This window comes from Aedes aegypti, chromosome 1 (genome assembly GCF_002204515.2).
Source record: "Aedes aegypti strain LVP_AGWG chromosome 1, AaegL5.0 Primary Assembly, whole genome shotgun sequence".
NCBI classification, from domain to species: Eukaryota; Metazoa; Arthropoda; class Insecta; order Diptera; family Culicidae; genus Aedes; species Aedes aegypti.
This window is the reverse complement of record NC_035107.1, coordinates 111,503,055-111,609,457: the sequence shown is the minus strand read 5'-3', so window position 1 is coordinate 111,609,457 and position 106,403 is coordinate 111,503,055. Positions and strand designations below refer to the sequence as shown.

At 38.2% G+C, this 106,403-nt stretch overlaps 2 protein-coding genes across 7 annotated transcripts; one reads left to right on the top strand and one right to left on the bottom strand.

Annotated features, from left to right (window-relative positions):
* Positions 1 to 383: 383 nt before the first annotated feature.
* On the bottom strand, positions 384 to 92,861 carry LOC5570705 (MAP kinase-activating death domain protein). 6 transcript variants are annotated; one of them, XM_021845251.1, is made up of 21 exons: positions 92,552 to 92,860; positions 60,842 to 61,403; positions 51,221 to 51,567; positions 50,670 to 51,165; positions 45,861 to 46,222; positions 45,679 to 45,805; positions 45,391 to 45,423; positions 40,318 to 40,433; positions 38,967 to 40,254; positions 38,656 to 38,727; positions 37,768 to 38,514; positions 37,506 to 37,706; positions 31,775 to 32,014; positions 31,333 to 31,467; positions 30,534 to 31,043; positions 30,202 to 30,474; positions 29,974 to 30,141; positions 20,423 to 20,431; positions 16,376 to 16,448; positions 16,257 to 16,303; positions 384 to 1,567 (listed from the first exon to the last, which is right to left on the bottom strand). In XM_021845251.1, exons 2-21 carry the CDS (start codon positions 61,019 to 61,021, stop codon positions 737 to 739), a joined length of 6,255 nt encoding a protein of 2,084 aa, XP_021700943.1. In that variant the 5' UTR covers positions 61,022 to 61,403; positions 92,552 to 92,860; the 3' UTR covers positions 384 to 736. The 6 variants fall into 6 exon arrangements, 4 of the variants coding, with proteins under 4 accessions (XP_021700943.1, XP_021700950.1, XP_021700967.1 ...); XM_021845258.1 differs by having other exon boundaries at positions 50,670 to 51,156; XR_002500587.1 differs by lacking the exon at positions 38,656 to 38,727 and adding an exon at positions 9,576 to 9,971 and having other exon boundaries at positions 1,502 to 1,567; positions 92,552 to 92,861.
* LOC110676634 lies at positions 86,823 to 88,883 on the top strand. The gene is made up of 5 exons (XM_021845285.1): positions 86,823 to 86,972; positions 87,031 to 87,326; positions 87,384 to 87,653; positions 88,115 to 88,463; positions 88,529 to 88,883. Exons 2-5 carry the CDS (start codon positions 87,048 to 87,050, stop codon positions 88,690 to 88,692), a joined length of 1,062 nt encoding a protein of 353 aa, XP_021700977.1. The 5' UTR covers positions 86,823 to 86,972; positions 87,031 to 87,047; the 3' UTR covers positions 88,693 to 88,883.
* Positions 92,862 to 106,403: the final 13,542 nt, after the last annotated feature.

Sequence of the window (106,403 nt, the reverse complement as noted above, 5' to 3'; positions counted from 1 at the left end):
AAATAAGAGCTTATTTATAAAGCTTTGCTATATTAAAGTACATCATTTACAAATAAAAATGTTCATAGGACTGACACTCGGCATTCAAAAGATATAGTTGACTGCACACACTAATTGACTACCATCTTCGAAGTTAGTTTTAGAAAACTTTATTAAAAGACAACATAACTAGAGTACTTTGAAGTTTTGGAGAAGCGAATATTGAATATTTTGAATTAGCACGTTCAATGTTTGTACCATTACTAAACCCAACAAATTCTTGTCAATATGTTAATCAATGTGATTAAAGAGCGTGATTGACCGCCCGCTGCTGCTTCTTTGTTATTACAAAAGCAACTATACTTGCACAAGGAACCGACGGATGCTGCTTAGGATTTGTTGCACCACCTTCAGTGTGTAAGTAATGGAATTCTCATTTCCTGTACTAAGCAATATCGGCGCAGACTACTTCCGACTTCCGGCGCCGACTATCAAGATAACTTTCGATTCTCTCGTTGAAATATTTTCAAATTCACGGAGGAGATGCTTGAATACTATATCTTTCAAAAAGTAGGTGCCAAATCCTTGGACATTTTTTTTGCGTTAATAACGGTTTCTGGCACACCGTGGAACATAATGCTTGAAATGATACTTATAAAGGAAATAAAAAATCCCATCCATAACATTCACCTTAACCTCAGTTTCAAATTCATAACAAACCCATCGTCAAATCCTATCCAAAGACGCCTAACAATGCCTAATTCTTTCGAAGTGAATTGATTGATCCTCTGGAATTTTGCCTTTGCTGAGGGAATTGCTGTTGATGATGCTGCTGTTGCTGTGGAAAATGGGGTGGCGACGAGGATTGATTGGGTGGCGATGCGGCAGACTGCTGGCGCTTGAGTTGCCGTATCTGATGGGCACTGCCAGCTGAACTGGACGGTATCTGCACCGAACCGGATCGCTGGCCAAGGCCAATCCGCGGAGGAATGGCTGGAGGTGGACCACGATTTGGGAGGGATGATTGCTGGGGAAGTCGTCCGGTAGGGCCAGTCGGTGCAGCAGACGATGGAAGAACGGGGGCTTTCATTTTGGGTGGTTCCGATGAGGTCGCGGATGTCGTTGAGGAAGTGACTGACGACGATGAAGATGATGATGATGAAGGTCGCGCGGGAAGAGATGGCGGTTGCTTCAACTGCGGTACAGGGCTAACCGGTGGAGGTTGTTGCTGCGGTTGAGGTCGCTGAGTTGGCTGTTGTTGTTGTTGGATTTGCTGTTGCTGCGGGATAGGTTTGCTGATAACGGTCTGCAATTTGGGGGAAGTTTGCTGCGGCAGATGCGTTTGCTGTACTTTTTGATTGCTCTGCGTTGGAGGTTGAACAGGTTGCGTGGTGAGTTTTGTTGCCGGAGGTGCCTGTTGGGTGACTAGCTGCTGCTGCTGAGCGGTCGTAGTCGTCAGTGAAACAACCTGTTGGGTTCCATGCACTGCGGGACCGGCCAGCGTGATGGCCGGGTATTTTTTCTGCCATTCTTGCCCGGCAGCCACATACGAGAAAACGCACAGCACCGAGTAGCATATGTCATCAGCCTTCGAAGCGAAGGTGGGAGGGAAAGAAAAGACGAATAAGAATTTTATGAAATTATTGCACTATTTTGGCAAATAACTAGTTTGATGAGTCGTACAGATCAGAATGTATTCTGACGAGCGCCAACAGTTTAAAATGTTGACGCGAAGTGTTCGAATCTAAATATTTTGCAAGTATGTATATGTTGTTAGATTCACTGATAGTGAAATTTTTGATGAATGTTTCTTAGCCGAAATATATTTTTAGTGGATGTTAAAGAATACAATTTGGCTTAATTATGCTATAAAATCGGAAAATTTTAACGCACTTCGATCCTTTGTAATAGGTTCAATTGATTTTGAATCTGTGCTCCAAATTTTCCTAACACCCGGAGCAGAAGAAAATAACTTTTGAATACCAAACTAAGATATTGTATAATGTACATTCCAATGTACAACAAAGACACATATTTTCAATCGTTGTCGATTTCTTCAAATCAAGTAAAGAATATAACTTCTATTTTGAGTGAAAAAATCTTGAGGCCATCTTGGATTTTGACGCCATCTTGGTAGTAGAATGAGTTTTCACTTTGTTGGCACTAATTGAATTTTAAGGCTGTCGTCACTACCGCTTTTTATCTTCTTGTTCTTTTTTTTTCTAGGTGTTACGTCCATACTGCCACAGAGCCTGCTTCTCAGGAATATTATTTTATAAGGCTAACTTGTTACCAGAATGATGCTTCCGCATATCTTCAAGTTCTGGAATAGCATTCATTCTTTCATTTGTACGGTCTCACCGTCGATTGAAATGAATAATCAATATTTTGAACCATATGCACTGTTGCACATGAAATGACCGGGTATTAGTAAGTCTTGTGGCGATATCTGTAGCTTTGATATAAAGCATTGCCAAGAGTGCATTAATTTATACTGGAAATCTAAGATTTTTGAGCTTAACATTTCTTCGATTCTGAGCCATCAAGTATAGACAATTAACGCCAAACATACATGTGAAGTGTAGCGAAAATGAACAGCTGAGAAACATACAGCACTTAAAATGATAACTTATGGCTCAGAAAACCAAAGAACTTTTAGCCCAAAAACTTAAGATTTCCATTATAAATTAATGTATTTTTGTCTATTTTCTACATTGAAATACAGATACAGTCGCCTCTCCACATCTCGATATCGAAGGGGCCATCGAGCTAGGGAGAGATCGAGACAAAGAACAAATTTTTGATGAATACTAGATTAAAAAACACTCCGTTGCCAAGAAAGTAATAAACAAACAGATGCTTATTTAATGTTCCAATGTTCTGAATGGCTATTCAGATGCTATTTTTAGTGGATTTAATGGATAACAGATGTTGAAGTTCGATTGTAAAACTGTGTAAGAAAATTAACAGTTATTTTGAATGGCAACACAAGTAGCAACATAGTGGTGGCGCTGTCATCGCTAAGTTCCCATGACGATGTCAGTGGTGAATATGAAATATTTCAAAATAGTGATACTCACCACTGATTGAAGCAATTCGCTGTGTGGCGGCGCTAGTGATTGCAAGGAGTTTCAATTTGAATATCTACACAGGTTTTCAGAAAATATTTGTTCTAGCATAAACATCTGTTATCAGTGTTTATACTATTACAATGGGGATTCGCTCGTTGGGGGACCGCTACATGGAAAAATCCAACTGAAAAGCACTCGAATGTCAAGAGAAGATGTCAAATCGACTTTGACGTCTGAGTACCGTCGCATTGAAGTCTCCATCTATAAAACAAATGTGTATGTATATGTGCTTTTTGTGACGATTTGCTCTCCAGATGCGTTTGTCTGGAGCATTTTCACCAGCTGTCAGTCGTTCCAACTAACGGGTCAGATTCGCTAGATGGAAGGCAGTCGTGTTCCAATCAGCGAATCCCCTTTGTATTCTTCACTCGACTCGAAGAAAACACCAGAGATTGAAAACGTTTACATTGATTGCACTCGCCACCCACCGCATACAGTGTTATGAAATTTTTGAATGTTTTCTGCCCTAGATTTTGAGAGTTGTGCTTACAATTCCGACAGAATTGTTTAAAATATTTATGCAAGAATGCTGTCTAAGATTTAGAGAGAATTCTCTATAGAATCCTGTTAGAAACCAATCTAGGACTATGTGAGAACCATATCCAGGATTATGTCCGACATTCGGTGATAATAATGGCTAGGATTCTGTGGAATCATGCTAAAGATACCAAGAAAAAGTAGCCCTAGTATTCGATAAAAATCTTGTCTGAGATTCTGTTAGAATTTTCTACAAGACTTTGTGGTGGAGTTTGTTGAAATCCATTCCTTGATTTTGTATTCATGATCAGTATTCAATGAAAATATAGCACGTTATTCAGCGAGACTGCGTTTAACGAAAAACATGTAAGATAAATTGTTCTTGTGATTCTTATAAGATCAAACCACGGTACTACATTTACCGTTATTATCATACAAAAATAGCCATCAAACGTTTAAACGCCAGATGTTTTATAAACTTATTCTACACATCTAGGCAGACTTTAAGAAATATCATTAGTCGAAATTTAGAGATACATTCTTTTAAAGGCGTAATTGGCAATATCGTCGATTTTTAATACATTAACGAAGTATCTCAATACCGGAAGCTATTTTGGAATGTGTTCAAATATATACATCATTATGTATAATTACCACAATTAACTGTTTTTATATACGCTCAAGCGCCATGAGGCATTACGGAGCCGATTTCATTTTTACTTACAAACTCCATTTATCGACATAACAATCTTGGTAGTTTGAAGACCATACATTCTGAATTTTCATATGCACTTACTAAGTGCATGATGTATTGTGGGTTTCGTGGCCATGTGGTTAGTGTTAACAAGCATTTAGGCGCATCGAGTCATGGAGTGTGGGTTCGATTCCTGCTTCAATCCGGAAAACTTTTCGTCAGGAACGCATTTCGATTGTGCCACTGGGCGTTGCATACTACCCAAGTAATACCAAGGATTATATCACTGCACATATTCTACTGCATATCAACAGTACTGATGCGACATTGCATTTATTCGACAAATTACAAGAGCTGTCATGCAAAAGAGCATTAACGCTACAATACAAATGTATCAATGCACTAATATTACTTTATGAATTGCTTGGTTGCTTTATAGACATTCTTGCGTTAGTTCGACTATATCAGGGCCTTTTTCCACTTTTAAACTACTTTAATGGTAGGTTTACGGCAATGCAGCTGCTTTATATAAGCAATGATATAATGCTCCATGGTTACATGGGTAGTCCGTTGTCTAGTGTGGTGCTTCCTTCAAAAGACATAATCGTCCACTGGAAGCATTAACGTGTAAGTGCACATGTCTTTTTAAAAGTGTATGTTTATTTCAAGAAATCCTATGGGCTTATACTGCCGTTATACGCATAATTGTCCCATGTTCCAAAATATGCAATCGAAAAAAACGCATTTAAAGATTTTAACACATTAAGGCCTCGTATTTACCAGATTTGTAATAACTTTAATTAAAATATTTGCAATAGTATAAAGAATAGCGTTTTTATTAGAGTCAAGAGTTTGAATTATGGGAGAACGGGGTTTTTGGTGAATTTCTACGCATTACAGTCCCACTGATAGTAGTAGTGTGCTAAGCATACTGCTGTAGATGACCGTTCTTGCGTATAGATTGTACCGAATGTAGAGGATGTATATCCTCAAGACTATGTTATAGCACTTTTTTTCTCTGTTCGGATGCGCCACTGCGACCATTATCTATTGTGGTATTACCCGTATCCATAGTGTATAGTGCATATCGCATTACTTCATTTCCATTGATAGGTAATGAAGCATCGATTTCTGTACAGTTATTGTTTTGATTCCTCAGAGATTGATACAAATCGAATTTGAATGAAAGGTCCCGCTATTTACACCCTTCATAGAGACTTACATCTCAGCGAAGGCACGCTCAACACTGGGGCAGAATCGAAAAAACGCGGAAACCTGTAACTTTTCGGAATGAAGAGATAGAAGTTTGGTGTCTTCAGCGAAAATGATCCTTTCAATGGGGCCGGTGTTTTGAGATACAGTCATATTATTTCGTGTTATTTGCATAAATGGCTCATATGCCATTTCGATTAAATGGCATTTTAGGTGTATGGTTTCTTCGACAAAGTCGTTCATTGTTTTATGCTGAAAATTATTGCTGAAGATGTTAAATTTCCAAGGCCTACTATTTTTTAAATATAGACAATTTTAAAGAAAATGGTGCCTAAAACCGTAATATTTGAGTTAAGCTTGTATTTTTTTTCGATTAAAATGCTATATATCGCCTATAATTGTGTCATTTATTGGCATAAAGCAAATTTGGTAAGACAATGAAGGTAAAAATAAAATTTTGTTTGATTTTTTAAAGAATATTTCCAAAAGACAGAGATTTTGTGTATAGGCCATTCTTACGATCGGGCAAGTTCGGGCAGGTGTTTTCATCGCCATCCACTTACGAAAGGTCAGAGCATTATTGTCTATTATTTTCTAGGATATGATATTCAAAATAATTTTTCTATGCGATTCAGAAGTATGCTAAGCTTTTAAAAAGGTTCAAAACTATTCTACATCACAATGTAGCAGTTTTCTAATGAAAACAAAAGTTCAAGATAATAATAAACATTCTTGTGGCTCACTGTTAGCTACATTTACTCAAATATGTATTATATACATTGCTCTGTTCGCAAAAATGCCCTAAGCGCCAGACTCATTATATCAAACCATGTCGGTCGAATGATAATTTATGTGTGTGTATGAGTTCATCGGCAAACATGATCGTTTTATTATGCTGACATAAATTGCTGAAGATTTCAAATTTCCAAAGCCTACTATTTTTGAGCATAATATAACGATCAACTTTTCCGAAGGAATCATATACCTACCTGAATATATCCGCTTAGGGCATTTTTGTGAATATAAAATACATAAGCAATGTATGTGACATATATTGAAGTAAATGTAGCCATCAGTGAACCGCAAGAATGTTCATTATTATTTTGAACTTTTGTTTTGATTGGAAATATTGTGATGTAGAATAGTTTTGAACCTTTCTATAAGCTTAGCAAACTTCCAGATCGCATAGAAAAAATATAATAAATATCATGTTTTGGAAAATAGTAGACAACAATGCTCTGACCTTTCGTAAATAGATGGCGATGAAAACGCCTGCCCGAACTTGCCCGATCGCAAGAATGGCCTATACGCAATATCCCTGTTTTTTGAAAATATTCTTTGAAAATCAAACGAAATTTTATTTCGGTCCGACCACGATAGTTTGTGTGCCATTCCAACCCAAGACTCTACCAGACCAACCTATCTACCAACTAGGCCACAAAACAAGTTATGAGTCTGCGAAACAGGACACAAACCGAACGCAAAGAGATAATTAATTTCTTTAAAAAAAATCTTAGAGTTATTTAGTGGAACACCTACTTATGAGTGAATAATTTAGTACTAGACCATTTAATTAAAACTGCAGCTGTAACTTGTAACTGCAAGGCCCTCTTCCGTGTAGTGTACTAAAGTCGAGCCTAGTACACGACACTGACGACGGCCTTACAGTTGAGGTCGAAATACGTGTATCTGTCATATGGTCAAACTCTAGTGGATGATATAGTAGTAAATTCGATTATCATGTACAAATATTTTTTTACTTCTCATTTGACTAAAATATTATCATGCTAACATTTGAACCAAAGAGTTAGCAATGTCGTATGTAAATATATCGTCATCGTACGTGGGTATATTTCTGGTTTTATAATATAATATACCACTTACAATGAATGGAAATTTGTAAAGAAAACAGATTTCACTTCTAATCAGAACAAAGTGTCGCACTCATTGCATAACTTTATAAAAAATATAATTACTTATTATTTGAAACGATTTAATACAACATGTACTCAGTAAGTGCATATAAAATTTATGTTTCAAATTCCGGAACAGACAATCTCCTTATTCTACTTCTTTCTGGTGCTACTTCCTAACTGGAACAGAGCCTATTTCTCAGATTATAATTCTGATGAGTACTTTGACAGTTATCAACTGAGATCATCCTTTGCCAATTGGCCTGTTTTGCATTCGCTGTGAATTCGAGATAATTTCCATTAACGTAAGATCCTTGACCAGACTAGAACCCACGACTCTCAGCCTGGTCTTGCAGAATAGCTGCGCATTTACCGCAGCGCCAATTTGGGTCCAAGGAACTTGTGGTCCTCTACTTCTTCTTGGCATTACCGTCCTCACTTGGACATAGCCTGCTTCTCAGCTTAGTGTTCTTATGAGCACTTCCACAGTTATTAACTGAGAGCTTTCTTTGCCAAAGTTGCCATTTTTGCATTCGTATATCGTGTGGCAGGTACGTTTATATTTTATTCCCAGGGAAGTCACGAGAAATTTTCATTACGAAAAGATCCTGGACCGACCGGGAATCGAACCCAGACACCTTCATTATGGCTGTGCATTGTAGCTGCGGACTCTAACCACTCGGCTAAAGAAGGCTCCAACTTGTGGTCTTATAGCTAGTAATTACAAAATAAAATCGGTCCCGAAATGCCTCATAACCCTTGAGCCTATATAACGACAGTTAATTATAATAATTCTTCACAATATTGAATAATTGTATGTATTTGGAAACATTCCAAAAGAGCTTCCAATAATGAATCAAAGATTTTTACGTTTATACCTTCCAAAGGGCGTAACTAAAAATTTCGACTAACATTTTTTAAACCTGCCCAGAGGCGTAGAACAAGTAAATGGCGTTTAAAATTTTGATCCTTTTTTATTACCGTTATTAGTAAATGAAGCGCCGTGCAAACTACACATTGAAATAACTTAGTTTGTTCTTAAGGTTCTAGTGAAATTGGAGCAAATGTCAAAACTAAAAAATCAGTTTTCTCCTTAACATCAAAAAATCGAAAAAAAAAACACACAGCCTTTTTCTTTCGCAAATAAAACAGCTGTGTATTGTCTTTTTTTGATTTGTCATATTCTCCAATTTTACAAGAGCCTTAATGTGATTATAAAACGAAGCCAAACTTTGAATTTTCAAGTGCACAAGACTGGAGAATCTTCGCGTTGAAATCAATAAAATTGCTTGCTTGCTGGTGGTGACCGGTGGGATACTTTTTCAACGCTGAGCGCTGTTTGGTTCTCAAGTCTTGTGCTATTGAAAATTTGAGGTGTGGCTTCGTTATATAACATCGAACAGATCTTCACAATCCACACAAGTTGATATAACAAAACACTTTAACATATTTTTTTAGTGTTGAATCTAAACTTTTGCACGAGAGTATATGTTGCTCTGAAGCTGTAGTTTTGAATTCTACCCTTACGGGAAGTATGCAATTAGTAAGCAGAAAAGTAAGCGCATATCTCGAAATGTTTTGCAAGAAATGCTCAAGAAACACATTTTTCTTTGATCGCAGTACGCAGTTGAAATTTATACTTTTCTTGAGCGGAACAGCATACCTAGTGTTAATAAATAATCAGCACGATTTTTTTTTTTTTTGAATGAATGGATTTCAATGAGCAGATGTAATCAATCTTTTCCATGAAAATATAAAATTTTGTTAATGATAAAAATCAGTTTTCTTTTTTAAAACGTGTATGTTTTGAAAATTCAGAGTTCAGATTCGAAGTCAGCGTGCCATTGAACAAGTTTGAATTTTATGAACCAGTATTATAAGTACATATGTCGACCGATTTTTTTAAATTTAAATTTAAATTTTAAAGATTGTCATAAGGAATAATATTATTACATGCGCAAATCCTTGCTACATACATCCTGCAAATAATTAGATATTGAACATCATATTTCTGGGTAATACTTATGTCTATGTAAAAAAGTGAAAGCAACTCAATTTCTACTATGAACGAAATAACAATTATGCAGTAGCGATTGTTACAGAGATATAAGCATACAGAACAGTTGAAAAAAAATAAAATAAAGATATGTCACAACATTTTCAACTTACTTTCAGGAGAAGACGGTTAGAAGATAGACAGAAGCCTATTAGTCACATTCAACAGATATTACGCACAAAGCGAGCACTCTTTTCGCTAGGTGAGACATGCTAGGATTGTACCTGTTCTGACTGTGTAACGTCAATACGGATCAAACATATGGCGTTCTACGAAAGACACCGCAACTATTATGCATTTTCTCTCATTTGATCTGACTACTAGAACTCAACATGGTTAGGCACTTGCTTGAAACGTGTGATATGTATTTGTGTGTGTTGTGGGATGCATTTGGAGCGGTGGCATTGAGGTCCTTAGGACCCCATCGATGGTCTTTTTTGGTCTTGCAGCAGTTTCTTTGCGTGACGGACGGAGAAGATTCGGTGTAGGCTGAGCGCGGCCTCATTGGCCTTTTTTCGTAACGATTGCGGTTCACCCACACGGATGGTTTGGGCACATTTGGTAGGAATACCACCGATGGTTGGTGTAAAGTAAGTTTTTTGAAAGACATTAGAGACAGAATCTTCGAACTGAAGCATTATCGATATATGTACACATAGAGGTTTTTAGGATAATACTTGAGAGTAGCGGGATTTTTAGGAGAAAGTGAAAGCACAAGACAATAGCAAAGCCTACGAGTTAGGAGAAGAAGAACAGAAAAGTGCCTTAAACTAATTAACGGTGATACTTTGAGATTAGAATTATATTATTATTAGAATACCTTCGAGATTATCAAGACTATTATTGAAGCATTAAGGATTATTGAAAATTTTATCGCAAAAGGAAAACATTTTGATTTTTATTCCTTGCAAAGTATTATGCCTAAGTTTTGTATTGCAAGTAACGTTATGAAGGATACCCAACTATTTCTTTTTTGCACAATGGGCTAATTGAAGTCAAAAACGGTCCAAATTCCTCGGCGTAAAATTATTGCTAAATCGTTTTGAGACTAACCCATTAGGGCAGTTCAAATTAAAAAAGAGGTTGATAATTTCATCTCCCATGTCTACCGTTTTGATCAATATGACGTGGCCGCAGTGAAGTATAATTTATCAAAAAGAATGTAAAATAAATCATTTTGTATAATTCCTATGCGTTGTCGAGCCTTTAAAACACTAAACTATTTAATGGTGAGTGAAAAATTCGATTCCGCAACTGGAATAATTTTAAATAAATAGAAATATGTTGACTTTTTATAATTATTATTCCGGACACCTCCTTACTTTTGCCTCATATTCCAGATACTTTGATTTGAATATCGGACTGCTTATGAAAATCATGAATAAAAAAGAAATATCATCAAATGATATCGTCAAACCACTAAAAAACGTCAGAGTTGCATAGACGCATAAATTTGTATATATATATCTATGGAAAAAAGCTTAATAAAACGAGCCTCGAAATTCAGAACTTTTAAACGGTAAAAATTTAAACATTTCGTGTGAAATGTTTACCATACAGATTGAAGTGTCCGAAATTTGAAGTTAACAATTTTTATGATTAAAATAGAATTCTGTCAAATTTTATGCCGTTTTGATAAGAAAGGGCCATCTTTCCAAAGACGTTAAATGCTTATATGGAAGATTATGTGAAGAAACTCAAATAATAATTCCAATACTAATAATACTTCCAATACTAGCATAAACCATTGTTTATGCTTGTATGATTTACCGGGTATTTATAACTAAAGCTAAAATATATTATTTTGTCATGTGAAAAATATTATTTTGTCTTACTACATGACAACAAATGAATATAAAAATAACTATATATATAAAGCGTTAATAGACGTGTGTTAGTTCCGTTTTCAGTGATCTTAGTCCATTTCAGTCTGCACCATATTGCATTTTTTTTACGCTTTTCATGAATATTCTTGTTGAAATTAGTTATCATAGTGATCACTTTTGATAAAGTAAAAGAGTGCTTTGGAAAGCCCAAGCAAGACGGTTCATTTTCGGGTCGCTGAGTTTCAGGATTCGCGTTGTGCGACTGCTAAAAGGTACTTATGTTCAGTCAAGGATGGATTACCAACTGGTGATTTCGTTTCATGTAGTAAAACAAATGAATATAAAAATAACTATATATAAAGCGTTAATAGACGTGTGTTAGTTCCGTTTTCAGTGATCTTAGTCCATTTCAGTCTGCACCATATTGCATTTTTTTTACACTTTTCATGAATATTCTTGTTGAAATTAGTTATCATAGTGATCACTTTTGAAAAAGTAAAAGAGTGCTTTGGAAAGCCCAAGCAAGACGGTTCGTTTTCGGGACGCTGAGTTTCAGGATTCGCGTTGTGCGACTGCTAAAAGGTACTCATGTTCAGTCAAGGATGGATTACCAACTGGTGATTTCGTTTCATGCTAATGACAACAGTTTTTTCATGACATCATTACTTTCATGTAATTTTCAAATAAACTTTGTATGACTCGTAAACAGTAAACATATGTTCATCAACAAATTTTCTGCGTACAATCTTTTTTCAAAATCATGACGAAAAAACAATTGATCCTGAGCGTATTTGGAGAAACGAGTTGCTATATTAGTTATTACAAAGCTTATCAAATTTCTAGTTTTTGGAATTGGATATCTGGAAAACACATCACCTTTATTATTGTTTACGAATTCACGATCCACTTTATTTTGTTGACACTAACGGGAACATTTCATCACGTATTTCTGCGAGAAATTCCTGTGAATCTTCCTCTGAAAATGTATGCGGAACATACTTAGAAAAACTGTTGAACGCAGTTCCTTCGAAATTTCTAAATGAATTCGTAGAAGCATTTCTAGAGTGTTCAGTTTTTTTTTAGAGAAACATACGGATGATTTTTTTAGATCCTTGAAATTATGTGTTGAGGAATCTAGATGAATTGAGAATCACTACTACTATTGTGATATTTTCAAAGAAATCCTGCTTGTTTTTTTTTTCAGAGAAATTGTTTAAAATGTCTGGTAGAAAGTGTATATACAGTATACATTCCAGAAAATTTCCAATATATTATTGGAGAAATCGCAGTTTGAATTTTCAGAGAAATATTCGGGATTAATAAAAACTAGCTGCAGAATTTTAGTGAAACCCATAGAGTGATTTCGGATGGAATTTCTACAAGAATTTTTGGAAGAATCCTTGCAGAAAATCTTGGTGGATACTAAAAAATAATCAACGCTAGAGTCAAATAACACAGGATTAAAACTATTTGCGGAGTGTGGTGTGTGGAAAGAACATGACAGCCAATGGTTTATCATAGTTGATATGCTCGCAAAATAAAGAATAATTGTAATGTTCCATGAATTTTGTCATGATTCCAAATGGTAACATTGGCAAAGAAAGCTCTCAGTGAATAACTATGGAACACTGAGCCGAGGAGTAGCTCTGTCCCAGTGGGAACGTAATGATAGAGTAAAAAATCTCTGTTTAAGTTTCCTTCAGAAAATCGTTGAAAAAAAAATAGTATGCCAAGAACATGAATCCATCTATGGATTTCTTTCATCTACTTAAATAAAAAAAGGCATTTCTATTCTTCGAGAGATTTTTCACAGGATCCAGTAGATAAATTCACAAAGGCTTTCCTCGGATTCTGAAGAATTTCTTTCAGATATTTCTATAAAACTCCTTCTGGAAACAGGGATTCCTGCAGATGTTGTTCCTGGAATTCCTAGAGATTCCAGCAATTCATCCAAAGATAACTCCAACAGTTATTTCTCTTCTTAAAATTATTCCACGGGTTTCATATTTTTTTTATAGAGAGTTTCTACAGAACTTTTTCTAAGATCTCCTTCAAAAACTCTTCTTATCATTACTATTACAATTATTCCAGGGAATCCTTTAACATAATTTCTCTAGATAATCCCCCAAGAGTTCCTTCAGAGATTATTGCAGAAGATATTTCAGGTGTTACTTCAGGAGTATCTTCAGAATATCACCGGAGCTTTTTTTAGAATGATCTGGAGATTTCCCCGAATCTTTACGAAGAATTCTTTCAAGAATCAATCAGAAAACCCAACAAAAAATCGAGTTTTTTTAAGAAATAATATATAAAAAAAGCGATTAGAATAATTCCAGAAGTTTGCAACGCTCATTCTTCAAATAATTCCCACAAATATCAACTGCATTGGAATTGCTTTAATGTCCTAAAGGTTCATCCGCAAATACTTCTGTGGATCTTCCCAAAAGTTTTCCATATCTCAAAAATTTCTTACGAAATAAGTCAAAGAATTCACATCACATTACTATCCACGAAGCTGTGACAACAACGGCGCGGCAAGTGATTGGCACTGGTCAACGACGAAGACGAAACGACTGGTTCGATGAAGAGTGTCAGAGAGTGACAGACATGAAGAATGTCGCCAGAAGCCTGCTTGTGGCCGGTACCCGACAGAACAGATAGCGGTACAGGGCAGCGAGAGCCGAAGAAAGCGAATCCAACGCAGAAAGAAAAGGCAGTACGAAGAATGTTGTGATAGCTGAAGCTCAAGAAAGCATGAATCGGAATGATATGCGGAGATTCTATGCAACGGTCAATGGTACGTGGTACAAGATCGTACCAGTGCCCGCCATGTGCTTTGATCGAGAAGGGAATTTTCTGACTGATAAAACGACGATGGTTGCCAGGTGGAAGGAGCACATTAATGATGACGATCAAGCTGTGGACCCACCGACCATAGGAGAGGTTAAAAAGGCTATCAGTGAGCTGAAGAACTGTAAGGCTGCTGGGAAGGACGAGATCCCGCTCGAGCTTCTCAAGCACGGAAGTGAGCAGCTTTATCAGTTGATCCACCGAGTACTTCTGAAGGTATGGGAGGACGAAGAATTGCCCAGCCGGTTGGATGGCCTCATTCGACCAATCTACAAGAAAGGGCACAGACTTGAGTGTACCACTCACAGAGGAATAACCCTGCTGAAATCGGCGTACAAAATACTGTCGCGCATCCTGTTTAGCAGACTGAGATCGCTCGAGGAGTCCTTCGTCGGCGAATATCTGGCTGGTTTTCGTGAGGGCCGCTTGACAACGGACCAGATGTTTACCTTGCGAATGATCCTAGATAAGCTCCGCGAATATAATTTGCAGACTCACTATATTTTTATTGTTTTCAAGGCAGCAATAGTACGACGTTAGACGGATTCAAGCAGGGAGACGCACTTCCAAATTTACTCGGGGGTACTATTAGGAGATCCGTAATGCAGAGAAATGACACTATTATCACTCGGTCGCACATGGTTGGGTGATACAACGTCGAAAGACAAAACATTGAATCCCATAACGTCGAATGCCAACACGTCGAAGGGACAAAATGTCGAAGAAATAAACTTCGAAAGGGGAGAATTGTAAGGAAACGAACATATTTTCGAAGAATGATTCTCTTCCGAAAGAATAAATAATCCACTATGTGCCAGACGTTATTCGAAGTATATTCAATTGAACACGTTGTGAAAAAGACATCTGGAAAACGAAAACAATGGGGAAAATTGACCACTCTCGACGTTTTGTCCTTTCAACGTTTTGACCTTTCGACGTGTTGTCCCTTTCGACGTTATGTCCCTAAACCATCGCACATGCCCCTTGGCTTTGCGGACAATATCGACCTTATGGGAATCAATCGCAGGTCAGTAGAGGAGGCCTTAGTTCCTTTGAATAGGGAGACAGCGAAGATAAGCCCGACCATTAATTCTACCAAAATGAAGTACATGGTTGCAAGTGGATATAGAGGTAGGCTTGGTGGTGTAGGTACTGAGGTACTTTTGAAGGGAACGAGAGCCCCAATGAGAGAGCGATGATAAAATCCATATTACGGACAGCCTTTAATTTCGGACACTCTTTTTGGTATGGGAAACATTTCACACGAAATGTTTCAATTTTTGCGGTTCAAAAGTTCGCACTTTGGTTGCTTGTTTTAAAACGCATTTTTCAACGATAACTATGAACATTTTCAATGCCCAACTGCCTTAGACATCTGTTTAGTCGTTAAGCGATTTCAACTGATGATTTGACTAGTCGATTTATGGTTTTCATGCGCTGTTCGGAAATGGAAGCAAAGTGTCCAAGCAAAGTAAGGAAACGTCCGGAATAAAAATCATGGAAAGTCCACACATTTTTATTTATTTAAAATTATTAACGATGCGGAATCAAAAATTCACCTACCATTTGAAAGCTAAGTGTTTTCAAGACTCGATACTGCGGAGGAATCATACAAACTGATTTATTTTATATACTTTTCGATGAGTTATACTCCACTGAGGCCTTGAGTGTCCTTAATATGAATCAAAACGGTACTTCACTGCACGATAAACAATTCTCGAATTTCCGATAGCAATAGTGTTCCCCAGCTTTGGAGCTTGGTTTGCTGTCCCTCCAATCTGATCAAAGTTGTAACAGTATACGATAAACAGTCTCTCATAATGTTCTGCATATTTTGATAGTTACAGAGAGCGATACGTGAGAGATTCTCCCAATTTTCTCAGGATTCAATCTCTGAACAAAACGGTATAACAGCTTGCAGATTTTTGGTTCTGTGGAACATTTTCCAGGAAGATATTCTAATAACAATTATTTTGTTGAACATCATTTAATACTCAGATACTGCTTGCGAGTGCCGCAAAAAATCATGCAAAATCAGATCATGACCACCAATAAACGTTAACATTCACAAACATCAAACTGATCAGAATTATAAGAAATAAAAACAGCAATAATTACCAGATTAGACATAAATTTCCGCTGGATTAGCTGACGCGTTTTTGGATCTGAAGTAAAGAGATAAATAAAGAAAGTATTAGATTAGTGTTAAAATGCATACGTTCACTCGTATAACTTACTGTACTCCTCCAGTATGAAAACTCCGCCCTTCTGAGTGAAACATTTCCTTATGTGCTCCAGTCGAATGAAGAACTGATGAGACGCATGAGAGAAAATGGTTATGAAAATAAAAAACTGTCAGTTCACTGAGAATTTTCAACTATGAAGCTTCGTTCACTGCAATGCCGTCAACAGTTGTGTGATTTGTGAGTGTGGATATGATGCTTAAACTCGTGGGTTTGGATTTGTGTTGTTTGATTTTCTTTTTGGGGATTTTCAGTTCAAGAAATCATATTTCAAGTGCTCTACAATCTGATAAAGCAGATTTTACAATACATATCCTTACAGACTATACATTTGAAGAAGTTAGGTTGTTTGTTTTGTATATTGCTACATGGAGCTTACAAATGTGACTTGATTGGGATGATTTCTGTATCATTTTAAGTTCGACAGATCAAAGAGTTTCCACGCGGTTTCGATTTGAATCTGTCTTGTGTGTGCGTTGTCTACCGAAAACAGAAAACAAAATTACTCTAAACGAAGCACTAACATACGACAAGCACCTAACGGCAAGTCTACTTACAAAGCTTGACAAAACTTAAGCAGTTAATAAGCCGGAACGAACACAGAGTGGGTAAGGCAACGGAAAAGTGAGCACTAAAAAGTGAAGGTAAAATAAAATCCATTCCTCTTCAAACCATAACCGAAAAACTCAAGCACTAATCGACTTAAAGCTAGATGAAAGCTTGATTTATTTTATGTAAGTCCATTGTATTGAGGGAGTTATTCTCGTTTCAACGAATTGTAATAGTATACATTTGATGATAAAAAAATAAAGCATGGAATATTGTTTTATTACTTTATAGTAGGGATCTTTTCATTACTTTTCATGGAATTTACTGTTGTTTTAGATATAATTACGGAAATTGTGGTGTACTGTATAATCTTCCACTGAAATCAGCGCAATGCGAAACAAGTACTTGTGAGATGGTCTCTAAAAGAAAATAGAAACTCAAAAACTATCTATACGGTCCCTTTTTCTGAAAGATAGAAAAGGATAAGGAAAGAAAGAGCAGATATTGAAATGTGGGTAAGTTTCAAAAGTAAAGATCTTAGTTGCCGGAGCAGCTGCGTCTCAATGAAGGAATAAATATCTTACCAATTATAGCAAATAGTTGCGTTTAAGTTTCACAATGCCGTAGTCATTTTTTGTTCGAACGTGTAATAGCTGGAGCTCCATCAATTAGGTCGAATTTAAAAATTGGGAACACAATCACTTGGAAATTTAGAAGGGATTCAAATAAAGACGATGCTTATAGTTAGTAGCTGAGAATTCTTAGAAGGATTGTCTTGCAACTATACCAATGCTATAATAACCAGCTTATATAGCAATTATTGGCATAAAAAGCACAGATAAGCTGAACTACTTTTTCAATTTATTTAGTTGCTTAAAAATAAAAAACGCCATATTAAGCCAATTTTCAAATTTCTTAATCACAAAATTCCAAAATTTGTCTCGAGCCCTTTCGAAAAGTGTGATTCTAAGTAAAATTGATTTCGGAACATTGATATTGAGAGCAAATAGCAGATTTTCAAGCAAATTTACTTTAGATGAATAATATGACTATGTTTTCTGTTCCAGTAAATTACTAAAATGGAACAATCAAAATGTTTTATTTAGTGCGTTTCGCATATTTTTTAGTGTGGATGTTTTGAATAATGAACATTTGGCATTATGGGAAGAATATGTTATTACATGAATCTGATTTAACATCCATTATAGCATCCGTCCTTATGGAAAATATGCAATATGCCTTTTCATATGACTAATGTGACCAGATGTGTCCCGCAAAAAATCCGGGACGCTTGTCAGATCTTATCCCCAATGAAGCGCTGCTTATGTTTGATGTGTAATTTGACAGATCCGTGTTTGCATTTGTTTACATCGGTGGAGGATCGGTACTAACACGGGCCTGTCATATGCATAGAAGAGCTGTCAAAGAGCTTCTGGGTCAGCTGAGTTGGAACGTATCGTGAAAAGGTCTATCCCATAACCCCATCCCCCTCCTTAAGACAGCTCTCATAGATTTCTATATATAGGCCTTTTCATGTTACCAGTGGAGTACCGGTTTGGTGGGTCATATCTTATGAAAAGGCCTGTAGGACTTTCAAGTCATCTGATTTTGAAGCACTTTGACAGTTCTTCTATGGAGATTACAGTCCCATGTTAGCACCGGTCCTCCACCGGTGTAAACAAATGCACAGACGGACCTATCGCATGAAAAGGCCTATTCAAACTTACCAAGTGGAGATCTAGGACAGGACGTGACAGCTAAGCTGTGACTGCCCTGTTGTTTTTCACTCAATTACCCTAACGACAGATTCCAGTGCTACCAATTCTTTTAGTAGACACATCTTATGAACAAATTTAAATTTTGAAGCTCATAGTTTGATTTTCTTTGAGCATGTATCATTCAATTAGTGCACTTTAGGATGCAAAATTAAGTATATCCAGCATTCTTTCTTCTCAAAATCTCTCGGTATTTTCTTTCTTCCTCACAAATGTTTCCAAAAAATTATTTCTAGGCAATCTTGAGTTAAGACAATCATTAGTATGGAACTCATTTCAAGAAAATTGTACCATGGTATGAGCACCACAAGTGTCACAAAAGTATTAGGCACCCGGAAGCATACTGATTTACAAGCGAAACCACAGATGGCGCTTCGGTGAAACGTCAAATGTTGAGGAAAGGAAAAAAAATACTCGTTTGATGGTTGAAACGTTTCCTAAAATATTTAAAAGGCATTTCAACTTGCGAATAAAGCTTATATTCAGCAAGATATTTTGATTCACCATAGTTGTTACTGAACAAATTGTCTACATAAGTAACCTTCTTATATGTTTCAATGGAAAGTTAAACATTGAGATTGTGCTGCTCCTGTAACTACTAAGATTCTCTACCGTGGAGTGTGTGGCGTTACACTAATCTTTAAAACCATAACAGGAGATTAAACCAATGTGAGGGAGTATCTAATGAAAATAATTAAGGATTGTGTGGAAAGGTGTACATTGGAAATGCAGTCGTTATAATTATGTTTCGATGGGTAGAGGAAGTTATCTCTTGCTTATCAATGGTTCCTAATGGATTGTAGAGAAATCTATCATGCTCAAGAAGACAGATGAAAGAGACTACGTTTAGACAAATTCAACTTAATACTCCAGTTTTTTTAGCGATGCCTTGAAAGCATTAAAATCATCGAACACTACCTAACCGTTTTTTTTTCTATAGAGCAAGTATGCTTTTCTACCATGGGGAAATCTGTACATATCTACGATTCACAATTTCCAAACAGAAAAGGCATTTCGTTGTCCATATCTAATTGTGTCGAATGGGGTTTACAAACAGGATTTAGTGAAGGTTGAACCACTACAAAGAAAAATCACACTATTTAGTTGAATGAAATCTGTACTTTGCATTTTCCGTACACTGGTTTTGTACAAAATCAACTCAAAATTCAAACATCTAGCTTTAATCACTAAAAACCAAGAGACAGAACCAAACGCAAAATATCAAAAAAACTACTGAAACGATCGAAAATATACCGCTAAAGTCAACTACAAACAACTACTATTCACTTGTAAGGAAACTATCGTACCAAAATCATACAGAGTTGCAGCTGAAATTTTTTTACCATCGGATTCGCTCTAGCAAAAAAATCATAAAACGTGACAAAGTCTAGGAGAAGATCCAGATGAGAGTCTAGAAATGATAACAAGAAACAAAAAAAATGGCGAAAACCATTTCACTTGTTCCAATACCGAAACGACGTTTCTCGTGTGGGTGTAAACAATACAGAAACAATAAATTAAAAAGCTTTATAGTTTCGATACATAGAAATTTTGCAACAACCATTACGCTAAAGATATTGATTTTCTTAACGTTTAAAATTGCATCAAGTTTACAGGGTTTTATTTTAGTGTGAATGTGTGGTGTAGTTTTAGAAAATAAAAACGTTACAGCTTTTATAACTTAATAATAAGTAAGTGAAATTGATTTCAACTGTACCTCAAAGTCCTTTCAATCCGCAAGGTTAGCAAAATTTTCAAATTTTGGTTTTCATCAAGCGATCAAGCGAATCGGTTTGCACATACGTTTGTTATTGTGGGTTCATATTTCGCATTTATTTTGAAACGGCCGCAAGTTTGACGTTTTGGTTTCAGTTTTGCGACAACGGATGGTTGTTTTTATTCAGTTTGATTGTTTGACAGTGAACATATGGAGTAAAAAGAGAAAAAGAAAAATGAAAACTAGATTAGTTTCTTTCCGGTTTGACTTTTGCATTAGCATTGACACTGAGTAGGCTATGCTTGGCTTGTAGCATCGGCTGGATACAACAAAAGTCGTGAAGAAAACTAAATGAAGATAGATTAAAGAGATAGCATACTAGAGTTGTTTTTTTTATTTAAAGAAAACGTCAAAACGTAAAAAAAAACATGTAACAAAATTCAAAATAAAAACAACCAATAACACTCACGGACCATCTCAAAAGCTTTCATTTATTTTTGTTTTGATGTTTTATGATAAAACACTTGTTATGTTTCAAGTAAGAATGTCTTACAATAAATTACTAAATAACTTATCTTTCATATTATAAACAACATTTTAGAGCATTGTTCGGCTAATTTCCCTAAAACACAAACTCTCAATCCAAACACAAACAAAAAAACACGAAAATAAAATGAAACAAAACTTAATGGACGGCAATCAAACGAATGATAATGCCTCCACTCACTCAAAACAATATGCTATATTTTATAAATCGATGCTTCATTTTTTCCCGAAAGCTGCATATCAATTTTTATTGTAATATCAACCAAATGGATAGTTGTCTGCTCTCGATGTCTTGGCAATTCATTGAACATCGACTAATCTAGATATCGAGATGTAAAATGGTGAAGAAACAACCAAAGTGTTAAGAAAAATGCTTGAAAACAGACGATACAAAAGGACAGAAAAAATAACATTGAGACTTTTTACATGTTTTGGTTTATTGAGCGGGACAATAAACGAAAACCGATTCCCGGTGGTTCAGGCATGCATATAAGAATGGAAAAGTAACCACATTTTATAACAATAGTTATTACGCTGGTGTTACAAATTAAAATAAAAACCAATGTTTAAAACTTAGAGTGACCCACTGTTTGTTGTAGGTCTCGTCGGCTACCGTAAACCGGTGTAATATTTGTCCGCTTCATTATAATATTTAAATATTTCTTCTTTAAATTTAATCATGACATGTTTCATAATTTTGAAAAAAGTATTAGATTGAGTGATTTGATATTGGATTATTTTCTCATAGCCACATAGGCGGCATCCATTTATTACGTAACACTACAATTGAAAAATTTTGCCCCCCTACCCCCCACCGTAACGCTTTTTGTATGAAAATTTTTAAATTTTTGTATGAGTCGTAACGCTTCAGCCTACTACACCACCCCCCCTCCCTCAGAGCGTTACGTAATTTGTGGACGGTGCCATAGGTGTGGGATTGTATCGAATCATGCGAGTTGGTTTACAGCACTTACTCTTTATTTCATGAATAGTAAGCTCGCTGGAAACACCAACAAGATGGTGGTTTGAGAATCCATATGTGACAGTTATGCTTTTATGAGCAGTATAAAACAGTGAACAAATAGTTTTATATAGGTATTAGGGTGGTTTAAAATATCCTTTTTTGCTGCATATTCCTCATTCGAGTTTACGTTGAATTCTGAGTGGCATCCCTCAATTTGAATTTATTTGGTTTAAAACTGAGACTGCCCAAACCCTTCTCATACGGAAATTACTATGGAAAAAGCTATTAAGCTATCTCATTGAAAATCTTTGGCTATAATTATTGAACGGCTCTGCGGACATCACATGATTATGCAGTGAAACATAGTAACCATGATTTGTTTGTATTGCTGTTTGCATTTGAGGTGCAAATCGTGACTAAACGTCCTCCAAATGCGGTAACACAAAACAATCAAAGAAAACCTAGCAACGATTGTATAAATCACCGCCGACCTAGCAAGAAAAATCTATATTTGACATCGCATTTCTTGTGGAAAATCTTACCGCATTTGGTGTTTCCGCATTTGATATTTGCGTTTCAAACGCACACAGCAATACTATCGTTCTTTCAAGATGCAGCAGTGTTGCCTGTATAAAAGATAAATGAGCACTGTTTAAAGTGAAAATGTATATAAGCCATTTTCAAGAGCACAAATCTAGAGAACCAGACAACCGTTTGCGCTGAATATTTAACTCACTGGTCACTCGCTGGTGATGACCAATAGCCTAGGACACGATTATATTAAAAATTTAGATTCTCGCTCCAGTCCACTTTTTGGATTGCATTTAGGTCTCATAACAACTGTACAAAATTTCAGCTCGATCGGAGAAACTTTATTTTAGTTCCAGCCGTTCAAAGTTTGTATGGGAAAACTTACTTTTGCAAAAAAAATCACCAGAGACCCCCAAATACTAGTTCTCACTTGTGGTAGCCTGGATCCCCCCAGATTCCACTAGATGCAACTTCTTCTGTTCAAAAGCAGTCGCCATTGCGCATCGTTTTAAGTCAAACCTCGGGCAATCGAAAACAACATGTTCCGTCGTTTCCTCTCTCTTTTACTACATACGGAACAGAACGGTGACAGCGCATGGCCGAACCGATGCAAATACTGTTTAAAGGAACCGGGACCTGACAGGAACTGTGTCAGGGGGAAGTTCACTTCGCCATGCTCCCTGTTTACCCAGGTCGACACATTCGGGATGAGTCTGTGGGTCCACCTGCCTTTCTCAGAGGCATCCCATTCTTGCTGCCACTTCGCTGGCCAATCCCCGCCAATTTTCTCACCTCTCTATTGCCTCTCCGTTGGTAACACTTGATGTCTTCTCCCAGGGTGATGCAGATCTGAATCATCCCGGTGATCACACATACTGCCTACGACGATATTGTTCTGTATGCACATGTTATGGCCATGAGCCAAAACGTGCTGTTGAGCTTGTCCCGATTGCGCTTGGTTTGCAGTGCTTCACCCCAGGCTGGAACTCCGTATCTCAATATCGACGATGATATGCTAGCCAGACGATACCTCCTATTGTTTCTCGGACCATGAGCGTTCGACACCTTATCACATGCATAGTCGACATGGCTGTTGAAGGTTAGCCGTTCGTCTATCAAAACGCCCAGGTGTCTGAACGACCTCTGTGATGCTATGACATGTCACCCGACGGTAATCTCAGCGTGTTGAACGACTTTGCGATTGCTTACTAGTAGAACTCCCGTTTTTTGGTGGGCTGTCTTCAGTTTGACTCCATTCATACAGTTCTCGACCGTGCCGATTGCCTCCGTGGCTAGCACTTCAACTTACTTCAGCGTTTCGCCTATTACTGTTAGGACGACGTCATCAGCAAAGCCGATGATCTCGACGCCCATAGGTAACTCCATTGATAAGACCCCGTCGTACATCCCATTCGACAGTGTCGGATCCAGTACGGGCTCTTGCGGAACTCCCACCGTTACTTTTGACTACTTTCGGCCGGCGTCGGTTGCGTATACCAACATTCGGTTCTCGAAATAGCTCTGCAGAAGCTGGCACAGATAGTCAGCAACTCGCTTTCTATGCAGCGCTGTGGCGATGGCCTGCCAACTGGCGCTAGTGATCGCGTTCTTTACATCTATCGTAACTACGGCTCAGTAACGATTTCCTATTCGTTTTTGCTTCGATACCTCCCCGGCCTTCTTCAGGACCGTCCAAATTGCGTCTACCGTCGACTTTCCCTTCCGGAATCCGAACTGCCTTTCTGATTATTCATTCATGCTTTCCTTACATATAGTCACCCTGTTTAGGATGACCCATTCCAAGAGTTTGCCCAGTGTATCCAGCAAGCATATAGGCCTGGATGATGATGGATCACCGGGTGGTTTTCCTGACTTCGGTAGCAGCCCGGATAAAAAATACAATACAAAAACAATATAACGTATTATAACATTAAAGCATTAACGTAATAAATCATAAAATATGTATTTTGAATGGATTGACCCCCAACTTACCGGATATTCGTGCCAACAGTAGTAAAATAATTTAACTTCTATAGAAGTAAAGATATTTATCATGGTTGCATTCGTCGTTACAGCTAATGTCAAGTGACTTCTTTCTTCTTATTTTTACTTTTTGAATATTTTTCACCCAACATTTCTTGCTTTCTGAACTTGTTTTGTTTACTTCTTTCAGACAAGCTACACAGAAAAAAGCAACAGTTGTTTTACGCGAAATTGTAAGGTATTTGATATTTGACCAAAATTGTAAGGTATAAAATCAATACAAAACAATACAGTGTTCTGTTACAATATATTATATTGTTTTTGAATTGTATATTCAAACAAGAATAATGTTGCTTCGACATTCAATTACAATACGCTGTATTGTATCCAATACGTTATATTGTACATTAATGGTTTATTCCATTCACTGAATGGTACGTTTTTATCCGGGAGCACCAGCTCCTGGATCTTCCATACATCTGGAAAGCAACCTCCATCTAGGCATTTATGCATCATCTTCCGGAACATATCCGGGTACGCTAGGATCGCCACCTTAAGTGCCACATTCGGCATTCCATCCAGTCCAGGGCCCTTTTTCACCTTCAATTTTTTCGCCACTGCTACAACCTCGTTATTGGAAACCTGACGATCTTCGACATTTGCTTCTTCGACATACGGTCGACATATCCTCAGCTTTTCGGCACACGTTTCAACCAGCATTGATGGACCCTTGACTTTCGCCATGACCACTCGATAAGCGTCCCCCAGGAGTTGGCGTCAGCTGCTCGGCACAGCTCCTTGTAGCACTCAGACTTGCGAGTTATCTTGCTCGCGACTCAGCGTTATCTCGTTTTTGAAAGCAGCTCTAGCTGCGACCTTGGGTTTGCTACTCCAGTATCGCCAGATCAGCTGCACTTACACAAGGAATCAACCAGATGACTGCTTGGGATTAACAGGCACCCTCAGCGTGTAAGTGCTGGTGATCTTCTATTTTTAGGCAACAATGGTGCCTGCCACGTCAGAATGCAGACCAATGAGGGGAAGGGGAAGGAATCGATGATGCATTCAACTGGCTCACACGGTTGACCGTATATACCACTGCGTCAACGCCAGTTCATGCGGGAAGGGTATCAGGTATCAGGTATCAGAAGGCCGGCTCCAAAGGCACGTTCCCCACCAGTTGGGAGATTTATGCCATCACCATATTTGAGCCTATTTCATCATCTACCCGATGGGAGAGGAAAGGGAAGGGAAAGATGGGAGGAAATAGGAGGGAGGATCACATAAGCGAATTGAGAGCATGTAGCTCCATACCACAATGGGTTCGAACAGCGCCCTAAAAAGGGCACTGCAAAACGCATGAGCGTAAAGAGAGCCTATAGCTCATTACCACAGCGGGTTAAGAATAACAGAATGTCCTGAAGATTCAGGCTTCTGAATTCAGTTTCACTTAATAAGTGTTTACCAAGTAATTTGAATCGCATTTGCGCAAAAACTGGTCAGCACGCTGAATATTTGCCATGTGATAGTTAAGTCGGCAGTGGCCTGTCAACGCTCTGACCAAGAGACAGCTATTCGGCTTTGACAGATTTGTTAGATACTTCGCCACCCTTCGAGATGGTTCAGTAATGTACAATTTTGTTTGACGACACGACTCCAAACTATTCGAATATTGCTTGTGCTGAGTTGCCGCCCAAGAATTAATCTGAAGCTTCACCCAGCACTTCGAAATTGGAATAGCTGGCTCAGAGCCGATGAAGTCATGTGATGCTCCATTGCGAGCTAGCTCATCCATTTCCAGCGGGGGACGGACCTGGTGTAGTGGTTAGAACACTCGCCTCTCACGCCGAGGACCTGGGATCGAATCCCATCCCCGACATAGTCACTTATGACGTAAAAAGTTATAGTGACGACTTCCTTCGGAAGGGAAGTAAAGCCGTTGGTCCCGAGATGAACTAGCCCAGGGCTAAAAATCTCGTTAATAAAGTCAAACCAACCAACCAACCATTTCCAGCGATGGAAGAATAGCTACAAGCTTTACAGAGTTGACTGAATTCAGTTCCTCAATTTGAATTCGACATGCGATAAAAAGCTTCGATCTTGAGTTGGCCGAAGCAAGAGCTTTTATAGCAGCCTGACTATCTGAACAGAAGTATATGACTTTACCCATTACGCGCTGTTGAAGTGCTGATTGCACTCCACACATAAAAGCAAATATTTCCGTCTGAAAAACGGTGCAGTTTCTACCAAGTGAGTAAAACTGGTTCAGCTTTAGCTCACGAGAATATACACCTGCACCAGCTCTACCTTCAAGAAGGGAGCCATCAGTGTAACATACTATATTGTTTGATATACTTCTTTCCAGACGTCCACTCTTCCCGTGAAGGGAATTGTGTGGTAAATGTCCTGTAAGGAAAGTGACAAGCAATTGTTAGATCACTTGGAGCAAGGACAATTTTGTCCCAATTCACCACAAGTGGAAACAACGAAGTGTGTGTAGATCTACGATTCACTAGAATTTTTTCCAGTAAATCCAGTGCCACTAAACGGTAAGAGCAAGAAAGTGCTTCTTGTTTAAGATGTATGTGTAGTGGCGCAACGTTGAAAAGGGCCTCGAGCGCTGCTGTGGGAGAACGCACCAGACATCGCCATCAAGCACATCCTTTGGAGATGGCCCAATTTTTATTGAATTGTTCTCACTTCGCCCTTTTGTCACCACACAAGACATCCATATGCCAATATAGGTCGAACAACTGTTGTGTAAATTCATTTGATATACTTGGATTTGAGGCCCCAAGTTTTACCAAAGGTTCGCCGGCATTGACCGAAGGCCAAACAAGCATTTTTGACTCTGAAATCAATGTGAGGTGTCCATGAAAGTTTGGAATCTAGAACGACTCCGACATACTTTACCTGATCGGTTACATTAATCTCAGTGCCAAAAAGACGTAAAGGTCGAATTCCATCGCGTTTTCGTCTTTCCGTAAAAAGAACAATAGATGTTTTATTCGGGTTAACCGAAAGGCCATATTGGCGACACCAACTCTCGACTACCTGAAGAGCACTTTGCATTAGATCGAATAGGGTGCTTATGCACATACCAACTATCAAAGCTAGATAGTCGTCGAGAAATCCATAAGTTGGATAACCGCAATTATTGAGTTGCCTCAATAGCGTATCTGCTACGAGATTCCACAAAATTGGTGATAAGACTCCCCCTTGGGGGCATCCGCAAACACTCAATTTTCGAATCGCTGCTTGACGCAATGTTCAGAAGAGATGTCGGTTTTTGAGCATTTGATGAATCCAATTGGTAATCATTGTAGGTAGCCCATGGTTTCGTGCGGCTTCAAATATGGCATCGAAAGACACGTTGTCAAAGGCACCCTCAAAATCCAAGAAAAATCCCAAGCAGGATTGCTTCTGAGCGAATACTTTTTCGATAGAAAACAAATTTTCATTGAGAAGATGGAGAGCACAACGGCCTACTTTTCCTACCAAAGGAAACAGTGCTAAAAAGTGCTTCTTTTCAGCACTCTTCTAAAGCTGAAAAGTAGCACTTTTCAGTACTGTATTAGGCGGTGTCAATTGAATATCCGAATCTCCTCATGGCATAGCAACTGATTCTATGTATGATCCGGATTCGTCACAGACTGAGAATTCTTATTTGCGATCGTATCGTCCAGAATTCTTAGAAGTGGCAGCAAAATCAGCTACAGTTTGTGTCAACTTATCTGTTTTGTCCTCCATTAGGGAATATAGATCTGTATAATACCGATGGAAGCGACAAGATTTGTGACACTCATGGGAACGGTGTGCAATATTAAAAAGGAGAATCTAAAAAGTAACAACTAATTGACGAGGTCATTCTTGTCCGACCCACAAGATTTCTGTGCAAATTTTCGGATTTTCATACAAAGTAGGCCAAAATTATATGAATGGGTCGAAAATTAGTGCTAGGTCGAAAATTGTTTCATTTCCCCTACAATAGTTTACAATAGCAAAATACGTTGTATGCTACTTGTTGCAAAACTCCCTGTTTTAGCACTCGTTGGACAACATATGCTGAAAATCATCATTTAGCCAATTGAGTTTACAAAAATTGATCCTATTTTCACTCAGAGTCCCTCATTTAAATCGAATTTGGATCGTCCAAAGGATGGAGATTCGGAAGCTTTGAAGTCATTGAGGAATCCAGAGCAGTACTTAGATATTAATTTTCCAACTTCCAAAACAGAACTGAAAAGTAGTCCTTTTCATAACTGTTTTTGTCGGTAAGAAAAATAGGCCGTTATGATTTATATCCTTCGACAAAAAAAAGTTCTATGTAGGACAATATAATAATCAAAGATCGTCTAAAAGGCCAAGATTCAAGATCAGGAAAACTGAACCCTTCAAAATATATGAAAAAATGATCACAGAGCTCATGTTGACCATCACAAAGCTCAGATCTAAATTAAATGCATGCTTTGTGCAACTTCTTCTATATTTGAATGAAACGGGTTGAATGAACGTAACATGTTACATTTAAAATTGTTGTTGGCCTTTGATTTTGGAACTATTTTATTAAAGTTTGAATAAGAAACAGTTCACCAATTTAGACAAAGGCTAATCTATTGCATTAAAGTCAAAACGCAAGAGAAAAAAACGTTCAAGAGCGAATAGCTTAGTAGAAATATGCAGTTTTTTAATGTGTTGAGCCTCTGTCCCTTTGTTTCAATTTGATCTTTTAGATATTTTGACTTTCATTCTTTTCCCATAGACTCGCATGCTGTTAGTAACAGCCTGCTGGAATTTCAAACGCAATCGAATAAAACAATTGTCCTTATGGATTATGGATTTATCGAGAAGTAAACTATTCTCTATACTTGATAAATGGGTTCTGATTCTAGTTATAAAGTTGAAATACCGTGTCTTCGAATGTTACAAAGATTGTCCTGATAATATCCTGCTTCAACAAAGGCTACTAAACTGTCATACGGAAACAAGTTGCACATACAAAATTATTCTCAACAATTTCCAGTCCTTTATTCAACAAAAAACATGTTATGTTTTGCTGAGTTAAACTTAAATTTAAATTGAGAATAATTTGCCTAAATCTAAATATTTTCACCATCATATTTGTTTTGCAACCTTCTCGCAATTGCTAGTGCAAATCATTCGACGCATGAAGGACGTACAAAGTTGAATGTGGTACTTTTTTATATCGCAAATTAAAATAATAACATTTCCAGCTTGATACTTCCGAATCGCGGTGAGAAGTGCCGGAGGAAACACGTTGTGCACCCTTCGTCATTCAAGTTTTGATTTCTCATAATTATCGCTAGCCTAGTATTGCTCACTCCATTTAAAAAGGATATGATATTTAGACACAATCACCATTCATATGTTACGAAACAAGTATAATTTGAAATAAGTAGCAATAATAGAGAGTATAAGTATAATTGGAATAACAAAGAGAAAGAAGAGCTTAGATAGTTCCAAAAACGAGACAAAAAGTAGTATATTCCAAAACCATCAATCTTACCTTGCTGTTTGCAAACAAAAGCCCAACACCTTCTAGACAAATCTGCATAAGTCCTCCCTCGCCAGAATTAAGATCCTGCACAGGAAACTCACCACCCAATTCAGGGCCCTGTCCGGTACAACCTCCTCGCTCCATCGCTTCCTTGATGGCAACGTACAGTTCTTTGCACTAAAATTTTAAAGTGAAAGTTTGCCACAAATCCTAATGATCCCCACCCACTTTACTAACCTTCCTCGTGTAGTACTTGTGCAGCTGCGTTTGACCTCCATTGCGGCGCCAGAGACACAAAACGCGCGTCTTTGGTGAGTATGTCATATTGACCAAACGTTCAAACCACCACCGCTCAACGATCGTTCCGTTGACCGATCGCAGTACCAGCCCATCGTCCCGAACTTCCATGAATCGCAATGGCCCGGTAGCATCCACTCCTTGGTGTACGGTAAAACTCTGTCGGTGCAGCAATCGTGATCCCAATGGTTTGAGATCAATGTCGTTGCCGTGCTGTGGAAGAAGGGATATGTTAGGTAGGGTAGAATTTAAGAAATGTTGTATTGAATTACCAAGTTGTTTATCTGATCGAGCAAAAGGTTGACCTCTTGAGCGTAGATGAAGCCTATGTGACTTTTCCCTAGCAGTCGCCGAATTTTTCGTTTGATCTCTAATTTATTGCAGTTTAGCATCACCAATATGGCCGTCAGATTGTACAACATGGTGGACAGAAGCCTATCTTCGTCGTGTTCTAGCCGTTTACGTTCCGACTCCGAGAGTGATTTGTACCGCTCCATCATCTCACCCGGACCTTGATCCATGCCGATCATGTCCCGTTCCTGGCTGACGGCATCTAGGAATGCGTCCTCCCAAAATTGCATCTGATCCCATACATTTGATCGCTCTTTACCGAGTAGCCCCTCGAAAAGGTAAACCCGTGGAGCATCCGGAGAAGGCGAGTTCGATGTCGGAATCAGACTGCCACCGGTATAGCGGAAGCCCGCACTGAGCGATGATTTACCGGTGAATAAACCACCAGCCATCTTTTTGGCGTCTTTGAGAGTTGATGATCCCTTTGGATGCTTCAATGAAAGAAAGAATTCTTTGTTAACCACTGTATAAGCCGAATCTTGACGGAGTTATCAATCAAATATGAAGATTGTTTAGGAAGCATACGATCGAATGTTATGCTGCAGAACTAGATGATTCAAGCAAAAAACTTCTACCGATTATAACGAACACTCTGAAAAAATACTGACATGTTCGCTAATACACAGATTTACATGTCCGTATGCTACCAAAGTCGATTCCTCTGAACTCTACAATGACTGACAGGATACATGTACTAGCCAGTGTAACGGTAGCACTTACTTTCTCATACTCCGTATCGGAAACGGTCGATCGACAAGAGATCGATGGTATCAACGGTCCACCGGTTTGTTGCTGTGGTAGCACATCGCTGGCCACGGACAGCGCACCGGATGATCCGTGAACTCCACCGCCAGGCTGCTCAGGAGCGCAGTTGCAACGGATGACGGTGGTTGTGGTAGCGCAGTTGTGATACGGGGCAAGAAACACAGACATTCAAGAAAACACTCATTTACATTTGGAGGTTACGAACTAATATAGGACGGAGTAGAATGATTTGGGGAGTGGAAGAATGCCCATTTTATGGACATCAAGGTTTGGAGCTACAAACGATTACATTAAGCTTAATTTTGATTTGTACAACTCAAACTCGAAAACGCACACAGGAAATTTTTCAGAGAGAAAAGCCTTTACAGTCAATAGTGGTAATCAATTCTCATCTTACCTCTGAGTCGAACGATGTGAGTTTGCTGAGCAGCATGTTTCGTTTCTGAGTTAGCATATCCTTGAACATCTCGGTCGTAGATTGATTCTCGTTGTCATTCTCCGAAGGTCGACGCGATATCACAGGTTCATTCAGCACGGAGGAATTTTTGCGGGAGCCTACGACCGAGTTCCAGTCACCCGGCTCGGAAGGGCTTGGAGGCGAACGGAGATTTTCCCGGCTTCCCATGGGACTGACAGACTGGAGAGATTGAAAAAGTTGCTTTAGTAATAATACTCCGATCATATATCGAAATTTGAATCGACATATTGTTGACAATTGAGTGTGAATTGATAAAAATATAGCCTTGCTTTACTACTATTAGTTATTCACAATTTATCTATTTATTTGATTATCTTGATAAAACAAACAATATATCACAAATTTGCGCGGTCCATGGTAGCATCTCTCCATTCTCGGCTGAGACACACGCTCTACAGGCCATATTGTGCCTGGTCATAAGCCTTCTAGCTCAAACCAGTTTCGATGGCAACACCGTTTTTTCAAGATTTTTATTTTTGTAAGTAAGTCATCAAGATGCTTTTGTTCTCATCCCTGCCAATTTTAATTCGCGAGATCTTCACGAGATGTGTTGGGTGTCTTGTAGAATTTTGCGTTTATTGAGAATGGTAGAGCGGCTCCATCTTCGGATTTTCACTTCACCATTTGTTAAACGAAAGCCTGCTGGACATAGCGTATCATTGGTGCTTTGTGGAGACCAATTCCTACCTTCTCGCGGTATCAACGGGACTATGAGCAACCTTAGAGAATGTCGGTTATCCACCCTCGGTAAGAACTTTGGTCATATACTGATATGGGAAGGCGGTTTGCTCCTGCAAGCCTGTAAAGTTTGTTCTCCATAGCAGGAGCGGCTTACAACAGCATTTTTTGCATATGTCAGGGACAGCTCGTTCGAGTGCCATCGAATGATTCTGAACTAAATTGAGAACTTGAGTTTAGGGAGAATGGTTTTCTAGAAATCTAGGGGGTTGATGTGAGGCCCTGCAAGCCAGCCGTAGAAAATCATGCAACGAAAATTCAGCTAGAGAATACGGACCGGAACCATCGGCAAAGATCATAACGACAAAAAGAGACTAACCGAGCCAGCGTAAGAAGCTTAGTAATAGCAAAGTTTGATGAAGACAGCAAAAATTCACATTGATTTGATATATAAGTGACACAAGAGATAAAATATCTGAATATCCAATATACCGCCGTGCGGAGTGACATTGGGCCAAAGGGGGTGACGCCTCTTTCGATGCATCTCATGGCTAGTAGGAACGCTAAAAAAATAATCTATCACCATGTATTGACTATTTGTAACGTATTCTTGAAGCTTGGCACATTGTTTTCATTATTTGGCTGTAGGTTGCTGTTAAAATATTGGCCCAAAGTCACCCTTATGGATCAATGTCACCCCGCATGACGGTAGTCATAGAATTTGGGCTGTGAAACGGTGAGCCGACAATTAGGAAGGAGCGTCCAACAAGCTTTTTTCCTCACAAGTCCCTACCTCATGCTTCCACGGGTCAAACGATGACAAAGGCCGCCAGCTAAGCGTTGTGTACTTAGCTGGTAGTACAGCCCTGGGCACTGTTGTCCTTCTGACATCATGTAGACTGTAGAGTAAGGAGGTGGGATCTCGAGTGTCTGTCCACCAAGGAGGTGCAGCTCAAACAGCGTCTGTTCTGGCATCCAGCGGCTGAGTATGAAATGCTTTATCACATCAGCTACACCTGAGGTGGCAGCCCCACCATCGTGACCCTGGTAAGGTAGCATATCGAATTTCTTACGTTCCACGAAAAATGGAGAAAGGAGAAATAACTTTCGATACTTTCGGCAACCGACCTGCCAACAAAATAAGGACTATGATTGGAAACTCGGTACCTAGAATTCCAACACGTAAAAAATGAACCCGGACGAGTGAGCCATTTGTGCAGAAGGTTGGAGTGAGTGTGACTGCTATTAAAAAAGTAAGATGGCCTAGATCTGAAGAACGTGAATTCAGGGCGGTGGAATCCATCGCGAATACCGCTTTCAAATACAACATCGACCATAGTGGCAGCGATAATCAGGTTTGATAGAAACTTTTCTGCGATGAAGTGATTTCGCCGTTTTTCTAAGGAGAAAAGAAATCAACTTAAAACTTTCAACACATTCGAGTGAGAGTGCAAAAAACTGTGAGGATTTTTTCAGGTACTCTCTTTCTCTCTCTCTCTTTGTCTTGTTACGATGCTCACCTTTACTCACACTTCAAAAGAACTCTTGAGTATGCCACCCGAACAAGACAGTCCTCGGTGAGTTGTGAGAGCACCCTTTTTTGATGGAATTTTACTCTGTTGTGCGTTATGCTGCATTTTCCTCGCTGTAGTTGCCTCTCTGCTTAGCATTTTTTTTCGCTCCCTCGCAAAGAGGCAAAGGCAGCACGCTTCTTCAACTATAATCTGATCAACATCTATGTGCCGACAAACGATAAACCCGACGACACGAAGAATGCGTTTTATGATTTTCTCGACAAGACCTGCAACGAATGCCCAAAACATGACGAGAAAATTGTTATCAGGGATGCCAATACTCAGGTCGGAAGAAAGAACTTTTTCCGTACAATAATTGATACGGGAAGCCTTCTTTCCGTCACTAATGACAATGGCGTAAGATTAGTAACTTTCACCGCAGCTAGAGGGATGGCATCAGCAGCAAATTATTCATCAGCAACGATGAACATGCTGTGGAGCCCCCGACGCTAAGTGAGGTTAAAAAGGCAATCAGAGTGTTGAAGAACAGTAAGGCTGCTGGAAAAAACGAACTCCCGGCCGAACATTTCAACCAAGTTAGTGAGCAGCTGTACGAAATACTGCACCGTACTCTGTTAAGGATATGGGAGGAAGAAGAATTGCCTGCTAGCTAGCTGGAGAGCCTCATCTGCTCTCTGAATGAATGAATGAATTGTCTTTATTAAGGAGACATCATCTGCTCTCTGTATAAGAAGGGACACAGATTGGAGTACAAAAAAATGTCACGTATTATATTCAACAGATTGAGGCCACTTGAGGAGTCCTTCGTCGGCGAATGCCAAGCTGGTTTTCGTAAGAGCCGATCAACAATGGATCAAATGTTTACCTTGCGACAAATCGTTGATAAGTTCCGGGAATCAACTTGCAGACTCATCATCTGTTTATTGCTTTCAATGCAGCGTACGATTCAGTGCAGAAAAACGAGTTATGGCAGATAATGATAGAACATGGTTTTCCAACGAAACTGATTAGACTGATTCGTGCAACGTGAGATGGATCGAAATCACGTGTGAGGGTTGGGTATGAGATTTTGACCTTCTTCGTATCCTCAGATGGATTGAAGTAAGTAGATGTGCTTTCGAACCCTTCGTTCAACATTGCCCTCGATGGAGCTATTAGGGGAGCAGGCGTACAAAGAAGCGATACCATACTTGTAGACGAACGACAAACGGCCTGTAAATTATCGGTGTACGATGTGTTCTTCAATATAAGCACTTCTTCGACATTATTGACGTCAGGTTAACCCTGATGATAACATCGACTCTGACCGACAGGTGACGGTTGTAGCTGCGCTCAAAACTATCCATCATAAACAATATTCGGTACCGACGACCACCTAGATATGACCTGGAGTGGCTAAAGCAACATAATTTAGCATCTGCGTACGAGCAGTAACGCGAGGCTGCATTACCTGAAGACGGTGAGCTTTTTCGAGCCCCTCTGGAGTACTGATGGAGTACAGTGGTAGTACCCAACAATGATGCTGCTGAAAGGAATGTTGGATACGTAATATGAAATCGACAAAACATTTGGTTCAACGAGGAGTGTAGGCAGTCATACTGCAGCAAGGTACAGAACATGGAACGTTATGGACGGAAACGGCAGCTGTCAATCAGCTTCTCTCGGGAAAAACAACGTCGCCTGAAGGAAGCGGAGTGTGGGTAGATGGAGAACCTCTGCAATGGCTGCATTGCACGCATCTCGCAATGGCTGCGAGTGGAAGCAGCTTGACGGACGAAAGTAAAGTGATTGAAAGCTGAAAGCAGCAGATATTCGATGAACACCTTAATGGGACTGGGAGTGAAGGTCATGCGGGTCAAGGCTAAGGTAGGCCGATCGATAATGAACCAGGTCCTATTGTATGGCAAATTCTTCAAATATGGCGCAAATGCCAGCTCCCAACAATATTCATTGATTTTAGGGCGCCATATGATAATATCAACTACGTAGATCTACAGGGGCCATCCTTAGCCGAGTGGTTAGAGTCCGCGGCTACAAAGCAAAGCCATGCTGAAGGTGTCTGGGTACGATTCCCGGTCGGTCCAGAATCTTTACGTAATGGAAATTTCCTTGACTTCCCTGGGCATAGAGTATCATCGTACCTGCCACACGATATACGAATACTCTCAGTTAATAACTGTGGTAGTGCTTATAAGAACACTAAGCTGAGAAGCAGGCTCTGTCCCAGTGAGGACGTTGATGCCAAGAGGAAAAAGAAGAAGAAGAAGAAGATCTACAGAAAATTATGGAAGAGAACCGTTTTTTTTCGGAAAGAATCTGTACATTAATGCAGTGGTCATCTATGGGGGAGGGGAGTCTGGCCAATGACCAAGGTACATACTAATTTCGAAATTTGTAAGCTCAAAATCCAAAACATGACCACGTGGTTCATGGACAGCCCCAAAGCGCACAAGACTAGAGCAATGATGATGGCGTGCAAAATTGTGTGAAGTTCTTAATCGGAGTCTATGGCAAGGTAATGGACATTCGTACCTGTTCAATGTTTCACTAGAAGTTGATATGCGGATAACTGAAATCCGAACAACGCTTTTCAACTGATCCAGTCAATTTGTTTGCTATGCTGATGGTATGGACATTGACTTCTGACCATTTGAAAAGGTTGTGGACCTGTACACCAGTCTGAAGCGTCAAGTAGCAACAGTCGGACTAGTAGCGAATGCGTCCAGGACAAAGTATATGCTAGTATATGGAGTCAAGCTGGACAGGGTTTGCAGAGCAAGCGGTATGCCGATAGACGGGGATTATAACGTTAATCGTGAAATAAGAAAGTGTGTCGATTGCGTATATTAGGCCCATTACGGACTCCATAAGAGGCAGCATTCAAAAAAGATTCACTCGTACTCCACATATACCACATACAAAACGTTCATAAGACCAAGGTTTCTTTACAGGTATGAAACGTGGACTATGTTCAGCACTTGCAAGATCTTAAGGTTTTCAAACTCTAGGTGCTTTGGATCAGCATTGGCGGCATGCAGGAGAACAATCTGTGTCGGCAAAGAAGAACCATAAACTCGCGCAACTCTTCAGTGAACCCAGTATCCAGATAGTACATTATTCTGGAAGGTTACGATGGGCAGGGCATATTTCAATAATGCCGGAAAGTAACCCTGTAAAGATGGTGTTCGCCACGGATCCGGTTGGTTCAAGAAGGCGTGGAGGGTTGTAAGCAAGGTGGACAGACCAAGTGCCGATTTGGCGAGCATGGGACAGAGCCGAAGATGGAAAGACGCGGGCACGAATCAAACAATGCGTGAAATCGTCGATTCAAAGTTATCTATTCAGATGCTATCTAACATATAACACATGGGTTATATAATAAATTAACTGTCGATTCAACTCACATTATCGATTTACTGAACAAATAGCTAACTCACCCGACTAGACAGCAAACTCGCTGACAGGTCTGTCGTATTATCCGACAGATCCTTACTCCAGTAGTGCGTGTGGGCAATTTCCATCATTTGAAACACCGACGCCATTCCTCCGAGTCCGAAGTTGGAAACCGTATTTTCCAGCCCGTGTGTTATTGCTAACAAACATTTAAGCGTTCCTTTGTACACTGGTTTGGTTATGCACTGAAACAAAACAATCGATTGAAATTTTTTTGATTTTCTGATAGCACCTAAAACTACATACCACATCATCTATGTGATCGTCTGGCCCGATCTTCCGTTCCAAAGTCTTGTTCAATTTCCCCAACACCAACGTCCTGTAGGATTCATCCTCCATCAGTTTCTTCAAACGGTTCAGTTTTAGCCAACCAACCCCCTCGCCCGCGAGTACCTGGTTGACCAAGTCCTTCAGGAATGCTTGATTTTCGGAATTACTCGACGATCGCTCGGCATTCTGTATTCGCTGGATTTCTTCCTGGGTTTGCTTCGGCCCGGAGTGCTTGATCAATGGAGTACGTTCCACTAAGCCCTTGCGACCAGGGAATGGGTCGAACGACAGTTTATCCTTGATTTTACTCTGTTTTTGATTGAGGTTAGGCTGAATGTTGCCGGCAGCAGTTCGTGCCTGCTGTTGAGTTGCTTGTTTACTTGGCTTGTTTCCGAACAAATCCGAAAACATACTGGAAGTCGATTGAGCAATCCCATTGAAATCACTGGTGATTGATGAGAACAGCGATTGATTCGTAGTAGCTACAGCGCTTCCAGATGGCGACACAGTCGGCTGATTCTGTAAACTTTGTTGACTGCCTTGATGCAGTAAGCCTTTTTTAGCTGCCGCTTCTTTGGCTGTCTTCGTTAGATCACCGAATGTAGATTTTCCAACGTAGGTCAGATCATCAAGGGTGTTCTTGCTAACTCCAGCCGCTTGCTTTGATGCTTCCAACGCCTGCTTGGATGCTTCCTCAGCCGCTTTCTTTGCTTGTAGAGTTAGCTGAATAAATTGGACATAGAAATATTGCATTTAGACCTTATTTATGTATCTAATTTTACATAACATACAAAGGACGACATCTATTAGTTATGTAACGTTCTATCTAAAACTAAAAATCTTGTGTATCGGTAACGTACAAACCTGCTCTAATGGTGCGAGTATTTTGATTTCCTCTTCCGCATGCTCCTTCAACTCTTTGGCTTGTTCTTTGAACTGTCGTCGCCGTGTGGTGGTGGTGTTGTTGAATGATGTGATTTTGTGTTTCATTGGTGGGATTGGACAAAAATCAACCAAGACCATAACCGAAAAGACACATCGAGAAGATACGTTGTGAAGAATTGGGAAAGATAAAGAATATGGGGTGTTTTTGGTAGAAATTAGACATGTAAAACACATCGAATAGACACAGAAAAACTGCAGTCATGCCTTATTGTTCAGACAAATAGCCTTACCTTGTCCACATGAGCTAGCAAACCATCTTGACTGCTCTGTCGGGTTGTTTCACGCACCAACTCCTTAGCCTGTGAAGTCAGCACTTCGAAGAGGGATCCTTGGGAGCTCTGACGCTGGGATCCCGCCGAGCCCAGTGATGGTGGATGACCGCTTGAACCCGTTGATCCCGAACTGGAAGTTCTGGCTAGAATATTACTTCCGCTTTGCTGACGTCCCAGATTCGGCGACAATGGAGGTGGTATCTTCCCTAGTCGGTTGCGCTTCCCCTCCGCATCCAAGGAACCACTACTTTCTTTGGATACGATAGTCTTGGGTGTAGTAGTCGAATTGGAATCAGATTCGTTTTCAAAACTGCCCTGCTGCTCTTTAGCTGCTTTAGCAGCCGCTTGCATCTCGGCCCTTGCTTTTGGGTTGAACTCGCATTCCGAATCTGGAGGGCTGCTGAGATCCGATCGGCTTGACGATGTAGATGTCGGAGAGTCCGGTCGATCGGCATCATCTGCTTCCGGTTGTGGAGGTTTCATACCCTCTGGGTAACGCAGTGAACTCGGTGGCCGATACACCAGCTTCGGATCGAGATTTGAGGATAAGGTTTTAGGAGCAACGTGCACGTGATGTTGATTTCCGTAGACATCATGTAAACTTGGAGATAGATCCGAAGACGCAATTTCAGAAACGAAATCACTCAATGAAGAGTACGACGAACTGGTGCTCTCTGCATTCTCTGAATCTGATCCACTTTCATCTGTAGGCTGGCTTTCGAGCTGTTGCATGCCTTTGAGGGCGCCATTCAACGAACCAGTGTTATCCCACACTGGGAACTTGATTGGAGTTAGTGTATGTGCGTACCACTTTGGTTTGTCGCCAACTTGAGCCGGGTCTAAGACACCAGTCTGCACTCTCAAGAAAGCCACATTATTGGGCGTCAGTGACCATTCGGCCAACCATTCGACAGCTTGCGTTCGTGCAAAGCGATTGAGAAAGGCGGAAGCTCTAGGTCGAGATCTAAGAAAACTGTTGATCTGGAACGCCACAACTGGCCGCGGATAGAGCCGCAGAGTTCTGGTGTGCTCCGTAAAGTTTGCGAGTGTGTTTTGCGAGTTGAAAAATCGCACCATTGCGACCCGGGTCGCAACGTCCACCGAATCCACGTCAGTACCGTACAGGAAGGGATTCGGTTGGGGTGGTCCAACGGGGCTGGGTTGACGGGGTGTTCCAGCCGCTCCCGAGAACGAGCTCCGTTGGCTATTGCTTGCTGATCCTGGCACTTGTAAAGGCTGAGGGAAGCTGTGTGAAGATGGTGGGCTGAATTAAATTAAGGACTGAAATTCTGGAAGATAGAAAGCTTACGTTTGAGGGGGAATGTTTGGTCCACTGAAGCTTTCACGGTTAGAACCCGGTTGGCTGACTATGAGGCCAGATGGTACCGTGCTAGCTTGATTGCTTGTAGTCATAGAAGTTAAAGCCTGTTAGAATAGGAATTGAAGTAGCATTAAAATTATATAATTTTGTTTCAAACCGATTATAACGCAGCTATTCTAATGTCGTCTGAAAGTGCAATAAATTCGAAGAACAAAATCAAACACTACGCGAAATGAACATACGCTTATTTCTACTCTAACTGTTGGTGAGATGAATGTTGCATTACTAAACTCATAAACTTTAGTTTTGGCAACTGGTTTATTCCATTAGCTTCTTCGCATAGTATCATAACATGTAACATGTCATAAAACTCTCAATAAAAATTAAAGCTCAAAAATATTGTTGTTTACTATCTTAGTTATCTAGAAAAGTATCGGAGGTTTTCTAAAATTCGAAATAGTTTTCAAAACAGCCTTTGGAATAAGAAATTTGATACAGTGTTCTAATATCTCAAAGATCATTTTCGGAAATCTTTGGCATTCATTTTCCAAGAATTTTTATAGTATGTGGAAACCATTAAAAGATTCTTCATGTCAGCAAAAAAACTAAATCAAAACTGAAGTTATCCAACAACAAAAATCATCAGAAAAATACAAGGATTTTGCGCTATATTCCATTTTAATTTGCGAGCTTTTTCTTGAAATCCTGAGAGAATTATTTCTATCACAAATCATCCTAAAAAAACGGCAGATTTTTCATTTAAACTTGTCTGTTTGGAGAACGTTGTCGTTTATTTAATTTGTATCTGTCTATAACTTTTACAAGATTAGCCTAAAAATCATAAAGAAGTGTAATAAGTAACTTATTTTGAACAAGAACTTGAATAATCTTGTCCAGAAATTATGGGAAATATGTCCTCCGGATAAACAACGTAACAAAAATACTGCAATCGGCACGCATCGTTAGATTTCCAATTTTATGTAACTGATCGCTAGTATCTGTCAAAACTAAAGGGTGGTCCTTTCAGTATTCTCAAATTGGTGGACCCCTCATACAACAGTTTGCAAAAAGCCCATTTTTTGATCAATCATAGGTATTTCTTCATGTGATATGTCTCATATTTCCCTTGCAACACATAGCAAACTTAGTGTCATCGTATAGAGGAGTGCTTCCCAAACTTTTTCAACTTTCACCCCCTTGAGGCCAAAATTTATCTGGAATGGTGATAACATACTGATTTATCATTTATTTCTAAAAATACTGCAATAATTTTCAGAAATTGTGAATAATAAATGTTTGATGTTTCTGGGATCGATATTTTTTTCATTCAAACCAAAAACATTGAACAAATATATGAAAATCCAGAATGTCGCTCAACTCACATTTCATTGCAATATATAAAAAGGGTATTTTTTCTAACACCAAGAAAAAATTGTCTCTAAAATGATTTGTACCATGAGAAATGATAAGAAAGAGTGCAACCGAATCTTCCTTTTTTCTGTAAAAAATGTGGATGCCAATGAATGAAACATTAGCTTCCTAACCTCAAAGTTCCCGCATAAAAAAAATCTTATATAATTCCTTGCCCCCAGGGGAGCGAATTCGCCCACTTTGGGAATCACTGGTATAGAGGAAGGATATAGCTTAGAGTGGTTCAAAAAATCGTTTTTGCTCCACACCGCTCATTCGATTTTAGACCAAATTCTGAGTTTCCTCCCAAAATTTGAACTCATTTGGATGAAAACTGAGACTGCATAAGCCCTTCAAAGTTTATATGGGAATTACTATGAGAAAAGCAACCAATTCATTCAATCGGTAATAGTGTTTGCCCATGTGTTCTTGGAGATTAGAGCTACGTTGATACTGCGAGATACATTCATCAGCTACAACTTTGCCGAAGACCGCTTTCAAATCGGATGTCTCAGTAATTAGTTATTGATTTATATCCAGTCACAAATTCTTCAGCAGTGCTCATTTAATTTCTGAACAGGCAACATTGGTGCACCTGGCGCGAAAGATAGCACGCACAAATCATGGCTACTATGTTTTACTGCATATATCCAGTGATGCCTGCAGAACAGCCTATTAATTATAGCCAAAGTTTTACAACTCATTCAAAAATCAATAACTAATTACTGAGGCATCCGATTTAAAAACGGTCTTCGGCAAAGTTGTAGCTGATTATTGTATCTCACAGTATCAACATAAGTCTAATCCCCAAGAGCACATGGGCAAACACTATGACCGATTGATTGAATTGCTTGCTTTTCCCATAGTAATTCCCATACAAACTTTAAAAGGCTTGTGCAGTCTCAGTTTTCATCCAAATGAGCTCAAATTTTGGAAGGCCACTCAGAATTTGGTCTAAAATCGAATGAGCGGTGTGGAGCAAACACGATTTTTTGAACCACTCTAATATAGCTTTCATTGGAAGCTAACAAATTAGCGGCCATATTTTATTTAGGCGCCATCTTGAACTTCGTTAGAAAACCCGTTTTTCAACCACACTAAGCTCATATGGTGAATTTTACCGTAATCTCAACAGCTGAACGGTTCGGTGAAATAAAACACCGTAATTCCGTCGAAATTTTACGGATTCCGGTGATTTTTCACCGAATACTGTAAAAATTTACCGCACTCCGTTAATTTATTTCACCGAACTGTTCAGCTGTTGAGATTTTACAGGAATCCGTAAAAAAAATGTAAGTGTGCGCATCGCTCGTTTTCTATTCTGAGGCCACCATCAAAAAGCTGAGATAAAACTAAGTAAGATAGGTTACATAAACTAGGTGAGCAATGGTATTTACTCCACAAAATGAACGATTTTGACGTATATGACGAAAGAAATTTTCAATGTTTTATTCTTCACTCGACTTAAATAAAACAGCAACAATTCAAAAAAAAATTTGTTCTACAAAAAATGATGTCTGCATTGATTGCACTCGTCATATACGTCATAATCGAAGAACATGACACATACAATCGTTCATTTCATAGGGTAAATATATTATCATTATTATCGCTTACTCAGTTTTATTTCTCAGCTTTCTGATGATGATCTCAGAAATTAAAACGAGCGATGCGCAAATGGTAAAAAAACGGTTTTTCTGATAAAATTCATTTTATTTTAACTTCAAATGAAAGCCTTCCCCTATAACAGTGATTCCCAATGTGGGCGAATTCACCACCCTGGGGGCGATTTTTTGGCTCAAGGGGGCGAAAATTTGTAAAACATAATTTGGGGGGCGAAAAATCCAAAAAGGGGCAAGAAGCTAACATGGGAGCATTTGAAAATAATTACTCATAACCTTTGGAGGACACACACACGCTCATACTTATAACACCATTCCCAAAACACCAAGTCTTGGGTGCCAAGTCGAGTCTGTTGAAAACCCAGTTCGACCGGACAATAATCATACTCGTCCCGGAATCCACGCGATAGGCGAAGAAAACCTCAGTTGATTGCGTTTCTCTAACTTCTACGTTTATTATCGTCAGCGAAGTATGATTATTGTCCAGTCGAACGATTTGTATAGTATCTACTGCGCCTGAGTTTCCCAGGAACGCCTGGAGGACGCTGAGGCGGCTTCAATGAGGGACCACGAGGAAGCACCTGGACTATGAGACAGGACCTGGAAGAGGAGGCAGAGCATGAACGGGAGGTGGAATCTAGACGGGGGGTGGCTTGGACGAGGTGCCCAAGAGTTGGTGGCCAAGATGCTGAGGACGAGGCTGAAGTTGCGGATGCTGGCTGATCGGAGACGATGAGCTTGGAAGAGCTGGAGGAACTCGGTAGTAGTGAGAAACTTGGTACAAGGTGCAGCTGACCAGGAGAAGCTCAAGGCTAGGAGGATTTCGGTGCCAGAAGGAGCTTCGTGGACAGGAAGAGCTTGATGGCAGATATGCGGTTCGGAGGTTGTGTGATGAGGAGGAGTATTGGGGAACAGGTACATCACACACTCTGCAGTGGAGATATCTATGGGTAAGAATTGTTGAGGGTTACCCTCTGGGGTAACGCGTTAACGCTTAGTGAGTAAGATTGTAATTATGTTGATACCCAGACATGATATAAAAAAGAGGTGCTGAGCTGGTAGCAATATCAGTCAGTAGTCTGCGGTTTGACGAAAGGGTGGTTGCTTTTGTAGTTTGTTTATTTCAACAGAGTCATCGAAAGGTACCGTTCACTATATAGTGTCACTGGTCACAGAAGCAGGCTCTGACCCAGTAGAGACGTAACCCCAGAAGAAGAAGATATGCAAGACCAAAATTATGTTTTTTCCTATAGTGTTTTCAATATGCTTCAAAATAAATTCAAGCTTTCAAAATATCTTTGTTCAACATAATTCTTGAGCGTTTCCTTAAGCCAGATTCCAGTAACCTTTTTGTTGCAGTTTTTACTCTTTTAATTGCAGAATCTTCAAGCCCATTTCGAAAAACATCATCAACTATACTGCCGTGAATCGCAAATCAGTCCCATCTGTAAAATGTAGGCATTGAGAAAATAGGATAAGAAGGTTCTAAACTCGTTTTCTATACAAATATTCAAAAAATTCCAGAGGATTGGAACATGTTCGAATTTAAATAAAACTTTCACAATTTGCTTTTCACAGCGATATCTTTCTGAGAAAAACATAAAGATGTTCAAAACAAAAAAAAATCTATTGTGGGACTGATACGCGGTTACTTTGCATTATGTGACAATTGCTGTTTATTTCCGATTTTTTTCCGAATAAATCATATTATCTCATTACTGCAGCTGAAAGAGCATTGGAAGATATGATGAAAACTGAATTCAACTCAATTTTGACGAAAATGCAGATAAGACTGACTTGCGATTCAGTATAGCGCCACCTATGATAGAAAATATTTTTTAAACATTTTCTCTCGTATAGTTGATAGGCTTACTTCAAACAAACTTTAAGTTCAATTGATTAGTAATTATTGCTAGAATGCGAACAAAAAAATCTAACAACACTAATAAAAAACTAAATCAATCAACCTTCTACATAAAAGCATAAAAAAGTAATTCTTGAAGGCAGGAACATAAAAAGTGATATTTACACCAACTCCTGCCTGATCCATTAGTTGCATAGCCTGCGTACGCATTACGGTGATATGATGTTGCAGTTGTTTGGAGGTAGTAGTGATGTTCGAAAAGAAGCGCATTGATTTCAAGATTGGTGCCACGTGATGGATTTTATGAAAGTAGAAGTACATAGTAGAGAGAGAGCGGAATGAAAGAGAAAGTTTAGCCGATTGATTGAGTTTTGAGAATAGTTCAAGAAGGTAGACTAGTTTGGAAGATTAGAAGTGATTGTCATGTAATTGAGGTCGATTGCAATAACTTACCTGTTTCAAATGATTCTTGAGTATGGTTCCTTCCGGTTCGGGAAGTGGTGGAACTTGCTCGGGTTCGCCAGAGGCTGGCGTTAGCCGATTTGAGTCCAGATCGACCAACCAAATATCATCTGGAAGTCTGTTGAACGAGAACGGGTTAGAGTGCGCGCAACTCATGTGGATTTGAAACTTACCGGAAATTTTTCTTATACATTAAAAACGTAGCTGGCAGTCCGATGATATAGGGAGTGGGAGCCAGCAGTAACTGCTCGGCACTTCCCATACAGGTCGGTAGCAGCGGAATCACAGGAAACATATACTCCAACGGGTAGATTAGGTGCACGAGAGCCATCACTGACATCGATAGGGCGTTGTAGTCCCGCGATTGGATGATGATTTTGTGCTCCAGCAGGATAAGGGTTAGCACCTTAAGGCAAGTGTCCACACCTAGGAGCTCTAATGGAAGATGCAACGGGAAATCCACCAGCGTAAAACGGGTATGATCAGGCAAGGCAAACGCCAACGGTTGATGGATAACCGGCGAAAGAATTTCAACCTGTTGGATAGATAAAAGTTTATTTTACAAGTGAGCTTGTTGCAGGCACCAATAGTAGCTAACAAGCAATACAAAAATAACCGTTTTTACATCACAGAATTAAGGTTTTCTATGCTTCATCAGATGAAAAATATAACTACAGCTATCCCCCGATAAAGGACGATAATTTGAAGCGCGTAGACGGAAACCCGTAGTTTATGTAATTTTGGGTAATAGGTTCCAACATTGAACATCGTGTAAACCTTATGATATATTCTTCAACGGGATTAGCCGCATTCGTTGGTCTTGGAGTCTGAAATGGCAGACGAGAAAACAAAATGGCGACCACGGATTTAAGATTTTAATCGTACAGTCTTGCCACCCACTTCCCTACCTACACTGTACCTTGATGACTACAGCGACGCTACGCTGGCTTGATAATACTCTTCAACATCATCAGAGTTCGATGACATACTCTAGAGCAGCGTTTCTCAACCGGTGGTCCGCGGACCCCTGGGGGCTGCGGAGCCTGATCAGGGGGTCCGCGAAGCCTTTTGACGCGACCATTCCTTTTAAGCAACAAATTTTCCGCAAGATATTTCAAAAATTGAAAAAAATAATTGAAATGCACTTATAAATTTGATACAATATCATTTTTTAACAATATTTGCAAAATTTGCAGTATTCTATCCAATATTAATAAGATTTTTGCAAACCAGAAAAATTTAAAATCGATGGAAACTTTCAATTAAGCTTTCCGTCCTCGGCTGGTCAACCTTAAAATGAAACAGTCGTAGGTTAATTAATGCCCGTGTCCTCTTCAATTATTAAATTTCAGACAAATGTTCCTTTCTGGCATGCATAACATCACTCAACCAAGGTGTCAGTAGGACGCGTGCGTAAAAACCAAATTAGGATTCAGACGACATGGATCAAAAGATTTAACTTTCATTCACGTTGGGCTTGCCGTTTTTCCGTTGTCGCAATGCAGTTTCATTATGTTTGGGTCTTAACCAAGCAGTCATGATTGCTATGAATGAAGATCTTTTGTTTTGTTTATATTCTTAAGGTAAATTAGCGCAAGAGCGTATTTTTCGACGCAGCGTTTTTTAACTTTTCAATCATATCTGTTTGCAATACAATACATATTAAGTTATCAATTTGCAAACAAAAAACACACATGCTATTTTTGTGTCAAACTTCATTGAAAACATTTGAGGTATTCATGAGATTTTGGTAATTGAAGCGGCACAGTGGCTTTGTCGTAAATGCTGTTCCGTATTCCTTTAATGAAGAAATGTCATTCACAAAACTGGCCGGTTGAGCTGGCAGGCAGCATTCAACAACAAAATACCGCTGCTCTTCAGGCGTCAGCATTAAAAATTGCAAAAAACAAAAAGCCACACACAATTGGCGAAACTCTGATCAAGCCCAGCATGCTGAAAATGGTAAGTTTGGTTCTTGGCGAGGCAAGTGCTGTCAGAATGCGACAAGTATCTTTGTTAAATAGTTCTGTGCAAAGACGAATAGCTGATATGTCCGAAGACGTTAAAATTCAAATCTTGGAGGAAATCAAGCAGTCCCCTTTATTCGCAATCCAACTGGATGAATCTACGGATGTAAGCTCATGCGCGCAGCTGTTGGTGTTCGTAAAATACGTTCACCTTGATAATTTGAAGGAAGAGTTTCTTTTCTGTAGTGAATTGGAAACTACTACCAAGAGTGATGACATTATGGCTAAGGTAAAAACCTTTTTCGATTCCAATGGTTTGCAGTGGGAGAAACTTTGCGGGGTTTGTACTGATGGTGCTCCAGCTATGCTTGGATCTAAATCAGGGTTCCAGAAAAAAATTAAAGAACTCGCTCCACAAGCTAAAGGTGTTCATTGCATGATTCACCGATATGCCCTTGCCAGCAAGACACTGCCGAAGGATTTGCAAAAAGTGCTGGATTCCGTAATAAAAATCGTAAACCATATCAAGTCTGGAGCATTGAACACTCGTTTATTCAAAGAACTCTGTAAGGAAATGAACTCAGATCACGAAACTCTTCTTTTCCATACTGCTGTTCGATGGTTGTCGAAAGGCAATGTCCTTAACCGTGTTTTCGAATTAAAACACGAGATTAAGACATTCCTAGAAACGCAGGAAAAAACGGATCTTCTTGGTAACTTCTACGAAACCGGATGGAACAAGCGTCTCGCCTATCTAGCAGACATCTTTGATCAACTCAATTCATTGAACTTGAAACTGCAAGGAAAACAAACCAATCTTATCCTTTGCCAAGACAGCCTGCATGTGTGGCAAAAATCAAAAACTGGCGTCGAAAAGTAAAGGCTAATAATGTCGCTATGTTTGAAAGACTTTGCAGTATGCTTGATGAAGAAGCTGAAGAAATAGAAACGGAACTCAAAACAGAAATCATTGCTCATCTGGATTCACTGGACGAGCAATTCGAGCGCTATTTCCCTGAATTGACGCAAGAAGAAGCTGCTTTAGTTCGAAACCCGTTTTCTCCTTCATTGGATGTGGCAAGACTTCCTGATAGAATTCAGGATGAATACTTGGACCTACGTAATGATTCCTCGGTTCGACATTTGTACAACGAAAAAAACTTGAATCAGTTTTGGTGTACTATGTACAGATCGTACCCCGCAGTCTCCTTGCAAGCTCTGAAGATTCTCGTTCCATTTGCATCAACCTACCTCTGTGAAAGCGGATTTTCATGCCTACTCCAAATCAAGACAAAAGCCAGAAATAGACTGAATGTTGAGGACGACATGAGATTGGCGCTGTCAGATACGCAACCTCGGATCACCAAACTAGTATCACAAATGCAAACTCAACAATCGCACTTAAAATGGTTCAATGATCTCAAATGTAATATTCCTTGAATTGAGTTGATGTTTAAATATACGCCTAATAAAAATAAAACAGAGTAATCAATCAAACGTGTGCTATGTACTTTTATTGAATTCTGTCTCTGAAAATTTTAGGGGTCCGCAGCTTAATTGAAAATACGCCAAGGGGTCCGCGATCCCAAAAAGGTTGAGAACCACTGTTCTAAAGTATATACCATCAAGCTACCATTCACCGTGCATTTAAGAAAAATTTGCACTTCAAAAAATTATATAACTTTTCCAAATGATTTGAAGCGTACTAGAATACCATTACGTAACGTGCAATTATATCACAATTCAGGGAAAATTCTAAAACTAGTGATGCATATTAAAAAAAAACACTCAAAAATTATGTTTGAAAATGTCATGTTAAGGTCGCCTCGTACCGTTCTATGTCACCATTTACCGTGCACACTAGTGCACCATTCACCGTGCGTATAGTTTTTGTCATGATTTAATTTTGTATCTTGAAGAAACGTTGTTGATGGAGCAACTATGTTGCTAGTAGTGTGCGCACTCATTTTTAAGAGTATTCAAATCTTCATTTACTATAAAAACCATAAAAAGTTTAAAAATTGGCTAAATAATTATTTTTTCTTTAAAATCGTTATACCGGGTACCCCCGTTGGTTTGACCACATTTAATCTGAACACTTTTTAATCTGTACCCCGCTAATTTGCACATCGTTCAGATTAAAAATGGTTCAAACGTCATTTAGCTCGTGGAACAGAGTAAAGTGAAATGGAACGCTGTGGAATGGAAAGCAGAATCAAAACAAAACAGTGAAAGAGGTAGCCAGAAACACGTTTCTAGGGTGACTAGATGTTCAAATTAAAAATGCACCCTGATGGTTTGCATGATGTACCGTTCAAATTAGCGGGGGTGCACGGTAGGAGGTTTCACTGTATTGTCCAAACCATTTCATATGAACTCAAAAACTAAATATGAAGTAGTTTGATCACGACACAACAATAAATCTAAAATTATCCAATAATTTTATGCTTTTCACACTTATGCACGGTAATAGGAACCATACATATTGAAAAGGGTCCATTCACCGTGCATTTGGGTTTCAACTAAACCACAATTAAAAATTCTAATTTGCTTAAAATCTCATTGCTCACACGATGAAATACATCTTACTAGTACTATTCACAGCGAAAACTTGTTGAAATATCGAAAAATTTGATATCCTAACGTTAAAATGAAAATTGTGAATTTTTGGCGTTTCTACTAAGAGTGTTGAAAAATCTCATTATTAAACAATATTCACATGATTTTGACTACAAAAACTAAGTTTTTCAAAATGCATTGTGACAAGAACTATTTAATTTCATCAGTTCTATATTATTTTGCTAACAAAACAATAATTTGAGCAATTTGTTTGAATATTCTGTATGAATCTGTATATGTGCACGGTGAATGGAGGCCGCACGGTGACTGGTGACTTAACGGTAATTTTTAAAATCCTATATTAAAAAATCATGACTCTTAATTGAGCAAATGGCGGTTTTTTTCTGCTTGGGACAAACAAATTTTACACACTGTATGTCTTGATCAAAAACATACCTCTACCCTGGTAGACCCAGGAACTGGAACCGGTGCCGAGAGCAGTCTCAAAATCCACGTCTCTATTTCTTTCACGTCATGTAGCACAACCGACGGCGTCGATTCGGTGGCCTGACTAGTTAGCACGTTCCACACACTATCTTTGCCACTTTGGCGCGAAGCACCGACCCGTTTCGGACTGGAAGCATCATTACAGGCGTCTATCAACTTCTTCAGTATGAACAAACACTCCCGAAAGGTCGACAGGAACGGATGGTGCGACAGGATGCACAGCGATGTCAGTGAATGACTTCGAATTTTCGATCGCTTTCTGGATGCTCGAGGCGACGGAGAGTGACTTCCGCCGGACTCAGAATCAGCCGAAGGACCCGTCACACCTAGCCTCGTCTGCTGCTGTGAACCATGATATATCGAATTCGGAGGATCCGAATCTCGCCGGCTGGGACAATCTCGGTCGGACGAGTCACTCGGTGCTATATTGCTACTTCTGTAGTCACTGAAATGACGAATGTTTCAAAAAATGTTCTACAACTCTATACCATTCGACTCACCTGGAAAAGGCCGAGTCCGAGCTCTTCTCCATACTTTTCCTCCAGGATTCCCGTCGGAAGGTCGAATTACGTCCCTTCCGACTCCCGGAAAGATTACCCGTTCCACCAACACCAGCCACATATTTCTCTACCGGACGGTAGAAATTTACGCAGATACCGTATCGCGTTTTGCTCGAATCCTTATCGGTGAGAGTGAACACGAATGACGTCGCATCCCGCACCGCTGACCCTGTCCTTCGTGGGCCCACGCTGACGCAACCTTCAGGCTGGCAAAAGTACACCATGTCCAGTGGGAGGGGGAAATCCGCGTGATCCGTGGGCGGGTAGCGTCGTAGTAACTCCGGAATCTGAAACGCATCAAAAGCGGGAAATTCGATTAAATATAAATAGATGAAATTCGATTCTGCGGGACCAGATTCAGGATTATGTTTACTGCAAGTTGAGAAAGTTAATTTGATTCTATAAGGCCGAGAAAGGTTTATCACAGTAAACTATTTTCCTGTTCAATTATCTGGATTGACTTTGCAAGTAAAACGTAATATAAGTAGCTCGCATAAACGCTCTAGAATGTTTTTGCCAAAGTTTTAAAAGCAGTTTTCATCCGATAGATCAACATCTTTTTGATTTGAATTTATTGGACGATAGCTAGAAGCTTCTGTAGGAATTTTCCCGGTTTTTAAATTGGTAAAACCTTGGCATTTTTCCAAAAATATGCCAAATGAAAACATTTATTAAATATATCAGCTACTCTATTCCATCATAGCCAGGAGCTTCCATATATTTGATTATATAATAATAGTTCTTACTTCTTCCAAATCAGTTTCCCAGAAATTTTCAAAAACGTTCTCTTGATTGAGAATGCTTTCGAAATCCTGAGTATCTTGATTTTTGATTAGACTAGTGAGCCCTAAATTAAAATTGTGCGCGCTTTCAAACTGCAAAGCAAGTTTCTGAGCTTTTTCGCAATTAGTTAGTAATAATTTGTTTCCTCTATCGAAAGAATGCAGAAATAATCCGATTTTCTTCCAAAACACTATCAAAGTTACTCCGTTTTACGGCACTAGGAATTCTAAGTATCGTTTCGTTTCGTATATGACAAAAAAAAGCATATCACATACGATCCGGTAAAAACAGATAAATTCCCCCGGAACAATTGTCACGTTTTGATCTAAACCGCTTGTCTGTGGAGCAAAAATATTACTAATCCGACGCAAAGGAAAGATTTTCCTCCAGAAACGTTGATTGCCAAAGGTCGATTGGGATGCCGTCCGCCAAACCTCCGTTAACCGTTAACCTTCACGCAATAGGATTAACGCAATTTCCAACTAACTGCACGTGAGAGCAAGGCTGACGTACGAGCATGCAAATAAATAGGCTGCATGCTGGTTTGAAGTGCTTTCTTTTGTCGAAAGGCGATGCGGGTGGGCTTCCTCCTACACGCTCCATGGCAATGACCGAGTTTGACATCATTATAACCGACTGCCTGCAGCTAGTTAGTAGATGGAAAGCATGTTTTCCTACGACACTTGCGAAACACGAATACAATGTCGTTACAGTGGAAATAATAAACACCAAACCCTTTTAGGCAGAGTATCAGATTGAATCGTAGAACCACCATTTCAAAAAAAGTTTAACTTCTCCTGCAAACAGTTCAAGCAATGGCGTATTACGTCACATTTTACCCACGTGAACTGGCTATAGAAGGACGAAAGGAAAAGTTTTTACCATCCTGTAGTGAATCGGGTGGGGTCCTCAATTAAACAGGAAATATTGTTTCCAGAAACTCTCTTGATGCTGCCGAATTGTATGCACTGCATGAGGCAATTGGCTCAAGAGAACAGAACAAAGTTGGCTGATAACAATAACAGAACACGTGCAGCATTTGGATGAAATCCGCATTGATTTCATTGCATACAACATTGGCAATAACATAGTTGTAGATGTAGGGTTTTATTGTAATTGTACTGTTCGTTCGAGAGAAATCTATTTCATAATATCAAGTGACACATAATATCAATGACACGAAACTCCTACTTAAATGGAATAAATATAGTAGTTTATGCAGCAAAGTGCAGAATAATCAATCGAATTCTGCAACGAGTTGCGCACAACATTTTTCGTAATATATAGTTTCGTAATTGGGCATATCAGAAATCATATTGAGACGCGTACAACTTATTTTTGTAATTTTTGAAAAACATGTCACGATGTAACTCAAGTGAGTTTTGTACTGATATAGCTTTGATGTTAAGTCATAACGCACGACTAGCATAATTCAGCACAAAAAAGTGAACCGTTCCATTATAGAATAGCATGACAAAAACAGCCAAGCGAATATTCATGAATTACATCACGCAAAGTTCGGTCATTTTCAACTCGCTCTCCCCCATATGACACAATTTTTGTATGAAGGCTTCGGAAATTTCGTACGGTTCGTCACGTTTCTCTGAGCAACCACCCCTCCGCACAGTGATTCCTCTCCATACAAAAGATGGAAAAAAGTCTTGAAATAGGTTTCATATATTCTAATAAAGTTTTTTTTTACTCTGATTGACCAGATTGTGCATTTTTTGGAATAATTTATCATCATCGCATGGTTAACCCATATTTATTTGAATTCTTCACAAATCTGAATTCTATGTTATCAACATGTGCTTTGGCTCCGTCAAGCTATACGACACTTGAGCCGAGCTTGTGAGTGTTTTGAAAGTTGAATCACAGTCAAACAGACGTAACACTTAGAACAAATTTCAATCAAAATCATAGTCACGGAGACATGTACGCCCAATGCTAAAATCCTTGTGTTTGGCCGATGGGCCAACAGATGGCGGTAGTGTGTAAACGTCAAACACGAACAAAAACGATGCGAGCGCTGCGGGTGGTGGATTAGCCACCTACAATATATTTGAATTGACCGTTAAAAAGGTGGTCGATGGACATCAATGAGAGTGTGACGTCTGTTTGTCTGTGGTTGAATCTTTTAGTATCGTTATATAAGTATCATATTGAATGATATTTAGACAAATATACCTTTTTATTAGCATCCAAACAGAAGAATTCATTACACTCATTAACATTTTACCGTACTCAGTATTGTCGCATTCAATAGGTAAGTCAAACGACAATGAGTCTATGATTCACTGAAACTTAACTAAAAAATCTTGAAATTAAGACTGAGTGTGATATGTGTGCGAGTGTGTGTTCATATTTAAAAAGTAAATTGAATTTCATACGATGTTTCCCATATATTTTACAAAGAAGCAAAAAATACAATTACATCGATCATGTGCTTTAAAATGCTCTCAAAAATTCAATTTTTACGCAATTTTCATGAAATCTTGGCAAAAGACTATTCAATTATCGTATAAAAATACAAAAATATTTTGGGAATTAAAAGTGGGTGTTAGTTTTTGGACTAATTTGCGCCTTCGCATCACTGTGCTCCGTCGTCCCACATGTTTGACATGTTTGATCGAAAGGACTCCCAAAAGCTACTATGAAAGTTTGAATGCAATCCATTGATGGGAGTAGTGTGTTTAACACGGTTAAAGTTTGTATTAATAAATCGAAAAAAATAAATACATGTTCAATGACTGACAGCATTTTCGTTTAACCTTTACGTTACCGGCCTCCGACAAGACATTTTCAAATGGCTGCCATTTCGTCAATTCCCATTCGATTTTTTTGAAACCACCGTCAGTTTACTTTAAAAAGGTTTCAGTTATTTGTCATAAATGGAGAATGCTGAATTCGGAACCATGCCGGAGATATTCCGGATTGTACTGGGGTCACGAGGGTGCCAAATTCAGGAAATGTGATTATTTTTTTTATTTATTTCAGCTACAACACTAAAGTTTTTATGTAAAACGTGAGATAATGTTCGATTGTCATCATTTCAACATAATTTGAATAAGTGGACCGTTCCGGAACATCGTAGCCAGTTTGGGGACATTTCCGTTTCATGTCCAAAACATACCGTGCGACGTCTCAATCTTCATGAATTCGCAAGAACATGTCAATAAAAGAAGAATAAACTAAATTTCAATAGATTTGGCCACTCCACAGCACCTGACACAGGTTCCGCCAGAGCCTCTTTGAGGACTTTTTTTTTTGTCGGATACATACCGTGCGACGTCTCAATCTTCGTGAATTCGAGAAAACATGTTAATAAAAGAAGAAAACCCCGGTAAAAACAGATGTGGCCAGTCCAGATCTCCTGGCACAGGTTCCACGAGGGCCTCTTTCGGGACATTTCCGTTTTATGTCCAAAACATACTGTGAGACGTCTCAATCTTCTTGAATTCAGAAGAACATGTCAATAAAGGAAGAATAAACTAAATATCCATAGATGTGGCCACTCCAGAGCATCTGACACAGCTTCCGCCAGGGACCTCTTTGAGGACATTTCCGTTTTTTATCGGAAACATACCGTGCAACGTATCAATCTTCGTGAATTCGAGAGAACTTGTCAATAAAAGAAGAAAAAGCTCGGTACGAACAGATGTGGCCACTCCAGTTCTCCAGGCACAGGTTCCAAGATGGTTTCTTGGGGAACATTTCCATTTTATGTCCAAAAACATACCGTGCGACATCTCAATCTTAATGAATTTCAAATAAATTGTCGATAAATGAAAAATAACATGGTAATAAAAGATTTGGCCACTCCAGAGCTTCTGGCACAGGTTCCATAAGGTCTTCTTTGGTGATATTTCTGGTTTTGTCTCAATCTTTGTGAATTGTAAAAAAACATGTCAATAAAAGAAGAATCAACTTATTAACATGTGATGTGGCCACTCCATAGCTCCAAGCACAGGTTCACCAGGGCCTCCTTGGAGATATTTCTGTTTTATATCCATAACAAACCGTGTGACGTGTCAATCTTCGTGAATTCGAAAGAACCTGTCAATTAATGAAGCACCTAAGCACCTGGTACTGGTTCCGCCAAGGCTTCTTAGGGGACATTTCAGTTTCATGTCCAAAACCTATTGTGCAACGTTTCAATCTTCATGAATTCTACAGAACATGTCAATTAATGAGGAATAGGCCCTGTGTTTTTACTCCTGAGGTCCACGTACAAGTTCCAGGAAGGCCTTATATATGACATTACCGTTATTTGAAGGAAAAAATATGTCAATAAATGAAGAATGACTTCGCTACCAACAGATCTGGCTGCTCCAGAGCACAAGGAATAGGTATCACCGAAAACCTTTTTTGAAAATTTTTCGTTATTTGAACAAAACATGATGTGCCACGGGTAAAGCATAATAAAAATTCTGAAAAGTATTCAAATAAATCTAGGAAAAAATACGTACAAAATGATGTGGCTTCTCTTCACTGATGCAGTCTTAGGCAGGATCTTTCTGAAGAGATGTTTTCCACGATTTTTGGAAAATCTGTTATGCAGATCTTCATGAATACGCCAGGAATACACTGTGCAACTAGTTAAAACTCAGCAGAAAGCTGATAAGAAAACTAACAAGGAATCCAATAGAACTTTGTTTCGAACATCGTCAAAAATCCAACAAGAATCCTAAAAAGGTTTTGGCTAGAATGTTACCAAGAATCTATTGTAAACTTCCAAGAAAATTTTCTATTTATTACTCAGGGTTCTCAATAAATTTGTGGATAAAAACTAAAAAGGAGTTGGAACTCCTCATGAATACACCATAAAAACAGTCTTATGATTTATGAAATCCCTTTGGCTTACTTACCTTTGGCATATTTACTGCCAATAATTGTTTTAACGGTATAAAAAAAGAACAACCTATTGCCCGTTTAAAGAAGAGTAAATTCGATCAAACGTCAGTTCCGTTAATCGTACGCTTCGTTCTCTTTGAGAATGGTTCGCTAATCCCAAGCCCCATTATTTAAATCTCTGTGCATCTTCGACTGCTCCGGTCAATCATGCAACTACGAAGCGGTCATCTATGCTTGAGTTCATGCTCATTATCCGCAAATGTTTTACTTACAATTCTTCATGCATTTTTTCTTTTATTATTTTCGATGCTTGAAACTCAATAAGCCAGTTCATTCGCCCCAATTCAAATTGTAATGCTCTGGAGTGGACAAATCTTCGTTTATTGACAAGTTCCCTCGAATTCATGAAGATTGAGACGTCGCTCGGTATGTTTCCGACAAGAAACGGAAATGTCCTGGCGCAACCTGTGTCAGGCGCTCTGGAGTGGCCAATTCTATGAATATTTAGTTTATTCTTCCTTTATCGACATGTTCTTTTGAATTCAAAAAGATTGAGACATCGCACGGCATGTTTTGGACATAAAACAGAAATGTCCCCAAAGAGGCCCTCGTGGAACCTGTGCCAGGAGATCTGGAGTGGCCACATCTGTTTGTACCGAGGTTTTTCTTCTTTTATTGACATGTTCTCCCGAATTCATGAAGATTGAGACGTCGCACAGTATGATTTGGACATAAAACGGAAATGTCCCCAAAGAGGCCCTCGTGGAACCTGTGCCAGGAGATCTGGAGTGACCACATCTGTTTGTACCGGGGTTTATCGTCTTTTATTGACATGTTCTCCTAAATTCAAGAAGATTGGACATGAAACGGAAATGTCCCCAAACTGGCCCTGGCGGAACCGGCTACCATGTTCCAGAACGGTTCACTTTTTCGAATTATGTTGAAATGATGACAATACACCATTATCTTATATTTTACATAAAAACTTCAGTGTTGTAACTGCAATAAATAAAAATTAATCACATTTCCAAAATGTGGCACCCTCGTGACCCCAGTCCAATCCGGAATATCTACGGCATGGTTCCGAATTCAGCATTCTCCATTAATGACAAATAACTGAAACCTTTTTAAAGTAAACTGACGGTGGTTTCAAAAAAATCGAATGGGAATTGACGAAATGACAGCCATTTCAAAATGCCTTGTCGGAGGCCGGTAACGTAAAGGTTAACTCGTATAGGCCTGTATGAAAGAAATAAAAATACTAAAAGTCTCACCGCTTAGCGAATACTTAATGGATTTCAACTTTTTTTTCTCGTGTGCTCGTACACATATCTAGTTGCTAAAGGTGGCCAAATAATCTCGGGAATGTTCCTGTAATCGGAGTTATTCCAGTGAGTCAATGGGTCAGGTCGGGTAAAGAGGGTACTGTGCTTCTGTGCCCCTGTAGGTAGCCAAAATTTCAAGTCACAGATAATGTCCGGAATCGGCTATAATGTGGCCACTATATCATGGAATTTTAAGAAAAACGCATTAGTGTAAATCTTTTGAGAAACGATTGAATTGGATAACCATGTGGCCTGCATTTGATTGACCCTACAAACGACTAATTTCAAATTTACAATAAAGTGACCAATTGTATCTAACACCTGTACAAAGCTTACTTGTACGCATTTTAGTGAACTATAATGTTTGATTTACAGTTTTCTAGAATTGGTATGACTTAATACCATCAAAACTATAGCCACTTCTTCAGGGCATTATAAATTGTGCAAATCCCTTCATCTATAATTTTGAATATCAGATCTTATTTATTGATGCAAATTTTTATATTTGTCATTGCAAATAAATCAACATAAGGCCGGAATAAATTTGAAATTTTACTTTTGTCACCGCGCAAACAACCCCTCCCCCCACCCCCGGTGACAATTTTCAAATTGTCAGAGGGGGGAAATTAATAAAATGTTTTATTTTCAGTGTTGGTTTTCATTACTTTTCGTGATGTTTGCTAGTTTTAAATCTGTTTGTTAATGCTACGTTTTTCTTTTAAAATAATGGTTTTGTCATTTCTCATGGTATTAAGCAGTTTTTCATCATGCCAATCTGTCATGTAAAGGCCTACTTTCCTGCACTGAATTAGGCAGTACCGTTATAATCATTACACAACTTGAAACAGTTGTGTAATGACTACTACGCAACGCATTTTCATTACGCAATAGTTTTGAGTTGCGTAATGAATCATTACATAACAATTTTCAGACATTTTAAAATGATGGCAAATGCATTCCGATGAGATTTTTAATGTCCCCAAGTGGTCCTCTGCGAAATTGCAAATAACGTTGCAGAACGCGATTTTCACAGCACCCATCGCATTTATCCAACTCGGCAAGCCTCGTTGGATGAAAATACGACTTGTGCTGTTAAAATGAAAATCATTCTGAAACTTGTTGCGTAAACTACTATCACGTCATTCTTACTGTTATAGTGTAGCCTTATAGAATAGAATATTTTAGTGATTTCCATGAAATGAAATTTTCGTAAATCTTCGAAGAACATCTTGTTAAATCAATGCAGCAATCTTAAAATTTATTTGAACACATATTTTTCTAGTGGATTCTTCTTCTGGATGTATAAATATTGTAAGTATAATTATCATCCACAAGCTGCGTATCATATGTGTTATTATACCTTGTTTTTATTGTGTTGTATAAACGTTATGAATTTATATTAAGAATCAAAGAATAAAATCATATTGATGGGGACAATTGCTCCATGAATATAAACAAACTGAACGTAGAATAACATTGCCATCAAAGCTGCTTTTCAGAACACATTATCTCACATTCACTAATGTTTGCAAAGAACATGGCACAAGTGGACGTAGAAGGGCAATATATTTCTCAGTGCCAGTTTTCTTCAAATCTAGTAAAATATTTTTACAACAAGAAGGATACATACATGTTATATCAAATTACAACAATCTAAGTTCAATTTCAAGTTCTAAGTGTAACATGTTTTAGGTGTTTTTGAAACACAATTTGAAAGTTGTTCTTGTTAGTACTTTCTCTCACCGAAACTCAAGATTATGGGTAAACAAACCTGGAGATTGCTATTATAATAATTCTAATCATGAAAAATGTAATACGATCAATGTTATGAAAAATTAAAAAAAAAAACACCGCAGGTATACGCTGCTAAAACATGGTTTTGCAGCACAGTAGAATAAAAAATGATAACCTTTTGATATTTTGATAAAAAGTGACAAAATAAGATTGTAAGATTGTGCCAGCCTAATAAGAATCAATGCAATAGAGTGCACATACTCCTTTGAATTGCATCACATGATTTGAATGATTCCGCAATATGATTAATAAATCCGCAATAATGGGCGAAGTTTATGCACATAAAGTCAACTGAAAATACAAAAACAAAATATTAGAACATTTAGAATGGGATTTTGTTGATTTCATGAGAAACAAGAAGTTTGAAAAACGATTTGAATAAACAAGTTGAATGCAATTCTATTTGTATAAATTCCTGATGGTTTTCTAACGTGATATTTCCTCTAGGTTCAAATATAATTTATACAACTGCAGATCAAGCAATAGAACTTAATTATTTAAATATTAATTCCGAAAATGAATATAGGAACTATAGAGACCAAGAAGAAACCAGACAGGAGCCAAAAAGAGACCGAAAATTGACCAAACAGGAAACAGACAAACAAAACGTAACTTATATTTATTGAGAATCACTTGCGAAAGTGATCAAAATGTGTTCACACTGTTTCGGTTGGACAATAGAATACAGTGAACACATTTTCCTGTAAATTTTCTTGATTTTGAACGAAAAAACTGCTTTTGAAAATTCCGAAATCAATGACGGATCCTGCCCCCTTAAACCCTCAAACCAAACCGTTCTACAAACCTGCACGGGTGGCGCCGAGTTTGGTCCTGCTCCATGCATTCCTCCCGGGGCGCTTCCGGTTCCTCCCGCTGGCGCATTGCCGGCACTTGGACGTGTGACGACCGCCGACCGGGCGCCCACAATCGCCAAATAGTCAATCAGCCGTGGGCACAGTGAATCACGTTGCTGTTGTTCGGCCATCTCCTGCACTGACTGTTGTCAATCGTATCAATTAAAGCACTTTTTCCCCCCGGGGTCGGACCTTGTTACAACTCGACACACCCACACGCAATCCTTAACGAGCAATAGGTGTGAGCGATAGTCGTAAGTTGGTAGTTAACTGGAAACGATTATCCTGTTTTGTGTCTACGATGCTATAGAATTTCATCCGCCACCGGTGGAAGCTTATGTCGTGATGACTTCTTTGTTCGGGTTTGATACGAAGGCGATATGAGTTACGCTTTTCTTTTGTGGTGTGACTGATTGCCTCACTTTATTAACAACAATTGTTTCTTTTGTAAAGCTATAGGTGGTAATTAACGCCCGATCGATGTATGTATAGCGTGCTCCATTTTGTCAGTTGCTGGAAATATATTGGGAGAATAAATATCAATTAGAGGAGTTGAGGAGGATATAATTATAAATTTATTTATACAATATCATGGGACAAATTCCAAATACTCATAGCGGTAAACGCGCATCTATTCAGCAAGGTCAACCTAAGGGTCGTGGGTTCGATTCCCACCGTTCGAGGAATTTTTGTAAAGAAAAATTTCTTTGAACTTGCCATATGCTATATACATCCAAAAATAATCAATTGGTAAAGAAAGATCACAATTAATAACTGTGGAAGTGCTCATAAAAACGCTAATCTGAGAGGCAGTTGGGACGTAACGCCAGAAAGAAGATGAAGATGAGACAAATCCAGCTCTATTTTAAGGTGAGACTATACTTGATTACGAATGGAATAGTCGAGTAAATGCTAATTATTTCGTAAAACAAGCACTTCCTTCAATTGTCTATAACTATCATCCCTATATTCTAAATAATGTGGTTTTGAACATATTTTAAACATTCACCACGGAATTAAATATAATCGATATGCTTTGCATGACATTTCTTTCATTTTTTTTATTTACTCTTACATGGTTATAACACATATACATCGAATACCAATTCTATGTCCAGTAGACTTGCCCAGCTCAGTATGGGAGAAAAATAAAGTTGTATAATTCCACGGGGCGCACCTAGGATTATTCCTTAGGGTAAAAGGAAGATTTCAGATTATTTGATCGTTCCATGAGCTGGAGCAATTGGATTGAAGTTAATATGGGATTTCCACCTCAAACATAGGAAACAGCATACCATCTTCTGTTTTGGCCAGGAAAATTGTTGATCGCGTTCACTTGAACCCAGAATGTCAAAAACACTACTTGATACCATCATAGCGAACAATATTGTAAAAGGTTGTACCTATCATGATTAAAATAAAGAAAGTTGGTGTAGCTACTAAGCACATCATAGCCACCTATGACGTTGGTAATTAACGCTCTGGCTATACTGCCCATAACTGCATATTTGTAACATTCGACAAAAGTAGGCATTGAGTAAATGCAATTTTGCATTTTATTGCAGTATGGGAAGGAACTAAAACTTCAAAAAATCACTAAGAATCCAAAAGTGCTTATTTGAGGCTGAAATTTTGTACAACTCATATCGCATATTGAGTGAATAGTCAGAAAACAATTCTGATAGAAATTTCGTTGCTACTGCATTATGAGGCTCATGTATAATCTCAATGTGACTGTTATGCGGTTACAATTGCCAATGTGACAGAACAACTTGGTATTTTTTTTTTCGAATTTTCTAGAACAATATCACAGATTTTAGAAAGTTAATCGAAAGTATTTGTCTTTTGATGACTCTCCCCGGTATTAACTCGAAATTGTCAAAAATGTCGAATGTGACATACATGCAATTATGGGCAGTATAGCCAGTATAGGCCTCTGCAATGTTTTGATTTTGTATAGAATTTTGACGTTTACTGGCCTTGTTGTTTACTAATTTCACGGAAGAGTGAAAAAGAGAGAATGATTTTTGTACAGAGCCCCATTCGGCCTCAATGGAAGTTGATCCTCAATATTTGATCACATTGATGAGAACTCATTTCCCTGAATCGATCCCATATTCGGATGAAGAACAGGTCTCAGATGGGGCAAGACATGTATGGTCGATAAATGTTCTGATAGCTTGTGAAATCTTCACGCCGTCGTGGGTCGATTGGGCATTGAGTTCTTTTCAGCCTTTCAAATCTGCCAGGAAAGATGACATTTTCCCAGGCTCACTGCAGTGTATATATATATATCTATACCGGATGTTTGAACCGTAATAATACACAAGATCCCTAACGTAACTGCGTTCTGTGACAACTGCGATACAAAGTGAATTCATACTTAAATGGTCGTATAGACGTGGTTAATGACATACATGCCTTTTTACATTATGGTTGTACCTAATATTTCCACATTAAAATAAAGTATTTTTTGAAGGCTGACAAAATCGGATAAAGAGCGTGCTAAAATCGGGGGTAGACAAAATCGGGTCTACTTACTTACTTACTTACTTATTTGGCTTTACATCAATTATCTTGATAAAGCCTCGCCAACAATATTTCGCCAATTCCCTCGGTTCATGGCCGCTTCTCTCCATCCTCGACTGTGACCCACGCTCTCCAGGTCCTGGTGTACCTGGTCAATCCACCTAGCTCGCTGCGCCCCACGCCTTCTTGTTCCGACCGGATTCGTGGCGAACACCATCTTTACAGGGTTGTTGTCCGGCATTCTTGCAACATGCCCTGCCCAGCGTATCCTTCCAGCTTTAGCTACCTTCACAATACTGGGTTCGCCGTAGAGTTGAGCGAGCTCGTGGTTCATCCTTCGCCGCCACACGCCGTTCTCCTGCACGCCGCCGAAGATCGTCCTTAGCACTCGGCGTTCGAAAACCCCAAGAGCTTGCAAGTCCTCCTCGAGCATAGTCCACGCCTCATGCCCATAGAGGACTACCGGTCTTATGAGCGTTTTGTACATCGTGCATTTGGTGCGGGGGTGAATCTTTCTTGACCGCAGTTTCTTCTGGAGCCCATAGTAGGCACGACTTCCGCTGATGATGCGCCTTCGTATTTCCCGACTAACATTGTTGTCAGCCGTCAACAAGGATCCGAGGTAGACGTACTCGTCCACCACCTCGAAGGTATCCCCGTCTATCGTAACACTGCTTCCTAGGCGGGCCCTGTCGCGCTCAGTTCCGCCAACCAGCATGTACTTTGTTTTCGGCGCATTCACCATTAGCCCGACTCTTGTTGCTTCGCGTTTCAGGCGGGTGAACAAAACTGCCACCGTTTCAAATTTTCTCCCAATAATATCCATGTCGTCCGCGAAGCAAACAAATTGTCCGGATCTCGTGAAAATCGTGCCTCTACTGTTAAGTCCGGCTCTCCGCATGACACCTTCAAGCGCAATATTGAACAACAGGCACGAAAGTCCGTCGCCCTGTCGTAGTCCCCGCCGAGACTCGAACGAACTGGAGTGTTCGCCCGAGATCTTCACGCAGTTTTGCACACCGTCCATCGTTGCTCTGATCAATCTTGTGAGCTTCCCGGGAAAGATGTTCTAGTCCATGATTTTCCAAAGCTCTATGCGGTCGATACTATCGTATGCCGCCTTGAAATCGATGAACAAATGGTGCGTAGGGACCTGGTACTCACGGCATTTCTGGAGGATTTGCCGCACGGAAAAGATCTGGTCCGTTGTCGAGCGGCCGTCGATGAAACCTGCTTGATAACTTCCCACGAACTCGTTTGCTATAGGTGATAGACGACGGAAGAGAATCTGGGATAGTACTTTATAGGTGGCGTTTAGGATGATGATTGCACGATAATTTTCACACTCCAGTTTGTCGCCCTTTTTGTAGATAGGGCATATAACGCATTGCTTCTACTCCTCCGGTAGCTGTTCCGTTTCCCAGATTCTGACTATCAGCCGATGCAGACAAGCGGCCAACCTGTCCGGGCCCATCTTGATGAGTTCGGCTCCGATACCATCCTTGCCAGCGGCTTTGTTGTTCTTGAGCTGTTGAATGGCATCCTTAACTTCCCCCATCGTGGGAGCTGGTTGATTTCCGCTGTCCGCTGTGCTGACGTAGCCATCGCCTTCGCTGTCCTGACCTTCTGTGCCTGTGTTCTCTGCGCCATTCAGGTGTTCATCGTAGTGCTGCTTCCACCTTTCGATCACCTCGCGTCCGTCCGTCAAGATGCTCCCATCCTTATCCCGGCACATCTCAGCTCGCGGCACGAAGCCTTTGCGGGATGTGTTGAGCTTCTGATAGAACTTCCGCGATTCTTGAGAACGGTACAGCAACTCCATCTCTGGGCATTCCACATCTTCCAGGCGGCGCTTTTTGTCCCGGAATAGGCGGGTTTGCTGTTTCCGCTTCAGTCTGTATCGTTCCACGTTTTGCCGCGTACCATGCTGCAGCATTGCAGCCCGCGCTGCATTCTTCTCCTCTAAAAGCGGGTCTTCTCCTCTAAATCGGGTCTAAAAAGGTGCTAAAATCGGGGGTAGATAAAATCGGAAGTAAACAAAATCGGGGGCTGACAAAATCGGGTCATTACTGTATACATTTTTGATGACCGATCCGACTCTATGACACTACCACGAACGCCATTACCCCGAAAGCCATTAACTCGAATGTATCATTACTCGTTACTACATTACTTTTATACTTACATTCAACAATTACACAGCGTAACAAAAATGGCATTTTTGCGTGTCTCAAGGATTAAATTATGTCTTTACAGTAGATTTAGGATCGTTGAATCTGATGCTGTTCTCAGAAATATCCCTGCACGTCACAATTTTTAGCTACAGGTCGCAAAAGTTGTAAACAACACTGCTTTAATTGATGATTACATGAAATTTATGATTTATCAAACTTTTTTGTGATCTAATCCAGCAAGCATACAAAATAGGACTTAAACCTTCATTTCCGATATAATTTGGTAGAAACTGCACGATAAAATTTAGAATAAATCGATTTCTTCAACATGCTTCCAGTCTCCATACAAAACTTTTCGTTTCTCCTATATGACAAAATTCAATACCTTTCTTAATCACCAACAAATATTTTTTGAGCATCGAAAGTATTATGAACTTTGCTGATAAGTATTGTTATACACATGATATTGCTGTTTGCATTTGGGATGCAAATATTGACTAAACGTCCTCCAAATGCGGTAAAACAAATCAATCGAAGGACACCTAGCAACGATTATAGAAATCACCGCCGCCCTAGCAAGAAAATTTTATCTTTGACACCGCATTTCTTGTGTTCTTACCGCATTTGGTGTTCCTGCATTTGATATTTGCATTTCAAACGTAGCAATATGGAAACGGTCACCTGGAAAGCATTTTTCGATTAACTTTCCCACGGAGAAGGATAATATTAACAATACAGTCAACTTTCCATATCTCGGCATTAAAGAGACCATCGAGTTAGGAAGGTATCGAATTATAGAACACAAAAACAGCACAACTGCGATCCAAGGTCGACTATCGAGGTAGCCATGAAAGCTTACTTTTATTATGGTTCTCTATAACTCTATAACTAAGGAAGGCGATATCCTTAGCCGAGTGGTTAGAGGCTGCAGAGCAAATCCATCAGTTAATAACTGTGAAAGTGCTCATTGAACACTAAACTGAGAAGCAGGTTCTGTCCCAGTGAGGATGTAATATCAAGAAGAAGAAGAATTTGAGTATCGAGTTACAAAATATCAAGTAAGGGAGAGATGACTGAATTTGATATTTAATTGTCAAAATCACGTGATAATTATATATTATTACAGCCCTGATCGTAGCACTTTAAAAGCTTATTAGCAATTAATAGGGTCCTAAAGCCCTATCCCAATTTTAATATCAAACGCTTAAGTTCAGGTCAAAAACATATGTTTACTCAATTTATAAATGATTTTCGTTGGATAAAGTCAATAAAACATTTCTGAGATTTTGTCAAACCCCTTGGTTTAAACTCAATTTTTTGGGTATATTTTGTTTTCCATGTCCCTTCCAAAATGTCAAATTAGAACAACCCCAGAGTTAAAACTTAAAGCCCTGTGGCATTTTTGTCGACAAAGTGAACGTCAATCATGATCAAAAGTGTCAAAGTTCATTTTTGGAACAATTTTTTAAATTAAATTTTAAATATGTTATAGCCATTATTTGAGCTGGAAAAATAGCTAAAGTAGTCACAAGAACATGCTCTTTTGTATTATTGAATAAAAACAAGAATTCATTTAACATTTTAGGACCCAATTCTTACCCCGGGGCAAGTGGGACCTAAAATAAATGATAGTTTTATATGATTTTTATAATAATTTCGAAATTGTGAAAACCTTAGAATAAAGATTTAAAATGGGCCATTAGACACAGTTACCTCGCTAAACGGGGCAAGTGGGACCCGTTCAGTTTCATGCGTCAATCAGCATCATTAAGTCTACCATTGCAATAAGAGGATTATTAAATAATAGATTTGAAATTTTGCGTACATATTTGATCCCTTATTAAACATAACGCTTTAGGAAGAAATCGTACATTTAATGGTATTTCACATCGCACTTAATATTAACTGACAATTCCCACGTAAAAGCGTTAAGAGGAATAGAGCATGTTCAAAATATATCATTTATAAGTTCATAATTAAAAAGTAGCACATAAACTTTCAATAATTGTGTAAATTGTAAACGTGTTCTGTTATTATTGTTATTCATGGGGGGAAACCATCCAATGGGATGAATTTCTTTTGGCGGCGTCCATTTATTACGTAACGCTAAAATTGGAAATTTTCGACCCCCTCCCCCCCCTCCGTAACGCTTTTTGTATGAAAATTTTCAAATTTTTGTATGAGCCGTAACGCTTGAGCCTACTCCCCCCTCCCCCTAGAGCGTTACGTAATTTGTGGATGCCGCCTTTTAGAAATAACTAAATTTAGTAGAAATAACAGAAAAGTTCAATCTATATTTTCCTTCAATTTTAACTTTGTATTTAAAAAAATATATACAGAAAAATTAGAAATTTTCTGTCACTTTTATACAATTACGTAATTTGAGATTGTTCTTTTTTCGGTGAAATTCGTTTGTTTGAATGTTTCAGTGCTACCTATTAGAACAAAGTTTAAAATGTGTCGGGAAAGAATTTATTGTGGTGCTTGTTTTGCTAGGTCTCACTTACCCCGGGTATAGAGATATTTCGGGGTAAGTTAGATCATAGAAATATTCATATGAAATGAAAACAAAATACCGTAAATTCGGGTGTAATCAAAGATGGTTAGAAGAAAAAAGATAACCGACTCTCGTGTTTTCTAGGCGACATGAATAGTGCCGCTCTGGTGAGTCAAAAGCCAACTAATATGCAATGTTCTTCTAGTGACCACCAGATGTTGAGGTGTTCGTTTATGACATTCACGCGTGAAAAAAGGTACACAGCTCAAACGTGGATGTGCGACATTGCCAATCATCTCTAAATGGCATAAAATGTGAGAAAAAGAAGAAAAAAAACAGCACATGAACAATTTTTAGTATATATAAAAATTACTCAAATGTTGTGTTGTTCCAGAAAAGCCTGATGTTATGTGAGTCGCACTCACTTCAGTGTAACAGTTTTTAAGCGTGGTTGTTTTGATTTCTTCCACTTTTCGTTTTTTGATTGCACGATGATTTTAATTTAGCTGAATATAATGTTTACGCGCTTTTGACTCAACAGATGGCAGTAGTGTTACTTGAATAACGTGTCGTCGACAAAATATATGGCAAAATAAAGAGTCGATCATCTTTTTCCTTTTAACCATCTTTGGTGTAATTGATCAGTAGGGTGAAATTGATCACCGTATCATGCGATTTTATTTCTTACTAATAGCGCACCAAGCTCATCGCAACCTATAGTAAATGAACGTTGTTGGTCTTAAATAATGTCTAATTTTGTATAGTGAAGTTTTTTGTGCCACAGAATGTTTATTTCTATGAAAATAATGTAAAATTCTAGAATCAAGTTTAGTGTGAAATTTATCATCATCTATAAACTTCTAGTTCTAAACAAGGATTTGGACATGGTGTAAACCTGAAAGTTTGTGAGGATGCTAACAATATATCTCCAAAACAGATTTTACTATCAAAACTTTTACCAATTTGCTCGTTTTGTTGAAAAATTCAATTTTCTGCAACAAAGTAGGGATATCCTTCGGAAATTGCCTACACTTAGGCGTTTTTTACGGTATTCTTGAAATTTAATTATTGATTATTTCCATAAATATTGTCTCGTTAAGAATTTGGCAAGCATATTTGGATTCAGGAGGCCCAAATTAAGGATGTAAAGTTGATTTCGAAACTAACAATCATAACAATGATAAGTGATCAATTTCACCCCGAAATGGATTCCCCGATTTTTAATTTTAGACCAGATTTTTGGCACTAACATCACATTTGTTAAAAAAAATTTCAGTACATGAGCCAATGAGGTTCACCGTCGTACTTGTTTTCCTGCATTTAGTTGAATGATATTGATAACATTTTAGAAAGCATACCAAGAAAACAGTGAAAATGATCAATTTCACCCGAAATTACGGTACCTGTTTATCATAAGCGGCTTGTAATATTACTTAAAACTCTAGCTTACAGATGGTAATTCAATTTACTACACATTTATTTTATTGCGAGCTAATGCAAAACGTGAAACATGTCACAATATATAATATGAGTTGAAAACACTAAATTGACAACTGCTACATGGAGCACATGGTAATAATAATAACAATATTTTATATACTAAATATATTCCGTATCATTGCACCTTCAACTTTCTAGAAGAATACCACCTTGAAAATTTGTTACTAAATGAGCTATGACGGAATGTCCCACTTACCCCGGATTGTCACTTGCCACGGGTAGATTTCTCTCCAATGTCTGACTTCTCTCTGTTCGACCGTTTAAATAAACCAAGATGCAAATATCAATGTATATGCCATAGAGCTTGTGGTCTCATTGGAAAAAAAATGAAATTATGTAAGGTCAGATGACGTTCAACGTTCATATTTAGAATGTGCATTTAGTGTGCATCCTTGTGAATCATTTAATCTCTTCCTCTTATATCAGTCGTCTGTGCAATACGTATAAGTGTACTTACATGCAAAGCATTGGCACCAATCTAAAAATAGAGTGGTAATCCAATCTCCGTCATTAAGCATCGATCGTTGAGGTTTGTCTTCTCCAGTGCCTCTTCCGAACAAAATGTAACTGAAATGGATTATTGTGTGAGATCATAATATTCATTCAGTGAACTTTATGTTACACACCTTGTAAAAATATTTTAAGAAATTTCGCAATTAAAAGTTAGCTTGATAGTTCATTCGAAGTTCAATTCAATTCAAATTCAATTCTATGAAAAAAAATCTAAATTATAATTGTTTTCAATACAATACAAAAATGGTTAAAAATTGTATACGTAGGTATATCGAAAATTATGTGCCTTTCCAATTTCGAGTGAATATAAATTATACAAAATTACAGTTTGCGAATACTTCAATAGCGATAAAGTGCCAGCAAAATTGAACTAAATAATGTTTTGCATGTAGAAGGCAACAAAAGGTTTTCATGAAATATCAGGTATGCAATACGTGGATTAAAACTTGGTTTCCATTTTCCATCTTATGGCATCAAAGCCGTTACTCATCCCGCAATTTCCTTTCATCTCCGACGAATGTTATCCAACACCACTATCTTTTCCACTGCTACCATGGCAGTAGATAACGGAAAAAAAGCTTCCCAGGGGTTGCGAAGTAAAATCGATTCCAGTCCAAGGTCGTTGGAACGTGCCACAATACGTACGCTGCTCGTTAAGCTTTATAGCTGGACCATGACTCGTGACCTCGGCAGAAGAGACAGCATCCTAATCACCTCGTATCTGTAAAACGAATAACTCGCGATTTATTCCATTAGAAGAAGTCCCAAGTTACATTTATTTTATCACGTTGTGTCACACCCAGAAAGCATTAGCCACAGAAAGCTACGACATTCTGGAGGATATTGGCATTTAACTTGAAGGTTAACGGGAATGTTACCAATGTAAGCCCATTCCCTGCTCCTAATTTCTATCCTTCGGGTATCACGTCGAAGGAAACCTGTTGCATATCCCACCAAGTTTGGAAGCTGGATTAGAAATATGTATAGACAGACACGCCCGTCAACTCGATAGGATATTGCATTACTCTGCGCTTACATGCCTAACCCAAGCAAATTCCAACGAAAAGGCATAGAACGAAAGCATTTGGGAGGACTATTTCCCGGAAAAGAGGATGGAATTATGGCAGTTTTCCTTTTTATTAGTTTGCTGATCGCAAAAAATGCCACAGACTGGAAAAGAGCTTGAGGCGTTTGCTTTTTCTTCGGAATCCAGAAAGCAAAATCCGCAAAAAAATCTTACAATGAAACTATTTCATATAGCATTGGACAATACATTTGCTATTTTTTTCGATTCTCTATACAAAATTAACAACTTTGGCTGGCTATATCAATTTGAATGAAATTTCCACGTCACATCAGATAAAAGTTGATATTCAACACATATTTTTGAGTAGATGATAAACCGATTTTACTACTATACCATTTAATTCCACTAGAGTTTGTATCTTTTGACAGATACGCGTATTTCGACCTCAACTGTAAGGCCGTCTTTAGTGTCGTGTTCTAGAATCGACTATCTGTATATGTCAAAGGATGCAAACTCTTGTAGAATTAAATGGTACAGTACTAAATTCGCTTTTCATTTATGTATAGGTATTCAACTAAAGTGAAGAGTGAAAATGTATGCAGACTGAAGGGACTTATGAAATCATCGACATAGGGAGAGATATCGAGATGTGGAGAGTCGACTGTATTACCTGTACAAAGAATTTGCAACATTTATATGGATAAATTGAGTTTTACAGAGCATGCATGAGATCAATCCAAAAACATCTTCATATATGACGGAAAATAACACTTTTTACGTTCTGAAAGTTAATTGTTCTTGTGGCTCTTGCATGTTTGATGATCGACAAAACTCATGATAAATTAATGTATTTTGTGACACTTTTGCAAAAATAACAAAGATGTTATGTAACAAATAAAGCTGTCCGATACTGTGAAACATTTCCACTGTACCGTAATCCGGGGTAACATTGATCAGTTTTTTTTTCGATATTTACCAAAAACTTCATTTGAAAATGCAAATGGTGCAAATTTAATTATTACTGGCACTGGCACTCATCGCTTCTGGCTGTATAATGTGTTTAGTTTTTTTATGTTTTTGGCATGATCAAACAAACCTTTTTTTTGTGATTTTTCGATTTACTAGATATGAGGTAACATTGATCTCCATTGATGTAAACAATGACAGATAATATTGATGTAAACAATGACACGTTATAATGAAAATGATGTTACTTATTAATACTAATACTGAGGCCAAACTCTTACAAGTCATTTACTTTTTGAGATATTCTAAAATTAAAATCACCCTAAACCGCGGAATACGCGTAAAGGTACGCAATTTCCTAAGGATATTCTGTAAATTTCATAGTTATTCGAGAATTCTACTGATTTGACAATATTTATAAAAATTATGAAAACGAAACCGTTTTCGGCAATGCCATTTGTAGTAAAAAAAAAGAAATTTCCTTACTTATATCATCGTCTCACATGAACATGAATGTTTGGTAGTGTCATCCATGATCATGAAAATAATTGTTTTGAAAAGTTGAAAAATTTACCTAAGAATCAAACTGACTTCCATAGGCATAGAGTATAATCGTACCTGCCACACGATATACGAATGCGAAAATGGCAAGTTTGAGAAAAAAAAACTCTCAGTTTATAACTGTGGAAGTGCTCATAAGAACACTAAGCTGAGAAGCAGGCTCTGTCCCAGTGAGGACGTGATGCCAAAAAGAAGAAGACATTTTCTTACGATCTGAACCATTCTTATTGCCGATAATTTTAGAAATAATACAGAGACCTTCCAAATAGTATATGCATGCGTTAAAGACTAAATACGTACATTTTTTAGATTTCGTAATTTGAGGTACCGTAAAACGGGGTAACTTTGATAATGCGGGTAACTTTGATAGTGCGAGACTCTCAACATACTAAACGAAATAATAAAGTTCCTACTAATCTGTTAAGCAAAACGAATGCAAAAATGAAGAGTATTAGTATGACACTTCACGTTAAAGCTATTTTCGTTGGAATCAAGTACATTTGAGGATATATATGCAAATATGGAAAATTTATAAAATTTTAGCAATTTTGAAATACTCTCAAACAATCTGTTCTACGATCACTATTTGATGAAGTCATAATGAATTCGTCACTTATACTTGACAGCCTAGTTATAGTAGAACTCGAATTCGGACTCAAAACTCTTAGCGAATACTATTTTTACAAACTGGGGCCATTTTTGTAATCTAAGTCAGAAATTTCCATATAGCGTTAAACGCCTAAAGATATGCAACGCCCTACAAATGTTCTATAATTCATTCAATTTTGTTCGAGTGATGCTCCATTATCAAAGTTACCCCAAAACAGAAAACCGACTTTCGATTATATGAAAAATTATATATCCATTAAGAATAAATCTTTTGGAAATCTATCAACTGGAAATGATAATTAGGATACCAGTACTTGTTTTAAAAATATGAATTAAAATTCTTTGAAACAACATGCATAAATATTCAAGTTTTCTTCGAAAAAACTATCAAAGTTACCCCGTTTTACGGTACCCCAAAACAGAAAACCGACTTTCGATTATATGAAAAATTATATATTCATTAAGAATAAATCTTTTGGAAATCTATCAACTGCAATCGATAGTGAGGATACCAGTACTTGTTTTAAAAATATAAATTATAATTTTTTGAATCAGCATGCATAAATATTCAAGTTTTCTTCGAAAAAAACTATCAAAGTTACCCCGTTTTACGGTATTTTCAAAATCATAAATTTTGTAGAATAAGTAAGCCAAAGATTTCAATTTTTATTTACTACTAGTGGTCCCGGCAAACTTCGTCTTGCCATCAAGTAGGCTGTTGAAAAACACTTGTGATCGCCCCATATAGAATGACAGTTTCGTTCGAGGTCGTTTTTTCAACTTTCCCGGTGAATATCCTGGGATTTTTCTACACACATCGGAACCCTTGACGAACAAAACTGAGAAATATTCATTCAAATCCGTTGACCCGTTCGTAAGCCATTTCGTGACATACAAACACCATTCCATTTTTATTTATATAGATTTAGAAAAGGAGGGCCTCGGGGTTTCAAATCCGAAGAGTTCGGGTCGGGTTTAGGTTTGGAAATTTAAAATTTTTCGTGTTCGGGTCGCGTTTGGAAGGCTACAAAACCATCGGGTACGGGTCTGGAAAATTCAGGTTTGGGTCGGGTTTAGTGTGCATTGTAAACAGAGCAACAACCTGAAAGCTTTCTTATTCATTAGAAACGATGAATTCAGCACATCTACAAACTAGGGTTTACTAAAGAAACTATAAGCATAATTTAGACTCTTTAGGGTTTACCAAATCTGAACTGCTATGACAAATGGAATGTCATATGTTGTTTACAAAATGTTAATAAAATCTTAAATTTGTTCCACCAAATTAGGATGATAGTGTTGTCTAATAACACAGAACACCTAGATATAAGATATGAATGTTATGTTTGGAATGGTACTAATAAAAAAATTAAAAAAAAACAAACTCGGGTTTTACTCGGCTTTATCTTGCAATTTTTTTTCGGGTTTGAACAACGAAATTCTTTCGGGCTCGGGTCCGGATTTGAGAAAATATACAATGTCGGGCATGGGTCGGGTTCGGGTTTGTAAAACGGGAAATCCGATCTTCTCTTTAGGTTGATGCACATATTTATTTTCTTTTTTGTTCGAAACCACTTGGAGGCCTCAAAACTGGTAAAAATATTTGGGGTACAAACAAATAAAATACTAAAAGGTAATTCAACAAATTTAAATATGAGGATTTAATCAAGTTTTTTTTTATTAAACGTTATCTAAGTTATCTAAGTTTTGTTGAAAAAAACTGGAAAATGTTTCCAAGAAATCGTTTTGGAATTCTTTTAGAAATTTTTGCAGAAATTCTGACTGGATTTCTTCAGAATCAACATTAGCAACAAACTTCCCTTAAAACCATTTTAATATTGCTAGTAATAACCTATCTGGCGTTCAATCATAGGCATAAATTCATCAAGGGACTTTAAAAAAATGCCACAAAGATTCCATAGAATACTACCCGATTTTTTTAAGAATTCTTATGGGATTTTTCTAGGAATTTATCAAGGTTTCAATCAAGAATTCCACTGCGGAGACCTCTGAAAACCAATGAAGGGATTTCTTGGCGTACCAAGCGTACGGTCAAGAAATTCCTTGGTTTTTTTAAGTATTCCTTTACCAAGAACTTTGAGAATACTTCCACCAATTATTTTACTTATTTCAAATATACCATTTGAGATTTATCCGATGATTATTTCTCTGGTTTTCATCTTAGTAGTTTGAATTTCTCAGATAATTGTTAATCCTTTTTGATTCATCCTCCATATTTTTCAGGGAGCCCTTTTTGAATTCGTCAATTACTACAAGGTGTTCGTCAAATGATGAAAGCAGTAATTTGCCCAAAAACTCCTTAACGATCTTACCAGTTTTTCCCACCACTTCCTTCCACTAAAACTTTTTTTATAATAAAAAATTGATTGCATCCTAGATCAAACAACAACATCAAACACAACAATGAAAAAATCAGTGATCAATACTAGAATTTCAGAATTTGTTCCGCGATTTCACCAGATATTTTCCTATGAATTGTTACAAGATTTTTTTACGAGTCTTCAAAGACTTCAACTAGGAATAACTATGCAACATAAATGCAGTTATTCAAGAACACCTTTAAAGATCCTTTGAAACAGAAACATATAGAAAATTATGAAGCAATATATACTTTTGATTCAACAAGACCTATCCTGCAAACTACTTCCTGGTGGTGGTATGGGTGAATTTATACCGGAAGGATATTTTTTGACCTTTTAATCACGAAACTTTCTTCCAAATGTTAAACGTTTTCGAAAAAAAATGAAGGGACGTGTGAGGTTGGTGATAAAAGGCATATTTTTCAAACCTCTATTAGAGGGGGGCCCAAATCTATGTCCACACCGGGGCCCACAAACTCTAGCTACGCTACTACTCACACCTTCAAAAACTGTAAATATTTCTATGTAAAACTGACCCAATAAATACCGACCTGATCAAATTCGCTCCAGTGATCAATTGGCTTCTAATAACGGTACCAACTTTTGAATTTCAGAAATAAAAAGGGTGTTTTTTTTTTTGTGAGCGTTAAGTGATTCAATGGGAAGAGATTTGGTGGAATATTACGTATCATTACATAAAGAGAAGGGGGTATAAAATTTTGAATTTAGCTGAATCAATAGTTAATCTTAATTTTCCGGCAACACAGTCTTTATTAAAATAAAACGAGGTGCTTATTTTCCCGACGTTTCGACACGGGTATTGTGTCTTCCTCAGAGGACAATAAACGAAAACTATATTTACCCCCTGAGGAAGACACAATACCCGTGTCGAAACGTCGGGCAAATAAGCGCCTCGTTTTATCTTAGTAAAGACTGTGTTGCCGGAAAATTAAGATTAAACCATACAGTCGATATTTCACAAATTAAATCAATTGTTAATTTGTGTACCATACTGTCTGAAGAATTATGAAAATTTCATTCAAATTGTTCTATAAATTAAATTTTAAACAGTGTCAATTTTATAGATAGAAACTAATATTTTCAATACATTTCAATATTTTAAATTATAGAAGAATTAATCAACCTCTGCAGAAATGTCAAAGATTAAAATGAAAATCTACTGTTTAAATTCTAGTGTTAGGAAATTGGAAAATCGGAAAATTTGCAAAGTTTTTGCCGTTCTGCGCATATTTGTCCCGCAATACATAGGGTTTACATAGAACATGGGACAAGTAGGCGTAGAAGGGCATTGTAGTTTGAAGTTCAAACTTTGAACCGACAGAAATTGGCATTTTTTCTGCCATCATGGATTGAATTTACTAGGGTCGATGTACCAATAGCCGCATAGCAAATAACAAATATTCGTCATTATTTTTACATAATCTGAAAGCTTTTTATCTTGGTTTTGTGGGAAAAATATGAAAACTACGAAAACTCGTATGTTTGTATTTATTATCGCATGTGCCACTAAAGGAATACATGTGCCTATAGTAGCACTATTTCTAATTTCTGTTCCTATAGTAGCACTAGCATTGGCAAAATACTAATCAAAACCGTATTTTTACAAAGCTTTTATATTTTTCCTTCAAAAAGTGGATCAAAAGCTTTCGTTTGATATAAAAAAAAGTTCTTAATTCTTAATTATTTCGTATAATAATAAATAGTTTCTCACAAGGGAGCTCAAATTTTAAGCAAAACTAATTATTTCGATCATTTGTTCAACAAAATCAAGCAGTGTATCAATGGTACTTAGATATATAGCTCCTGACCTTCATGTCAAAAAAATATTTTTAGAAGATTTATAGCAAAACGGCCGTAAAAAACCACTAGTGCGACTATAGGGGACTGTCCACTAAGGGAACACTGACCCTACACGGTGTTATATTGTGCTTTGCTTTAATAAATGGATTATTGGGAAAGTTGCGTATCGCACTTCGAAGGTCACCAAGCAGTGATTCCAAATATGTTTCCATACAAATGAATTCATACCCAAAGTTCTTCAAATGTACATTTACGCGACAAATAACACTGGTTTTTCTATCCAAATGCAGATTTGCACTTGACTGCATCATTGCCACAATTAATTATAATCGAACAAGCCTATTTCAAGTGGCTGACATACTTTTACAAATGTTTTACAAGCAAGTTTTCGTGAAACATATAAAACAAACAAAATAGCAACCCTGCTGACAGCACATGCTTTTGCTAAAACGTAAACAATTTTCGTTGGCGCGAAACCGATTCACTGCCTTTTCTTGCCCGCCAACGGCGAAAACAAAGGGTTTGACGTTTCCGCACTTATGGACCCGCCCGCACTTCTGAAGTGCGGGGTCCAATAAGGTGGGAACTGCGCAATGGACCAATGCACGTGTTCATTATTTGACGTTTTAGCGGTTCCGTATTATTTATGTGACCATGGCAACTAGTGAATTCGGCACCGCTCAAACGTCAAATTAGTGAACTCGTGCATTGGTCCATAATATGAATGAATAAATATTAATAAACTAGTGATCCCAGCAAACTTCGTCTTGCCATCAAGTAGTCTGTTAAAAAAACGCTAAAGATCATACCATGCAAAATGACAGTTGCGTTTACTCGCGATTTTCCGACTTTTCCTGTGAATATCCCGGGATTTTTATAAACATAAACACGTCGGAACCGTTAAAGAACAAAACGAAGAAAGATTCATCCGAATCCGTGGATTCATGCGTAACCCATTTCGTGACATACAAACACCATTCCATTTTTTTATATTATTTATATATTATAATTTATTTATATAGATATTTATTTATATAGATAGATAGATAGATTTTTCGTTTTCAGCATTTATATTTATATGAAATTGCGTAATTCTTTTCGAAAATTTCTTGATGTCCAACTTAAAATCAGACTTCTGCCTCGCCCCTACCTGACTGATGGAAACATACTTGCCTCTAAAAATAATCTTGTTATAGAAGTTCTCAAAAATATGTTCAGCATTTGTGTTTATAGAATAGGTAATTGTCTCCTGATTGATAACAACAAGAATTTTTGAAGTTCACCAAGTCTTATTGACTGCCGATAGCCTTGCCAGAAATCATTCCTATTAGTAGATGAAAAAACCGAATTTAATACTAAACCATTTAAATCCACTCTAGTGGAATTAAATGGTATAGTACTAAATTCGGTTTTTCATCTACTTAAGGTACCGCGGGGTAAGTGGGTAAATGGGGTAAGTGAAAACAATTGATATATTTTACTGAATATGTGAATTAACGTTTTAAACTCATGCGTAAACCTTTGAGGCCATTCAGAACATTACGATGGGTAAGAGATTTCTGAGATTTTTCAGCCATTTTTGCATAAAAGAGCGAAAAATTGTTAACCTGTCAACTGTTACTCCGTAACAAGTTGGCGGCGTACAATCTTATTTTAATATTTTTGGTGGAAAAAAGTTGCGGAAAATAATTTCCTGTACCACTTTTTAGTTGTCCTCTGTGACAGTTTCAAACCGCAATAAAAAAAGTTTTGGAATTAATTCGACGTAGACCTAAAAATAACTAAATTTAAACACCGTCAATTTTCTTATCAGGTGGGGCAAGTGAAAAGTTTATCATTAGAGGTTGAATTTGAGTGCTCGTACTTATGTAGCCATAAGTAAACATGGTTCGCAATTATCATAGAAAAACATAACGTGCTGATAATTCAAGAAACGCTATACTCAAGCGTTAAAAGCTATTAGAAATCATGGAACTTCTCTGAAAGATGTTGCCAAACATTACAATATTAATATGTCTACTTCGGGCAGCCAATTAAAAGGAAGACGTTGACTGAAAAGTTGCAATATTAGAGAACACACGGAAATCTCGTGGAATGTCAATGTAAACTAGTTCAAAACATAAAAATGGGGTATAGGTCTATCCACATAAAAAAGATTCTAAATACGTTATTGAAGAATTCCGTTTGATTTCTCCCGAAGAGTTATCCGACGTCATATTCGACTTTCTCAAAAACAAATAACGAGCGGTGGAAATTCTACAGAGCAGATATGCAATTGCTGTCCTATAATGTAAGAACTAACATTGGAAATGTTGCAGTTATAATGTTGTCGAATCATTTCAACTAACATAACTGAACAGAAGAAAATTCAAGTGAAAAGAATAACGTTTTCTTTGTTTATATGTTACTTGTGTTATTGTTCATTGGGAAGCCTTAACAAATGTTCAAGCTAATAGAAATTGTGAATATAACTATTTGTTTTTTAAATTATTGTTCAAAACGGTAAACTTTTCACTTGCCCCACTTTTGGGGAAAGTGAAAAGTAAGGAGACATTTTTCAAAAACTTTTTTGTATTTTTTTCTTCAATTTTTCATAAAATTTAATTTCAGCATGCTGCTTATATTTGGTGAGACTCAAGCTAAAAAATAAACACGACCTCATTTGTTTCAATTTTAAGTCTCTAGAATTTGAAGAATCTCAACTATGCGAATTTCATTACCCACTTGCCCCACGGTACCTTATAGATATTCTACTAAACAGCTCGAAGATTTATTATAATCATTCCTAGGTTTTATCAGCATTCCGCATATCTTGAGAGCAATCTGCAAACAATCTATTATGAAACTCAACAGTTTTATGCCAAGCATTTGCCAGATTATCTTAAACGAATTCGCCCAAGCTTTTGATAAAAGTTTCACATATCTCGAGATCCCCAGGAATTCCATCGAGGATTCCTATAAAAGATGTTTATCTTTCAAATGAATTTCTTCAATATTTACTCCAGAGTTTATTTCCAGAAGTCGTTCCTCAAAGCACCTCGTATTCGTAAAGTATTCGTATTTATCGTTCCTCAAAGTACTTCGTATTGTTTATATGTGTACTAAGTTGTTTCCTATGGTTTACACTGTAGTTGTTCTTTTTATAGTTCATTCTTGTTTACTCTTATATAGATTTTTTATACACTTCATCAAGACATAAGTCAGATGAAGGTTGTAATTAATAAATGATTAATAAATGAAGTCACCTACGAGTCGTCAGTAAAACATCAAGGTATTTGTTTTAATGTGTGTTTTCAATCTTGCCAGGAATTTCTACAATATACGAATAATTGATTCATTAATTCTGATAGTTCGATTTGTTTAGGAATTTACCATATAGGGAGACTTACGGCTTCGGCACCATTCGACTATTATCAGCAACCAAATTTCAAACGCCAAATTCACAGTATGATTCTATCAAAACACGACAATGAAAACATTCAGATGATTCTTTGTTCTGTCCGCTTCCCACTGACGAGATTTCCGAGAATGAACAAACAATAACGCCAGAGATGTCATCAATTCATATGAACACGCCTCAAAATGCGACTGATTTGGAGCTGCCGAAGAGATTCACCAGCAGTTCTTATGGGAAAGTTGCCGAACAGAATGAGGCTGCCGACAATAGTCACACTGACAAGAGATGTTCGCAGCGTTGTAAAAACGTTTCCAAAAGCATTTTGACAAGTATGTCGGTGTGAATCGATAGAGGATTGAGCAACGCATAAATGTAAACAGACAGACAGTAGTTTGTGTGCGTAAGACCGTGAATATTACAAAAGAAGCGCGGCATCTGCTTAGACTGCCGAGAATACGTAAGTTCCCCTATATTTATTCGAACATTTCATCTTGAATTATTCTTGGAAATACTCAAGGTATTACATAGAAATATCCTTCTTGCAGAAATTCAGAAAAGCATTTTTTGGAATCCCAGCATTGATTTTCAAATAATCTAATCTGGGAATTCTCTTAGCAGTTTTCTCAAGGACTTCTCAAAAAATTATTCCCCGAAAACGTTTATAGAAACTTTCAATAGTTTAGGTTATTCAGGCCATAAAGTCCGAGTGGCCACCTACGGTACAATCCAAATGGTGCAAAACTCTTCATTTATAATGTTGAATACCAGATCTTAATGATTTGTACAAATTAGAATTATTGTCATTGCAGATAAATAAAGATATTATGGCATGCCTCAAAAAAACAGCCCTTTTATACGCCGACCTGACCCTGTGACTCACCGGAATAGCTCCTGTCATAGGGATACTCCGGAGTTTCTCTGGCCACTTTTAGAAACTAGATATGTGTGCCAGTATACTGACAAAAAAATATTTGAATCCGTTAAGTATTCGCTGAGCGGTAAGGGTTTTAGTATTTTTGCTTCCACTCAGGCCTATACGGGTTAAGAAAAACATGGATAAAGTTTCGAAGCATTCTAGGGAAAATTTATGTAGAATTGAAATTCTGTAGGAATTTAATCTAATTTTTATTTTTTATTTTTTTAAGGCACTCTGTGCTCGTGGCCACTACTGTGCCGGAATCAAGTGATCTGTAGCTTCTTTATCGATACAGATCTATTTTTAACCTTATCTATATTTACATCAACTTTCACTCTCTCCTACTCTTTTACTCTCACACCGAGCAGGTAGGAGATAGCTCTGTTGTTAGTGAGGCTAGCTGCCTGCGAAGAGGGTCAGTTTTTCTCAGTCACCATCTGATACTGACGGAGGATGGATGTGCTCCCCAAAACACGGTCCTCCGTGAGGCGTCTTCTGGTGGCTGGACGGGTTTTTTTGTGGAGGGGCTGGGAATCGAACCCATGACCTTCCGCTTATGAAGCGAAAGCGTAACCTCAAGGCTACAGACCCCCCTATAATTTAATCTAATTATACCTAAATATATTCAAATAAGGATTGCTTCGATGTTTATTGTTGCTAATTTTATAGGAGTTTCTAAAAACAATCCGTGGATTAATACTCATATGAATCTCTATAGGAAGTTTAGTGATTTGAATGAACTTCATAGATTCTTGGTTTAGTGTTGCGACATTTTAATAATATCGTAGAAAGTACTATGTCATGAAGAAACTTTGTATGAAATACTAAAAAATACAGTAAGTAAAATGCACAGGGATAAAATAATACTAAATAATGTTGAAAAATTTCGGAAGGAACTATTTGAAAAATACTAAGTGCAATCAAGGAAAGAAAAATAATAAAAATCATTGGAATAGTTTACGTAGCGTTCTCTGCAGCAAATGATAGCTCATGCACTGATGAGCTGAAGAGTTAATGCACTGTATCTTTGAAGCAATAAATTTGAAAGAATACATTGAGGACATTTTCGTGGCGTTCCTAAAAAATAAAAAATAATAAAAATTTAAAAAAATCCTGGGCTTGTTTTGAAGTTACGCCCTTTTGATGGTATAAGTCCTCAATTTCAAAGTAAATCAGTGATACTGAAACGAGTTGTCATTAACCATGATTATCAGAAGAAATATACCATCAAAACTTGATTCAAAGTTGTTTTTTAGTTGTTTTAATATTCTAGATGGATTTTTAAATGAAAAAATCAGCAAAAAATTGAGCTACGCCTTTTCTGAAATATAACCATTATAAGCACAAATAATTCCGGAGGATTACAGTGATCTTATATCTAAAGGAACAATAACTCTCTTTTAGAGGGCGGGCCTGATGTACTGGCTAGAACATACGCCGCTCACGCCAAGGACCTGGGATCGAATCCCATTCCCGAGATAGGCACTTATAACACAAAGGTTATAGAAACGACCTCCTTTAGAAGGGAATATGGTTGGTTCCGAAATGAACTAGCCCAGGGCAAAAAAAACGTCGTTAATAAAGACAGAAAAGAAAAAGAAATAACTCTTCTCAAGCTAAGATGATATAGTCGTCATACCCCAAGAAACATTTGCCTATGTTATAACCATTTATTAAGCAATTTTCATCAACTACATACTGAATAGTTGCTTTCTTATATTAGTCTGCAGCTGCTACGCACACATTGTTCAAGCAAATCTGGAGAAATTATTAGGCTATTTATCATTTAGTGATTGCTAGCATATATCGTAATGATGTTTATTCAGGTTTCACTTAAGTCGAATTAGGACTGCGGATAATTTTTAAACTCATTTAATCGATGAAATATAAGTAATAAATTACTTTCTTAGACTCATGTTCAACTAAAGCCTCTTGAAGAAAAGCAGCATTATCGTTGTATAATAATGCTTTAAAGTCTTTTGAAATTGTGTATTCCTGTCATGGAAGCTATATTTTTGAATGTTATAGAGGCTTCTTCGGGTATACAACAACATCAAATCAAGTTTTCCCAACAAACAACCGCTCATTTAACAAACACTATTATGGTAGTTTTATTCAGCAGCATGTTTAACAACATTTTTATTATTATCATTGGAAGCCTTTGTTCAGGCGTTGTTCACACACATTTGGAGAAATTATAAAGCGTGTCGTTTTATATCGACTTTATTTACAACTTTTGAATCGCTTCATAAACATTTAGTTAAGATTTTATTCAACTGGCACAAAAATAATTGAAAACAAATAAATAACTAAAATTCTTTTTACATTGCACTTCAAATGCAGAGTTATACACTACTACACTTTAAATATGCAGTGTATACACTTATAACGAAATTACAACCACTTTAACAAATTACTTGGATACTGGATTCGAACTCGACACCTTCCTATCGTCAGCGGTATGCCTTGCCATCTACGCCATCCTTGAATTGATATTGTAACCGTTCGGTGTCGAATATAAACCTCTTGTAGCTGAATATTGATCATGCTTGAGCTTCTATTCAACAATATCTAATCAACACGTGCTATGCTGATCAACAACTGAACAAGCGTATTTTTTAGCTGTTGTTCAGTGCTGATGCAAGCTGAGTTCAGTCGGCTATTTATAGCACACAGTGAGACATTTTTTGTAAATTCTGGTCAAAAATAAAGTTTATTCATACAAAGTAAAATAAATCTGAAATGATTTAGAAAATTTCATAAAAATATTTAATTTGTTTAAGACTTTAATATAATTATCGCATAATTTATGATCTCTCCTCAAAAGCCATTGGTAATCGAATATAATTATAATATAATCAAATTCATTATTTTATAGATTCAGTTTTTAATTAGTTGACTATTTTAATGATTTCTCTATTTTTATTTACAGTGTTGGACAACATATTTGCAACCTTTTCTATTTTCTTTACAAAATTGTCAACATTGGTAAGCTAGATCTCAGTTACTTTTGGACCGATTTGAATGAAGTTTTCACAGCTCATTAGAAATAACTTGAATTTTACCATAGATATTTTTTCTAATCACAAGTTCCAAAGTAATAACGATCTGACTAAAGTGAATTTTTCGACAGAAGATTCAAAACTTTTTATCTGAATATGTATATGGCCTACGCATTAATTGTTAAAATCTAAAACTTTGCTGAGGATTCCATGAAGCTATTACTTCAATTGTATTAGCTATGCCAATTATTAGGATTTGTCAAAACAAATCACTTTAGTCAATCCGCTTTTGAATTTGTGATTGGAAAAATCTCTTAAAAATATATGTGTGAAAATATAAGTTATGTCTGAAGACCTGTAAAAATTTCATTCAAATTGGTCTATAAATAACTCAGACCTAACCTTCATTTTGTATGTAAAATCAAACAAGTTGCAAATGTTTTGTCCAATACTGTGATTATTATGCATTTAACAAATAGTCCTTTTGTAAATATATTTAAATCATTTACACGTCAAATGTTTTTTTAATGATCCTATATTTCAGGAGATAAACTGAAAATATTATCTTAACAATTATTTAGTAAATGTTAAGAAAACATCAGTTATAATAGTATCGATTTATTTTTTATATTAGCTAGGTGAACATTAGTATAAATTAAGAACTCAATGCGATTTTTGATATTTTGTCCATTTTTCGAAAATTTGGCCATGGTGTGACCTCTTTTGAAATGCTTATTTATTGCTGAACGATGTATTTTTTAGTCGTTAATTTGACCTCTTATGAATCAACTGTTCGAATGATATATGTATGTTGAATTAAGATATAATAAAATACTTATTCAGCTCTTGATCATGTTCGTGTTAGGCATCTGGAAACCGCTGAAGTGCAAAGCAACTGAAACGTTAGTTCGGCTCCTGAAATTATGTTTATACAAATACATTTGTTTGGTGGAATATAGGCTCTTTAATAAAAAGAAAAATTGCTTGTTCAGCTTATTAGTAAAACAATTTTGACAGGTTGAAAGAGAATTGTTGATAACGTTTAATAAGTGTTGATTCTACTATTATTCATTATAATTAAAAATGCTGAACATTGATTTGAATTTGGATTTAAAGAGCATCTTATCAGCTCCTTGTACGGCGATTTTTTATTCAGCTGTTGTTACCATTATTCAACACATCAAACTGCATAATTATTCGATCACACCATTGATTGAGAACTGAACAAAAGTTTATTGCTGCAGTGAAGAAGTTTATTAAACATGTTATGCACTGGGTGCACTGGACGGAACTTATTTGACGTCCGTGCAACCAGTGTTGTTCAGACTCATTTCCCCGAAAATAACATTTTCCGAACTACGAAGCCACGAACTACTACAACCATGCTCTATCCTCCTAAGATAGAAAAGCAGATGGTTAAGCTTGAGTACTGCACACAAAATCGATCAATTTTGATCCCAGAGAGCCACAATTCAAGTTTCGGTGAAATGAAATGAGTGAGTGATTGAGTGCGAATCATTTCACCGAAACTTGAATTACGGCCCACCGAGATCGAAACTGTCGGATCCCATGTGCAACACTCAAGCCCAACCACCTCCCCCTCTATCTCAGGAATACAACGCCCAGTTATAACAGTTCATGGCTTCACAATTCGAATTTCGGGGAAATGAGTCTGGTCAACACTGCGTGCAACACATAAACCAGTGCTTTTTGTTCGTGCTTGTGTCAGCCATTACATCATCCGCAACTTTCTGTATACTAAAGTGTCGAGAAAATGGAACCACGTAAAGGTAAATAAAGATGGAACTAGAGTTTATAACAATAAAACTTCAATATTTCAATCATTTCTTCCAGATTACTTTGTTGTTGTCCAAACTAAGGAGGCAGGAAAACTTGTTTTAACTGCGGTCCCGTGTCGTTGGATTCGTGATGGGTTTCTGTTTTGGCCCGGTAAAAATGCAAACAGATTGCGTATGGACCTGAACTCAGAACCAGGCAGTGGTTGGAGCAAAATCGCTTGCAGTGTTTCCGTTATATTCCATCCTACGAGGAGGCCGAAATAGAAGCTGCTGAGCTTTCAGGACAAAACACGGAAAGCTCAGATTCGGCGCCACGTAGAAAGAAGCAAAAAAAAGTGAAGAAAGATGGTTTCATCAAACGGTTCGATTTTAATCACCTGGTTCCCGGAGGTTTGTGCTTTTATTTTATATTATTTCATTGTTTTACATTTGGAAATTTGCTTTTCAGAAAACCCCACTTCAAACATGCAAACGAACCAAAATCAAAGCACCGGGCCGGAACCTACAAGTGCACCAATGAATTCACAGATTGTTGTCGATTCTCAAGATCTCCCGGATGTAGCTCCTTCTTTGCTCTGTTCTGCCAGCGTGAACCAGGTGGATGAGACATTCTCCACACATCAGACCGTCGATCACTCGGTTTACCTGACAACATTGCCCTTCTCCGTAAATGAACAGCAGACGACAGATGAAATGCAGGCAGTTGCCACGGAGGGCGAATCGGAATACGTATATTTTCAGCAGGTAGAACTAATGGTGTGTTTGAAAATTGTAGGTAATCAAATATTGTTCTTATTACAGCCAACTGTTGATATGGATTCCGTGATCAAAGCAGTTTCCGGAAAAATTGAACAAGAGTGTTCAAAAATGCAAGACGCAATCCTCTCTACCATGAGCACGATGATGGCCTCATTCAAAAGTGACATGGACGTGAAACTGGCAGCAGCTTTACGTGCCCAAGCAAAACCGTCCGATGATGATGAGAAATTCACGTTTTCCCCAGTGTCTTCCATCGAGCAAATTCATGAGCTGGAGAAAAATCTCGCAGACGAAGCATACGCTGAGCGTTTCGTAAGTTATTGTAACCGTTTTTTTAGTTCTAGAAACATAAATGGTAGGGGGCAAGCATCAATTTTCGACCTAGCACTAATTTTCGACCCATTCATACGATTTTGTCCTACTTTGTATGAAAATTCGAAAATTGGCACGGATTTCTCGTAGATCGAAAATTAGTGCTTCTCCCTTAGTTGATGATGAATGTTGCCATGCACAGGGATGATACACACATTATGTCACACTAAGTTTGAACAATCTCGAACACGGTGGTTCACTTTTGTCCCCCACACCCACTTTTGTCACACTTTTTGTATAAGCACTCTGGAAACTTCGTAAAGATTACTGTCCATATTCCACTGTTCCATGACCACCTCCCTCACCCCCTAGGAGCGTGTCATAATGTGTGCATGACCCCACAGGGATGGCAATTCCCAATCCTGTTTCTACATTTTTCCATTCAATTTTCTCCAATACAGATTTCTTACATGAAAAAGCTCGTTGGATATGTTGGAGATAATTGTAACGGTATGAACATTTCGTACACATTAGTGGACTTCTTTTTCGAACGTAACGTGATGCTGAAATGTTCGTGGAGTGGTGCTAGTCGCAGTTCTATCATCAAACTGGCTATCAAGAATTGCACCAAAATCCTGGACATCTTTTTTTCAATCGTTCGTAGTGTGAATATTACGTTCTCCCGGCAGCTTCTGGCACAATTCTTTAAACAAGTCACACGAAACGCCAAGAAAAGGAGCGAAGCGAAGGGTTTGCGACAACCGACAATTCATCGTAGAGCAAAGAAATTGAACAACACACGATGTCAAGGTAATTATTCCGCATGTTTTTTTCAGCGCTGATTGTATTATTATGTATTTTATTTAATGTTTTAGCGGACGTTCCTCCTACCACGACCCCTGACGGAACGAAGAGTGATTGGAGCCCTTCGACAGAAGATGAATCACAATCGAATAAATCGTCTTCGAGTGATGAGTCAGATAGTGAGATGCTAGTGAGCAAGGTGGAAGAGTCTGACCCTCGTATCAATTCATGCTAATGATTTAACACTTGATTTGACTTTCTATATGAAGATAAGTTTTAAGTTTGTTCTAAACCTTTTATTGATTTACGTTTTTTAAATACCTATCGAATAGAAAGAGATAGACGAAACTGGGAGAGTTGCTTATACGCTTTTCGACAATGTAAACGCTATCGAACGAAATAAACGTACGGTGTTTTTTATTTGCACAGAATCTTTTATTTTACAAAAATGTGTGTAACAGTGGAACAAAAACATGGTAGTCATCCTTATAACTTACTATGATATATTTACAAATAATGTCTGTTGGTTGATATTGATCTGGTGAATTGGAGAAAGATATGTTTGCTTTATAAATACCTAACAACGAAGAACGGATTGGCAAAACAAAAAAATCTCTTGGTAGCGCCAAAGCATAACCGCGAATAATAATTTGGCCATATTCGTTGTATGAAGCGTCTAGCATTCTAACAATTTCATTTCGTTTCGTTAGGAACCATGAATTTTCAAACGATTGATTAAGAGTTAATCCATCTCTAATTAAACAGTTTATGTTATTACTTCGGTTGATCAAGTTAGGAAAGGAAGGTTTGTTTGTTTGTTGAATTTTCTTTACAGCATTTTTCTCAAGGATTCTATTTGCTACCTGTTCCAAACAATTGTTTCCCTGTCTTAGGCATCTTTTAAGCTGAGATAAGTAGCTTTCGAACGGGTATGCGGAAATGGAATCAAGAGATCCGAACCTTTCAACGTCAGGTACCACGTGCTCTAGATTGTGTATATTGCTAGTGACATACTCTTCTCCGTAAATATTTTTGAATTCTTCAATAAACTTTTCGAAAAGCATTTGAGCCAAAGGTCTCAAATTTGCATAGAAATTTGACGAACAAATCGTAATTGCGGTGAACAAAAGGAGGAAATGGTTGTATGTTGTTTCATCTAACACGTCTCTTAGCACGACAATACCAATGTAATTCAAAAACGTTCGCCATTCCGTACCCTTCCAAAACGCTAAACAATCCAGAGCTCGTATTTTACGGTGGAATTCGCATGGCAGTTTGATTTTGATAATCCTATCTGATAGTTTTTTAATTTGAAATGCGCTCAGCTTTCCGATGAATCCCAATGTACCATCTCTCCAGCCTGTTAGAAGTCGTTTCATCACGCCTAGATCTAAGAGATGGAGAGAGTCAGCTACAACGAAATCCTTGATCATATCGACTTCAGTTATTTTCAATATAGGCGATTCTTCGGCATTGTGATGTTTTCCATACATTTTCTTGCGAAACTTTTCATCAGTTCTAGGAGTACAACGTAGAGATGGAAAGATGACTGTGCGTGAGATGTGGGAATACTCGCCATGTATCGTGCATTTGAGGCATCCATTTTTGCTATTGAAATTTACGACTCCTGAAACATAGAATATTGCTATACCTACTTCGAACATATTTAAAACTATATTGTATTGAAACAAACCTTTTACAAAAGCCCGAGCTGGAGAATCGCAAATGAAGCATCTAATTTTGATGTCGATTTTGAAACCGTTCACGATAATGCCATTTTGTAAAATGGGGATGATTTCATTGACAAATGGCGTTAAATAAGCATTTACGCTCGAGGGTTTTGAGTTTCCAAAGAAAATTCCTATGGGCATCGGTTTTAAGCCAGGCAAACCATGCACATTACACAGAATTGGCCATAATTGGTATTTTGAGCTCTTATGTATCGGGAGTCCATCAATATTAATGTTGATGCTTATTGAAATGTTTTCCGAGAGATTAGCGAACCAATGTGCTAAACAATTTCGTAGTCCAAAGTGCCAATATTTTCCACCTGCCATTTCGATACATAATTTTCCTATACCTTGTGGAGTATCAAGCAATGTCCTCGGATCCATGGGTAGTCGCTTGTCATTGTACTGGTACCTCATTATTTGTAATAAATCTTTCAATGCTCTGTGAGTGATATTATGGTGTAGAGACCACTCTTTCATTGCAATTTGAATATCCTTTTTCTCAGGACTAATGTATTCCACGATACTTGCAAAACTGTTTTCATTGTATTGCTCAGAAACATCGCCATGTTTGCTCGAATCCTGGATATCGATTCTACGTTGACATTGTTCGGGATTCACCATGCTCATGGTGTTTTCATGGACTTCATTGTAAGAAGCTTGAAGAAAAATAGAGTTTTCAACCTTAAAGGTGCATTCAATGATACGTTTTTGTTCTTGACTTACGAGCCGACTCATTGGATATATTTTTGTAATTAGTGCTTGTACCCTTAAGTGCAGGACAAATATTTTTAAAAATTTGTTCATATTTTTCACGTGTGCGTTTCAAGCTTCTGTAAAATGATCCGGTTTTTCTGTACTTTTTGTAAATTTTATCCATTTTTGAGAAGCAAAATAAAACGATCCGAACTCTTCGAGAAGTAAAATTAAGCTGAGTTCGCAGATTAATGCGCATATATAGTTTAAGATTGGATATTAAAAAACGTTTGAAACATCATAAAACAACATCAAAGCAGACATATTATGCTTTACTTGAATAAAAGCATACTCATATACTGTTGTTCGCATTATTTCATAGTTTTGCTAATCATGCTGGTCAATATGTTAAGTATTAGAGATTGCAACTTTTGTACGATTTGTAGTTAGTCAAATATTCAATATTTTATCAAATTGATTAGTACATCCTATAGAAGCTTTTAATCAGCTAATTGTTAAACTTATTTTGTTTAGTAGAACAAGAGCAACTATTTTTGTATTTTCGGAGGTTTATTAAGCTCTTACTTAAACCACAAACTTCAAGTGGAATAACAGTTTTTTAATAAGCGGAAATAAATTTTATTGAATTAATGATTCAACTTAAAAAATATTAAGCTATTGTTGCCATTGTTAAGCTTCTATTAAATGTATAAGTATTTTAAAAGCTTCCAATTGTTCCTTGGGACAAGCATAGAATTGCCGTAATCCGAGATGAGTCATTCCGATCAGTGTTACCTCGTATTACTTGTCTAGTTTTAGACATATCCCGCGGTGCAAGTTGTTTTTAATTTTAAAATAACTCAAAAAGTAAATGACTTGTAAGAGTTTGATCTAAATATTCGGCTTCTTTCGGCTTCTTCTTTCAATACTACCGAACATTGTTTACAGGGGTGATCAATGTTACACATTAGATTGATCCAAAACATGCTTTATTTTTGTTTTAAACATGTTTAATCTTTTAATAAACTTACAACACTTACGCTTTCAAATGCGGGTTTTAAGAAACATAAAAAAAACTGTTCAATGTTACCCCGGATTATGGTAACTTCTCAATAAAGATAAACCATACTAATACAGATTTTGTATTACGTCAAAAAAAAAACTAGGCAAAAAAATTAATCAATTGTATGCTACTCCGCTTAATATTTTTATGAACAATCTCACAGTTAAAAACTGAGAGCTACAATATTTATTGATAGTTTAACCTGATTATCCGAATCATGAAAAATAAATTTCATCACGCCTCTTTCATAGATTATGTACTTAGTACCCCAACATAAAATGCGTCGCATATCTGTATATGCCATGAACATCCCAACACACAGCCACAAAGTATATGACATGACGATGAGAAGACAACACATGGAGTAAGCCAGCCCGTGGAAATATCGATTTTTCAGCTCCAAATCTTTCAGCACTCAGCAGCCATTATGGAAGCTTTTTTCACCTTCAAAGTTTTCCTACCCCGAATGGTTATCATCGTCAAACCCACGCAAGTGACTAAACCAGTTCGTTTTACTAGCACGTGCGATTTGTGACTAATTTGTTTATTTGATAAGAGCTGCCAAGTTTGCCGTTCAATAGTTTTAAGCCCCACCAAAAGCTTACCAATTTCAAATTTAACTCTGCAATGATTCATTTCCGTAGCTGAATTGTCATTTCCCAATAAATTAACACATTCTTCTATTTCAAAATTATCCCATCACTAAAACTTTACAATTCAAACTTTTTCACTTCAGAACACAAAACTCAAATCCGTAAATTGGCCACAAAATCATTCAATTAAGAACACTCCTTTTTCCACTTTTGTGAATTCTCTCCATCCATTATGTAAGGCTTTCTATCGTTGCGCTTCGGAAAGTTTTTCCAACTAGTCTGCTCGAGGTCCTGTAATCGACTGAACTTTTCCGACCAATTCCAGTTCGGTTTTTGGAGCGAATGAACGTTTTCCTCCTTCTGAACACCCGTCCACCCACAACCACCCATCATTGGCCACCCAGCCCTTTTGATATTGTCGCTCACTTGCATTTTCCGTCGCTTTCAATGTCTAATACCATTCCAGCAAGTGGCTTCAACACGTTGACCGCCAACTGATAACACAAAGTCACGTGCTAACCGGCGCCTGCGCATATACTTTGTTATGATGTGAATACAGGTTTCTATCAAATACACGCTGGTAGTCTTGCAGGCGTATGGAATAAATCCACTATCGAGACGCAGCCATGAAACATCGCAAAAGAGCGTAGAGGTGCTTAAACTCGTAAATAAATAACCAGGACTATCAGTAGAAGCATTAACCTAAGAATGCTAATGTCGCTACTGTTCGTGTTACCAACATCTAGTTTGCCACGCGCTGACAGCTTGAGTACCGGTCCTCAAAGTGTCAAATGAATTTTAAAATCATCCACTACAACATGGCATCGAACAAACAATGAGAAGATACAGTTAAAGGTGATAATAAACTAATTCAGTTTAGTGAGAACAGCGCCATTAGCGTTCTACTACTAATATTTCTATTGGACTATCCTACTTTGCTAAAATTGCTATAATTTATAGTGGTTTTCTAACTTTTGAGACCGTAATAAACAAGACCAATTTAGTTAAAAATTAAAATCAATTTATACTGATGGAACATTCTCAAAACATCAATGGTGCTTTTCTTTTTTATATTTATTAGTAAATCAAAACTAAGATTTTTGCAAAAATTGAGTTTTGTTCATGTCTAAATTTGTCAACGTAAATTATGTATGACACTACCGAAGTTTTGCGATATGAGAAAAGAAAATACGATTGTTACCAAAAATGGCGTCGCCGAAAACGATTCCGTTGTCAAATATTGAATTGCTGTTGTTGTTGAATGTTGTTGTACGTTGAATTAGGCAGTATTAACGAATTGCTATTACGATTGTATAGATTTTCCTTAGAAAGTGGCCTACCTTCAGGCGTGTTCCGCGGTTCAAAATGTTTTTAGTTTAACATAACTCAAAAAGCAAATAACTATTAAGAGTTTGGCTGTCACATTCCGCACATTACCTTGGTATAGGTAAGTAACTTGTTTTTTTTATATTAACGAACGTTGTTTATAACCATAAACAATTTTTAGATAAAAGAAATCCTAACTTACTAAATTTGGGTCCCCTGAAGCTGAAAATAATGCCAAAATTCTTACAACAATATTTGATTATATTAAAAAAAAAATTAAAAATTTTAAATCAGCATGATACGCCTGAATGTAGGTAATTTACCATTAGATAAGCACGTTTTTCGAGAATATAAGGTTTTATGAACAGAACACTATATTTCGCATAACTTGTGATTAAAAGCCATTGGTAACCGAGTATGTAGCTTGTTGTTACCTATCACACGAGTGGATTTACACGTTTTAGAAACAAAGAGCTACATACAGCGAGTTATGCAATATAATTTCAAAAATGATTGCAGTAGTCTCATTGAAACTTACACAACATTCTAAACAATCAAAGTTTGCATGTAGGCTCAGCACCAGCGGATTGCTTTCAACGGTATTGCTTCGAAAATTGTAAATATTTTACAGCAAAAAAAAACTTGATTTACCCCGACGCACTTTTCCGTAAAGCATTCTAAAAATACGGTGTGCCAGAAACCGTTATTAACGAAAAAATGTCCAAGAATTTAACACCTACTATTCGAAAGATATAATATTCAAGCATCTTCTCCGTGAATTTGAAAATATTTTAACGAGGGAATCGGAAGTTATCGTGATTTGAAGGTTTTGAGCTATTTTGGAAGGGATTTTTACATACTACCCAATTTTTGATACCAGTGCATCATTTTTAATTTGTAAACTAGTCAAGTAACCATCAGCTTTGCATTAAGCATTCGAAACATATTATATGTAAGCATCTTCTCTGAAAATTTGAGATAATTTCTCCGAGAAAATTAGAAGTTACAGTGATTTGTGTATTTACAATAGGGCGATATTCAAAACTGAAAAAGCAATAGATGGCTCTTTTTCAGTAGTAGTAAAAACGAAATCCTGAAGCAAAGAAAGCTCTACGGAAGATGAACTAAACACAAAAAGTTATGTATTCACTTTAAACTTGATTTCTAATAACTCCTTTTTTGATCCAGTTTACAAATTGCAAGTAATTTACGTTTTTCATTATTTTTCATACGTTTTGACAGTTCTCCGACTACCATTCTTCCATGCGCTTGTGTTGAAAGTTTGAGAAATTTGAGAATCCAGCGTAGCGTGATCAGTGGGAGAAATACAAACAACAGTGTCGTCGCTCGGCGGCCGGTGGAAGAAACTGAATGTTCGGAAGGTTGTTGCCTGTACTTTTTGCCGCTGGCGCCAACTGTTAGCGATTAAGAACGAAATAAACAGTCGTTACCTTATTATTTCTATGAAGTTTTAATAAGAGCTTATTTATATGGCTTTGCCACATTAAAGTAACTAATTTACAAATAAAAATATTCATAGGACTAACACTCGGTATTCAAAAAATATATTAGTTATGCATCTTAGCAGTTTTGATTTTCTAATTTTGCTGGAATTATACGAAAGCGTGAGCGATGGAGTTGGCACGATTACAGTCGCTGTATTACGCGCTGAATGCTGCCCATCTGGCGGATGACGAACTCGACCATGAACTGCAGATCCGTGACGTGAACATGATTGGTGAAAGACGAAGTAAGCAGGAGAGATCCTTACGTAGTTTGTTGAAGGCTGAAAAAGAGGGAAAAGCGATTAGTTTCAAACCGTATACGCTTCCAATCGCAAAACGCAACATACTGTTAGCCATCTATACTTTGGTAGCGCAACTAGCCAGATGATGAGAGATTTGATTTTTCACGCATCCATCACATGCCGCTGGGGGGAAAATGTTTCATTTTCCTGATATAAGACGGTTAACAGTGAAACAGTTAGGCGGAAAAGGTAGAAATATCCATTCTCTATGTTCTACATACGTTTGTTTTTTGTATTATTGCACTACTTTCATAAATGTTGAGATCCGGCTGGTAGGAGCACTAGTTTGAGGTTGGAAAACCAGGATATGTGAGGTTAGTTTCATTGGAACTTTCGCCTGAGCGATTTTTGGGCTTGAATAAAACACGCTTCGGGACATTCTCCGCTGCCCCTAAAAATACCATTGGGTAGATAAATGAATTCTCTACCATTGGTTCTCATTCAATTTCATACAATAAGTGAAGTAAGCGGTGAAAATAAAAATTTTGTTCCGAATGTTTTGAAACCATGAATGAGTTTGACATTGCTCTCGTCAACCATCATCATGACGACAGCAGCACACCCCACCGGACGAATTGTCGTATTGGGAGCGAATTGGGTTACAGTAGTAGACGAACTGAAATGGTGTGACGAAAAGCTTTTAGGAGTGAAGAAAACGTTAGAGGAAAGGAAATCGCGAAAAGCACCTGATCAAATTTTCAAAACTAAGCTTCTTCATATTTTCTTTAGAATGGAACGACTGAAGTCCCATACCAAAGAAGAAGAAGACTTAAATAGCATCGCAATCATTGCAGGAGTTTGTACCGCGTTGTTGACAACGTTTTTCTCAATCACTTCTCCCCTGTTAGAAGTGAGAGAAGCGGAAACGGCGATATTGAATGAAACTATTCGACAGATGCGTGAGGAAGCACTTGAGAATAGAGCACACTATGATAGAATTGTAGCTAGTGGAATCGATCACGGGAATGTAGTAGGAATCGGTGCGGGTGAGTCAGGCGTCGATTATCATAGGAGAGAAACGGGTGAAAACGAAAATGATGAGAATGATGATAACCGAGAGCAGACTAGAGAAAATGAGGATGATGATGGTGATGATGACACGGAGAATGTAGTAGGAAAGCTTTCGGATGAGAATGAACGTTTGAAGGTAGCCGTTAATCAGTTACTTCAACGAATACAGGCACTTGAATCTGCGAATGCGACAAAACAGAGAGAGATTGAGCGAATTAAGCAGAGTACGCCGGTAGACGATAGATCGCGACAGAATGTAGATGAGCAAGAGCAGGGTCAAGGTCAACAAAATGTTTATGAATGGATGAAAGCGAGATGTGGTTCGTTAGAGAGTATGCCGGACGTAAATAAGATTATTTCATCGTCGCGTACTGAAAAGCCAAACGTTAGACAGAGAAATGAGGTCGATTTGCCGAAAGGTAGTCGATTACCGGTACACAAATGGTCGGTGAGGTACGACGGAACTGACAATGGTAGGAGACTGAATGAATTTCTTAAGGAAGTAGAGTTCAATGCAAGATCGGAGGGTTTCACAGAGGCTGAATTGTTCGTATCTGCGCACCACCTCTTTACGCGAAAGGCAAGATCGTGGTTTATGGAAGTCAATGGGAACAATGAGTTAGGTACGTGGCAAAATCTAGTCAGGGAATTGAAAAATGAATTTTTACCTGCAGATATTGACTACCAGTATGAACGGTTGGCTAATTCGCGAAGGCAGGGTCCAAGAGAGAAATTTCAAGATTTATACTTGGACATGGTGAGAATTTTCCGGAGCATGTCCAGGCAATGGGATGACGCCAGGAAATTCGACGTACTGTTCCGAAACACCAGGGCAGATTGTAGGACGGCAATGTTGGCTGCTAATGTGACATCCATTCCTAATATGAGGGAATTTGGTAAACGATTTGATTCCATAAACTGGCAGGTATATGCTAAGAGGGAAAACAGATTTAGTAGACCAAATTCTCAAGTAGAGGAAATTAATCAGCAAAGACAGAACTGGAGAGGTACGGAATCCAATGTCAGAAATCAATCTGATTATAAAGGGGGTTACCAGGGACGGAATTTCAATCCGAACTATACTCCCCCTAATAAACAATTTTCTCCGGGAAAGCCCGCATTTCAGGGAAGAAATTCAGAACAAAAATTCCCACAAAAACCTAAACCAAGACCAGAGAGCAATCAACAACAAAATCGTCAGTCCGACCCAAAACCTTCTACGTCAGGTACAAGCGCACTTCAGAGGATGCCTACATTCCAATCAAACGTGGTGTGTGCTTTAGTTGCCATGATGAAGGCCACAATTCAAAAAAATTGTGAGCAAGAAAAACACGTCTTTTGTGAGAACTGTGGTTTTCCAGGCTTTCAAACAAATAATTGCCCTTTCTGCCAATCAAAAAACGCCAAAAAGACTGCTTAATGAGGCAGAGCAGTCCTATTGATTCCGTAAGTCCTCAGATTCACGTAGAGGATCCAGAAGCTATTCTTCATCAGTTGGGGTATTCGAAAGTGGTTGAACAACCCAAAAAGAGAGACGAGATCGCAACTTTGCTCGTCAAACTTAGTGGAGATGCAAGGCCATTTACGAAGATCGAGTTGATGGGGATTGAGCTGATTGGTCTTCTGGACAGTGGAGCTGCACGGACGGTTTTAGGAATCGGAGCGAGAAAAATCATTCAAAAACTTAATCTGTGTGTCAGACCAGCTGTAGTTAATTTGACAACTGCTGCTGGAGAAGATTTAGAGGTCCTTGGATGTGCGGACATACCGATCACATTCAATGGGAACACAAAAATTTTACCCGTGCTAATCGCTCCGAAACTTAACCGGAGATGTGTGCTAGGGTATGATTTCTGGCTAAAATTTGGAATTACGCCAGCCATACGGAGTCAACCTATCGAGCTATTAGATGATGGTGTTAGTGAGGAGCTAGAAAAAGAAGAAGAGTTAACGAATGAGCAGAAAGATAAATTAGAGAATGTGAAAAAGCTATTTCTAGTCGCAGAGCCAGGAAAGCTAGGAATGACTGATTTAATCGTCCATAAAATCGAAATGAAAGAGGAGTACAAAGATGCCGACCCGGTTAGGAAGAATCCTTATCCGTGGAGTCCGGAAATTCAACGGAAAATACATGGAGCGGTGGACAATATGTTTCAAGAAGGTGTAATTGAACAGTCTGATTCGGACTGGGCGTTACCGGTAGTACCAGTTGCAAAACGGGATAGTCAGGAAGTTAGGCTGTGCTTAGACGCCAGAAAACTGAATGAAAGAACTAAGAGGGATGCATATCCGTTACCGCACCAAAACCGAATCTTGAGTCATTTGGGACAGGTGAAATACCTAACGACAATTGACCTATCACAGGCGTTTCTCCAGATTCCATTGAGCCCTGAGTCGCGAAGATACACTGCCTTTTCTATACCAGGTAGAGGGCTGTTCCAATTTACACGACTTCCGTTTGGATTAGTGAACAGTCCTGCTACGCTGAGCAAGATAATGGACCGTGTTTTAGGCCATGGCGCTTTAGAACCGTCAATTTTCGTTTATTTAGACGATATTGTTATCGCCAGCCAAACTTTTGACGAGCATCTTCAAAAGCTTGAAGATCTTGCAAGGCGTTTACGTGAAGCAAATTTAAGCATTAATTTAAGCAAATCCAAGTTCTGTTGCCAAGAATGGCCGTATCTTGGATATATTTTATCGCAAGATAGATTACGACCTAATCCAGATCGTGTCAAAGCGATCTTAGGGTATCAGGTTCCGAAATCGGTGAGACAATTAAGGCGTTTCCTCGGTATGATAAATTACTACCGAAGGTTTATCGCGAACTATAGTGAGATTACAGCACCTCTCCCTGACTTATTGAAAAATAAGCCAAAGAGGGTGCCATGGAACTCAGCAGCAGACACGGCATTTGAGGTCATCAAGGAAAAGCTTATTGCAACTCCGGTGATGGCCAACCCAAACTTTTTGCTTCCATTCACGGTCCAAACAGACGCAAGCGATAACGCAATTGCAGGTGTATTGACGCAGGTGCAAAATGGAGAAGAGAAAGTTATCGCCTACCATTCGGAGAAACTGAAAGGTGCAGAACTACACTACCACGCGGCAGAGAAAGAAGGACTTGCTGCGCTTCGTTGCATCGAAAAGTTCAGGGGCTATATTGAAGGAACAAAGTTCACCTTGGTGACTGACTCATCAGCCTTAACTTTTATAATGCGAGCAAAGTGGCGATCCTCTTCTCGACTCAGTCGCTGGAGTATAGAGCTGCAACAATACGATATGGAAATTCGGCATCGTAACATTGTTCCCGATGCACTCTCCCGTTCCATCGAGGCTCTCGATGAAGAACCTGAGAACGGGTGGTACAAGAAGTTGTACGCAGCTGTAGAGGATGACCCTGAGAAGTACTTGGACTTCAAAATCAAGGACGGTGTTCTTTATAAGTTCGTTGCTGCCAAATCAGATATGTTAGACTATCAGTTCGAGTGGAAACAGTGTGTTCCTACTTCGAACCGTAGTCAAATTCTGAAGCAGGAACACGACGAAAACCTCCACATTGGATTCTCCAAATGTGTTGAGAAAATTAAACAACGCTATTATTGGCCTCGCATGAGCGCCGATATAAAAAAGTATATCGGTTCATGTGAGCCCTGTAAAGAGAACAAACACTCTACCGTGTCAACCGCACCTGAAATGGGAAAGCAGAGAGTCGCAAATCGCCCATTCCAAATTATTTGCATGGATTATATTCAATCTCTTCCCAGAAGCAAGCAGGGCAACGCTCACTTATTAGTGGTCATGGACCTGTTCTCTAAGTATTGCCTGCTTGCTCCTGTAAAGAAGATATCGACTGTATCCTTATGCAAAATTTTGGAAGAGCAGTGGTTCAGGCGTCTCTCCGTACCACAAATTGTTATCTCCGACAATGCGACCACTTTTATGTCGAAAGATTTTCAAAATCTGCTCGAAAAGTACGAAGTACAACATTGGGCAAATGCGCGCCACAGAAGCCAAGCCAATCCAACTGAACGTCTCAATCGAACCATTAACTCAATGATTCGATCGTACGTGAAGCAAGATCAGAAGCTTTGGGATTCGAAAATATCGGAGATTGAATTCGTGCTTAACAACACGATTCATTCAACGACCAAATTCAGCCCACACTGTGTGATTTATGGTCACGAGATCATTTGCAAAGGTCCAGAGCACAAGCAGGACTGCAGTGATCAACTGAGTGACGAACAACGTGTGGAGAGATTGAGAGGAATTAACAAGAAGGTCGGAGAGCTAGTGAGAGAACATCTCAAAAAAGCTCACGAAGACACGAAAAAGCGGTACGATCTTCGCCATAAAAGGTACTCACCTACGTTTGATGTGGGTCAACGCGTTTATAAACGAAGCTTCCGTCAGTCGTCCGCTGGGGATCAGTTTAACGCGAAACTCGGTCCGCAGTACATGCCTTGTACCATCGTCAGAAAGGTCGGTACTAGCTCTTACGAGGTGTCCAACCAACAGGGAAAGTCACTCGGCATATTTTCTGCTGCTGACTTAAAAGCATGAAGATCCTAAAAACATAAATTTTCATCAGAGCTAGCATAAAAATTTTAACGTCTTATTAGTCGGTGTTAGATAGTGAGTTGGGTAGTATTTTTGTTCAAAGTTCGTCTCAAAGTACTTATCGTCTCCTACTAAGTCATACCGACGAATTTTCCCGGGAAACCATTGCGTGGGTGTATTGAATAAGTTCGTCCAGCAAATCTGTAGATTTTGTACATAGATACGGCCGTATAGTCAAGAAATTTGCATGTTTACCTAGAATTTTAAAAGTAGTCTTGTTATCAATTGGTCAAGTTTTATTTTGTTTCTTTTAATTCGTTATTTGTATGAGTAATCATGAGTCGGAGTCGAAAAAGCATAAATGCATCGTATGTGTTTTATGTATGTCTCACTTGTCTTGTACGCAAGGTTGCAAACAAGTTTTTAACTTCGTCATAGTCAAGTAGGGAACAAGTCGTTGATGTGTAGGAGTAATTGGAAGTCGTGTGTAGTCATTAAGGTCAAGTTCAAGGTCATTATCGTAGTCATAGAAATTGTAAAATATTAACTTGAAGAAACACTGTAATCACCTTTTATCCAACCCACAATACCGTTAATGCTTACGAAGATGACTGCATTTCCAGTCATCGGTAACCTTACTTACCCCCTGAGAACCAATAAGCTTCTAGCAAGGATTTATATTTAAAGAACTCAAACGAAACCAAAATCTATCAATGATCAATTAGGCCTATAAAATCCGCGGATTAAAACCATGATATAATTAGGGTTTCGTATTGCGATCTTATTAAAAATTCCTTACTAAAACCTTATTGTCACAAAATCCACATGTGATCACCAGCCCATCAGTATCACTTTTGACAGACATTTGACAGTTTTTTTTTCTCGATCTTTACCGAATCCACACACACTGATAAAGCGCTGATAACCGTTATCGTTAATGAAGTAATAGAATATGACTCCGACAAATCGCGTGAAATGTTTCATGCACCATTTGCATGACTTTAATATTGTATATATATATGCTCCATTTTTTTTTATTCAGTTTTATTTTGTATTTTTAATTTGTTTTGCATGTTTAAAATTAAGTATAATAAATTTCTTAAATGTCTTTTTAAACAATCGGTGGAATAAAATGCTTATTGTTTCGAGGTTACTAGGAGTACAATCCTGAGTATTTGATCGCTGGAGACCGGAGGCAGTAGACATTGATGGTCAGTACTGACTTAATGTCACTAAATAGTGAGGAGTTGATTTAGTTCGACAATGAAAACCTATGACCCCGATACTCGATTACAATAATAGCCAATTTCACATATTTTTACTGTTATATGGGTCTGTCTTAATCTAGTACGTTACAGGTGAAATGTTTCGCGAACTACCGTCAGTGAATGTGATTTTGTCCGGGTGTGTTAATTGAAATGTGAAGTGCAGGTTCAGAGTTAAGTGTGACCAGTGTATACTAGTGTGAATTGTAGACATAAAATATTTACGTTGTAAATATTTTTTACCCGAGCTGGGGGAGAGTGTAAGTGTTTGGTTTGTCAGTTGACCTATGACCCCGATACTCGATTACAATAATAGCCAATTTCACATATTTTTACTGTTATATGGGTCTGTCTTAATCTAGTACGTTACAGGTGAAATGTTTCGCGAACTACCGTCAGTGAATGTGATTTTGTCCGGGTGTGTTAATTGAAATGTGAAGTGCAGGTTCAGAGTTAAGTGTGACCAGTGTATACTAGTGTGAATTGTAGACATAAAATATTTACGTTGTAAATATTTTTTACCCGAGCTGGGGGAGAGTGTAAGTGTTTGGTTTGTCAGTTGATATGTTAAGGTGTTAAGGTGATTTTGTATTTTGTTTGTCCGTTGAAATATATGACAGGAAATGTTTGTAATAGTTATGTAGGTTTTTCCCAGTAGCACTAGGCATACAACTAGGGCAAATGTATGTCAGTTAACCATAACCATGCAGGCTACCGCAGTACCACCCACCGAGCTCCCAAAACCTGTTGAAAGGCTAGTCCGCTAAGACCACGCAGATCCTAGCGAGGCTAGCCCGTCCACATCCGATTGCAAATCATAAAGAAATACAATACAGTAGATGTTTCCTTCAACTGGGCAGCTAACTGACTGATACCTCGATCAGCAGCTGCAACTCTCTTTATTCAAACCAGGTATACATTTACAATTCAATATCCTACACAAATATCATACCTCTCTCAACGAACATCCACACTTTTACCTACGACGGCGCATGCTTCTCAACCGACGATTCTTCTACCTGAGGTGCGACACTACCTCTATTCCAACACTCCTCCTTAGGGTCGCAACCTCAACTCCCGATCGTCTCTTCCTGTCTCGATACTCCTCCTCGTTCCGAACTTCGTACATGCTCCGTCATCCATCCGAGCTCCTCCTGACTTCGATCCTGTCCACGAGCTCCTTTGACCAGCCAGCTGCCATCCAGTGTCCTGTATCGCCTACGTTCCCGATAGATTCCGTCCTCCGTTGCGGCCAATCCATCCAGCCTGAGGATCCCGTTCTGCGCCACGCGGCTTATGCGGCCAATCCTCCTCCAGAACGATACATGCTGTAAGAACACGTTCCTGGGCCCATAACCAATTGAAAGGCTAGTCCGCTAAGACCACGCAGATCCTAGCGAGGCTAGCCCGTCCACATCCGATTGCAAATCATAAAGAAATACAATACAGTAGATGTTTCCTTCAACTGGGCAGCTAACTGACTGATACCTCGATCAGCAGCTGCAACTCTCTTTATTCAAACCAGGTATACATTTACAATTCAATATCCTACACAAATATCATACCTCTCTCAACGAACATCCACACTTTTACCTACGACGGCGCATGCTTCTCAACCGACGATTCTTCTACCTGAGGTGCGACACTACCTCTATTCCAACAAAACCCACCACCAGATGTCTGGTAGCATAACGTTCGGGCGGCCATGAGGGGTGGCGAAATAGGGGCCATCATTGAAAACCCGAATGGAAAAGGGGTAATGACCGACGACCTAGGTCAAGAACCTCTACGGTTGAAAATTTAATTACTGGACGTTCACTTGCCCGGATACTGCGGAAGAAGCTAGTCGCAAAACCCAAAGTTGATATTGGAAAAGTAAAGTTAAGAGAGAGCCAACAAAGAGTTGTGTGAGGAAGAAGTGAGTGGAAAGTGGACACCAGGTAACCATCAAAAAGCCACAATTTCAATTACCGTGGTTTAAACCCTTTTCCATTCTACTAGGACCCCGCCGTTTTTTGGTATAGAAACCACTGTATTTCTATTACCGCCCTACGACGTCCTAGAGGCCTATTCCGGGTACTTTCCGGCATCGGTATTAGCCGAAGACCGATCCGTCACCAAATCGGTAGCCTAGGACGCGTAGGAGGGTCCCAGCAGGCTGCAGCCGAAGTCCCCCCCAAGCCAACCCGAGGAGAGCGTGGCCAGAAGTGGCCGAAACATACCTGTGTGGAAGGAGAACGCCGGCGGCCGATACCAGGCCGAGAGGAAGGAGTGGACAGGTGGTAGCTGTGAGAAGAAGGGGCCCCGAAGTGAAAGGTCAGATTAGTACATAAGAAAGTGGGAAAGAAGTGGATAGCGAGGAGTAGGTTGAAGCCCAAATAAAACTGCGTTTGTGAAGGAAATAAAGTAGGAGTTTTGACCAGTGAAGTGCTGTGGGTTTTCCTAAATTACTAGTGCGAAGATTCCCTGTCCGCGGTAGACTTAGGTGAGCGTGCCGACCCTGAGGCAGTTGAGTCGGGGAGTCTCCAAGACGCTCCCGATTGGCTGACCGAAACTTACAGTAGCATGTGTTGGTTCCTTGTGCAAGTAAAGTTGCTCTTGTAGTAACAAAGAAGCAGCAGCGGGCGGTCAATTACGCTCTTTAATCACATTGATTAACATATTGACAAGATTTTCTTTGATTTAGTAATGGCAAAAATATTGAACGTGCTAATCGAAAATATCCATAATTTGCCTTTCCAAAACTTCAAAGAACTCTAGTTATGTTGTCTTTTGATAAAGTTTTCTCAAACCAATTGCAAAGATGCTAGTCAACTAGTATGTGTCGTCAACTATATCTTTTGAATGCCGAGTGTCAGTCCTATGGACATTTTTATTTGTAAATTATGTACATTAATATAACAAAGCCATATAAATAAGCTCTTATTTAAACTTCATAGAAATAATGATAAATATACAGATCACTGTAACTTCTGATTTTCTTAGAGAAATTATCTCAAATTTTCAGAGAAGATGCTTAGATATCATATGTTTTGAATGATTAATGAAAAGCTGATGGTTACTTGGCTAGTTTACAAATTAAAAATGATGCACTGGTGGTTTAAATTGTGAAGTATGTAAAAATCTCTTCCAAAATAGCTCAAATCCTACAAATCACAATAACTTTCGATACCCTCGTTAAAATATTTTCAAATTCACGGAGAAGATACTTGAATACTATATCTTTCGAATGGTAGGTGCCAAATTCTTGGACATTTTTTTTCGTTAATAACGGTATCTGGCACACCGTGAAAAATGCATGCAATCGTTATGCAAACTCAAATTAACATGCATTTCAAGGATTTAATGCATCACGTTTGCTTTACTACATTCCAACACACATTAGATTGAAACAAAATTCTTTTCCATGGTTGATTTTTAAAAATTATTCATTTACACGTACACTCCCGTGCATAAGTTTGGGTTCACCCTCTAAAAAACATGCAAAATTGTTCAGTCCATATCTCTGTGATTACACGTCCAATTCAAACTCTTTAAGCCGCATTCCAAAGGCAAAGAGTTATTCTTACTTCGTATGTATTTTTCCAAAAACATTCTTTGAACATTGTATACTAGGGCCCATTCAAAAATTTCATAACGCTGGAGGGGGTGGGTGGGTGTCCTTGCGATGTTACGGTTCGTACAAAAATTGAAAAAATATCAATACAAAAAGCGTTACAAGGGGGTGGGTGGGTGTCCGAAATGGCCAATTTTAGCGTTATGAAATATATGAACAAGCCCACTAAATATGTACTTAAAATTGTGACATTTTTCAAAAAACACACAGAAAAAACAATACTATTTTCCTCAGAATTGGATCGACCAAAATTTTAAAACAAAGTGTTTTTAGAATCGT

What these genes read in the sequence shown, in the direction of transcription:
- LOC5570705 (XM_021845251.1), bottom strand. Translation starts at nt 61,021, where the DNA reads ATGGCCGAACAACAGCAACGTGATTCACTGTGCCCACGGCTGATTGAC. An exon ending in CGAGTTTGCTGTCTAGTCGG is followed by an intron (nt 32,015 to 37,505) that starts GTGAGTTAGCTA and finishes CAATCTCTCCAG; the next exon opens with TCTGTCAGTCCCATGGGAAG. An exon ending in GGAAATTTATGTCTAATCTG is followed by an intron (nt 1,568 to 16,256) that starts GTAATTATTGCT and finishes TTCGCTTCGAAG; the next exon opens with GCTGATGACATATGCTACTC.
- LOC110676634 (XM_021845285.1), top strand. Translation starts at nt 87,048, where the DNA reads ATGCAAACGAACCAAAATCAAAGCACCGGGCCGGAACCTACAAGTGCA. An exon ending in AATACGTATATTTTCAGCAG is followed by an intron (nt 87,327 to 87,383) that starts GTAGAACTAATG and finishes TTCTTATTACAG; the next exon opens with CCAACTGTTGATATGGATTC. An exon ending in AAGCATACGCTGAGCGTTTC is followed by an intron (nt 87,654 to 88,114) that starts GTAAGTTATTGT and finishes TCTCCAATACAG; the next exon opens with ATTTCTTACATGAAAAAGCT.